Here is a 140,532-nt window from a genome sequence, read left to right as displayed (position 1 = left end):
CAGCTACACCGGAGGCTGAGGCACGAGAATGGCGTGAACCCGGGAGGCGGGGCTTGCAGTGAGCCGAGATTGCTCCACTGCACTCCAGCCTGGGCGACAGAGCGAGACTTCGTCTCAAAAAAAAAAAAAAAAAAAAAAAAGGTTGTAGCAGGGATGGAGAACTGTTTACCAGACTTTATGCTCCTCTTTGTAGTGTCGTGTATTGCTAGGAAAAAGCTTCCCATCCAGGAACTGTCTTTCCGTTCCCCTGTGGCTAGGTGGGGTCAAGTGATAAATTCACATGATAGAACATAAATAATTGTGTACCACTTGCAGGCCAGTTTAAAGAAACATGGGCTGCGCGTGGTGGCTCACGGCTGTAATCCCCGCATTTTGGGAGGCCGAGGTGGGCGGATCACAGGGTCAGGAGTTCGAGACCAGCCTGGCCAATATGGTGAAATCCTGTCTTTTAGTAAAAACACAAAAATTAGCTGGGTGAGGTGGCAGGCGCCTGTAGTCCCAGCTACTCGGGAGACTGAGGCAGGAGAATCGCTTCAACCCGGGAGGCAGAGGTTGCAGTGAGCCGAGATCATGCCACTACACCCCAGCCTGGGCAACAGAGCAAGACTCCATCTAAAAAAAAAAAAAAGGAGTATGTATGCCCCCTCCAAGTTCTCTCTTGCTGACTGGCTGCATGGATGACAAAGCCAAGGAGATAATGAAGCTATGTGATGAGAAATTGCTTGGGCCTGAATCACCAGAGGAGGAAAGGCACCCAACTGACCAGGAATGTTAGCACTGGATTGTTACGGGAAGTAGAAATAAACTTGTTATATTAAACTTGTTATATGTTGGGATTATGTGTTACAATAGCTAGTGTTACCCTAAAGAAAACAAAAGTAAACAAAAAATCCTTTCATTGTAAATTGCATTTTCTTGGAATTTAACTTCAATATGGAATGTAGACCAGTCCTCTATTTCAGGTATGTAAATTTGGGCCCTCTGTCCTTATGGAGATTATAATTTAGTTAACTAGTCTATCTTTAGTCATGTCTTCTTTTATCATTTAGTGACCTGAAGGAATTACAGAAAGTATAAAATGAAATTTGCATAAAAACGTAAGGTAGAAAGGGATAGTATGATGTTCATTGAGAAAATCAGGATCCAAAAGTATCCAGGCTGGAATGATGGGTAAAAGTAAGAACACAAACTTTAGGCATGCCTTAAAATGATATGCTTTCACAGATAGTGTTTGAAACAGTAAGGATTCAGGCATTATTTTGAATTGGAATATGCAACATTTGATAAGTAATGTGGGCGGAGGGAGGGAATGATTTCCATCATGTGCAAGGGAAAAGTGATTCTGTGCTCAAGATGAAGGTTACTCTCCAGTTACCTGAATAAAGTATGTGGGTCAGAATGTTTTAAATTGTCATTTATATATTTGAGTGTGTTAATTTCTCCAGACATAGGGACTTCTGTCTCCTTGGAAGACTGTGTGTATTTGAAAAATGACAATAAAATACATATGAGAAGGACTGGATTCAAAAGATGAATCCTTATAATTTTTTTATACACTAAAACTCACATTTATAGAAAAATAGGGACTCATTCTATGGCAGACTCAGTCTAGCTGCTGACCTCAGTGACGAAATGGAACGCTGTTCTGAGTGAAATTACCGTAACAGTAGTAAATCATATTTACAGGGCTCCAGAGCAGTGCTGTACAATAGAAATGTAATGTGAGTCACATGTGTAATTTTAAATTTCTAGTAATCACATTTAAAAGCAAAAAGGAATAGGTGAAATTAATTTTAGTAATATATTTTATTTAACCCAGTATATCCGAAATATCATTTCAACATGTACTCAATACAGAAAAATTATTGAGATATTTTACATTTTTTCCCACTAAGGATACAAAACCCAGTGTATTTTTTGCACTTATAAAACATCTCAATTCAGACTAGCCACATTCCAACTTCAAAAGCTACACGTGGTTAATGGCTGCTGTATCAGACAGTGCAGTTCTAAAGCATTCATCCACACTGTCTCATTTAATCTTTGCAGAAATATTCTGCCATAGGTGTTATTATTCACATTTTACACATAATGTTTTCACAGAAATAAGGTAAAGACACAGCCATAATGGAAGAGCAGGGCTTGAACCCAACTTACCTGAAAACCAGTGTATCCCAAGGTTAAGTGGCTTGATGTCAAGTCCAACAGAACTAGCTTCAAATCCTGGCTCTGACATTTATTAGCTGTTACCTCAGGCACATTTTTTCACTCTGACACTTGGTTTCATTACGGAAAATGTTGATAATAAGAACCCTAGTGGGCCAGGAGAGTGGCTCTCATCTGTAATCCCAGGGACTCAGAAGGCTGAGGGAGGAGGATTGCTTGTCCCAGGAGTTTGAGACCAGCCTGGGCAACATAGCAAGACCTGTGTCTACAAGAATTTAAAAAAAAAAAAAAAAGGCTGGGCGGGGTGGCTCATGCCTGTAATCCCAGCACTTTGGGAGGCTGAGGCGGGTGGATCACCTGAGGTCAGGAGTTTGAGACCAGCCTGGCCAACACGGTGAAACCCCGTCTCTACTAAAAATTAAAAAATCAGCCAGGTGGGGTGGTGCACACCTATAATTCCAGCTTCTTGTGAGGCTGAGAAAGGAGAATCGCTTGAACCCAGGAGGTGGAGGTTGAAGTGGGCCGAGATCGCACCACTTCACTCCAGCCTGGGTGACAGAGTAAGTCTCTGTCTCAAGAAAACAAAAAACAAAGCAACCAACCAACCTTAGCTGGACATGATGACATACACATGTAGTCCCAGTTTCTCAGGAGGCTGAGGTGGGAGGATGATTTGAGCCCAGGAGTTTGAGACTACATGAGCTATCATCACACCACTGCATTCCAGCTTGGGTGACAAAAACCCTGTCTCTAAAAAAGAAAAAAGAGAAAGAAAGAAAAAAAAAACCTCATAGATTACTGTGGGGTTAAATGAGACCATGCATGCAAAGTGCTCCGCATAGCACCTGCCCCTGGCCAGTGCTCCATGGAAGTAAATGGTTATTGCCTTGGCAACAAGACCCTTACCACCTTCACACACTGCTTCCCAGGAGCTTCTCCTTCCATTCCACAAGGGATCATTCTCAATATGTACCAAGAACCAATGAACTGGATGATGTTTCTGACTCTAAGTCTAGCCTCATCCTTCACATCACAACTGCTTTGTTGTCATTTTTGGTTAACATATTATCATCTGCCAGTAGCATACAGTACGATGACTTGACAAACTACAAAGCAAACCCGGAAATATCCAAAGTCAAACCATACACTCCCATTCTGAGACCCCCTCCAAAGAGCCCCCTCATGACTTTGGGGATTGCAGGAATCCGTGCCACGCAGTGCTCAAACTGCCTACATCCCTTCTTCAAGTCCTCTGCAATCTGCAAAACTGAACGCGGGGAAGTAGTATCCCCAAGCAGGAGCTGGGCATCCTCACAGCCTCCTCCCTGCCTGGCACTGGTATCCTCACCTGTCTACAGTGTGATAACATGACCCCTTTCCCCCAGAGCCAGGTTGCCCGCAAGCCAGTAATAAAGCGTTTACAACCCTGAAAGAAATACTTTAATAAAGTATATGGTTGGATTATCAAACCCACAAGTATAAAAATATTGTGGTGCTCACACACGCAATGCATGCTGGTTAGTGACTGCCTCCAAAAATGTTTTACTTGACATCACAGAGAAATGGGTTTATTGAAGATAAACATTTTTAAAAGACCGACACATAATGAAGTGAATCATAGTTCATTCACACCTTCAACAAATACTGAGCCCTACCATGGACCATATGAGCAGCATGCTGGTGATGCAGTGGTAGGCAAGAAAGACAGAACTGCTGCCTCTGATGACCTCACCTTATGGTGGGGTATAGAGATATGCATCAAATATAGAATTACAAGCTGTTGTAAGAGCTACAGAGGAGAGGGACACAGTGATCAGGGAGCAAACCACGGAGAACCGATCTGGTCTGCAGGTCAAAAGAGGCTGCCCAGAAAAGTAATGACTGAGCTGAGGGGGCACAGACTATGTGATAGAATGGGGGTCTAGGAGAAAAGCCTCAGCATACACGAGAGTGTCCAGGGATTATGCTAGGGTCATCTCGGGGTCTGGGATAACAGAACTGTCTATCAAATACATCTTTTATCCAGAGGCCCACTGGGATGTCTTGAGAAGTGGCAGAGAGGATGCTGAGATTCAAGGCTGGGCTCTGGCGGCCGGGCACGGTGGCTCACTTTGGGAGGCTGAGGCAGGTGGATCACCTGAGGTCAGGAGTTCAAGACCAGTCTGGCCAACATGGTGAAACCCCATCTCTACTGAAAATACAAAAATTAGCCAGGCATGGTAGCGCACGCCTGGAGTCCTAGCTACTTGTGAGGCTGAGGCAGGAGAATCGCTTGAACCCGGGAGGCAGAGGTTCCAGTGAGCCAAGATGGTGCCACTGTACTCCAGCCTGGGTGACAGAGTGAGACTCTGTCTCAAAACACAGGTTGGGCTCCTAAATAAGAAAGGTAGAAAAATGCTGCCCCAAACTTCTAAGAGAAGCAAACTCAGTGGGCAGGAACTCATCCTAAGGTAGGAGAATGCTGGGCCACATGAACGCCATCTGGAAGAGCTAGCTGGTGTCTCGTTCACAAGCCAGACTATTCAAGGTCTGGCCCAGACTCAAGAGAGCTGGGCTTGATGACAGTGGAGAAACCATCCCTCCCCTCGCATTAGCAGAGATGGCAGCTGCAGACGAATGTCACGAGGGCCAGGGTAGTGGCCCTGTCTCTTGGCAGCCAGTGGCTAGAGCAGTAAGAAAAGGGCAGCTATACAGAGTGGTAGACATGAAAGAGGCAGGCGCAGTAAGGGCAGCTTCAGCTGAGAGTGAGCTGGCAGAGTCAGCCCAGGGGAGAGGAGGGGCCCATGGTGCTGAGGTCTTACCCAGTGACTTCAACGTGCTTAGAGATCACGGAATTGTTTTATGTCATTAACTGAGCTGTAGGTTGTCAGATTATGAAAACATGATGATACAGCCTAGAAAATGTCCAGAATTGGGAGATAACATGGCTCATGGTCCCTCGACACAAGTGGCAGTCTCTTGGGGAATATTTTCAGCAGCACTGATGAGTCAGAAGTGCAATAACACCTGTGACATTCAGGATTTAAATAAGACCTGGGACATCAAAAACCTCGTATACCTCAGGCTCTGGCTCTTTAGGTGCCTACCACTTCCTCCCTTTTTGTAGATCCATTCATGATTGAGAAATGTATCAAAAGAGGCAAGTAGAAAACCTTTATATTTATGGTTATTTAAGGAAATGCAAATACAAACCCACTAAAACATTTATTATTATTATTTTTTTTAGAGACAAGATCTTGCTCTGTCACCCAGGCTGGAGTGCAGTGGTGCAATCATAGCTCACTGCAGCCTCTAACTCCTGGGCTCAAGCGTCCTCTCTCCTCAGCCTTCCAAGTAGCCAGGACTACAGGTACATGCCATCACACCTGGCTAATTTTTAAATTTTTTTTTATAGAGAGGAGGGCTCACTATGTTACCCAGGCTGATCTTGAACTCCTGAACTCAAGCGATCCTCCTACCTTGCCTCCCAAAGTGCTGAGATTACAGGCATGAGCCACCTTGCACGGCCACTAAAATACTTTAAAGCAAAATTGAAAAACCGCTTTTATTGTTCAACAGTTAACATTCTTAGTATTTGCAATAGCTAAGCTGAAGGCACAAAGGTAAGCAGAATTAGATATATGGTGTCTATCTGCTTCAAATTCATTGGCTAATTGGGAGCCAGCCATTAATTAAATAATTGCCCTAGGAGATATATAATCACACAGACAGGAGGGCCATAAAGAAGAGGTACATCTCACTGTGAAAGCTTATGGCAGGCCAACTTATCTACTGGAGGGGGTCAAGGAGGCTCCCCTGAGGAAGTGACAATTGGGAAGGTTTAAAGGATGACAGGCAATGAGGCAGATGAGGGAAAGCATTTCAGAGGGAACAGCATGTGCAGAGGCTCTGTGGTAGGCAGGGAAGCAGGTGTAACTGAGCACCTGAAAGGTCTATGTGGCTAGAGAAAGTGTCCTAGGAAGTGGAGGTCAGAAAGGAGGACAGGGTGGACCATGCAGGGTCTATGGCTGTGCTGAGTATATGGGTCTTTATCCTAAGAGTGGAGGGAAGCTATTGAAGGATGTAAGCAGAATTGGGCTGGAATGGGACAATGGAGATTTGGGAAGATAGAAAGGAGGCTACTGCAATAGTTCAGACACAAGACAATATTAGTCCTCACCTTAATTGTGGCACTAGAGATGGAGTAGAGATATAGAGAAGTGGAGGCATCTTGAAGATAAAACAAGATTGACGACTGACTGGAACATGGGGAGAAAAAGGGGTTAAGCAAGATTCCCAGGTGTGTGGCCTGTGGAACTGGATGAATACAGGTCTTGTTCATCATGATAGGAACAGAGTACAAAAGTAAGACTTGGGCTGTGTGCAGTGGCTCATGCCTATAATCCCAGCACTTTGGGAGGCCGAGGTGGGTGGATCATGAAGTCAGGAGGTCCTGGCCAACATGGTGAAACCCCGTCTCTAGTAAAATACAAAAATCAGCCAGGTATGGCGGCGCATGCCTGTAGTCCCAGCTACTCGGGAGGCTGAAGCAGGAGAATCGCTTGAACCCAGGAGGTGGAGGTTGCAGTGAGCCGAGATTGTGCCACTGTGCTCTGACCTGGTGACAGAATAAGACTCTGTCTAAAAGAAAAAAAAAAACAACAACCGAATCTGGCACCTCCTCCTCTCTCTCTTGCTCCCTCTCACCATGTGATGCGCGTGCTCCCCCTCCTCCTTCTACTCTGAGTAAAACCTTCCTGAGACCTCACCAGAAGCCGAGCAGATTCTGGAGCCATGCTTGTAGAGCCTGCAGAACTGTGACCCAAGTAAAACTCCTTCCTTTGTAAATTACCCAGTGTCAGGTATTCCTTTATAAGCAATGCAAAACAGACTAACATACTTCCTCCTCTCCTTTTTCTTGGGAGAAAAGCATGAATTTTGAACATGTCTAATTGTAAGTACCTTTGAGATGCCTAAGTGGTGGTGCTAATTAATTAGCATTTGGATACACGACTCGGTAACATAGAGGGTGAGCCCTGGGCTAAGGATCTGTATTTGAGATCACTGGCATATATGCTACTTGAAACATCAGGCATTTGGCCAGGAATGGTGGCTCACACCTGTAATTCCAACACTTTGTGGGAGGCTGAGGCAGGAGGATTGGTTGAAGTCTGTAGTTTGACACCAGTCTGGGAAACAAAGCATGACCCCATTTCTAAAAAAAGAAAAAGAGAAAATTAGCCTGGTATGGTGATGCACACCTGTGGCCCAAGTACTCAGGAAGCCGAGGAATGATTGCTTGAGGCCAGGAGTTGGAGACTCCAGTGAGCTATTATTGTACCTCTGCACTCCAGCCTGGGTGACAAAGTGAGACCCCATCTCTAAAAAAGAGAAGAAAAAGGAAACATTGGGCAAGAATGAGAGAGCTGGGAGAAAACATACAGTAAGAGAAAGAGGACTGGGGAAGACCTTGACAAGCCTCAACATTCAGTGACTGCATGTAGGAAATAACCCACAAAAGAGCCAGAGGAGTAGGAAGCGGTCAGAGAGTGAAGAGCAACACTAGCAGAGGGGGCTGTCCAGAAAGCTAAGGGAGGAGGGTGTTTCAGCAAGGACAGTGTGATTCTCAGGACTGAATCCTGCTGGGAGGTCAAGAAAGAAGCCTGAGGATGCCCACTGAATCTAGTAAGACAGAGGTCACTGGTGACCATGGGGAAAATGATTCTATGGAGTGATGGGAGCTGGAGTCGAGGAATGAATAGGAAGTTCAGAAATGGAGACAATGCACATAAACAACTCTTTCTAGAAGCTTGGGTATTCTATTAGCACATGCAATTGTGACGTTGAAACCACTGTATTAGGATTCACTGAGGCGAATAACATATTTCAATGGAAAGAGAGCCACTGTTAGTCAATGGGAAACCCACATACTAAAACAGAATTGGTGCCCCTCTTGATGAATCTGTGGAGCACTGATTCTGGGAGGATTGCTACATATATCCTGACAGCAACAAGACAGATGTTCTTCATTTTGGGTATGCACCTGTAAACCTAAACAGCATAATCTATATGTACAGATGGTTTGGTAGACAATTACTGATACAGGGCATTTTTAACCCTTTGATCTACTAGGAACAGGAAGTGGCAGAAAAAGAGACTAATCACAGTGATGGATGTTTCATCAGAACTACTGACTCACAGCATGTATCAGCACCCAGTTCTCGCGACCATTGCCTGTGGCACTTCAAACAGCACGGAGACCACTTCAAAACCACAAGGCTATGGAAACACAAGCATGCGGCATTCACTCAGTCCACAAATGAGAACTACGAGGGAATGGGAGATTTGGGGACTGAAACATACACTAAAACCCACACTTTGACACCTGATCATGTCAGAAGCAGGAGATTATTTCAGTCATTCTGGATCTCAATACTTGAGACATTTTGACCCTCTTGAAGACACTGACAACATTCACTTGGTACCGAATAGGAATCAGCACACTTTTCTGATCTGTGTGCATATACCAAAAATCTCCTAACCCTAATTTCTGATATCTGAAGTTTCTGTTTCGGTGGCAGGCAGCCCTCCTTTTATTTTATCCTTTTTACCTAAAAAGCAGATCCTGAAAAGCTGAAATACATGTCAGGAGAATAAAGTGTTTGAAACTTTCAGCCGGGCGCGGTGGCTCAAGTCTGTAATCCCAGCACTTTGGGAGGCTGAGACGGGCGGATCATGAGGTCAGGAGATCGAGACCATCCTGGCTAACACGGTGAAACCCCGTCTCTACTAAAAAATACAAAAAACTAGCCGGGCGAGGTGGCGGGCGCCTGTAGTCCCAGCCACTCGGGAGGCTGAGGCAGGAGAATGGCGTAAACCCGGGAGACGGAGCTTGCAGTGAGCTGAGATCCGGCCATTGCACCCCAGCCTGGGTGACAGAGCGAGACTCTGTCTCAAAAAAAAAAAAAAAAAGAAAAAGAAACTTTCAAACTGGTGTTCATTAAGGCAAGTATCTCACTGGCACATCATACTGACAGCAGCAATGCCTTGCACTAAGAGCGCTGGTACTTAAAAACGGCTTTGGGCACACTTGAAACATATTTACTCATAGGCTGAACATATATTAAAGGGAAGGGTTTTCAGAGACAGTTATTTGACAGTCACAGTTATCTATATTCATACATCAGGTATTTGCTTCTCCCCATCTGTAAGCTCCTCCTTGGGTTTAAGAAACACACCAGGGGTGGTTCACACATGTAATCTCAACTTTGGGAGGCCGAGGTAGGAGGATACTTGAACCCAGGAGTTTGAGACCCACCCAAGAAACATAGCAAGACCTTTACTCTAAAAAAAAAAAAAAAAAATTTTTGGGCAAAGGTCTCACTGTTACCCAGGCTAGAGTACAATGGTGTGATCTTGGCTCACTGGAACCTCCACCACCCAGGCTCAAACAATCCTCCCACCTCAGTCTCCTGAGTAGCTGGGACGGATATTCGAGCCAACACATCTGAATTTTTTTTTTTTTTTGGTAGACACCAGGTTTTGCCATATTTCCTAGGTTGGTCTCAAACTCCTGGACTCAAGTGATCCACCTGCCTCAGCCTCCCAAAGTGCTGGCATTACAGGCATGAGCCACCGTGCCTGGCCTCAAATTAAAAAAAATAATTCTAATAAGCCAGATATGGTGGCATGTACCTGTGATCCCAGCTACTTGGGAGGATGAGGTGGGAGGATTGCTTGAGCCTAGGAGGTCAGGGATACAGTGAGTCGAGACTGTGTCACTGCACTCCAGCCTAGGTGACAGAGTGAGACCCTGTCTAAAAAAATTTTTTTAAAGAGTATCTATTAACGTTTGTTTTAGTCAGAGTTCTTCAGAGAAAAAGGACAAATGGAATATATACATAACATAGAAAGATTTATCCTAATGAGAAATCCCAAGCTCTGTAGTTGGCAAGCTGGGGACCCAGGAGCATCAAAGGTATAGCTCCAGCTGGAGTCCAAAAGCCTGAGAAGCAGAGAGGCAACAGTGTAAATTCTAGTCTGAAAGCTGGCAGGTTTGAGACCTATAAGAGCTTATGTTTCAGTTCAAGTCTGAGGCAGGAAAAGACCAGGATCCCACTCCAGGCAGTCGGGCTGAAGGGGTTACCCCTCTACTCTAGAGGAAAGGTTAGCATTTTGGTTTTATTGAGGCCCTAAACTGATTGAATGAGGTCCACTCAGGTTAGGAAAGGCAATCAGCTCTACTCAGTCTACTCATTCAAACGTTAGTCTCTTCTCAAAACATTCTCACAGACACACCCAGAATGATGTATGGCCAAATATTTGGGCATCTTGTGGCCCAGCCAAGTGGACATTCAAAATTAACCATTACAAAAGTAGAGCACAGGAAGACCTGCTGCTGCACCTAAAACCAACAGTCACTCATTCTACCTGCTAGTTCACAAGATTACATTCAACAATGGTGCTGGTAAGTACTTTATAAAAATGGCTGCAATTTATAGAGTATTACATGCATTATCCCAATCTAAGTCTCCAAATCCCGTTCTACACATTCAGAAACCAAGGCTGCAAGAAGTGAAGCAATTTACTCAATGTCATACAGACAAGTAAAGAACTGTGAATCTGAACACAAGTCTGCCTGATTTCCCACTCTGTGCTCTTAACCCCTATGCCAGACACCACAAGGAGATTATGTCTTTACAAGGATAGAGGAGGAAGTGTTCTATTACGTGGTATACAATTAAACTGAATAATATTTACAGGCATTCCAAGCATCAAAGTCTTCTTATGCATAGTTTGAAAAAAGAAATTTAAATAGATAAGTGAAAAAAGAATTTTTTTTTAGCACAAACCAAAAATGGTCAATGTTTATTATAATTTAAAACTTGAGGCCAGGTGCAGTGGCTCACGCCTGTAATCCCAACACTTTGGGAGGCCAAGGAAGGCAGATCACCTGAGGTCCGAAGTTCGAGACCAGCTTGACCAACATGAAGAAACACGTCTCTACTAAAAATACAAAATTAGCCAGGAATGGTGGCACATGCCTGTAATCCCAGCTACTCGGGAGGCTGAGGCAGGAGAATCACTTGAACACGGGAGGTGGAGGTTGTGGTGAGCAGATATCATGCCATTGCACTCCAGGCTGGGCAACAAGAGTGAAACTCCGTCTCAAAACAACAACAACAAAAACAAACTTCAGGAAGTTGATTCTCCATTTCTATTTATTTATTATTATTTTTTTAGATATGGTCATGCTCTGTCGCCCAGGCTGGAGTGCAGCGGCACGATCATGGCTCCCTGCAGCCTCGACCTCCTGGGCTGAAAAAATCCTCCCATCTCAGCCTCCTGAGTTGCTGGGACTACAAGTTCCGCCACTACTCCCTGCTAATTTTTGTATTTTTTTGCAGAGATGGGGTTTTGCCATGTCTCTACAAAAAACGAGACTTCTGGGGTCCAAGAAGACTTCCGCCCGCCTCGGCCTCTCAAAGTGTTGGGATTACAGGCGTTAGAACCAGGCGCCCTCCTGGTTCTACATTTTTGAAGTCAACAAGTAACAGCATGTGTATTGTAAAAGCTGCGTTGCTTAATATTAAAGCAAGAGAAAAATAAAACCTTTTTTTTTTTTTTTTTTAAATTAAGGTGATGTTTTGCTTTGTTGCCTGGGCTGGGGTATGGTGGTGCGATCTCGGCTCACTGCAACCCCCGCCTCCCAGGTTCAAGCGATTCTCCCACCCCAGGCTCCTGAGTAGCCGGGATTACAGGTGCCCACCACCAGGCCCGGCTAATTTTTGTATTTTTAGTATTTTTAGTAGAGACGGGTTTTCACCATCTTGGCCAGGCTAGTCTCGAACTCCCGACCTCAGGTGATCACCCGCCTCAGCCTCCCAAAGCACTGGGATTAGAGGTGAGAGTCACCGTGCCCAGCCGAAAACCCCAACTTTTGGGAAAAAAATCCATTCAAAGGAGTACACATAAAATATACGCACAGTTCGAAGAATAATACAATAAAGGTATTATAGTATTTCAGATAGAGGTAAGGTACCCCCTCTGTCTACCTGGGCGGGAAGGCTGCCTAGAGGTTGGCACTCAAGCACCTGGGGACCGGCTTCCTCCAGCGAGGTGCTACTGTGTACCCGCTCTGATTAAGCCTCTCCACAGGCTGGTCTCGAACTCCTGCCCTCGGGCGATCCTCCCTGGAGCTTCTCCTGGAAACAGGGAAGTTTCCAGGGCCAGGGATAGCAACCCGCCCACCGCCCCCTTTGTCTGTGCCAGTCCTGGGGATGTGGATCCCCTCAGCAGGCACCACGTTTTCCATGGCTGAGGCAAGGACAGGCCTCCTGCCAGGAAACCCAACATGGCGGGAAACCTGGTTGTCCCTTGGGCCTCACTTTTCTCACCACGGAACCGAGTGCCGGGGAAAGAGTTTCCCCGTGCCTGGTTCCTGGTGCAGGGCTCAGTGGCGGAGAGGGGTGTGGCGGCTGTTGCGGCTGTGAAAGCCCGATTTTCCTACCGCCTGCTCGGAAGATTTTCACTTCTCCATGTCCCCGGGATCTGTCTCATCCTCTAATCTGAGCTCTAGGTTGTCGCTGGGGAAAATCTCGGGGTCGCATATTTGTTTTTGGCTTTCTGGGGGGCGAGGAAGTCAAGCCGCCATTTTAAAACAGGAAGTCCCCTTTCTCCCTGAATCATCTCGGCTCAGCCAGAGGTTAGAAGATGGAGGCGCCCACTGGGCTCATGGCTGGAATCCCAGCGATGTGGGAGGCCCAGGCGGGAGGATCGCCTGAGGGCAGGAGTTCGAGACCAGCCTGGCAATATGGAAAGCCCCCTCTCTACAAAAAATACAAAAATTGGTCGGACGGTGTCGCTCGTCTGTAATCCCAGCTACTCGGGAGGCTGAGGTGGGAGGATCGATCGCTTGAGCCCAGAAGTTCGAGACCAGCCCAAACAACATAGCAAGACTTCACCTCTACAAAACCAAATTTGTTTTGGAGACAAGGTCTCACTCTGTCACCCAGGCTGTCGCCCAGGCCGCAGTGCAGTGGCATGATCTCGGCTTACTGCACCCTCCGCCTTGTGGGCTCAAATAATCTTCCCTCCTCCTGAGTAGCTGGGACCACAGATGTGGGCAGCCACGCCTAGCTAATTTTTTGGTTTTGGGTTGTTGTTGGGATTTTTTGTTTGTTTTTGTTTTTCTTTTTTTTACGGGGGGTGGGGGGGTAGAGACAGGGTTTCACCAGGTTGTTCAGGCTGGTCTTTGTAGTCCTGGACTCAAGCGATCCACTAGTCTTGGCCTCCCAAAGTGCAAGAATTACAGGCGTGAACCACAGTGCCCAGCAAATTTTTGTATTTTTAGTAGAGATGGAGGTTGCACCATGTTGGTCAGGCTGGTCTCGAACTCCTGACTTCAGACGATCCTCGCGCCTCAGCCTCCCAAAGTGCTGGGATTACAGGCATGAGTAACCATGCCCGGCCAAAAAATACAACTTTTGGGGAAAAAATATATTCAAAGGGGCACACATAAAATATACCCACAGTTTGAAGAATAACACAATAAACGCTCAGGTGCCCACCCCCTCCATCTACGTGGGCGGTACAGGGCTCAGTGGTGGGGAGGGGCGTGGCGGCTGTGAAAGCCCGATTTTCCTACCGTCTGCTCGGAAGATTTTCACTTCTCTGTGCTCCCGGGATCTGTCTCATTCTCAAATTTGAGCTGTAAATCGTCGCTGGGGAAAATCTCGGGGCTGCATATTTGTTTTTGGCTTTCCGGAGGGCGGGGAAGTCATGCCGCCATTTTAAAACCGGAAGTCCTTTCTCCCTGAATCATCTGGCTCAGCCAGAAGTTAGAAGATGGAGGCGCTCACTGGGTTCACACCTGGAATCCCAGCGATGTGGGATACTCAGGCGGGAGGATCGCCTGAGGGCAGGAGTTCGAAACCAGCCTTGGCAACATGGAGAGACACCCTCCCCCACCCCGCCCGCCACCGCACCCCGTCTCTACAAAAAATACAAAAATTAGTCGGATGGTGGCGCGCGTCTGTAATCCCAGCTACTCGGGAGGTTGAGATGGGAATATCACTGAGCCCAGGAGTTCCAGACCAGCCCGAACAACATAGCGAGACCTCACCTCTACAAAAACAATTTTTTTGAGACGAGTTCACACTCTGTCACCCAGGCTGGAATGCAGTGGCGTGATCTCAGCTCACTGCACCCTCCACCTTGCGGGCCCAAATTATCTTCCTTTCTCCCGAGTAGCTGGGATCACAGGTGTGGGCAGCCACGCCTGGCTAATTTTTTAGTTTTGGGTTGTTGTTGTTGGGATGATGACGATGATGATTTTTTTTTTTTTGGGTAGAGATGGGGTTTCGCCATGTTGCCCAAGCTGGTCTTTGTAGTCCTGGACTCAAGCGATCTGCTAGCCTTGACCTCTCAAAGTGCAAGGATTACAAGCGTGAGTGGCGGTGCCCAGCGAATTTTTGTATTTTTAGTAGAAACGGGGTTGCACCATGTTGGCCAGGCTGCTCTGGAACTCCTGACCTCAGGTGATCCGCCGGACACAGCCTCCCAAAGTGCTGGGTTTACAGGCGTGAGTCACCGTGCCCGACCGAAAAACCTAACTTCTAGGAAAAAAAAAAATACATTCAAAGGGGCACACATAAAATATCCCCACAGTTTGAAGAGTAATACAATAAATGCTCAGGTACCCACCCCCTCCGTCTACGTGGGCGGTGCAGGGCTCAGTGGTGGGGAGGGGCGTGGCGGATGTGAAAGCCCGATTGCTCGGAAGATTTTCACTTCTCTGTGCTCCCGGGATCTGTCTCAGCCTCAAATTTGAGCTGTAAATCGTCGCTGGGGAAAACCTCCGGGCTGCGTATTTGTTTTTGGCTTTCCGGAGGGCGGGGCAGTCAAGCCGCCATTTTAAAACCGGAAGTCCTTTCTCCCTGAATCATCTGGCTCAGCCAGAAGTCAGAAGATGGAGGCGCTCACTGGGTTCACGCCTGGAATCCCAGCGATGTGGGATACTCAGGCGAGAGGATCGCCTGAGGGCAGGAGTTCGAAACCAGCCTCGGCAACATGGAGAGACACCCTCCACCTCCCACCCGCCACCACACCCCGTCTCTACAAAAAATACAAGAATTAGTCGGATGGTGGCGCGCATCTGTAATCCCAGCTACTCGGGAGGCTGAGATGGGAGTATCACTTGAGCCCAGGAGTTCCAGACCAGCCCGAACAACATAGCGAGACCTCACCTCTACAAAAACAATTTTTTTTGAGACGAGTTCACACTCCGTCACCCAGGCTGGAATGCAGTGGCGTGATCTCAGCTCACTGCACCCTCCACCTTGCGGGCCCAAATTATCTTCCTTCCTCCCGAGTAGCTGGGATCACAGGTGTGGGCAGCCACGCCTGGCTAATTTTTTAGTTTTGGGTGGTGGTGGTTGTTGGGATGATGGGGTTTCGCCATGTTGCCCAAGCTGGTGTTTGTAGTCCTGGACTCAAGCGATCTCCTAGCCTTGGCCTCCCAAAGTGCAAGGATTACAAGCGTGAGTGGCGGTGCCCAGCGAATTTTTGTATTTTTAGTAGAGACGGGGTTGCACCATGTTGGCCAGGCTGCTCTGGAACTCCTGACCTCAGGTGATCCGCCGGACACAGCCTCCCAAAGTGCTGGGTTTACAGGCGTGAGTCACCGTGCCCGACCGAAAAACCTAACTTCTGGGAAAAAAAGAAAATACATTCAAAGGGCACACATAAAATATCCCCACAGTTCGAAGAGTAATACAATAAATGCTCAGGTACCCACCCCCTCCGTCTACGTGGGCGGTGCAGGGCTCAGTGGTGGGGAGGGGCGTGGCGGATGTGAAAGCCCGATTGCTCGGAAGATTTTCACTTCTCTGTGCTCCCGGGATCTGTCTCAGCCTCAAATCTGAGCTGTAAATCGTCGCTGGGGAAAACCTCCGGGCTGCGTATTTGTTTTTGGCTTTCCGGAGGGCGGGGCAGTCAAGCCGCCATTTTAAAACCGGAAGTCCTTTCTCCCTGAATCATCTGGCTCAGCCATAAGTTAGAAGATGGAGGCGCTCACTGGGTTCACACCTGGAATCCCAGCGATGTGGGATACTCAGGCGGGAAGATCGCCTGAAGGCAGGAGTTCGAAACCAGCCTCGGCAACATGGAGAGACACCCTCCACCCCCCGCCCGCCACCACACCCCGTCTCTACAAAAAATACAAGAACTAGTCGGATGGTGGCGCGCGTCTGTAATCCCAGCTACTCGGGAGGCTGAGATGGGAGTATCACTTGAGCCCAGGAGTTCCAGACCAGCCCGAACAACATAGCGAGACCTCACCTCTACAAAAACAATTTTTTTTGAGACGAGTTCACACTCCGTCACCCAGGCTGGAATGCAGTGGCGTGATCTCAGCTCACTGCACCCTCCACCTTGCGGGCCCAAATTATCTTCCTTCCTCCCGAGCAGCTGGGATCACAGGTGTGGGCAGCCACGCCTGGCTAATTTTTAAGTTTTGGGTTGTTGTTGTTGTTGGGATGATGATGATTATTATTTTTTTTTTTGGTAGAGATGGGGTTTTGCCATGTTGCCCAAGCTGGTCTTTGTAGTCCTGGACTCAAGCGATCTCCTAGCCTTGGCCTCCCAAAGTGCAAGGATTACAAGCGTGAGTGGCGGTGCCCAGCGAATTTTTGTATTTTTAGTAGAGACGGGGTTGCACCATGCTGGCCAGGCTGCTCTGGAACTCCTGACCTCAGGTGATCCGCCGGACACAGCCTCCCAAAGTGCTGGGTTTATAGGCGTGAGTCACCGTGCCCGACCGAAAAACCTAACTTTTGGGGAAAAAAAATACATTCAAAGGAGTACACATAAAATATCCCCACAGTTCGAAGAGTAATACAATAAATGCTCAGGTACCCACCCCCTCCGTCTACCTGGGCTCCCGGGAAGGTTGCCTAGGGGTTGGAGCCCAAGCACCTGGGGACCGGCCTCCTCCAGCAAGGCGCTGCTGAGTACCCGCTCTGATTGGCTACAGAGCAGTTTCCAGGGCCGGGGATGGCGGTCCGGCCACCGCCCCCTTTGTCTCCGCCAGTCCTGTGGGGATGTGGTTCCCCTCAGCAGGCACCGCGTTTTCCATGGCTGAGGCAAGGACAGGCCTCCTGCCAGGAAATCCAACATGGTGGGAAACCTGGTTGACACTTGAGCCTCACTTTTCCCACCACTGAACCCGCGCACGGAGGGAAAGTTGCCCCGCGCCTGGTGTGGGGCTCAGTGGTGGGGCGGGGCGCGGCGGATGTGGAAGGCTGATTTTCCTACCGCCTACTCAGAAGATTTTCACTTCTTCGTGCTCCCCGGATCTGTCTCATCCTCAAATCTGAGCTCCAGGTTGTCGCCGGGGAAAATCTCAGGGCTGCATATTTGTTTTTGGCTTTCTGGAGGGCGGGGAAGTCAAGCCGCCATTTTTTTTTTTTTTTTTTTTTTTTGAGACGGAGTCTCTAGCCCAGGCTGAAGTACAGTGACGGCGTCTCGGGCTCACTGCAAGCTCCGCCTCCCAGGTTCACGCCATTCTTCTGCCCCAGCCTCCCGAGTAGCTGGGACTACAGGCGCCCACCTCCACGCCTGGCTAATTTTTTATATTTCTTTTAGTAGACATGAGGGTTCACCGTGTTAGCCAGGATGGTCTTGATCTGCTGACCTTGTGATCTGCCCTCCTTGGCCTCCCAAAGTGCTGGGATTACAGGCGTCAGCCACTGCGCCCGGCCCAAGCCGCCATTTTAAAACCGGAAGTCTCCTTTCTCCCTGAATCATCTGGCTCAGCCAGAAGTTAGAAGATGGAGGCGCTCACAGGGTTCCTGCCTGGAATCCCAGCAATGTGGGAGGCCTAGGAGGGAGGATCGCTTGAAGGCAGGAGTTCGAGACCAGCCTGGTGAACGTGGAGCGACCCCTCCTCCAGGGCCCCCTCCTACTCGGGAGGCTGAGATGGGAGTATCGCTGGAGCCCGGGGGGTCGAAGCTGCAGTGAGCAGTGATTGCGCCACTGCACTCTAGTCTGGGTGGCAGAGAGGGACCTTGTCTCACCAGAAAAAGAAAAAAAAAAAGTATGTGAGAATATTTATTACATGTATTTATCTATAGGAAACAATAAGAATGGCAAAGCTGGTTTAGGAGCCGATGTGAGTCTCCTAGAAACTTGTCTTTCCCAAAGCGGATTCAGAGGAAATCCACTTGTGAAAAAGGGATTACCTGGTCAAACAAGTTAAGAAGAACCGTGTATGTTCTGTTGTCTACACCTCTCATGCAAATATAGGAGACACATTAACGTATTAGGAAAAAGAAACATTCTGCAGTCAACTTTTAAATGTTGTGTAACTCTGGATTTCCCTAACATATTTGACCACCAAAAATTTTCTTTTCACAAGGCCTGTCACCAGAATGCAACTTGTATTGTTCCTCCGGGGAAATGCTAGTGCCTGGCTCAAGGTAGGCACTCACCAATGACCCTGGCATGCATGAATGGTTTTCTGACCAGTGATGCTCGTGACAGCGCACTCTGAATGGTAAAGTAGCTCTAGACCCCTGAGAAAAGTTGTGGCTCTGGAGGGAAAAGGAATGAGGACAAAACAACAGCCACTGTAGTCAGAGAGAGGGGCAGAGGGGGAAAACCAACACAAGATCGGCAAATTTGCTTTGCGGGTACAAGGAGGCATCATTCTAATGTTTGCAATATTATCCTAATGTTTCAGGTGGTGCTTTCCAGGAGCAAAGGAATGTCTTGAATTATGAAAAATAAAACATAAGATCTTATTTCACTTGTGTTTTAACCAACAAGAGTCTCATTAACAATTAAATTAACTGGCCGGGCGCGGTGGCTCAAGCCTGTAATCCCAGCACTTTGGGAGGCCGAGACGGGCGGATCACGAGGTCAGGAGATCGAGACCATCCTGACTAACATGGTGAAACCCCATCTCTACTAAAAAATACAAAAAACTAGCCGGGCGTGGTGGCGGGCGCCTGTAGTCCCAGCTACTCGGGAGGCTGAGGCAGGAGAATGGCGTCAACCCGGGAGGCGGAGCTTGCAGTGAGCTGAGATCCGGCCACTGCACTCCAGCCTGAACGGCAGAGCGAGACTCCGTCTCAAAAAAAAAAAAAAAAAAAACAATTAAATTAACAATTATTTTTAAAATGTTACTGTTCCAATAGCAGTTTAAGAATACAAGCTATTGAGCAAAATGTGTAAACACATTGTGAAGCTGCTTCCTAACCTGCTGGACATGGCCAGGGAACATATACACAAACATTGTCATCACAAAAACCTACACTTAACAAGATTAGAGCAAGGACAATTAAAACTGATACTGTTAGGCCAAGTGCAGTGGCTCATGCCTATAATCCTAGCACTTTGGGAGGCCGAGGTGGGCGGCTCGTGAGATCAGGAGACCATCCTGGCTAACACTGTGAAACCCCGTCTCTACTAAAAAATACAAAACATTAGCTAGGCATGGTGGCACACACCTGTAGTCCTAGCTACTCAGGAGGCTGAGGCAGGAGAATCACTTGAACTCGGGAGGTGGAGGTTGCACCACTGAACTCCAGCCTGGGAGACAGAGCGAGACTCCATCTCAAAAAAAAAAAAAAAAAAAAAAAAAAGATACTGTCAGGGCTAGGCGCAGTGGCTTATGTCTGGAATCCCAGCACTTTAGGAGGCCAAGGCAGGCAGATCCACTTGAGTTCATGAGTTCAAGACCAACCTGGCCAACATGGTGAAACCCTGTCTCTACTGAAAATACAAAAATTAGCTGGACGTGGTGACGCACGCCTGTAATCCCAGCTACTCCGGAGGTTGAGGCACGAGAATCTCTTGAACCTGCGAGGCAGAGGTTGCAGTGAGCTGAGATCGTGCCACTGCACTCTAGCTTGAGCAACAGAGCGAGACTCTGTCTCAAAAAAAAAAATACTAGCGGTCCAGAGAGGTGGCTCACCTGTAATCCCAGTGCTCTGGGAGGCCGAGGCATGTGGATTGTTTTGGTCCAGGAGTTCGAGACCAGCTTGGGTAACATAGCAAGACCACACCTCTACAAAAAATACAAAAATTAGCCTGGTGTGGTGGTGCATGCCTGTCGTACCAGCTACTTGGGAGGCCGTGGGAGGATTGCTTGAGCCTGGGAGATTGAGGCTGCAGTGAGGGATGATTGTGCCACTGCACTCCAGCCTGGGCTTTTAACAGAGCAAGATCCTATCTCAAAAACAAACACACAAAAAATAAAAATGATACTGTCCAGTTCCTGTGGGACTTACAGCCTAAGATGATACACCACCAGAGAGCCAAACAGAAAACGGACTGGTTTTGAGAAAAGTGGACATCCATTTTAGGGCAAAATACTATCCATTGCAATAATCAGTTAATGTTTTCTGTGTAATAAACTCTTATATGAGTGTATAGTTTAAGCCAGCAGTATTTTCCCCAGAGTGTCACAATGCTAACTGAACAAATCCAACAGCAACAATAGTAAGTAATAATAAAGTCAGATTGGCTGGGCATGGTGGCTCACACCTGTAATGCCAACACTTTGTGGCTGAGGTGGGAGGAATGCTTAAGGCCAGGAGTTCAAGACCAGCCTGGACAACACAGTGAGACCCCCCCATCTCTACAAAACAATTTTTTAAAATTAGCCAAGCATGAGCCAGACACGGTGGCTCACGCCTGTAACCCCAGCACTTTGGGAGGCCAAGGCAGGTGGATCACAAGGTCAGGAGATGGAGACCACCCTGGCCAACATGGTGAAACCCCGTCTCTACTGAAAATACAAAAATTAGCTGGGCATGGTAGCACGTGCCTGTAATCCCAGCCTCTCAGGAGGCTGAAGCAGGAGAATTGCTTCAACCAGGGAGTCAGAGGTTGCAGTAAGCCAAGATCGCACCACTGCACTCCAGCCTGGCAACAGAGCAAGACTCCATCTCAAAAAAAAGAAAAAGAAAAAAAAAAAATTAGCCAAGTGTGGTGGTGTGCACCTGTAGGCTTAGCTACTCAGAAGGGTGAGGGAGGAGAATCACTTGAGCCTAGGAGTCTGAGGCTGCAGTGAGCTATGATTGTATCACTGTACTGCAGCAGAGGTGACAGAGAGACCCTGTCTCAAAAAAAAAAAAAAAAAAAAAAAAAAAGCCGGATTTGTACTCCATGAGCTCCTTTGAATTTGATGCTTATTTGTGATTTCCCCTTGCATCATGACAAATCCACTGCCCATGGCCATTACTCTTGACTTTGTGAAGTGTGGAATTAGGAGCCTAGACTGTAGCCTCCTGGGAACCCTCATGTGTCTCAGCAATGACCAGATAAAAATGCTTATCAGCAGAAACACAAAGTGTCAGGGGCCCTCAGCACCCTCAATGCCATCCAGGGATTCTGAGACCACAGGTTAAGGAACCCTGATCTACCAATGGCATGTTTTGCAGAAATAGAAAAAATCATCTTCAAATTCATATAGAATCTAAGAAGACCCCAAATAGTAAAAAAAAAAAAAATCTGAGACAGAAGAACAAAGCTAGAGGCCTCCTAATTCTGGATTTCAAAACATGACAAAGCTATAGTAAACAAAATAGTATGGTGCTGGCATAAAGATAGTCATATAGACCAATGGAACAAAATAGGGAGCCCAGAAATAAGCCCACACATATATGGTCAAACGATATTCAGCAAAGATGCCAAGACTACACGATGGGGAAAGGGGAGTCTTTTCAACAAATGGTGCTGAGAAACAACATCCACATGTAAAAGAATGTAGATGGGCCAGGTGCGGTGGCTCAAGCCTGTAATCCCAGCACTTTGGGAGGCCGAGACGGGCGGATCACGAGGTCAGGAGATCGAGACCATCCTGGCTAACACGGTGAAACCCTGTCTCTACTAAAAAATACAAAAAATTAGCCGGGCGAGGTGGCGGGCGCCTGTAGTCCCAGCTACTCGGGAGGCTGAGGCAGGAGAATGGCATGAACCCAGGAGGCGGAGCTTGCAGTGAGCCGAGATCACACCACTGCACTCCAGCCCGGGCGACAGAGCGAGACTCCGTCTCAAAAAAAAAAAAAAAAAAAAAGAATGTAGATGGACTCTTACCTATGTCATATACAAAAATTAACTCAAAATGGATTAAAGCCCTAAACATAAGATCTTAAACTATAAAACTATAAGAAGAAAATGTAGGGGGAAGGCTTCATGACATTGGAATGGGCACTGGTTTCTTAGATGTAACACCAAAAGCACGGGCAACAAAAGTAAAAATGAGACTACATCAAACTTAAAGACCTCTGCACAGCAAAAGAAACAATAGTGTGAAGCAGCAACCTATGGAATGGGAGAAAATATTTGCAAAGCATATATCTGATAATGGGTTAATACCCAGAATATATAAAGAATTTCTACAATTCAGTAGCAAACAAACAAACAAAAAACCCTGATTAAAAAGTGGGCAAAGGTCTTGAATAGACATTTCGCCAAAGGAGATATACAAATGGTCTACAAGCCTATAAAAGGCTAATTAGGGAAATGCAAATCATAAGCCACAGTGAATTATCACCTCATATCCATTAGGATGGCCACTATAAAAAACAAAACAAAACCGAAAAACAATGTTAGTCAGGGACAGTGGCACATGCCTGTAGTTCCAGCTACTCAGGAGGCTGAGGCAGGAGGTTTGCTTGAGCCCAGGAATGTGAGTCAAGCCTGAGCAACCTAAGGAAACCTCATCACAAACAAGTGTTGATGAGAATGTAGAGAAATTGAAAACCTTGCACACTGTTGGTAGGATTGTAAATAGTGCATCTATTATGGAAAACACTATGGAGGTTCCTCAAAAACTTAAAAATAGAGCTACCATATGATCCAATAATCCCACTTCTGGGAATATATCCAAAAGACTTGAAATAAAGATCTCAAAGAAATATTTGCATGCCCACATTCATTGCCGCATTATTCGCAATAACCAAGATGTGAAAACAACCTAATGTCCATTGTTGGATGAAAGAAAGAAAATGTGGTGTAATAATGGAATATTATTCAGCCTTAGAAAGAAGGAAATTCAGGTACGTATTACAACATGGATGAACCTTGAGGATATTATGCTAAGCAAAATAAGCCAGTCAAAAAGGACAAATACTGTATGATTCCACTTAGATGAGGTATCTAAAGTAATCACACTCATAGAAACAGAAAGTAGAGTGGTGGTTGCCAGGGGATGGTGGGGAGGGAAGGGAAATGGGGAATTGTTCAATGGGAATAGGGTTTCGGTCATGCAAAATGAAAAGGTTATGGAGCTCTACTGTACAACAGTGTGTATGTAGTTAATACTGTGCTGTACATTTTTAAAATTTTTTTTTTTTTTTTTAGACAGAGTCTCGCTCTGTTGCCCAGGCTGGAGTGCAATGGCCGGATCTCAGCTCACTGCAAGCTCCGCCTCTGGGGTTTACGCCATTCTTCTGCCTCAGCCTCCCAAGTAGCTGGGACTACAGGTGCCCGCCATCTCACCCGGCTAGTTTTTTGTATTTTTTAGTAGAGACGGGATTTCACCGTGTTAGCCAGGATGGTCTCGATCTCTTGACCTCGTGATCCGCCCGTCTCGGCCTCCCAAAGTGCTGGGATTACAGGCTTCAGCCACCGCACCTGGCCATAAATTGTTAAGAGGGTAAATTGATGTTACATGTTTTTTTAATCACAGAACAAAAACAAAACCGTGGTCTAGAAACATCCTTTCTTTCTTTGCTACGTCTACTGTGAGAATGAAGACCATTTTCAGCAATCAGACTATCGACATTCCAGAAAATGTCGACATTACTCTAAAGGGACACACAGTTGTCGTGAAAGGCCCCAGAGCAACCCTGTGGAGGAACTTCAATCACATCAATGTAGAACTCAGTCTTCTCGGAAAGAAAAAAAAAAAAAAAAAAGAGGCTCTGGGTTGACAAATGGTGTGGTAACAGAAAGGAACTGGTTACCATTCGGACTATTTGTAGTCATGTACAGAACATGACCAAGGGTATTACACTGGGCTTCTGTTACAAGATGAGGTCTGTGTATGTTCACTTCCCCATCAACATCATTATCCAGGAGAATGGGTCTCTTGTTGAAATCCTAAATTTCTTGGGTGAAAAATACATCTGCAGGGTTCAGATGAGACCAGGTGTTGCTTGTTCAGTATCTCAAGCCCAGAAAGATAAATTAATCCTTGAAGGAAACGACACTCAGCTTGTTTCAAATTCAGCAAGCCACAACAGTTAAAAACAACGATATCAGGAAGTTTTTGGATGGCATCTATGTCTCTGAAAAACTAACTGTTCAGCAGGCTGATGACTGAGATCTAAGAGTTGTCCAGCTACAGAAACAAGATACCGGATGGCTGCTAAAACTTACTTGTGATATTTAAATGATGCAATAAAAGACCTATTGATTTGGGGGGGCGGGGGAAAGAAGCATCCTTTAATGCTGTTCTGGGTGATGTTCCTCAAGCTGTATCCTCTAGCCAGGTCCTGGAAGACTTATTTTCCAGGTTTCTTCTAGAAAAGGAATGTAAAACTGAACTTTCTAGACACTTCAAGAACTGGAATGATAGAAGAGAAACCACCCGATATCAAGGAGTCAGGTGTGGTGATACAGGGACTTGTATTTTTGAGTAAGGACACGACACCACAGAGGAAGATGGCAAAGAAGAGAGTGTCTCCTGAGGGCAGGGAGGAGGCAATGCCAAGAGGAAGCTACCTGCAAAGAAGGGCACAGTCATGGGACTAGAGCACTGTCCAAGACTGGCCACCACTCCACAGGCTGTTGAGTACCACGGAAACATACAGTGAGGTCACCAGAACAATTGGAAAAGCTACCATGTTGTTGGGGGGGCAATGTGAGCAGCTGGGATGTTCAAAAGATTAGTGGGGGAGCAGGACAGAGAGGAGTCTGCACTTCTGGGAATGACAATGCCATCTTATTGGTCTTAGAGTCTGCTAAGGGCTACACATCATTTAAAAACACTAACTGGTAAATTGCTTGATATTTGATCTTTGAGGGGGTCAAAGTGAATCACTACTTTCTGAGTCCTTTGAGACAGACTTTAAAGTTGAATCCTCTGACATTTTGTAGGTTTTCTAATTTTCATTGTGACAATTATAGGCCTGGCCACAGATTTAAGAAAGAATATATCGGCTGGGCGCAGAGGCTCATGCCTGTAAACCCAGCACTTTGGGAGGCTGAGGCGGGCGGATCATGAGGTCAGGAGATCGAAACCATCCTAGCTAACACGGTGAAACCCCATCTGTACTAAAAATACAAACAATTAGCCAGACATGGTGGCAGGTGCCTGTAGTCCCAGCTACTCGGGAGGCTAAGGCAGGAGAATGGCGTGAATCCGGGAGACAGAGCTTGCAGTGAGCTGAGATCACGCCACTGCACTCCAGCCTGGGCAACAGAGCGAGACTCCGTCTTAATAATAATAATAATAATAATAATAATAATAAATAAAGAGGGAAACATGAAGAGTTATCAGTAAGTAACAGAGCGCAGCATTTCTCATGCGTGAGTTAGTACCCCCAATGAAAGAATAAGAAAAAATGCCCAGATCTCTGGGCATGTACTCAAGCAAGAACAAACATGAAGCTAAGGACACATATGCTAAGTAAAAAAACCCAAAACTTACAAATTCAAACAAAATTACAACAGAAACAATTCAGATTAACATCATTAACTTCATATGGCAAATGATACTGTGTTTTCTGCAACTGAATTCTACCCACCTGACTATGGTGCCAACCGCTAGAGTACAGGCTTTTTGAGTTTAGCAACTTCGTTATGCTAAGGGCTTAACTTCTCCACCACTTTTTAAATATCATCACCATTTACTTATTAGGTCTGCCCGTTTTTTTCCTAATTAGAATGGAACAATTTGGGTGGAACTGCTTGGCTTCACCTCTGCTGTAAATGTAAACTCAGAAATGGCAATGGAGTGGCAGTGCTCTGTATAAGGCAGTCATTCCAGCTACTAGGAATATTATATAATAATTTGTTTAATTAACATCAATATTTAAAGTTCAAAATTAGAAGACTCCCCAAAATACTTCCTTGAGTCCTCGTTTGACAAAAACCCAAGACTCTTAACCTTTTTTGGTACCACAGCCCCCTTTGGTGGTTTGGTGAAGCCTCAGAAAAATGCTTTGCATAAAAAATACATCAGATTGCAAATGAAACTAATTATATTGAAATGAAACTAGTTATATTGAAATTGAGTTATCAAAATTTTAAAAATATTTTATATAATACTATATTGATATGTATAGCATTCACTGTCCCCTTATCTGTGGTTTTGCTTTCTGCAATTTCAGTTACTTGCAGTCAACCATGGTCCAAAAATATTAAGTGGGAAATGCCAGAAATAAACAATTCATAAATTTTAAATTGCACACCATTCTGAGTAGCATGATGGAACCTGGCACCATCCCGCACTGTCCCTTTCTCTTCACAAGAAGAAAAGAACACAAGCATACAGTACAATAAGATATTCTGAGAATAAGAGAGATATATCACATTCATATAGTTTTTATTACAATATAATTTCTTTATTTTATGATTGTTATAGTTGTCAGTCTCTTACCATGTCTCATATATAAATTAAACTTTATCATACTTATGTATGTATGTATAGAAAAAAACATAGTAATATTGGGTTTGGTACTAGTCACAGTTCCACTGGGGCTCTCGGAAACATTTCCCTCGTGGGCAGAGGGGGACTACTATACCTATGAACACATTAAGGATCTCATGACAGATTTAATAATTCCCGTAATTTCTTTTTTTCTTTGTTTGTTTTTTGTTTTTTGTTTTTGAGACGGAGTCTTGCTCTATCACCCAGGCTGGAGTGCTGTGGCACAATCTCGGCTCACTGCCATCTCCGCCTCCTGGGTTCAGGCCATTCTCCTGCCTCAGCCTCCTGAGTAGCTGGGACTACAGGCACCCACCACCACGCCTGGCTAATTTTTTTGTACTTTTAGTAGAGATGGGGTTTCACCGTGTTAGCCGGGATGGTCTCGATCTCCTGACCTCGTGATCTGCCGGCCTCGGCCTCCCAAAGTGCTGGGATTATAGGCATGAGCCACCACACCCGGCCGATTCCCTTAATTTCTAAGTGGTGGTGAGTATAATTGACATTTCAACAACTGTAAAGTTATATAAAAAATCTATGATTTCTATAAATGACAAAGTCACAGATTTTACTATTTCATAAAATATTTTATTTTTGTTTTTGTTTTGTTTTTTTTGAGACGGAGTCTCGCTCTGTCGCCCAGGCTGGAGTGCAGTGGCGCGATCTCGGCTCACTGCAAGCTCCGCCTCCCGGGTTTACGCCATTCTCCTGCCTCAGCCTCCTGAGTAGCTGGGACTACAGGCGCCCGCCACCACGCCCGGCTAATTTTTTGTATTTTTAGTAGAGACGGGGTTTCACCGTGGTCTCGATCTCCTGACCTTGTGATCCGCCCGCCTCGACCTCCCAAAGTGCTGGGATTACAGGCGTGAGCCACCGCGCCCGGCCTCATAAAATATTTTATATATTTCAGAAGAAGTTAGTGAAAATAGGTAACTTTCCCCCCAACTTTACCAATGCCCTGAATTCTGTCCACAGACCCCTAAGGGGTCCTGAACACCCCAGGTAATGATGCTTGGCCTAAACTTTACCCAAACAAGAGAGTTAAAGTAATACACATATATTCAAGAGTAACTGCAGACTTGGATAATTAGGATCTGCCCAGGCATATGGACCATCCATCTCTCTCCTTTCACGGAGAAGCATGGCCTGGCCCCAAACCCAGCACTCCTGGCCAGCAGGTCTCTGAATGTCTGTGGAACCATTCTATGAGAAGCTTAACTCTCCTGGCATGATGAGGTTCTTACCTGGATCTTCTCCTTTCACCCTTTTCTCTTAAAGAGTCACTGCAGGGGGAGGTGTCATCCTCCTCTTAGCTCTCAGGCACTCTGCCCAGAGAGGAGCGCCATATTCCATGGCATACTTGTGTGGCTCCCAACCCAGGAGGAAAGACCTTAAAGAGATTGCTCATCCCCTGGGAGTAGGAGGGTAACTCCCCAGAGTGCAAGGACCACCGTGGCTGTTATGCAACTGATCATGAGGAGACCCCCCAGAGTAAGAAGGTACCAGCCAGCCATGTGGTTGCCCCCTCCACCCACTCTCTGGCTGGAAAGGGCTGAAATGTCCTAGAGTTGCTAGGCAACAGGACAGAATTCAGTGATGACTGTACCCAGAGGATTGTTACATCCTAAGTACTGTGTGTGTGTGTGTGTGAGAGAGAGTGAGTGTGTGTGTGTGAGAGTGTGTGTGTGTGTGATGCATCACTTTCCCTGGAGGTCTAGAAGGGTCAGGAAAAGTCATATTTCTAAGGTAGCCTAAAAGGACCACTTGGGGTGGAGGGGTTCCAGACAGGGCTGACTATGGAGGCCAGGGTTCACTGCAGATGGTATGTTACAGGTGTCCCCTGCCCTGGATTACCTTTCTTTCTCCCAAGCCAGACCCTGTCAAACTCTGCTGTTCGTTTGTGGCTAAAGGGGGCTGTTCAAGGTGCTAAAGGGGGCTGATAAATGAAGCCATCATAAAAAGAATCCAACTGCTAAGACATCACAGCTGCATGAGATATGAGGGCACAAAGCAAATTACCAGCATCCAGTCCCAGGGCAGCCTCTTAGTAGCATGGGACAGCCCTTGCTGAGCCTCAGCCCCCATTTCCATAAAACGGAGTAAAAAAACCTGTCAGAGTTACTATGAGGATGAAATGTGCAGGTCCACCGGAATCTGACATGAGGAAGCCATCAGAAAATCTAAATTAAGGGATATTTTGCAAAACAGCAGATTTGAATGCTTCAAAATGGCAATGGTATGAAAGACCAAAATAATAATAATAATAAAATGAAAGCTGTTTTCGATTAGAGGAGGCCGAGAAGCCGTGACAACAAAATGTAGTGCATGACCCTTGATTGAAAGCTGAATTTTTTTTTCTTTAAGAGATAGGGTGTCGCTAAGTAGCCCAGGCTGGTCTCTATCTCCTGACCTCAAGCAATCTGCTCTCCTTGGCCTCCCCAAGTGTTGGGATTACAGGTATGAGCCACCGTGCCCTGCCTAAATCCTGGATTTTTTTTTAAAGTCATAACACATGTTATTCAGGCAATTGGGAAAATTTTAGTGTGGACTTACATAATACTGTTGTATTAATGTAAAATGCCTTAGTGTTGAGTACGGTATTCAGTTAGATAGCAGAGTGTTCTTTTCCTTAGGAGACACATGCAGAAGTTTTTTGGGATGAAGCATCATGATGTCTGTAATGGAGTCTGAAATGGTTTCGCCTAACATACATATATAGAGAGATAAAACAAATATGGCAAATGTTCAACGGTGAATCTAGGTCGTGGATGTTCATTGTTATAAAATAGTTATAACTATAAAGTAGTTCAATGGGCATCTTCAAAATAAAGAAAAGGAAAAAGGTGTACTGACCCCTCTTAGCGCAGGGTCTGGCACAAAGAAGTAATCGGCAAATGGTGGCTCCTTACTATGATGAGCTGACTTTTGCGTCTACATGGGGATGATTTCCTAAACCAAGAGAACAATGCCGTAGAATGGTGGAATGACAGGCTTCTGGCATGGGCTGGTGGCAGGACTTTGAGTGCTGGAGGCTTCCCACTCTGCCTGGCTCTTTAAGGAGTGTGAACAGTACTCCCAGATACAGAGGGCTCCCCCGCCTCAGATGGCGGCATCATGATCTTCACACTGTGGGAGGAAGATGTCTGGGCCCAACCAGATTAGGTCATCAGCCAAGTTCAGAGTCTGGCCTTCAGACTTCTCTGTGGAAGGTAAGGAATTAGAGCTGAAGATGATACTTTTCATCCCAGCCTTGTTGGAGGCAGCCCCCTAGGTGCAGAATTCAGAGAGCAGACAGTACTTTTGTGAGAATGAGGAGGTGTTCCTTCCTTCCTCTGGAGACCCAGCCTGTGTCCTGGTGTCAGCTGCACAGACACACACAGCAGCCCTGATCAGTCCATTGTATGTAATATTGGCTTCCATGTACTGAATGTCAGGCACTTTCTGTGACTTATTTTGAAACCTCACAACAATTCGTCAAGATAGATATTATTTTGCTCATTTCACTTGTGAGGAAACAGAAGGTTTAAAGGCTTGTTCAGCTGGCCCAGCCAGTAAGTTCTGGAGCAACAGAGCAAGAATCTGAATCTAGGACTTCCTGACTCCTAAGCTCTCATGCCACTGCTGCACTCCATTCTTCTGTGCGTGGAGTTTTATGCTGTGCAAAACTCCCTTCCTCATGTGGTCTGCAAGATCACATAAGGTGGTGAAGGTGACAAGTGAGGAGACTGAGACTCAGAGAAGGGACTTGCTCAAGATCATCAGAAGCTTGTGGCAGCGCCTGGACTAGAATGCCAGAATCTGCTTGCTCTGTCTCCTTTATAACTAAGAGACTCTAACAACCATCAGAGGCCAAGCCCAGGACCCAGCCCTGCCTTGACCACTTCTTCCGTCCTGGACCCCAAGCTCCTGCTATTGCTTCTTTAGTGGAACATCTCTCCTTCCTTCCAGTTGTCTCATTTTAAGAGGCAATATACCAACTGCCAGATGTCCATTGAGATTTGTGATTTCTCTTCCTGCAGAAGTTCCTCTTCCCATCCATCATTCCATCAATCCATTTATCCATGCAACTACTTATCTACCTGGTCATCCATCCTTCCATTCACACGTGTTACACACATACCTCTCCCTCCATCCAATCAATCATCAGGCCTTCCACTGATTCAACATTTATCAAACACCTGCTACTACTATGTACCAAGTACAAAGAGAAGACCTGGCTCTTGCCTTTGGAAAGCCTCAGTTTGTAGGATAGACAAGTAACAGCATGGGTTGAAAGCTGTCCTAGGAGTATGCACTAGGAACCATGGGACTTCAGAGGAAGAAAAGGCTAACTAGTCAGTAGCTGAGAAAGGCCTCAGGGAGGGCCAGCATCTGAGCTGCAATTATGGGTCTCCTTCCTTTTCTCATCCTCCTCTGTGGCCATTGCCCCCCCAGTCCTCTATCTAGTTATTTTTTTGTCTGTTGGTACCTGGGCTGAGGATAGTCTCAGTGGGCAAAAATCAAATACCCCTCCCCAAAAGTTGCACAGGGGCTAGCGTTTTCCTTTCTGGCTTTCCTGCCATAGTTAGGCCAGCTCATTCTTTCATCTGTTGGAAAAGCTCTCTTTTTTTTATTACTGGACACCTGTACCCAGGCAGCAGAACTTCCAGGAGACTGGCCTGCCACTGTGTCTGTCAGCTTCTACGGAAGAGGCTTATTATACATTCTCATGGGGGAGAGAGGGATGCCTGTGCTGCCAGGAGCCAGCCGACCCCCAACTCTGCTTAGCTCTTCAACCAGAAACACTGGCCCCACCCAACCAACCCCCCTATTCTTGGGTCTGTTTCCAGTGCCTTCCACCAGGCAGCCTGTGGCCCTTCAAAGCAGCACATTAAGAGCCCAGCCTGATCTCCACCTCCCACGGACTCCTCTGCTCTGGTGGCCCCTCTGGCCACGATGCTTGGATTCTGAGGACTCTGCTGCCCGTGGGCTCTGGCGGGAGTCACAGAGGCAGCTCAGTCTCTCTAGCACTGAGAACAGAAAAATAATCAGGTGATGCTTGTTGGGCTCCTGCTCCTTGGGCTGCTGTGAGGCTGAATATCTGCTTTTCTCCATCTGCAACCAGGCAGTGAGGCAGCAGCCCAGCAAGTCTGGGGCCACTGCTGGGCCACTGGCAGGAATGGCTCCTCCTTCCCGAACCCTTGAAGTTCCTCATCTCTCTCTGCTCCCCAGTGCCCTACCCCAAGGCTGAGGCTGGCACAGCTTTCCTGCTAGAGGGCTCAGGGGGCAGTAAATGACCTGGCCTGAACTTGGTCCTCCTTGTCCCCTCACAGTGGCAGATCAGGGCTGATCCTGTGACTCCCTTTGCCTCTATGAGTTCTTCTCTGTAGATGAGTCCTCTGTTGAAGCAAGGATCAGGCAGTGATGAGCTGAAGAGCTCAGTAGAAGGACGCTACAGAAAATCTGACATTCACATGTATGCAGGTCCCCGGACACTCTCTTTGAGGGAACTTCCCTTCCCTCTCAGGCTGCCCCTGGAGTTTAAGTCCAACCAGATAATCACATTGAGAATAAGATTGGACTATATCCTGGAAAGGTCCATGACACTAGCATCTAGATTCGGCCTCTGAGTGAGTCTGCTCCCTCCACCCCAGCTAAGGATGTGAGCCTATGAGAGAGGAAAGTAGACAAAGGTGAGCATCAATATCCACCAATTAATGACAAAGACATAAACCAAACATAATCAAAACCTGCAGTAAGTTGGGTAAATTGCAGAGAAAATGTCCTGAATATTATAGCGTGAGTATTTCAGCACAGTGATGGTACATGTCTTCCATGGTCAAATGAAGGGCAGAGGCCAGGCATGGTGGCTCACATCTGTAATCCCAGCACTTTGGGAGGCCAAGGTGGGTGGATCACTTGAGGTTAGGAGTGCAAGACCAGCCTGGCCAACATGGCGAAACCCCATCTCTACTAAAATACAAAAATTAGCCGAGCATGGTGGCACACACCTGTAGTCCCAGCTACTCGGGAGGCTAAGGCACAAGAAATGCTGGAACCTAGGTGGTGGAGATAGCAGTGAGCCGAGATCATGCCACTGCACTCCACCCTGGACAACAGAGCAAGACAGTCTCAAAAAAAAAAAAAAAAAGAGGGCAGAGGCAGTGGTCCAGCTATAAAGCCAGGGGATGGCCATGGGGGAGAGTTTAGTTCAGTACCCCTAGGACATCGAGAGCTCTTGCTAGGCCCACAGCTGTTTTCTGGTTGTTCGAAAGATCACTGTGTCAACAAAATCCCTGGGGGCCAACTCCCATAAGTCACAGCAGACATGCCAGGTCTGCGCAGAGGTGCACTGCTCAGCTTGTTCTTCAGGAGAACTTGCTGTGAGAAGTGCAGCTGGCTGAGAGCCTCCGGCTGCCACACCTTTCTGTCTGGCTCAATATTCAGGTTTCCCCTGGCTGCTTCTACCCAACGCCTGAACATGCCTGGGGTGCTAACGCTGCACCATTTCTGCCCACAGAGAACCCCTCTAATAGGCAATGTTTGCCTGTGATTCTCCACTGGCCTTACAGAGACTTTCTCAAGATGCACTGTAATCTGAGACTCTTCCTACCCAATGCTTCCTTCCTTCTCTCCTTTCACAAATGTAGGCTCTTTCTGCCTCCTGCTCCTCCCTTCTCCTTTATCCTTCACAGGTGTTTTCTCCAATAAACCTCTTGCACATCTAATTCTGTCTTTGTATCTGCTTCTCAGAGGATCTGAACTAATAGTCTAGTACATTCATGGTCTGGGTGCAACAGTACTGGAAAGCTGATCTTCAGGTAGGCAAACGTAGGGGATTTTATAATAGTCGGAGAGACTTGTGAACAGAATCATTTGAGCAGTGTTGAGAAGGAGGGCTGGAGAAGGGTACACGAATCAGAGAGAAGGAACATGAGGCACATCAGCAAATCCAATAAGCTGGGTAGTTTATAATGCATATTCATTTTGAAGGGAACAAACCTTAAATGGACAGCAGTGGATTGGTTAAAGAAAATGTGGTACATACACACCATAGAATACTACACAGCCATAAAAAAGAGCAAAATCATGTCCTTTGTAGCAACACGGATGGAGCTAGAGGCTATTATCCTAAGAAAATTAACACCAGCAACAGAAAACCAAATACTTCACAGTCTCACCTATAAGTGGGAGCTAAACATTGAGTAAGCATGTCCGCAAAGAAGAAAACAATGGACACTGGGACCACTTGAGGGTGAAAGCTGGGAGGAGAGTGAGGATCCCAAAAGTGCCCAGTGAGTACTATGCTCATTACCTGGGCAAGGAAATAATTTGTATGCCAAACCCCTGCAATACACAATTGACCCATGGAATAAACCTGCACGTGTATCCCCTGAACCCAAAAGTTAGAAACAAAAATAGAAAAAGAAAAACCTTAACTGGAGCTGAGTTTCAATCCCAACCCCGCCATCAATTTTGGGCAAGTCGCAAGTCACTTTGGCTCAATTTCCTCATCTAGAAAATGGAAATAATTTTACTTACCTTGCTGGGTTGTAAGAATGGAGAGGATGACGCTTGTAAAGCACCGGCATGGGTACTCTCAGTTCACAGTAGCTACTGTTCATTATTAGTCTTTCTCTTTAGGAAGAGAAAGAATGTCTTCCTCTTATTTAGAGCCAGGCAGGTGCTCATTCAAAAACAAAGATCCTTGCAGCCTGGGCAACACCAAGTCTCTACAAAAAATAGAAAAAATTAGCCGGGCATAGTGGTGTACACCTGTAGTTCAGCCACTCAGGAGGCTGAGGTGGGAGGATTCCTTGAGCCTGGGAAGTTGAGGCTGCAGTGAGTCATAATTGCACCACTGCACTTTAGCCTGGGCAACAGGGCAAGACCCTGTTTCAAAAAAAGAAAAGAAAAGAAAAGAAAGATCCATCCTGAGTGGGGGTCTTGGGAGCTTGGCCCTGTGGTGATAGGCCCATGGAAAGGTGAGGGTTCAGTGTTCACCCAGGCGGGTGGGTCAGCTGCCCGCGTCTGCCTTATCGTGTCCTGAAGGGGCCCTGTGTGGTGTGATGCTCCTGGGGTGTGGGGGCAGAGGCGAGAGTGGGAAAAGGAGCGGGAAGAGCCTCCAAATTTAAGGTGGTTTCTGGGCAGTACCTTCAGATGAGATGAGAATTGGACAAGAAGTGGAGCCTGGAAGTAGAATCACGGTCGAGACAGGAAGGCCCGCCTGCTTTGGGCTCCTCCCCTTCCCTTTGTCCATAGGCCTCAGCCGTGAGAGAATTTAACTGCCCCTGTGCCTAGGAGACCTGGGTTGGGTTGTCTGGGGAGTAAGTTGTAAAGGGGCCCCTTGTCTTTTGAGGGGACAGGCGGTAGGGTAGGGCATGGCTCCAGAGGGTCGCAATGAAGAGGATGAATCCGCCAGGTGCGGTGGCTCACGCCTGTAATCCCAGCACTTTGGGAGGCTGAGGAGGGCAGATCACAAGGTCAGGAGTTCGAGACCAGCCTGGACAATACGGTAAAACCCCATCTCTACTAAAAATACAAAAATTAGCTGGGCATGGTGGCAGGCGCCTGTAGTCCCAGCTACTTGGGAGGCTGAGGCAGAAGAATTGCTTGAACCCGGGAAGTGGAGGTTGCAGTGAGCCGAGATTACGCCACTGCACTCCAGCCTGGGTGACAGAGCAAGACTCTGTCTCGAAAAGAAAAGAAAAAAAAGGAAAAGGAGGAATCCCCAGAAGACACAGTCCAGGCGTCCAGTCCTGAGAATGCCCCCACCCCCGCCCTGGTGACCCACAGCTGGTAGTGCCTCCAGCTCTGGCCTGGGTACCCAGCATAAAGCAGGTCCCACCAGGGCCCGCTGGACGCCACATTTCTATGCCACCTCCTTGGCAGCTTCTTTTAAGAAGTCTGTTTTCCTGAAAGGAAGCTAGATGACAAATTATTTTCCTCAGGTGCTGACTAGAGGAAAAATAATGACCCAGAAGGTGGCATTTGTCTCCCTTGTCCCTCTCTCTCCTCTTCCCCACACCCTCGTCCCCACACCACAGGTGTCCAGTTGTGGCTGTCAGGATGCTCTATGGCCCAGCACCCCTCTTCTGCCTGGGAGGAGAGTAGCCAATAAATTAACCACATCAAGAGCACGATCTGTCTCCCACTCCTCCAGGGCAGGAACTGGTAAAAGTCAGCTGGGCTCAATTGGGTTCTTTGCAAATGAGGGAATGAAAAAACTGAGGAAGGAGAGTGTTTGCAAATACCCCTGACTACAACCCCACCTACCCTTCCTCTAACTTCGCTTTCCTATTCCTTCTTCTCTCTACCCACACCTTCCATAAGCCTTCTTCCTTTCCTCCCTCCCTCCTATTTGGGAGGCAGACAGGCCTGGGTTGGACACTTCGGCAGGTTATTTGTCCTCTCTGTGCCAGTTTCCATGTCTGTAAAACAGGATGACCCCACCGGCACGTGACTGTTGTGAGGATTAAATGGAGTGAGTACAGCAGCTGGCCCCAGTGTTTGTTCTCCAGGTTCTCTGTTTGTGCTGCAGGCCCCAGTTAGGGGGGACTGATTAGCTGCTGTATGTCTGGAGCCGCTAAAGGTCCCAGGCAAGGAGGAAAAAGAGGGTGCAGTACGGGGGTCCTGAGGGGTCGGAAACTCAGAGAAGGTCTGACTCATTGGTAGAGGAAGTAAACCCAGAGGTCAAAGGGGCACTGCCTAGAGGTAGTAGTGATCTCCAGTGCTGGGCCGGACACAGTGTCCTGGCTTCTCCCTCATCCCCACAGGCCTCTGAGGGGTCAGGTGTTCAACCAGCATCCAAAGAACATCCACTGAGCCAGGTGCGGGGATGGGCCCTTTTATTCATTTTGTTTTCATTAACTCCCTCCTACCCCAGCAACCTGCATGAGATCAGTGTTTTCATTCCCACGACACACTGGAGAAAACAGAGGCTCTGAGAGATAGGTAGGCAGCTGGTGAGGAATAGGGCTGGGACTTGATCGGTCTAGGTAATGTCCCCAGAGCCAAGGGGACGCTGAAGAAGGACATCTGAACCAGACAGGGGGTCAGGTAAGGACTCCTGGAAGCAACATGGCCTGATGAGTCATGGTGGAGAGCCATAAGTGCCCATAGAAACCCCCTACCCCAAATTTGGGAAATAGTGTTAGTTTTCCTCTCCAAAGTCCAACCAATAGCAAAGCTAGGGACAGGCAGCACCTGCAAGGGGCCCCCCCGCCTCCCTTCCTTGGACCCCACCTCTTACCATAGCCTCAGGTCCCTAAAGTACAGCAGTTCCCACTGGGGGTATGTGAAATAGGGCTAACAGAGAATGGCCAGGTCTGCCCTTGCATCTCTCCCATGGGCCCAGCAACTCCTGGTGGGCCTGGGATCTCTGGAGAGCAATGGGGCAATGGGCCATACTGAAGCCTGTCCTCTGCTGCTCCAACTGTGTTCCTTCCACAGCTTTCTCTGGACCTAAGACAACAAGAGCCTGACCCTCACTCAATCTCCTTGCCTGCCTTCCTTGTAATGCCAGAAAAAATCTCCTTGCTCACACAATTTTTTCATTTGAAAATGGTCTGGGGCCAGGTGCGGTGGTTCACACCTGTAATCCTAGCACTTTGCGGGGGCCTAGGTGGGCAGATCACCTGAGGTCAGGAGTTTGAGACCAGCCTGGCCAACATGGCAAAACCCTATCTCTACTAAAAATACAAAAATTAGCCAGGTGTGGTGGCATGTGCCTGTTGTCATCCCTGCTACTTGGGAGGCTGAGGCATGAGAATCACTTGAACCTGGGAGGTGGAAGTTGCAGTGAGCCGAGATGGTGCTACTGCACTCCAGCTTGGGCAACAGATTGAGACTCCAACTCAAAACAAAAAAAGAAAGAAAGAAAGAAAATGCTCTGGGGGACCTTCTCGTTCAACTCGTATTGAATAAGAGGAGGAGGATCCTGTATCTCCTACCCACCTACTTTTTTAGGGAATAATCCAAGTAGGTATGCTCTGGACCTGAGGCCATTCCTAACAGGGCTTGCCCTTTGGTGACATCCCAGAATCTGAGTCTGTGATCTGGGATAACCTATTAGAAAGCCCCCAAAGTCTCCATGGAATGGCAATGGCCCACTGGACCAACCCAACCCAGTTATACCTTACTTTCTCTACCTACAGGCTGCCTCCCCTGACATGGGGAGACAGACATCGAGGAGATCTGCTGGGCCCACAGGAGCTCCAAGGGAAATCACAGAAATGCTCACCTTATATATAAAACTGCTTTATTAAAAAGTCAGCTATTAGGAAAACAAAGCCCTTACAAGGGTTCTATCAAAAAGTACAAATTTTAAATAAATGCATCAGAAAAATGGCAGCCAGATATACCAGCCACAGTCACAACTTCAAAGGCCTTGTAGGGAAGGAAGGGAGAATTAGGGAGGAGGTTCCTAGAACTCAAGGAAGAGGCTGGGCACAGGGGGTCTTTGGGTGCCTGCAGAGCTGGGTCCTGGAGCTACCAGGCAAGGACCCTGCTTCCGTTTTCCTTTCGCTGGAAAAATGGAAAGAACTGGCAGGTGCAGGAAATGTTGAGTCTGGAGCAGAAAGGCACAAAAGTCATTTATAAGGTATGGTTACTCACTCCAGTCCTGAGGCACATGGGTTGAATAAAATGGGGGATCAGAGCCACAGGGTCCCCTGGCTCTGGTCATGCTTGCCCCTGGCTGGTACCATCTCTGAGTTTGGCCACAGGTTAAATTAAGGTAGACCAAGTGGACTGCGTAATCTTGGCAGCCTGGGATCTGGAGCCAGTCTTTAGATCAGGTATGTTGCTTCACTGGCAAACTGGTGTCTGTCCCCCAAGAGACCCCCCCAATGAGAAGCAGCAAGTCTCCTGCCTAGCCCTGTCCTCTGAGTCACTGTGGGCACCCACCCTGGACAAGGAACATCTGAGGGCAGTCTCCGCCATTCAGGCATCCTGAGAAGCCCCAAGCCCCAGAGCCAGGGTTTCTCCCAATGACAGGCAGACGCACAGGAAGCTGGCGTTGAAACCAGTCCCCACCAGCTGCTGGCCCCACACCCTATGGTCACTGCTGACACGCCTCCTTGGTGACATTAGGCAGTGGGTAGGCAAAGAGGGAGAAGTCCAGGATATACTTAGGCAGCACATCCTGCAGCAGGGCCCGGGGGGCACTGCACAAGTGGTAATGCAGGCTTTCGGGGCTGGCTGGCCGGTACCAGGCCTGGCGAGCTGGAAATTGGACTTGGGGTGGTGCCCGTACCCACTCCAGCACTTGATTGGCATCAGCCTCCAACCTCTCATAGGAGCCCACAAAGTCATAGTGCACGGCACAAGGCTGGCACAGGTGGTACACGGGCATCCAATGCTCATTCATGCGTTCAGGGTCTTCGTCCACCAGGTATCTCAGGAACTCAGGGAATGTGACATCGTCGCCTGCGGGGCTGGGCCCCGCTCCAGCCCTGTACCGCCTCACTATCTCAGCCCCGTAGCGTTGCTGGTACTCTCGGATCTCGCCAAATTTGTTGCGGTAGGCAGAGAGGAGGCGTTCCAAGGGGTCCCGCACAAACAGGAACTTAAAGTAGTGCTGCAGGCGGTAGCGAATCTCCTCAGGCCGCAGGTCTGCCAGGAACACCAGGTCACTGCGGTGGTCCATCTTGAGGCGGACGTCCACGCTGTCCAGGACACCCGCCAGCACCTTTAGCACCCGCTTCCAGTTAGAGCAGGCCACCTTGGGGACGTAGCAGTAGAGGAAGCGGTAACGGTCACTTACGAGGATGTGGCGCAGCAGGGTGCGCCGCTGCCCCACTGGCAAGTCCCAGGGGTCCCGGGGCATGCCCGGCTGTCCGCACACCGCCCGCAGGGTCCTGTTCCGGACGTCCTGCCGCACTTGCAAGTCCGCGTCCCCAGCACTCAGGGACAGGCCCCCAGGCTTGGGGGCTTTCCCGCGCCAGGCTGCGCCCTCGCGGCCGGGCGGGTGCAGGGGCAGGGGCTTCATCTCGGCCAGGATGCCCCGCTCGATCATGAGCAGCAGCCCGCTGGAGGCCACGATCACCGCGAACATCAGCATGGACGGCAGCAGCAGGGGCGGCCCCCCCAGCCCCGCCCGGGCCCTGCCCAGAGGGGCCCGCCTCAGCGCCCGGCCCAGGGGCTCGGCGCCATTTGGGGCCGCCAGCGGGGTCAGCGGGCGGGGGAACATGGTGCTCCCGGGGTGGGGGCCTGCGCGGGCCCGGTCGATCCGAGGGCGGCCTGGGAGGCGGGCTCGGGCTGGGGGCGGGAGGAGGGTCTGGGCCGGGAGGGAGTTGGGGAGGGGAGGGCAGGGGACGGCCCTGGCGCCTGTAGGGGTGGCCGGCTCCCGGGCTGCGGCGCTGAAGCGGGCGGCGGGCGGAGGGCGGCGGGCGCGGCGAGGGACCCGGGCCGGATGTCCCGCCCGGCCGCTCTCCACCCGCGGCCTCGCAGTGACACAGGCGCGGGGGCGGGCCCACGCCGGGGGCGGGGAGAGGGGCGGGCGCCCCTGCGGGGCGCGGGTTGGGGAGGGCGCACGCGGACCCCTACCCGGAAGAGGGCGCCTGAGTCAGGGCCACCCCTGTCCTCTGGGCTTGGGGACAAAAGCTGCTGAGACTTCGAAGGCAGGAAAGACTCGAGGCCGCTCTCGTGCAGCGTGTGTCTATAGGGAGCTGGACCAGGGGGATCCACCACAAACTCAGGCCTGCCCTAGCCCTTCCTCCAGCAACCGGTCTGGAGGCTGGGAGGCCCGCAGCGCTCTGAGTCCAGACATGCCGGAGGCTGGTCTTTCCAGCTGGAAGCAGAGTGCTCGGTGTGCTCCCCCTTGCCACCCTTACCTCCCTCCGTCCCGCAGGTCGTGGCCACTCCAGGAAAGAGCAGGACTGTCAGACATTGACCAGTGTCTCCATGGTGACCCTTGTGTTTAGCAATACCTGGGGACTGACTACAGTGCTTGTCCACTGGGTAATGCTGAAATGTCTGGAAATGGCATCTCCCCTCCTCTACTTTCTCACCAGGCATGAGGCAGTGGGATAACTGGGCACTCTGGGGAGGGGCTGATGTGTTGGTCTGTCAGCTGCTGGTGTGGCCAACATACATTTGGAAGGGTGAGGAGCTGAGGGCACAGAACAGCTGGGAAACAACACGCAGTCTCCTTGTCGGGAGCTAAATGTGTGCTCCATGGCACCAGGCTGGTCACTTGGGCAGACAGCAGACCCCAAGTGCTTTGGATGTCAGCAACCACCATTTCCCACTGGGAACCCGGCTCAGTAGCCTGACTTCATCCAGCTACATTCTTGCTGCCTATGGAGAGTCAGCAAGGCTCTGAAGCAGCAGAGCAATACGATTAGAGCCCAAGTGTACTTCGGACAGTGGCCGCTAAGTGTTTTGTATTCATTATCTCCTTTAGTTGTTACAGCCACCCTGGCAGGGAGCTAGTGTGGGCATTCCCTTTGTATAGCTGAAGAGAGGCTCAGGGAAGATGAGACTCAATATGGGTGGTTCTGATTCTAAAATCTAAATTCCTAATCGTGGCCCTTGAGAGATTAATGGGGCATATCACAGAATGGCTAGAAGGGAGGAAGCAGCTGACTTGAGGGCAGACTGTACAGAGCAGGTGATGGAAAACAGAAGATACTACTGGGAGAAGGGAGCTACCAGCGATCACATGAATTCAGAAGAATGAGGGGACTTGAGGGATGAGGTGACACCAGAGGGCTCACTGATGGCCCCCCCAATCCCAGCAATAGGAAAGCACACAGGATGAGCCAGGGGAAGGAATGGCAAAGCCTTGCAGCCTTCCATCTCTCCACATCCGATTGCGCCGGTGCATCTGCAGGCTACCACCTGTCCATTTGCTGCATCAGAAGTTTATGTGAAGGTTTTGCCTTGACTACGCTGCTCCTTGCTTCCAATAGTTCTAAAGGTATACATTTCTGGTGATAGGATTTTCTATTAAAATCATATTTTCCAGTAAGTATGTCTTTTAAACCAGGAGAGGAAAAAAAGACCTTAGACCTTTAAAATTTTTTGATAATGTGGCTACATGTGCTCCCTTCTTTAACGTTAGAGGGTAGTTTTCCGTGTTAGCAGTCAGGGTGAGGCAGTGAGAGTCCTTGAGCCTGGAACTTATCTCCATACCACTTTGTCTGTAAGATGAGGACAGGCTACCACTCACCTCAAGGGAGTCTTGTGGATAACACACTGAAGGCAGAACTAGAAAAATGCATGGTGGTGTCTGTGCCACCAATAACTTCTGAAGAAATGTTCCTGCCCACATGCACCATGCCTTAGCAAAACGCAGAAGAGGGTGCGGGGTGGGCTGTGTGCCGTGGCTCCCAGGAACCTCTATGGCCTTAGAGCTGCCCCACCTGGAACATGGTCAACACTGAGGCTTCCAGACTGGGACCAGGGCTGGGCTGAAGCAGGGGTCAGCTGGCCACAAACCTTTGGCCCCATGATGTGGCCTTTATTTCCTCAGCAAGCAAGCAGCACCAGCTGCAAGACACCGAGGCCCCAGTACAGTGCTGGCCAGTTCCCCAAGGTGATGAGGAGGGATTTTTTTTTTTTTTTTTCCGAGACAGTATCTCACTCTGTCACCTAGGCTGCAGTGGTGTGATCACGGCTCACTGCAGCCTCGGGCTCTTGGGCTCAAGCAATCCTCCTACCTTTGCCTCCCGACAGACTACAGGCATGCACTGACAGGCCTGGCTAACTTTAAAATTTTTGGAGAGACATGGTCTATGTTGCCTAGGCTGGTCTTAAACTCCTAGGCTCAAGTAACCCTCCCGCCTCTGCCTCCCAAAGCACTGGGATTACAGGCAGGAGCCACTTCGTGAGAGAAGGTATCTTTACCATGTACCTACTTGGGGACCAATTTCGAAGTCACTGGCTAGGTGAGGGCTGGCAACCGAAGTATTTTGCACAGACCTAAGCAGGCAGCTGTGGCCACCATGAAATCAAGAAGTCACCTCCAAGTTCCCAGTCCCTCTGTCTCCTCCCCTCACTCTCTTTTCCCCCTGCTTCCCTGCCCTCTTTGCTCACTGGCCTCAGTGAGCACCCATGCCACAGGGGTTAAAGAGGGACCTCTGAAATAAGAATAGTGAGTCTTTCCACACCCCACACATCAAAAGACAAAAGGACACACAGGAAATGATCCTTTTCTAAATCAATACAATTTCTCAAATTTATTTTTTTCTTAAAGAAGTACTTCTAATCTCTGTCAAAAGGGAGGTGAGGAAAGGTCCTTCCTCCCTTGTAAACACTGAAATACAGATCTGGGAAACCAGGATCAACACACACAAAAAGTGCATTTTACAAAATATCAACTAAAATATATTTTACATGGATTATGCTTCCATTGAAATTCTACCAGCTGCATTTTCAGGTTCGAAAAAATATTTCCACATCTAAGAGATTTCAAAAGCATTTAAGTTCAGGGCAGCAGACCCTACCTCCTGGGAGGAGGGCTATGATCTCCTTTCCTGCTAGGTGAGGCTGGGCTCCTTGGCAGCAAGGGCTCAGAATGAGCAGGCTCCAAGCCTGGCTCTGCAGAGCCCCCACTGCCACTCTGCCAACCTCATTTACTGCCCCATCCTCCCAGACGGACACCTTCCTCCAAACAGCTTATTCAATACAAGGAGACCCAAGTCCCTTCCCTTCAGGTTTGGGATCAGGCTTCCCAAGCATAAATTCACCTCTGAAGCCTCCAGGCCTCACCCAAACCCAATGACCAATCAGGAGCAACTCATCTACTAAGGGACAGGGCAGGGCATGTCGGGGGAGCCCTCAGGGTTCATTTCTACCTCCCTCTGCAGCCCCTGCCCAACTGTCCTCACCCAGTGCCACCTCCTCAGCCTGCTGGGTTCGTCTGCCCCTCCTCCCTAAGGGAAGACCCAGGGCTGCAGTTCTCAGCCCTGGCCCCTGCCCCTGGGAGTATGCCCTTGTGGAAGTGCTCAGCTAGCAGGTTCCCAGCGCCACGCCCAAGCCACACTGCACTCCACTCCCTCTCCCACCATGCTCCTCTTTGGTACAAATAGGAAATAGCCAGGCTGCTCCAGCCGCCTCACAGAGTCTCAGGGCCAGGGCCAAGGCCTAGTCTCCACAAGGACAACAGGGGACTGAGCCTCTTAGTCTACTCTGGGGAGCAGCATGAGGTGAGAACAGGGCCTCTGGGCAACAGGAACAAACTGAAAATGCAGGTCCTTAGCTCCTAGAGTAAGTGGCTGCAGCTCAGCAGGTCTGTGGACTGATACAGTGTTGATTCTCGCTGGGATGTAAATTAGTGCAATCTACAAAAGACTAGGGAAAAGGTGGCAGGGCAAGGGGAGCCACAGCACTCCTTTGGTTTGATTTCAGGTGGGTGTGGCTTGAAAAATCATGTGTGAAGTTCTGCAAGAGGTTTACTGGAACCTCCATGTGTAAGGCAAGAGGAAAAATCTCCAACAAATCAGGTAGCAATTTTCCTTGCCCCCTGCCCCCAACCCTCTCCCAGCACCCATCTTCCCTCCCAGACATGCCAAACCCCACAATCATCAGCTAACTTTCTGGGAAGCCAGACCTGCTGGGTGGCCCTCTCTGGGAGGTGGACAGGAGACTCCCTCAAGCGGGCCACACCCATGACTGTGAAGGGTGGGTCAACTTGTCCCAGCACCAGTTGCTACTGCAGGGCAAAGGAGGAAAGCCAGACAAAGGCCTCAAGTCTAGGAAGAGGAAGTCAATGCTCTGGAAGCCAGACTCTGGCTCTCCATGCCTCAAAGGAACAAGCTCAGAGCTGTGCTGGGATCTAGGAAAGCCTGGTCCCAGGCTGAAGGGGAAGCGGCGGGTCACAGTGGGTGAGGTAAAGCTGGCTCCCACTCCCCCTTTGAGGGCCCGGAGGAGGCTACAGAAGGGCCTGTTGAGTCTGGTTCCTGAAGGACCTTGCCCCTCCTTGCCACCCCCACCCTCCTAGGGCCCCATGCCCCTCAGGCTTGGCCCAGCCTCAGAGAAGACTACTTCTTCGGAAATCTCCACCCAGGGGAACCACAGAAGGTACCTTGGGCCAAGCTGAGAGCTCTGATGCTTTTCTTATACCCTGGCCTCCCCAGCTCCCTCCCCTGGGGCCCAGAACCCACGGGGGCCCCTGCCCTCCCCCCACCCAAGAAAACCACAGGCCAGCAAACTTAGGCCTCTGTGGCCCCCTAACCAAGTGCTGTGCTTCAAGCAGTGCCCCCTACCCCGAGCCCCACTTGCCCACAGGTAGCCCCAGCGTAGGCATGAGGAGGCTACTGGGGGTTCTTAAGGATGCGCCCGTGGCGGAAGTCATAGACATGGCGGCAAAGGAACACCAGCTCAGGGTCCGTGTCCTCTGGCACTGTGCGGTGGGGTGGGGTGGAGTAGTCTGCAGAGGGGGGAACCAGTGCTGTCTTTCGGCTGGGAAGGCCTTCGCCTCGGCGCTTGGCCATGGCACAGAACCTGCAGAGAGATACCATTCACTATCTTTACTACAGTCACTTTTGCAGAAGACCAATTCCTTCCCTACCCTACCCTACCCTACTCTACCCTGACAGCTAGGCTATCCTAGCTCCCCAAGGGGTGGTGCTGTCTCCACCCATCCCAGGGGTGATGTCTGCTCTGCCAACCACCAGGCTATCTTCTCTGTCACTGGAGAACCACACCTGCCAGGGCCTCCCTCCATTCGCCTACCAATTCGCCAAAATTTTTTCCAAGAGCAGTAATGTTACCCCCCAACTCTGCTCCAACCATTCTACCTCAGTGTGGCAACAATTTTTCTTTCTTCCAAAAAAGAATCAGATGGTAGAGGCAGGCAATAAGGAAGTAAGTTCTGGGAGATTAGGCTCAGGGAGTAAGATCAGGTAGAGAGCAGAATGAGATCCTCTCGGGGAATTCCAAGCAGCCCCTAAATATGCCTGGGGAGCCTGAGGGAAGAGGCCAGCCAGAGGGTGCAGGGAACCACCCACCTGCAGTACTCGGCAAAAGTCAGCACATAGCACTTCTCCTCAATGCAGGCCACACTGTTCTGGTCCTGATGTCGCGATGCAAAGACTTCATTCTGCAAGGGCTCAAAGGGAGACAGGTGGAGGTTGTTACCAGGGCTGGAAAGCACCTCATTCCAGGAGCAAGGTGTACATTAACCCCTCTGCTGGCCTGCTGACCTGCGATGACTCCAGCAAGCCAGGAAGCTTCCCTGGAAATTCAGTCTAAGTATGCCTCACCTACTGCCTCCAGGCATTCCTCCTGAGTCCCTTCTAGGTCCCCTCCTTCTCCAGAATAGCCAGGTATCTGCTCCAGCTCCTGACTCACTGACCTCCCAACCCCCAGCTCTGCCTAGCATAGGAGAGGGGAAATGTTCATCTTTCTAGTTAGATGAAAAGTCCCTGCAAGGGAAAGTGAAATAAAAGGTGAGCCCAGGGCACACACAGGTGGCAGTCACCTCTTTCAGCACACGGCTTGGTGGAGCCTATGGGGTGTTAGAACGAGTCTCTTCTCCCCTCCCTCCCATACTATAGACAATACCAGAAGTGACCAGGTATGCAGCTCCACCTCACCTTTCCTGCTGCCAGGAGAACACATCCATTTGCTCTCACTGGCACCTGCTACCTCAAGGGTTCCCTTTCTGTTCCCCTTTTTAAGACAAAGGTTATTATTCCCTTTGAAACATGAATTGGGGCAGTGCTGGGAAAAGAGAATAAAGCCTGGGTCCTTTCCCAGGTTCTCTGGAGTCCAAAGTGACAAGCGAGGGATTTGACTACAGCCCATGGTTGCCCTCCCCCTACCACGTCTTAGTGCCATAACCTTTCCCTCTGTCTCTCCTGCCCTCCCTGACCCATCTGCCGGGCAGCTCACCTCGTGCATGCTGGGACTGCGGCCTCCCTGTAAGTGCTCAGGTCTGTAATACCACAGGAGGCTCATCATCAGCTCTCCTGGGGGGACAACACAGTGGTTATAGCTTGAACTGGCAACTTGTGTTACTCAGGCAGAGAGGCTGGCTGGTTGCCCTGGAGGTTCATCCAACCTCAATGCCTGGCCCAATCCTGCAGGCTCCGGCAACCCATGTCCCCTGCCCCAGGCCAAGCATTCAGAGGCCTGGAATGCTGTTAGGCATGGAGGGAGAAGGGGGAGAAGGCACTGACAGGTGAGGTGGGGGGACAGGTGCCCAGGCTCTGCTGGCTGGAAAGGTTAATGAGCTGATCCAACCCAAGCCACAAGGTCACCCACAGCCCTCGGCAGCAGACAGACCCCAGCCGAGTGGAAGGCAGACTCTGTGCCAGGCACATGGGGAGACTCATGCCAGGTCAAACTCCAGGCAGGGGCCAATCTGGGGCCTACAGTTCTGCTGAAGACAGCTGCCCCTTGGGTCCCCAGCCAGAGGGAGAGGTACCTGACTCGGGGTTCTCCCAGAGGGCAGAGATCTTGGCCACATAAGGTGTGGAGGTCTTTCGTGGGCCTGACTTGAGGAGGACAGTGTCCCGGACTCGGATTGTCTCCCCATGCCGCTCTACCGCCTGGTAGCTCTTTCGGATGGCTGGTTCCGGCTCATCCTAGGCAACAAACCAATGACACAAATATGCTTGCAGGGCCACACTCAGAGTAAGGACAGAGGGAGGAAATGACATCCTCTCCATCCTTTCCTCACGGTAGTCAAACCACTACCTTGGTTTTATCAAACCACTATGCTTGTTTAGATGGGGCTGGGGCATTCTCATGGTTGGAGAAAGGATGGGAAATGGGAACAAGGGTGGAAAAGTGGCCTGATGCTTCTGGGGCTGAGGTCTGACCACCACACCCTTGACAGCTGACTCTCACTCCAAGCCCCCCAGTGCTGGGTAAGTGCTCATGCTTCCTAATGGAACAAGTCTCGGTCTGAACTCTTAAACCACTGTTATAAGGGGCACAGCCTTTGACAAATTATTTCAAGTGTTGCTAAGCCTCAGCTTCCACATCTGTAAAATGGGATTAATTATAGGAAGATGGGATATATATCGCATAGGATAGTGGCAAGGATTAAAGGGAATAATACTTACAAAGTACTTAGCTCAGTTCTGGCATCTAAGAGGTGCTCAATAAATTTTATTTATTTATTTATTTATTTATTTATTTATTTTTAGAGACAGGGTCTCACTCTGTTACCCAGGCTGGAATGCAGTGGTGCAATCATAGTTCACTGCAGCCTCAACCTCCTGGACTCAAGCGATCCTCCTGCCTCAGCCTCTCAAGTAGCTGGGACAACAGATGCATGCCACCATGCCTGGCTAATTAAAAAAATTTTTTTTCTGTACAGACAGGATCTTGCTCTGTTGCCCAGGTTGGTTTTGAACTCCTGAGCTCAAACAATCCTCCAGCATCAGCCTCTGAAAGCTCTGGGATTATACGCATGAGCCACCTTGCCCAGCCTCAATAAATTTTAGTTGACATTCTTTTTAATTAATTACTTTTTCTTTTTTGAGGTGGAATCTTGCTCTGTCACCCAGGCTGGAGTGCAGTGGCTGGATCTCAGCTCACTGCAAGCTCCGCCTCCCGGGTTCACGCCATTCTCCTGCCTCAGCCTCCTGGGTAACTGGCTAATTTTTTGTATTTTTAGCAGAGACGGGGTTTCACGTGTTTGCCAGGATAGTCTCGATCTCCTGACCTCGTGATCCGCCTGCCTCGGCATCCCGAAGTACTGGGATTACAGGTGTGAGCCACCGCACCCGGCCAATTAATTACTTTTAAGAGCCAGGGTCTCACTCTGTCATCCAGGCTGGAGTGCAGTGGTGCAATCAGCTCACTGCAGCCTTGAACTCCTGGACCTAAGCAATCCTCCCACTTCAGCCTCCCGGTGCACAGCACTGTGCAGCTAATGTTTTTACTTTGTAGAGATGAGGTCTATATTGCTCAGGCTTGTCTCGAACTTCTGGCCTCATGTGATCTTACCACCTCCATCACCCAAAGTACTGGGATTAAAGATGTGAGCCACTGCACCTGGCCTCTTTTCATCATCCCAGATGTTCTCTGTATCACTAATTTTCTCTGCGCATTCCAACTTCCTCTATGTACTTATCCAGAAAAGTTCTCCATTGACAGTCCTCCATTTTACAGTCCAGGGTAAAAGGGACAGAGTGAGCAGGGAGGGGAGGGGAAGACACTCACAGAGATGGCAGCCACCAGCTATGACTGTGTGTCTCCTGACCTCCCTGGGGTGTCTGGTACAGGATCAGTAGGGGGCTAGGGAAGCAAGCTGGGTGGGCCAGCATGACTGATTCCTGGGGTACAAGTAAACTGGAGTCCCCTGTCACCTCTCAGAGTAGCTAGAACCAGGTGCTCCTAGCACCTACCTCACTGCAAGTCCTGTGTCCCCACTGCCTCCCTCCCTCTTGTCATCAGCTAAGAGCTGGCACTTACCAAGACATACACGGCCTTCTCACAGGCAGCCCCAACAGGTACCCAGCCATTAGTGCGGCGGCGACGGCGGCGGCGAGGGCGTGGGCGCTGGACACGTGGCTGCTTGGGGTGACTGGGCCTGCGGGCTGCCTTGCTCCTTGCAGTGTGCCTGCAGCTGGAGCCCGTGCGCAGACCTGACTTAGAACCACTGGGCGGTTTGGCGCTCTGAGGGCACGCACGGGCTACTGTCTGAGGCTCCGAAGTGGGTGTCTGAAGATGGGGGACGGGCTCTGCTGCAGGTGGTACACTGGGTACAGGGCATCCCAGGAGTGGGTGGGCGGGTGAGGCTGGGTGGCCAGCTTCTGGGAGAGGAAATTCCAACTGGCTCAGGGATCTGCAGCCTTCTAGGAAAGGGAGAGAATGGGTCAGGACAGGACCCCCATCACCCATCTGTTTCAGAGCCTGCTCCTGTCTTAATTCTAAGTGTGCAACCAAAGGCCAATGAGGTGGCCAATGGGATCAGAGGCCTTTTTATGGTGGACTGTCAGAGTGACTCTCTAAGGGGACGGGGGGTTTCCTGATCTTGGAGATTGGTCATCTCCCCTTTCAGTCTGAAAGAGAGGTGGTTGGAACATCCTTTTTAACATTTTTTTTTTTTTTTTTTTTTTTGAGACAGTCTCGCTCTGTTGCCCAGGCTGGAGTGCAGTGGCTCTATCTTGGCTCACTGCAACCTCCGCCTCCCGGGTTCATGTATTTCTCCTGCCTCAGCCTCCTGAGTAGCTGGGACTACAGGTGCCCACCATCACACCCAGCTAATTTTTTTGTACATTTAGTAGAGATAAGGTTTCACCACGTTAGACAGGCTGGTCTCAACCTACTGAGCTCAGGCAATCTGCCCGCCTCAGTCTCCCGAAGTGCTAGGATTACAGGCATGAGCCACTGCGCCTGGCCCTGATATTAATTTTCTAAGGCTTTCATAATGCTTGAGAATAGGGGTTCTGGAATCAGACAGCCTGGGTTCTGCCACTTACTAGCCATGTGACTTCAGGCAAGTCACCTAACCCTCAGAACAATATAAATAGTAGTTACAAATATCACATACATTTGGTAACTGACTGGTTTTTTAATGAACACATTAACTCATTTCATCCTTACAAAACCCCTACGCGGTAGGTATCATTACCCCCATTTTATAGTTAAGAAAACTGAGACACAGAGCAGCTACTGACTTGTCCCATAGTCACATGGCTAGGGAAGTGGGGGAGAACATTCCACTCCAGGCAGTCTGGCTCCAGAGTCTGTGCTCAATTACGTGGCAAGCAGCCTCCCATATGTAAAGCACTTAGAACAGTGCCTGGTACGTGGTGTTTACTGGTGTCCTTATTATTAGGGGGAGAGGATGAGGGTCTAGACTTGGGGAATGGCACAAAAAAAGAAGGAAAACCCTCAGCAGCAGCCTGTTCTCATGTCACAAGAACTCTAACTCAAGCCACAACCTGAAATAACCAGTCTGGCCAGGGCCAACTGGTCTATAAAGTTGTTTTATAGACCCCTACAAGGAAGGATGTGGGGGGAAGGGAGATCTGGAAGGTTCAGCCCTCACCTCCCCAGCAGCAGGCCAGACCTGCTGGCCAGGACGTCTCATTTCCACCCAGGAGGCAGGCAGGGAGCCTGGAGAGGCAGGTGAGGATACCTCTGCCAGTTTAGGGAAGAGAAATGATTCTGGGAGTGTCTCAACAGCCGGAGCATGGGCAGGTGTCTGGGTCTTGTCAGGCAGGCAGACACCAAAGCTGTGGGCCCTGATTGCGTTCCATCCACGTCAGGGAACTCTGTTTGTCTGTTCTCACGGTGTACCCTCTCTATCCACACCCAGCAAAGTGATGCTCAGTCTGGGCACTTCTTTTTCAAGGCCTGTATAGCCAGGGAAAAGCTGCCCTGTGCAGTAGGTACCACCTACTGAGCCTGGTACCTACCACTCTTCCCATGAATACTGAACTTCACCTGCATGCAGAGAGTACTGGTTTCTAGAAAGTAAGGAATTCTAGCTTTCCTCGAGGAGGGCAGAAGGGCCAGGCCATTAGAACAGTTTGGTAAAAGTCCTAATTCCAATAACTAACCTGCTATTCAGAGTCTAAGAAGAAGTATCCCAGGATGAGGAGGGAAGAGAGGCCTTCCTGTGGCCTGTACCACTGCAATGCTACCTAACTGCCAGGCCAAGAATCTCCACAGGCAGCCTGGGAAGAGCAAGGCTGTCCACAACTATACATGGGGCCCTGTTCTTGGGAATGCTCCTCTGCTTGGGGCACAGACTACGGGAGTTCTCGCTTCTGAAAGCCCCTACCTTCCAGTTAGCAGCCAGACCCCAAGGGAGACCCCTGCTCAGATCAACAGCCCAACCTCCTGGGATGCTGTGTCTCTGAGACTCCTCAGTATATCCCGGACCCAGGAAGCCTCACCTGCTGCAAAAGGCATTTTGTATGGGCAGCCGCCACAGGTAGTGCCAGCGCGGGTGACAGACAGGGGCAACACTCCGCAGATGCTGTAGCCATTCACTCCAGTGTCCTCACTAGAGCAGTAGCGAGAGGAGCCCCAGGGAGGGTGCTGAAAAGGGGTGCCTGAGGGCACTGAGCTCGGGGCTAAGAGGAGCCCCTCTTCTTGAGGTGCAGCCACTGGGGATAGCTTGCCCTCAGGGAGCATGGGGCAGGGCGAGTAGCCCCCACACTGCAGCCCCTCTTGGCCACAGTACAGGTAGAAGCTGCCTAGTGCAGTGAGCTCGGGCCCAACACATAGGCCACTATAGTCGGCGGGGTTGCCAGGCATCGGCAGCGGAGACAGCTGAGGTGTGGGGAACGAGGGCTGATGCAGTTCCTGCTTAGGGGCGGGTGACTCCTCGCCTGGGCGCCCAGGCTCTGGCTTCAGAGCCGCCTGTCCACCCATCAGCAGGGGTAGGTGAGGGCGCAGCCCCAAAGGGCTCTCCAGAGCCTTGCTCAGGGGCTGATGAGATGGCTGGATGGATGGTCCGCGAGGAGTTGTAGATGGCCATGACTCATCAGGGCAGCCTTGCCAGCCGGGTGGGCCTGCAGCCTCCCCAGAGCTGGCCCCCTGCCAAGCCTTGGGATAGTTCTTGCCATTGACCTTGGGCCACTTTGGCCTCGGGGCCTTGGGTGCTGGGGGCTCAGTGGAGCGCCCATCTACTTCTGCATGGGCACGAGGCAGACGCAGGGGTAGCTCCCGCTCCTGGCTCAGCTTTAGGAAAGCAGCTGCGTTCAGGCTAGCCAGTCTCTTGGGAGCTGGGTCTCCATCTCGGCGGGGACCTTCATCTGGTGCTGGCTCTGGAGACAGGTCCCGACTTCCTCCTCCAAGGTCCCCCAGCCGGGGCCGCTTCTTGGAGGAGGACCAGCCCCCAGTAGCACGGTCCCGGTCCCGGCTGCGGTGGGGATCCCCCGCTCGGCTGCGGCGGGTGCCGGCCAGGCTGCCGGTGTCCTCTCGCTCCAGCAGCAGGTTATTGAGAGCTTCGGCATTGAGGGAGGCCAGGCGCCGCTTGCGGGGCTGGGCAAGGCCAGGGTCCTCACTGGATGGGGCTGGGCTGGGGGGCTTGGGCAGGTCAGGCGGTAGCTCATCAGCCTCATCTGCACTCCGGGGACCGGCCACATTCTCCAGGCGAGTCAGCAGCACTTTGCAGGCCTTGGGCTTCTCAGGAACCAATGGGCGCTTACGAAGTGGGTAGTTCTTGCGGCGCCCTGTGAGGTGACCTGGGCTCTCAGGCATGCCTGGCTCCACACCCTCAGCCCCCTGCTCCATGTTGCTGTCTTCCATCTGCAGGGGCTCTCGGCGGCCACTGGGGCCCGAACTCAGCATGGGAAGAGACTTTCTCCGAGTGTGTGTCATGGAGTACTTCCAACCTGCAGGACAGAAGGTGGGCAATGAGAGAAGCCCTCTCTGGCCTGCCCCTGCCTGCTTTCTCTCCCACTGCAGCCTACCCAGCCCCAGGTGCAGTGACCCTGGCCTCCAGTATGGGTTTTCCCAGGACTCCCCTTCCAGAGTGTGAAGGTGCAGTGGAATCAGGCTACCAGCAGCTGTGCAAGGACTGGTTCCCCCTCTTTCCTTTTAGCCTAGGGTTATCTCTGAACTAAGCCCCTGAAAAGCCTAGGGAGCAATGCAGACCCCAGGGACAGGGGATAGGAGGAGCTGGTGGCAAAGCTCTTTGTTTTCTTTCCGTCCTTCTCTCACTAGATACTCATCACTGGATAGGAGGAGGCTCTGAAGACAGAGCCTCCCAAGATGGGGGCTTGAGTGGTAGGAGTCCATCTATTCTTTATTATTTTTATTATTATTATTTGAGAGACGGAGTCTCGCTGGAGTGCAGTGGCGAGATCTCAGCTCACTGCAAGCTCCGCCTCCCAGGTTCATGCCATTCTCCTGCCTCAGCCTCCCAAGTAGCTGGAACTACAGGCGCCCGCCACCATGCCTGGCTAATATTTTTTTGTATTTTTAGTAGAGAGGGGGTTTCACCATATTAGTCAGGATGGTCTCGATCTCCTGACCTCGTGATATGCCCGCCTCAGCCTCCCAAAGTGCTGGGATTACAGACGTGAGCTGCTGCGCTTGGCCAGGAGTTCATCTATTCTTTCAAAAGTATAACCAAGGCATTAACAACCCCCTCCCCAAACACAGGGCTTCTGAGGTTGGCCACAGGAGGATAAGAAGACAGATAGTGAAGAGTTGAGATGGGGAACCTGCCTGCTGGGCCATGAAGAAGGCAAAGTCAGTCTCTGAGGACTCCTCCCCTGGCACATAAAGCAAGACCGCCACAACCTGGGTCTGGCTGGAAAAGCTCTATCAAGGGTGAAGGCCTGGCTTTGAGGGGCCCATGGTGGAGAGGTCTCAGCTTTGAGGGGCCCATGGTGGAGAGGTCTCAGCTTTGAGGGGCCCATGGTGGAGAGGTCTCAGCTTTGAGGGGCCCATGGTGGAGAGGTCTCAGCTTTGAGGGGCCCATGGTGGAGAAGTTTCATTTGAACTTCGGTTCAAATTCCAGGCAAGAGCAGCCCAAAGGGTGCCAGTACCTAGGGCAAGGGTAACAGTATGGCCGGGATCAGCATATTCCTGGGGATAGAGAAAACCCAGGGGCTGCACACTAGATCTGCCAAACCGCTTTAAACCCCTGCCGGCCACAAAGAGTTGGGAAAAGAAAGTATCAAAGAGAAGCACTAACACAGGAGACAAACGCGCTGCCTTGCTAGTTGTGCTCAGTTCTCCCTCTTTGTAGGCAGGGGCAGGATGCAAGGAGGTGGGGAAGAGTCTCAGGGAGCCCAAAGCCCCTGACAGGAAATGCATATGACCAGGCATCATCCCCTAACTTTGCTTGGCAAAACACTCCAACATACACCTGCGGCAGCCTGAGCCCCAGTTCGGAGTGAGAGGCCAGAGCTGGCTGTGCACTGGAAGCTGGCAGAGCCAAGGCAATGAAGAACTGCAGGGGGCGGTGGTCAGAGACTGCAGAGCTGTTCACTTCCTACCACTCAACCCAAAGCACACGGGCTGGCAAGTAAGGTGCCAGACAAGTTCTGTCCCTCACCAGGCACCCCTGCAACCCATCCCCACCCAGCAGGCCCAGGCTTTTCAGCTTAATTTCCCCACTGCTATTGTTGTTCACATTCATTCTACAGAGGAACTGAGAGCAGTCCCTGCTGGGCCAGGATTTAACCCTGAAAGTCCCAAGCCTGAGGGCTCCCAGGCATTCCTGAATCTTCCCCTGTTAGCTCCCATGGCCTTGGGCCAGTGGGTGGGGTCACTGGACACCTCCACTCCAGAGACATGCTGCATTAGTTGAGAAAGAGTTCTCAGAAAACCAGGCTGAGTGTGGCGTGGGCAACCCTCACCCCTGAGAAAGGACACGGAAAGCTGGAAAGGAGAGGCAGCATGCCAGGCTTTGCTCTGGCCACGTGCGGGGACTTGCCACTGCTCAGAGACCAGGCCCCGGGCAAGACAGAGTCACAGAAGGCAAATCCATTCATTCCTGAAGCACAGACGGAGAGCTCCTGAAAAATCCCAGGCATCTGCTAGGTTCCATAAGTCTCTTTCCTGCTTGTAATCAAGGTGACCACCCGTCCCTGTCTGCTCAGCAGGCTTCCTGGCAATGCCGGGTGTGGTGGCTCACGCCCGTAATCCCCACACTTTGGGAGGTCCAGGCGGGTGGATCACGACGTCAGGAGATCAAGACCATCCTGGCTAATACGGTGAAACCCCGTCTCTACTAAAAATACAAAAAAAAAAATTTAGTTGGGCATGGTGGCACGAGCCTGTAGTCCCAGCTACTTGGGAGGCTGAGGTAGAAGAATCACTTGAACCCCGGAGGTGGAGGTTGCAGTGAGCCAAGATCGTACCACTGCACTCCAGCCTGGGCGACAGAGCGAGACTCTGTTTCAAAAAAAATAAAATAAAATAAAGCATCCCGTTGCTTATAACCCACAGCCCCTTCTCTCATATCCAGGCACCCCTGTACTGGAGGTGGAGGAGCAAGCAATGAGAAGCAGCAGAAGCACATCAGTATTTCCTAGGAAGCCCAGGTCCAGCCCTCTCCAACTCCCAAGAGGCCTGGAGATGATGGATGAGTGAACAGACGATGCATCTGAGCAGGGGCCAAAGCCCCTCAACAGGCCCCAAGTTACCAGAGGGGCTGGGCCTAGGAACGGCTGGGAGCCAAAGTGGAGATCACCTGGGCTTGTGGTCTTTGAGGAAAAGGACACGAAGTACAAAGTGAGGAGAAGGCAGTTGGGAAAGACAGCACAGGGAGGTGCTGTCAGGCCTGACCAGTGGAAGCGTTCTTAGCAGGGGGATGACTGGCCACCCCTGACCTCCAGTTTGCTGGGAGACTGGCTGCATGGGCAGATGGTCGTCAATCTTGGGATGGTTGTCCCCACTCAGTCTTCCCCTCTCAACACACAGAGGTCCCAAATACAGAGAGGTGGGAAAGAAGTCAGTGCCTTGACTACACAGCTTCCACTTTCAGGAGTCTGAGCCCAGAGCCTTTGAGAATCTGTTCCCTGTGGACTAATGTTGCTCTTTAACCTCTCATTCAGCTTTCCAGTCCCTCAGGGACATCCACTGCTCCCCTGGGGGGTAGGGTGCTGACGATCCTGGGAAGCCTCTGAATCACAGGGTGCGAGTCACATTTCCAAATCGAGCAGAACAGCCTCCTGCTAGCCTCCCTAAAATCTGCCAAATCCTCTGTCACTCGCTAAAAACACCCAAAGCCATCAAAAGCACATCACAAAACAACTCCTAGCTTTCCTGTGGTGCAAAGTCCAGCCACTCAGCATCCTAAGGAGAGGCTGGGGTCTCTGCTGCCTGCCTCTCGCTGCACTCCAATCTGGGGAGAGCGTGTGTGAGTCATGCTTTGAAGCCAAAGAAGCAAGAAGCTTGGCTGCAACTTTTTCCCTGGGGTGGAGCTGGGCGGAGGGGCTACAAGCCTGCCAGGGCCCCTCCAACCCACAAGGGACGGCCCAGCTACAGGGCTGGTTGGGGAGAGGGGATCCCAGCAAAGTAGTAGGCTTGGTTCCCCTCTCCTAGCCCTGCCAATCCTCCTGCTGCCCCTCCCACTTATGCACTAGCTCACCCAGAAACTTTCAACCACTACTAGGGGACAAGGTACGCTGGGGTTCTCTCAGCACTATCCCCTCCTCTCTGGGAAGCTGTGTCCTCCCAGACACGAGTGGTCCATGCCCCCTTGGGAAGGTCTCTAGGAGGGATTCCCAGGGCACTTTCTTGACACTAAAAGATGTCAAGAAAACTCTCACTGGAGAAAACCAGTTTGATGGTCCCCAGCTCTGATACAGCTGCCAGGAAGGACAGTGGCTGGCTGGTGGGCATACAGACCAAAGACCCAGAGAAGCACAGGTTGAATCCCAAATCCTCAGAAGTGTACTCTAAAGACAGCAAACAGGCCACCTTCACCTCAGGGGCATGAGGATTTCAAAACTGAGGGGGAGGTCAGGCCCAGTTAAACTGTCACAGTAGGGTCTGGGAGTAGTCATCTCCACAGAAGCAGAAAGGGACAGACAGATGCCCTGCTCTGGCCCTCAGGCTGTAGCAGCACCATACACCAACCCCACCAGCAGGAGCAGAGCACAACCAAGGTGCTTCGCGCTGGGCTGAAGGTTCAAGGGAGAGTCAGAGGCCCAGAGGAGCATGGGGTGCTGGTACTGCTTTGGGGAAACAAGGGTGGGGGCCTGGAAGGGCAGGTCACAGCCCAGATCACTCCCACAAGCAGAGGCTGCCCGGGGCAGGAAGTGGCCCTCAGTTGTGGTTGCTGCTTTCCCCTTACTTACCCAGCTCTGGGTTGCACCCCGCACACCATCCTGAGGGTTTCAGGACTGCACTTTAAATTTTGCTTTTCAGGCTTCTTTGGTTTTTCTTTTTCGTTGTTGTCTGAGACAGGGTCTTGCTTTGTTGCTCAGGCTGGAGTGCAGTGGTGCAATCATGGCTCATGGCAGCCTTGAACTCCCAGACTCAAGTGATCTTTCCACCTCAGCCTCCTGAGTAACTGAGACTATAAGTGTGTGCCACCATGCCCAGGTAATTTGGTAGAGACAGGTTGCGGGGGGGGGAGGGGTGCAGAGGGCCTCACTATGTTGTCCAGGCTAGTCTCAAACTCCTGGGCTCAGGTAATCCTCCCACCTTGGCCTCCCACAGTGCTCAAACCCAGCCTGGTTTATTTTTAATGAGAGGGAGGGAATCGTGGGAGTCTTAGATAAGGGCAAATCAGGTCATCTGAGTGAGGGCTGGGAAGGACCCTGCCCCATTAGAAGCCACCTCCTTCCAATTACAGCTAAAACCACAACTGGAGCTGAGTTCAGCATTGTCCTCCTCTGCATTCTCTCTTGGAATAACCCCTCCCATCCGTGAAAGGAATAAAACACTTGTCATGAGCACTGAATTTCTTGAATCTTCTATCAGGGAAGAAAAGTGGAAAGGGCACAAAACCAGGCTCCTTTTCACTTAAATTTAGTTGCTGTTACTTTATGGAGAAACAGGTGAAGCTGCTGAAATTCTTATGGTAAAGCCAGGTAAAGACACAGCTAGTAGCTACTGAATCTCTTAAAGAGCTGGTAAACCGGGCGCGGTGGCTCACACCTGTAATCCCAGCACTTTGGGAGGCCAAGGCGGGCGGATCACGAGGTCAGGAGATCAAGACCATCCTGGCTAACACGGTGAAACCCCGTCTCTACTAAAAATACAAAAAAAAAACTAGCCAGGCGTGGTGGCGGGCATCTGTAGTCCCAGCTATTCGGGAGGTTGAGGCAGGAGAATGGCATGAACCCGGGAGGCAGAGCTCACAGTGAGCCGAGATTGAGTCACTGCACTCCAGCCTGGGCGACAGAGCGAGACTCCATCTCAAAAAAAACAAAACAAAACAAAAAAAAAGAGCTGGTAAAGCAGAAAGAACCAAAGCATTGAGTCAGGCAGACCTGGATTTAAATGCTCTGTTCCTCCTGAGCAATGTATTTAACTTTTCCAAACTCCAGATCCCTCATCTAAGATGGATATACCAAAAAGAGTCTTCCTTAAGAGTGGTGGTAAGCAGAGGCAGTCAGGCCAACTTCCCCCATCCTTCCAACCCGACAGAGGAGGGCAGATGGCCCTGGCTGGCCATTCCCCACAGCAGGAGCCTGGGACAGATGCCACCTACCCCAGTGAGAAATCTGAAAACCCAAGCTTGCACCTGAACTTTGCTCTGCCACTATTCCACTAAATACACCCTAAGTGCCCACCCCAAGGAAAGATAATGATGATGACACTCCTGCTTTTCCCTTGCAGGGCCCAGTGTGGGGTGAACTGTGGGGGGTTCAGTTTACAACTCAGCAAGAGGGCTGGGGCAGAAACTATCCCAACAGATCCTGAACAGCAGCTCTGTGCCTCTGAGAAACACTCAACTCTACAGTGAAAGGCCAGGTTCCTCAGATGCTAACATCAGGGCTAGACCCACAGGGTGAGGTCAGAGGGTGTGTGTCCTGCCTGTCTGTGCCACCTGAATGAGGCTTCGGTGCAGGCACCCATGCAGAGCAGAAGTCTCAGCTCCACAGCACAAAGCTGCAAGGAGCACTGTCCTCAAAGAGAGAGCAGGGGCCTCAGCCACTAGCCCTGCCTCCTCAGTGCCCATTCAGCCTCACTTGCTGTGGGCACTCAATTCATTCTGCAACCAGACTGGGAGCCTAAAAACACCTGGGCAGGGAGCATGAAGTACAGCTGAAAGGAACTGGCCTGATCCATCTGGACACAGGCTTGTTTTTAGACTGCCCTCGGGTCTGGTGGCAGGGGCTGAGGTCAAGAGAAACAAGAGTATACCTTTCAGATCTAGAAGTTGCTATACAACACACAGATCCCCGAGTGAGGAGAGTGGGCAGAGAGCATTGTGTTTTAATCGTACCAGTGTTCTGCCTTACGAACTTTAACCTGACAAATTAGAAGGTAATCACATGCAATAAAAAACTAGTCTTTAGACGCTTTCTTAAAAGGCACACGTCCCTACTTTAGGCAACATGCCTTCCCCCAGCTTCTTTCCAGTACACAACTCCTGTGTGCATAAGGTAGACCGGCATCCACAGGCGCTAGTCCAGCTAAGCCTGCCCCTCATTCTCAGGCACACAGCACCTCTTGTGACCTTTGCCCATTCGGCCAACATTTGCTGGCCCCCCACAGCAGAGGGGAGACCTATGTGGGGCTGGAAGCCACTTCATGCCAATGCTAATCCTACGTGGCCTTAGTCAACAGCTTGAACTCTGAGCCTTGGTTTCCTTGTCTAGACAGCAAGGTTGTTGTGAGGATTAAGTTAAATAAGAATGTGTGTGAAGTGCCTAGCAGAGTTCCTGGAATCCAGTAGGTTCTCAATACAAGCTCATTTGTTTTCTCTTTCCCCTACAAGCACCAGACGAAGTGCTGGAAAAAACGCAAAAGACTCAAGAGTTGGAGCATGGGCTGGTAGGAAGACAACAAGATAGTGTGACAAGGGCTATAATGGACTGCTCAGAGCTTGGCTGAGGGGTCCCCCCAAGGCAGCTTCTCAGAGGGTACATATGAGCCAGGCATTTAGACACTTACTGAGGGGCCTACTTTATGCCACGTGTACCGTGGGAACAAAAGCCCAGAAGGGAGTGGGCAGCACTCTGAGAAATTCATTTCATAAATGTTTGGATGCAGGAAGGGGTGACAAACAAAAACTAAAGTCTTTTTTTTTTTTTTTTTGAGACGGAGTTTATGCTCTTGTCGCCCAGGCTGGAGTGCAACAGCACGATCTCAGCTCACTGTAACCTCCGCCTCCTGGGTTCAAGTGATTCTCCTGCCTCAGCCTCCCGAGTAGCTGGGATTACAGTCACTCGCCACCACGGCCAGCTAATTTTTGTATTTTTAGCAGAGACAGGTTTTCACCATGTTGGCCAGGCTGGTCTCGAACTCCTGACCTCAAGTGATCTGCCTGCTTCAGCTTCCCAAAGCGTTAGGATTACAAGTGTGAGCCACTATGCCCGGCCCGAAAGCTGAAGTCTTAAAGCAGGAAACAAATGCAACTTTTCCCAGACTCACCCCTATTGGCTCCACGTAGGATGACTCCAGGCAGGGGTTGGGGGGCACCCCTTAACTCTGGGCTAAGGCTCCCTCGGACCCTCCCATCTAGATGCCACACTGCCCAGGATCAGCCAGAGGCAAACCTACACCTGCAGCAAGACCCATTTGCTCCGAGCAGCTAACAATGTAGGAGGAATAAAACGGGACAGGGCACCCCAAAGCACAGCAACGGGCCTCAGGAGAACCAGGGGAAACCTTGTGCTACTGATGCACCATTCTTCAAAAAACATGAACAGCTCACCAGCCTTCTCCAAGCACCTGCCCAGGAATGGCAAAGAACGTGTGTTGGTTCAACCACCAGGATATTCCATGGACCAACAACTCAGATTTCTAAAACGGCTTGCCAAGACTACAGGTGCTAGCTCCAGTCCTGAACAGAAACTAGCCAGCCAGGCCAAGATGGAGCTGTCTCCAGCCTCCCCAGCAGAGCACTAACCTCCTGAAAGAACCAGCTGTGAGGAACAAGATCCAAGACCAGGCCTCCCCCACATTCCACTAGCAGCAAGGCAGATCCTATCAGAGTTATGGGCACCCTACCCAAATATCACTCACCTAACTAGTTAAGTGGCTAGTGCCACCTCCAATAGGATGCCAGCCCTATGGGGGCAGGTAGGCTCTGCCTTTCTTAACAGTAAATCCCACCCACATGACTTAACGAGAGCTTAATAAGAAGAAATGAAGATCTGGCTGTCCACCTGCCCCACCCTGTGTAACATCTTTATCCTAGACTTAGAGTACCACTTGAGGCCCAAGACAAGAGCCCTCTGACCTCAAAACTCTCCTCCATCCCAGGAGTCCACTGTGCATCTTCAATTTAATCCACAGTGCAACAAGGTTACAATAGGAAATCTCTTGTATTTTCACGGCACAACCCTCCTTCATTACCATCCTTTTTCATTTTCTTTTTTCTTTTTTTTTTTTTTTTTTTTGATACAGGGTCTTGCTGTCACCCAGGCTGTAGTAGTGCAGTGGCACAATTATAGCTCACTGTAGCCTCAAATCCCTGGGCTCAAACAATCCTCCTACCTCAGCCTCCCAAGTAGTTGGAACTACAGGCCCACACCACCATGCCTGGCTAATTTTTAAATTTATTTTTGGGCCGGGCGCGGTGGCTCACGCCTGTAATCCCAGCACTTTGGGAGGCCGAGACGGGCGGATCACAAGGTCAGGAGATCGAGACCATCCTGGCTAACACGGTGAAACCCCGTCTCTACTAAAAAGTACAAAAAACTAGCCGGGCGAGGTGGCGGGCGCCTGTAGTCCCAGCTACTCGGGAGGCTGAGGTTGGAGAATGGCGTAAACCCGGGAGGCGGAGCTTGCAGTGAGCTGAGATCCGGCCACTGCACTCCAGCCCGGGTGACAGAGCGAGACTCCGTCTCAAAAAAAAAAAAAAAAAAAAAAAAAAAAAAAATATATATATATATTTTTATTTTTATACAGACAAGGTCTCACTATGTTGTCCAGGCTGGTCTCAAAGTCCTAGCCTCAAGTGATCCTCCCACCTCAGCCTCCCAAAGTGCTGGGATTACAGGCATGAGCCACTATGCCTGGCCTTATCCTCTTTCTTCTCTCTCCCAAGTTGCCCAGCTACCTCAGGAAAGCATTCCACTGGCTGCCCCTAAACCATTAAGCAAGTGACTGCAGTACTACGGACACTTGTATCAAGACAAAGAATGTCATAGATATGTGAAATCAGGAGCAAAGAACTAAAGTTAAAGTTAGCATTATCAGTCCCCAGACGCCCTAAGTGTGCAGGGTTGGAAATTTCTGATTCACTGCAGAGGTGTCTACTGTAAAAGGATGGTCAATGTTTGTCAAGCACTCACTACGCTCCTGGGAAGGTCCTAAGCACACTACATTCACTATCTCATTTACCTTCACAACAGTCTTATGAGCTAGTTGTTACCATTTCATCCTAACAAGGAAAAAAAAACAGTTATAAAGAGTTAAAAGGCCGGGTGCGGTGCTCACGCCTGTAATCCCAGCACTTTGGGAGGCCGAGGCGGGTGGATCACCAATGCTGGGTGGAAGTGGTGGCTCACACCTGTAACCTATAATCCCAGTGCTGTGGGAGGCCAGAGCTAAGAGACCAGCCTGGGCAATACAGCGAGACCCTATCTCTACAAAAATAAAAAATTAGTCGGGCATGGTGGTGCGTGCCTGTAGTTCCAGTTACTCAGGAGTCTGAGGTGGGAGGACTGCTTGAGCCTGGTAGGTGGAGGCTATAGTGAACCATGATCACGCCACTGCACTCCAGACTGGGTGACAAAGCTGGTTCTTAAAAAAAAAAAATGTTGCTAAAATCCTCCCAGGATTGAGGCGAGCCATCCCAGTGTCTACACCAAGGTCCACACTTCCTGCACTGCGACATGCTGCCTCTACTTAGGGCATCGCAGGACAGCTGCTGGATCACAGACCAAGATGCAAGATAACTTGCACATTCAGTTTTATTTTTCTGTGCTTTGATTATTGGCATTACCACACATTATTAGTTTTCCTACCACAGAGGAACCAAAGATGTACTCCAATTAAATGGTATGTATGGGCTAAAACATAAATATAATTAAAAAAAATTTTTTTTGAAAGAAACTTTTTTTTTTTGAGATGGAGTCTTGCTCTGTCATCCAGGCTGAAGTGCAGAGGCACAATCTTAGCTCACTGCAACCTCCACCTCCTGGGTTCAAGCGATTCTCCTGCCTCAGCCTCCTGAGTAGCTGGGACTACAGGCACACACCACCATGCCCATCTAATTTTTGTATTTTTAGTAGAGACGGGGTTTCACCATGTTGGCCAGGATGGTCTCAATCTTCTGACCTCGTGATCCACCTGTCCTGGCCTCCCAAAGTTGCTGGGATTACAGGCGTGAGTCACTGCACCCAGGTGAAACAAACATTTCATATCCTAGAAAAAGGTGAGATGCTAAGAAGTTAAGTCACGGCTAAATAAATAAATGAATAAATGAGAAAGCTTCAAGGATACATTGTCCTGATTTTAGAGTAAAGCCAGAAAAAGGTAACCCCCAACCAGGCATCTATCCGTATCTCTTGACTCAGGTGAAATTCCCTTCCTCCAGTCCAAACCGCAATGAAGACTAAAAACTGGTCATCACGCTCTAAACTGTCATCTTAACATGCAAAGACATATTAACTGCCCCTTGTCTACCTCTATCTGGGCCAAATAAATTCAAGTCCTTTCAATTTCTCTGGAGATCATCTCTCAGTTATTCAATCCTTTTTATTTTTATTTTTATTTATTTACTTATTTTGGAGACAGAGTCTTGCTCTGTCGCCCAGGCTGGAGTGCACTGGTGTGATCTGGAACCTCTGCCTTCTCGGTTCAAGCAATTCTCCTGCCTCAGCCTCCTAAGCAGCTGTTGGGATTACAGGCATATGCTACCACACCCAGCTCATTTTTGTATTTTTAATAGAGTCAGGGTTTCAGCATGTTGGCCAGGCTGGTCTTGAACTCTTGACCTCAAGTTATCCACCCGCCTCAGCCTCCCAAAGTGCTGGGATTTACAGGTGTGAGCCACGGCACCTGGCCTCAATCATGTTTATAATTCTTTTTTATATTCCAGCCGATGTGAAAACCCCTCCAGGCACAAAGCAGGAGACACCCCTCACTACTGAGGAAGGCCCTGCTGGTCCTGACTATGGTGGAAACGTGACTTCACCCCTCCTTCTGGCATACTTGTCAGGATCTCCTGGCATCAAGCGGCACCCTAATAATACCTTTCCCATGATTTCTACATAGGTCCTCTAAAAAACAGTAATTGACCTCTAAACCACCTGGCCACATGAGAATGTGATTAACAATTATTCCTAAACATTGTGGACAGGAAACCAGAGTTGGAGAAGGGTCTGTGTGGGCTACCCCTGTCCACTGCACGCAGGAAGCTGAAAAAGCTGCACCGATGGAGGCTATGAGTCCCTAAAAGGCATTGGAGATGGAACAAAAGTAGGAGCCATCAGCACCGCTCCAGGTGAGATCCCTGGGGTCAAGAGAACAGCAGAAAGACAGGTTCCATTCTCCTTACCCAAGGACAGGAGGTCAAAGCACCTCTTTTCCCCAAACCCACTGGAAAAGGAACACATGCAAGCAAAAATATTGAGACCTAAGTTCCTGCCTGACATTGATAATACTGATTAAGAAAAGTCACTTGCTTTTTTCATTCAGTTAACTTGGTCATAGTGCTTGGAAATAAGTTCTCAATTCAAATTAGTGAGGCTGAGAGACACGCCCATTTTTTTCTCCTGGTGGATTGGGCCTGCAGAGGATCTTAAAGACAATGTTATTTTTTTGTGTAGGGGGAACACTGAGTCAAGGGAATAACCATTCTTGCAGGCGTTTCCCACTGGGAAAAATGAAATCTGATGGTCCCACTCCCACCCACAGAAACACAACACCAAGTCCTAGAGGTGACTGTACTCCAGGGCCTGCTGACAACGTCACCTGGGGCAGGACACCAACACCCCTGTTGGAACCCCAGGGCTGGGCCGGCGCTCGGTGGAAGTGAGGGTGCTTGTCAGGCTGTCTGGCCCTGAGCAGACCATCTGCAGCCTCACTGCTGCTGGTACTCTTCCTCCTCCTCCTTTTTAGCCATTTTACTGCTCATTAGTGGCAGTACCAGGAGGTGGGCAGGGGAACATAAAGGAGCTGAAATTCAAACCAGCCCATTTGACACCAGTTAGGTGCCTCCCATAAAACCAGGCAAGATTTCATCATCCAAGACCTCCCTGTCCTCTGTCGGGCGGAGGTCTAAGTAGCATGATGTGTCAGGAGACACACAATCTCGGGACCCCAGGATGAGGAGCCTCTACCTCTAATTATCATGAGCTCTTGACTACACATGGTATTTTCTGTCACTTCAGGGTTAACAGGCATTTCCAGCCATGAGCTGGCCCATCAAGTCAAGGCCAGGAAACCTGCAGAGCGGGAGTGCTAGGGCTGCCCTCAGAACCAAAGCACACTTTCCTTGTCCCTCCAAAGTCCCCAGCACAATGGCAAGTTCACAAAGGAAGTGAGCCTTGCCAGACTGTGCTAGCAAATTCCCATAAATACTTGGGTCGGGGTAGTACTGCTTATGTAAAATGCTTCCCCATTGAGAGATGCTGCTTTATTTACATTCTTCACAACCCATTCATAAAAAGGAGGCCCTTTAATGTCGGGGCTGTTCGTATAATGCTCCATAAACTCGGCAGCTTCGCCTGGCAGCCTTAGTTCAACACAGGCTACTTCTCAACTCCAGAGACTTTTTTTCCTTAAGGTTTTTTTTCTCCTTAATGACTCACCTTGCGACAGGGTGCTGAGGCCAGATGTTGCCGGAGCAAGGCCAAGAGGAATAAGAACAGATAAAATGAAAACACACAAGTCTTCCTGGATGCTGGAACAGAGAGATGAGGAGGAATGAAAATAATTTTGAAAATTCCCCATAGAACTCCAATTTGAAGCATGTATGCTAGGAGGCTGAATTCCTTCCAGGTTTACTAAAACTTCCCTTCTGGATGTCAAATGCTCCCCAACTTATACCTCTAACCAGACAAGGTGTGAAAGGGTTTTTTTTTTTTTTTTTTTTTTAACCCAAAAGCTCTCGCTGGTTTTTAATTTGCACTAGGGATGAATAAATAAACAGAAATTTTCTCTGTTTCTTGATAGAAGTGGTCCAGGGGCTGCTGGCTCCAGAAGGGGCACAATTTGCTCAGAGTGAAGAAACTCAGGCAATCCCCAGAAAGAGAGGAAGGACCGTGTTCTAGGACACACAGCAAACACAGCTGAGGAGCTGAGAGCCCAGGAGATGCATTCTGAGGTGGCTTTTCTCCTGCTACAGTAGAAGGAGGAGAGAAGTAGTAGGGATTTTTTTTTTTTAATTGACGGGGGAGCGGTCTGCATTGCCATGGCAACTGTGAGGGGTGGCCTTCCCGCGTAGAAGGGAAATGCTGGTCCATTAATCATCAAACTGGGGCACAAAAGGGAGGTTTGGGGGAAAGGGGATGGATGCAGAATATATTTTTTCACTATCTAGCCTCTAACCAGTCACCAGTCCTCTTTCCCGTATACCCCATGGTCCAGGGTTGATGGTGAACAAAAACAGAAGCCTGAGGGAGCAGGGACTGCAGCTTTCCTTTATGAGGGGACCAATGTGGGGCTGATTGCGCCTCTTATGTTGGTGATGCCCCCATAAACACCTCTTCCAAACCAGCCCCAAAAGTCCCATCTCTGGGCCAGACCCAGGAGTATTTGTTTTTTCTGTGCTCAGAATCGTGTTTTCTCCCTCATTTGCACCCGGTTTGAGAAGAGATAAAACATATGGATTCATTTAGCATGAACAAGGAAAACTGCATAAGAGCAGCAAAGCTGGGTAAAAAGAATGGTGGTCCGGTGAGGTAGGAGGAAAACAGGATCACAGCCCTTTCCAATGCCTATACGGTATCACATAAGCAATCCATAGGACTCTTCACCAGCAGAAATATCAGAAACAGCCGTTAAATTTCCCATTTACAGCACCCCAAACATGCCCCATCCATATAAAAGGGCTGGAAACCTCCAAGGACTCCAATATGAGCATTTCTGGAGAAGCTGAAAGGAAGGTCTCCTCCTTGCTCCTGCCTAACTCAGCAACAAACCACATTTATTCACTCAACAAAAATGATGTGCACAGCACTGTACAAGAAATACCAGAATATTCACACACACACAAACACATAGGTTTAACACTCATATTGTTCCTGTCCTTAAGAAACTTCCAACCTACAAAACCACTCAAGAGGATACCACGTTAGAAAATCCAGAGTCATGAGCTCAGGCGCAGATGACTGTGTTGGCCTGGAGTGGCCTAAGCAACAACCAGACTAAGGACAAGTGGGATTCAAGTGGAAGTAAAGGAAGGGGAGTGGCAGGAGTGAAGATGCAGGAAGAAAAAATGTCCTTGGTATGGCTAGGGAAGAGCTGAAGGGGACACTGTCTAGGGTCAGACTGCAGGGAATGGGAAGCCATTGCAAGTTTGTGAGAAGGAGAGTGACACGGGGAAGAGGTGTTTTAGGAAGAATGACCTGGTAGCTGCATACAGACTGGATCAGAAGGGCCAAAGGAATCAAGAGGGAAAGGGAGGTTATAACAACAACACAGGCCTGACATGGGGACAGGAGGGCAACAGAAAGGAAGAAAGAGAGGGAGATATCAAAAAGAACCTAATCACTGGCTTAACTCGCTGGAGCAAACCCTCCTTAACCCCAAATCTGACAGGCATGAGTCTCCTGCCAGGTAAGAGCCCCACCAAAGAGGGAAATGCTATTTGGGCAACTCCCCTTCATATTCCAGTGGCCAGACCGGGTCATCCCCTTGTGACTGCCACTAAAAGAAATCACATATCATGTAGCCTCACAGGAGGCACAAAGGCCTGGAGATTCATCATCACTGTCTGGATTTTAGGCACGCAATTAAATTATCTCAGAACAAACTTTAGCCTCCTGAGTGAGGTAATACCTCCCTTTCCCATATGCCTCAGCTCCATCCAGGCTGGGGTCTAGATCATTCTCGGGAGGTCCATGGGGGGTAGCCATCAATAAACTCCCATGCCCATGCTACCCCTCTGACAAGACAGACAAGCAGCTTTCCCAGGTGGGATTACAGCCAACCACAGTTGAGAGCGGCTTCCAACCAGTCCTACCTGAGGTGGGACTCGAACTCAGATTCTCAGCAAAATCCACATTCTAAAACAGCCTGAGTTTCCCTGTCCTTACGATCCCAACTCTTCTTTTGGGTGTGGGGTTCACACGGGAGACATGGGAGCCCTGAATAAGTTTTTACAAGCAGGTAAACAACATCCAGCTCACAGCTGGTCACTGGTGGAGTTGGAGGCACTCACAGCTTAAGCCAGTGGTTCCTAAGCGTCCTCCAAGCTGGCCAAGGACAGTGGTGTCCCTCCAAGACATGTGGTCCCTCTGGGCCCTTTTTCTCCTTTTTTTGAGGAAGACAGCGAGGTGAAGAGCGTAGGGAGGAAAGTCTCAGGTGGCACAAAGTAAAAGGATTGGAAACCTTTTTATTTCATTAAATTCCTGCCTGGATTTATAAACTCAGCTCCTCATTTCTCTAAGTGGGTACCACCTTCGTGGCTAAGGAAAAGTGCTGGAGGCAGCTGTGGAGGGCTGGCGGGAGCCCACTGAGGCGGTGTCTCCTGTCCGAATCCAACTAGTCGTCTGCACTTCTAACACTGTCGACAATGGGCGACTAGGAGACGTCCCAGGTGGGGTTAGACTTCTGCCTGTAGGCAGCCTCTGCCTGCTGAAAAACCACTCATTCTTGACAGGCTCTAGAGCGGCTCACCGGGTCTGTCGCCTCGGTGAGTAGCCACCCGGTAGCCACCAGTCAGGGCACATCATGAGCATACACCCCCACCCCTGCCCCTCGGCCCCCGGTGAGTAGACCCCACTTCCCAGAGCCTCAAGGCCAACAGCGAGCGGCTAGAGCGGCGAGCCAGTGCCGCAGCTCCTCCCGGCGGGCGCCCCGGCCCCCGCAGTCCCCGGGGCAGAGTCCGGCCCCGTCGCCCGCCCCTCGGAGTGGGTGCCTCGGACCCGCTCCCCTCCCCGACGCCACCACCTGCGCCCGCTCCGGCGCCGCCTTTGTCCAGCGCTTCACCGCCGAGCGAGCCCCTCGGGCCCGACCTGACCCGGCCCCCAGCCCCGGAGGAGAGGCGGCGGAGCGAGCAGGGCAAGACCAGGCCGGGCCGCGAGCACGGGGTCCCGCTGTCACTTGGAGGCGGTCTGACAACTTCGATTCCCCCCGCCCCACCTCGGACTCGGCCGCCGCCCCGCAAGGTCCCCGCAGGGCCTCCCGCGGCCCACACTCGCTTTTCGAACCGGTCCCCTTCCGTCTTCGGCGCCTCCCTTCCTCTCAGCCCGATAGAGTCGGGTCTATACCACCCTCCCCCCGCGCCGCCCCCGGCCCGGCGCGGCCCTCATCCCCTGCCCCCCATCCAGCAATAACCGGTCAGCTCCCAGCGCGGGAGGGCGCCCCCCACCCTGAGCAGGCGATCCCGCGGCGCCGCCCCCGGCCGCGGCCCCTTGCCTCGGGGACCGCGATGGGGGAGGGGGCGCGGCGGGGGCCTCGCCGCCCGCGCACTCGGAGGCGAGCCGGCTCTGGGGCTGCGAGGAAAGACCGGCGTCCTCCCGCCCTCCGCAGCTCGGGACGCCCGCGCCGCCGCCGCCCGGCCGAGCTGCCACCCTGCGGCCGCCACCCACCCCGCCCCCGGCCTGCAAGGCAGGCGGCCCCCGGGGGCTGTCACCTCGAGGCGCGCCGCGTTCCCCGATGGCGGGACCGTGGTGCCGGACCCAGGGGAGGGAGGCTGCGCGAGCTGGCGGGCGGCCGCACCTGCTTCGCGTCGTCCGTCCGTCCGTCCGTCCCTTCCCGGGCTGGCGGGGGCGGTGGCGCGGCGCGCTCGGTGGGGCGCGCTGACGGGCGGCCGGTCCTCTCCCCCTTCGCTCCTCTGCCTACCTCGCTAGCTCCCTCCCTCCAGCTCGCCCCTTCCCCCTCCTCGACCCCGGCCCCTGACTCACCAGAACGGGCGGAGCGGACGGCGCGGCTCTGGGCGCCCGCAGGCCCCGGCCGGGCTGGAATCCGGCGGCTGGAACCCCCCGGGGGCGCTCAATTCCCGGGCTCCACGCTGCTGCGTCAGCGCCTCCTCCTGGGGGCCGGGGCCGGGCGGGCGGAGCGGGGACCGCGGCCGGGCGGGGCCGTCGGGGGGGGCGGGCGCGCCTGGCCGGGGCGGGCGGACGGCGGAGGCCGGACGGGCGGGGCAGGCAGCCGGACGGGCGGGCGGCGGGGGCCGGGCTCCGGGATCCGCTACGCCGCTCGCGGTTCCCCCACAAACTCCCCGAGAGCGGAGCCTCCGCCGCCCTCCTTCCTGCTTCCTCGTCCCCAGCCAATCAGCAGCGCGCCCCTCGGCCAGCTCCGCCAATCAGCCGCCCCGCCCTGCGCTGGCTCCGCCAGCCAATCCGGCCCTCGGCTCCCCCTCCCGGTCTCCGACCAATCAGAACCGTGGGTCGGTCGTCCCAACGCAGGGGGCAGCACGAGGCGGCCGGGGGAGGCGGTGCGGGGAGTGGTGGGGCCTGGGGGGAGGGGTGCGGTGCCAAGGGTGGTGGCAAGGGGTGATTTTCTTTGCCGGCTTCTTGGATTTTTCTCTTAGTCTTAAGAACCTGAGCCCGTATCCCACGATGACTCGACCCCAATCCCCCAGCTGCTAGCCCCCCGGAAAAATATTATCTACCTCCGCCCTGGCCATCACCCCTCCACATCGCCTTTCCCCCATATCCTCCCCAGCACGCGCGGGAGAAAACTGTGGGCCGAGGAACACCCCACCCTCTCCGGAGGCTGCTGCCCCCAGGGCAAAGCTTCGGGAAGACCAGCCGAAAATGAAGCGAGAACAACCCCCCTTTCCTGCAGAAAGGGCCCCAGACTCCTGCAAAAGGGCCCCGACTGCTGAGAAGCCCCTCCCGCCCTTGCCTCATCTTTCCGACTTCCCTGCCTGCCACGTCTCCTTTCCTCTCCAGCAAGGTCGGTCCTGGCTCGGTAACCCCTCACCCGCATCTCTTTTTCCTCTTTCTGCCCTTCACCTACCGCCCCCAACCCCAGCTTCTAATTCACCCTCTTCAGAAGCAGAGTGTGGAGCCCTCATCCATTTCCAGCTGACAGCAGAGCCTGGTCTGTGAGTCCTTGACACCCACACACCCTCTTCCACCACCGCGGGGAACATCAGAGCTCTCCGGGGGAGGGAGAAAGGGGCGGGCAGCTTGACAGGAGCGGCTGGACTCCCTCCCTCGCGTCCCCAAGCTATGGGAGAACCAAGTGTAGACACTTACCTGGCTTCCCCCTAGTCACCGAATGCTGTGGCTCCGTCTCTCACCCCCACAGACGTGCCTTCCCAAGCCCGAGCACGCTCGCGGGGTCAGTGGGGTGGGTGGGCACAGCGGGCTGAGGTCACAGAGAGAGATGGGAAGTCCCTGTTAGGTGCGGGAAGGAGCTGTGTCTTGGGCACCTGGTGGTGCCAGAGCCCGCCTAGGACTTCACTTCACTAAGCCCGGGATATGCACACAGTAGGTTCTTGAGAAATGCTGAGTTCACCCCTGAACAAAGCCTCATTCCCAATTCAGGCGGGGGAGGGGAGCTTTAGGAGGTAAAGGGAGCAGCGGCAGAAAGGGTAGTGTCAAGTCACCAGAGCGCTGGAGCAGCCCAGGGAGGGGCTGGGCCCCAGGAACGCCTTGGGCAGAGAGAGGCACCCGGAGTGCTGAGGCTGCCCAGGCAAGCAAGGAAAACCCAGCCTTGGAGTGTGGCCCAGGGGCTTCGGAGGGGCTCCTCCTGCACCACACACAGCGCCCAGCCTTTCCTAGACCTTGGGACTCCAGCGCTCACCCAGGCAGCCTTTTAAGACAATCAGGGCTGCTAGCCAACATGGCTGGGAAACAACCTCCCCCAGAAGCAGTTCCCCATCTGCCTCCAGAGCTGTCCAGGGGGCCCAGACTGTCTTAGCTGTTTGGGGGGACACATTTAAAGGAGGGAAAGTTTGTGAATGGGAGCTAAAAGCTAAGACTGTGGCACGGAAATGTCTCGAAGGGCCAGGTTCTCCCACTGCCACTTCTCCCACCTCCCACCCTTGGGGAAAGCAAAACCCCCAAAGCTGTAAAAGTAGGGCACTGAAAGATCTCTCCCCTTCCTGGATAGGGCAGAGGTTCCCGGCAGTGGCCCCCCAACACACAGCAGGCCAGCCCTACTCCCCGCCTCACAGAATTCCCCCTCTCCCGGTCCCAGTCTGTCTCATGGGGAAATTAACCCCATGGTGGCTCCCACTCGTCAGAGATTGGTGGTGGAGGGTACAGCAGTGGTGGCGGAGGGTACAGCAGTGGTGGCCACAGGAGCAGAGCCATGCTACAGGCCAAGACAGAAGAGAGGCCAGGCTCCTGTCTGCAGCCCGGGCGGCATTGACCTTGGCAGCCACTTCAGGCCTGATAATGGGCAAGGATGGAGGCTGGGAGGGTTAGAAGAGGAACGTACCTGGTGGCAGGGAAGGAGACCCAAGTGGCAGGAAGCCCACACTCAGCCGAGGAAATGGTAGCAGATGAGGTGGCAGGACTGGGTGTCTTCCTGGTGTTGGCATCAGGGGGCCCTGGGGTGAGCAGGGGAGAGTTGTCTTACCTGGGGTCTCGGTGGGAGGGAAAGGAAGGAATACCGACTGGAGAGGAGGCAGAGTAGTCATGACAGCCCACTCTACAAGTGCCTGCCCGGCCGCTGGAGGAGTTCTCTCCTCAGAGCCTCCCGTGTGGGTGACTGTATCTGCTGCCCCAGGAGGCTCTGACTGAGTGGGCTATGGTGCGGGGACACAGGCTGGCTAAAAGCACTAAGTGTTCCTCCTGTGCCAGCTCATTGAGCCACCTCTGTCCCCCCTTCCTCCCTATTGCTTGTTAAAACAAGCCAGCAAAGAAGAGGCAGGGGCTACACCCTGTCTGTTCCCCAAAGGGATCTTTTGGCCTCTTCTAGCCTCCTTCACCCAACTTTCAGGGACCTCTGCAACTGGGCCTCCTTCTTTCCCAGTCCAAAGCCCTTCCACAGCTGGAAAGGGCTCCACTTCTTCCTCCTTCCTTCGGTCCTGTAACCTTTTCTGAGAGAATGCTGCCCCCACCCCACTTCACTGGACAGCTGTGCCAATGCCTGGGGCCCATCACCTTTCCTCTCCCTGGTATGTTTGGCAGCCCAGAGGTCTCCCACTGAAAAAAGGGTTTGGCACTTGGTCTAGAAAGAGGAATGGGTCCATCAGGTCTCTGGAGTCTTCCCCCAGCTGCTGCCAGGCAGGGGCTCTCTCTCCCCAGACACCTCCAGACCCATCGGGAAGGGTTAACTGCCTCAGAGGGAGATGCCGGAGAGGAAAACATCCAGGGCCAGAGAGAACACACGGCGCACCCCTCCCCCACCACACACAACCAGACTGACAGCCAGGACAGACTGGCTGCTCCGTCATCTCCAGCCCAGCCCCAGCACCTCCCCGCCACTGCCCGCTGCAGTCCCCCAAGACCGCCTGGCCTGAGATCCAACCACCTGGCACCAGGCAGGGCACCCCAGCAGCAGTGCAGTCCCTGCGGTGGTGGCAGTGACCACTTTCTCCTCCCTGCACCCCTGCCCGGGTCCCATCTTCTTTCCTGGAAGTGGGGCAGCCCCCATCCCAACCCCCAGAGTACCTGAAGTCTAGGTCCCCGCAATACTTACTGAGCCACCTGGCTCTTCAGCCCCACTGGAGGAACTGAAGAGCACAGCTCTTTGCGGGAGGGACACCAAGGCAACAATTAAATGCGGCAACAGCACTTGCCCCTTCCCCCATCATAGGAAGCCCCCGGGGGGTGGGGGAATAAAGAAAGCTGGACTTTTATAGTCCTTTTGCTGTGACCCACTCCCTCTTAAAGGGATTGGAACACCCCTCCTTAAAGGGATCTCCAGAAATTATTTGCCCCCAGGCAGATCCTAGTGCACAAGTCTGGTCTTCACCTGCGGGGGCCCTCTTCCCTAGGGATGGGGAGGTAGAAGTGCTACTCCTGACTCTTGAGCTGGAGGGGCAAGGTAGCCTCCTACCACCAAGGAGCCAGCTGTTGAGCGCCCAGTGAGGAACAAGACCTCTCCCTCTCCTAAACGCACCTACGGCCCCGGCCTTGGGGGTGGGGAGGTCCCGGTGAGGTAGGGACTGTGTGGGACTCAGTCTCCGCACAAGAAGGAACAAGGGGGCTGCATGCGCTCAGACTTTGGGGAACACATGTCCATGGCGCTGTGTCCAAAACCCCCATCTGCCCAGCGCTAGCCTCCAGATTGCCGGCCAGGGGACGTCTTTGCAGTCTGCCTCTCCCCGTAAAAGCTGTTTCTGCATTCTCCTTCCCGCCCTCTGAATCCCGTCTCCTACCCTCTTTGGGGCCCCATGCCTTTCTCTGGGGGTGCATTCTCTGCCCCTCACCCCAGTCGCCTCCTCCGCAGCCCCAACAACGGCGGACTGCACCCTATTTCAGGCTCTCTCCAGACCTAATCGGAGTGTCCCCGGGGTCCTTCTCACCCCGCCCACACCCCCGACTACCGTCAAGGGGTGGGGGATGGGCACCCTCCCGGCTCCCGGGAGCCCCGCAGAGTCGCATCTTAGCCCTTGGGCTCACTCGGTCCCCAGTCTCACCCTGCCTCTGGGACTGCAGAGTTCAAGGAGGGGGTGGGTGTAAGTGGGGGAGGAGGTGTCCGAGGGCAGTCCAGCCTGAGAGAGGGACAGAGTCGGAAGCGGGCACTCACTGAAGCCACCCCCCTCGCCCCTCCTCCCTTCGCTGGGGGAGGGTCGATGCTGCCGGGGGAGAGGTTCCCCGGCGCTCTGGAGCCCCCTCCAAGCCCCCCACCCCTACCACTCCCTGGAGGAAAGGCTCCCCCAAGGGCTGGAGCTCCAAGCCCTCCCCCCGGCAGCTGCGGCAGCCTCCGGCTGAGGTCAGGCTCCACCTCCTTTCTCCAGAGGGAGAGCGCGGAGGGTTGTTTGTTGTTGGGGTGTGAGAGACAGAAGGTTCGAGATCACCTGGCCCGGTGGGCACGGCTCCGGAGCGGGAGCTGGGCCGGGTGGGCTGGCTTGGGTAGGAGCCCGCCACAAGGGTGAAGGACTCCCCTCGCCCACCCCCAGCCCCGGCTCCGAGCCCGCGGCCCGGCCGCCCCCTCGCCGCGCCCCCGCCGGGCTCTCCGGCCCGCGTCGGGTGCCAGGACGCCCCAGGCAGAGGGCCTGCCTTAGGGTTACCACGGGGAGCCAGGCTTTCCTGCTCTCCGGGATCCTGCAGTCGGAGGCTGGGATGGGCAGGGGCTAGAGAGACAAGTAGACAGAAAACAGAGTGATAACTTTATGACAGCAACACGTAATGGCTGCTGAGGAGGAAGGAAGGCTGCCAGGGTCTGCCCCTGGCGAGGGGCTGGGTTGAGGTGCGGGGACGTTCCGAGAAGGGGCTAAGCCGAGAGCGGAGCCTGAAGGAGCAGGCACTCTTCGGGCAGGCTGCCATAGGTGGGAGAAAGATGAGGACACGCCAAGCGCGAGTACCAGTTTCAGCAAAGGTGCAGAGCTGTGGTATAGGGGTGAGGCAGCAGATGAGGCCGGAGAGGTGGGTAGGGCCACCTAAGCTTTGTAAACCCTGCCAAGGAGCTCTGTCCCAAAGGCCTTGGAGAACATAGAAGGATTTTAAGGAAAGGAAGCTTCTGGTCTGAGATCCGAGAGGCGAGTTGGGAGAGCAGCACGCGGGGTGTGAGTTCAGGCAGGAGGATCTTGCATCTCAGTTCCCTCGCAGTGCTCACCTGTTCCAGGGACTTCTGACCTTGGGTCTCGCCCTCCCTCCCAGGTGGGTGTTGGGTGGAAAGGGTCTGCCCTGGAGGAAAGAGAGCCCTCTTTTAGCGCTGCCCCCAACCCCAGCCGCTCCTGCCTGCCGCTCACCGGGAGCTCTACCATCTCTGTCCCCGGGGAAGAAATGGAGGGGCCCCCATGCTCCATCTCCTCCCTCGCCCTCTAAGATAGGCAGCCCTCCCAGAATCCATGTCATTTCCAGAGCAGTAACAAGAAAAACATGGGGACCAGCTTCGCTTCGCCCTCCAGGTGCTTTTTCCCCACGCTACTGGAGACAAACTGGTGGTGGACATTTGTCATAAAAACCATACAGGAACAGGGGCAAATGACATCCTATATTGGTTTCTCATTCTCACCCCAATCTCAATAGGTATATGCAATTACTATCACCATTTCACAAATTAGGAAATTGAGGCTTAGAGCCATTAATGCCTGGCCTGAGCCACACAGGCAGGGCTTATACCCCAGCCGAAATTGGAACACTTGCCCAAGCCTCCAACACTGACTTCTGCAAGCTTGGAGAGGCTGACCCCACTGGACTTCTGAGGCCAGGGATGGCCAGTTTCAATAGGAAGGGGTGTGGGGGTGTCAGTGAAGCTTCATGCTGTAGCCCTGCCCTTTCCTGTGAGCCTTTTCCCATGACACCTGGAAGCGGATTCCCTGGGGCTTTTCTTTGGGGTCTCCAGCATAGGTCGTGCCCATTCATATTTGTTTATGGATCTCCCAGACTCCTCCAGAATCCTCATTCTCAGAGTCCAAGCCTGACTTCCTGGAAAGGTCTCTCGAAGCTCAGGTGAAACTCTCCTGAAGCTCAAGGCCACCTTGCTCTCTGCTGCCCTGAACTCCACGGACTCCAAGCTGTCTCCTCCTCACACATTCCTGACCATCTGCTGTTTTGCCTGTAAGTCTTTATTTATAAGATTATAAACCCCTGGAGGGCAGGCCTATGGCTTTGACATCCTCTTTATGGCTTCCTGTGTCTAGCACAGTCCTGGCCCCAAGGAAGGATGGCATTCTAGGTCTCTCATAAGCTGGCCCCAGGACACACAGCCCTCTACCTCTCCCCTTTCACAGGCACACTTAGGGCTCCCAAACTAGTAGCCTTTGAGCAAAAGTAAGCAGGCAGACAAGTTCTATTTACCTGTCTATGGGACTTTCAAAAAAGATTAAAATTAGGGGCCAGTGCTAGAATTTTTGGAGATTTAAAATAAAAATCCAGGATTACAGTTTCTCTTGAAAAAAATCAGATTTGCTACCCTTGGCGCACATTTTCACTTGCAACAATAGGTTGGTACTAAGTAGCAAATGCAGTCTTTATGGGGTAGGCATGCTCCAGTTTGCCATGCTCCCACCTTGCCCATGTGGGACATTTACGGGACCTGAACCCTGGAGGTTTTCAGGTGTGTGATCCTTGCCCTGCATTGTGGCCACAGGGACATGGATGAGTATCGTGGTGCAGGCCTTTGCAGTGTCTACTTCCCTTGAACCTACTCAGAGAGCCCTGTTGCATTCTCATGCCAGTCTCTAGTAGTACCTTCATTATCGCCCCAGGAGCAGATGTTTACTGAGCACACTCCAAGATCCATGGACCCAGGCTGGAGACGAAAAGGGAAATTAAACATCGTCCAGAGTTTGTGGGCTCTTCTAGGCGACTCCTGAGAACATGGAATGATACCTGGCAAATAGTAGTTGCCTAATAATGCTTGGTGAACTGAATAGTAAATAATTGGTAAATAGCAACTGAATGGATAAATACAAGGAGATGGGAGAATCATTCCAAGAAACATGACATTTCTGTGATGATCTAGGTTTGGGTTGCTTGGGACCTCAGCTTCTAGGGTCACCTCCTTCACTGTTACCAAACACGTATCTGCTCAGATATCAACTTGGAGTATGACTTCTCCCCTGAGGAACTCCCAGCACTGCGGACTGGAAGTCCAGGGATGCATCCACTATGGTTGGTTCCTTTATTCCAGACATACAGACCCCTGGGAAGATGAGGAAATCCAGATCTGGAATGGACAGTGTATTGAGAACCTCCAAAGCCAGCAGGAGGTCCAGAGGGGGCAGGTGTCTTACAGAAGACATGAACAGGCACTCAACATATGTTTCTTTATTTAACCCTCAAGAACTCTGGTAGGTAAATGTACTCTCAAATTTACAAACAAATGAGGAAACTGAGACCTGGAGAATCTAAGTAAGTGCTCAAGATCACATAGGCTTGGAGTGGCTCCAAAACCTTCACTTTTTTTCATGCGACATTTAACATATAAAATAGAGGTCTAACCCTTTATAGGTATAAAACCTTTCTTCTTTCTACATTTCACATAGCGTAGTGGTTAAGAACACAGACTTTCTGAGTACAGTCCTGGCTCTTTAGCTTCTTAAAACATATAAAGTACTTAGAATAGCACCTGATGTAGCCAAGTGCCCCCAGAACATTAGCAATTGTGAATCTACTTCATCATGTCCAAATCTGGCCATGCCTGAAGCCTGCCCTGCTTCCATGCTGGAATCAGTCTTCCACCTCTGTTTTGTACTCCTTATCTCCCATCTGGAGCCCTGACAATGTAGTGCCTGTGGCTGTATTCTGTCCACCCAGCAGTGGGCCCCACTCTGGCTTCAGTAAGGCAGGATTGCTCCCTTTGCTAGGTGTGGGGGAGAGGCCAGCCCCTCTTCCCGTGACTTCTCCACTCCACCCTCCCAAGGCCAGGGCCCTGTAGCCATTCCCCTCTTCGGGAAAGATTCCCTGTGGCATCCCTAATCTCATTCCTCAAGGTGAGATAGTTCCATCTCCTACAGGCTCCCAGCCACAGCCACTGACCTCTCTAGTCTTGCAAGACCCAGAGCAGAGGAGAGAATCACCTGCGGTTCTTTTGCCACCCTCACTTAACCTCAGTGAACCCACAGCAAGAGCCAGGACCAGCCGTTTCCAGCAGACACCCTCTGGGGGGACTACAGTCTGGGCCACAAGTATGGTGTTAACCAACCACAGTGCCACCTGTGCTCTGCACTGTTCAGACACCAAGAAGACTTGGGAGGCCATGCAGATAGCATTGCTTCTGACCTAGGAAAGCTACTCCACCTAGCAGAGGCATGATCCTCAGAAACTGAAGAGTGCATCAAAGAGTATATGACCTAAGCAAGACTGGGCCAGATGATTAGTAGCTGGAAAAGTGACATCAAGACTTAGATATGGTAGGCCAGGCACAGTGGCTCACACCTGTAATTCCAGCACTTTGGGACGCCGAGGTGGGCAGATTACTTGAGGCCAGGAGTTCGAGACCAATCTGGCCAATGTGGCAAAACCCCATCTCTACAGGTGTGGTGACACGCATCTGTAGTTCCAGCTACTCAGGAGGCTGAGGCATAAGAATCGCTTGAACCTGGGGGGTGGAGATTGCAGTGAGCCATGATTGAACTACTGCACTCCAACCTGGGTGATGGAGTGAGAGTCTATCTCAAAAAAAAACAAAAAAAGACTTAGTTAGATATGAGAAGCCTGACAATTTTTCCCCTTGGTTTGTGAATATTATACTATATTTAAAAATCTAATAAGGGCATTTATAAAAATTACACTTAGTTATATGGACAACAACTCTTCTTTGTTGAAAGGGATTATGGGAAATCAGCAATTGCCTGCTTCGTTGCTTCCCTGTCAGGGTGTATTCTGTGATAGGTAATGTTCCTGGAGAGATTCCATGAGTTAGGCACTGCATTAAGCTCTTTACACATACTCTTAATCCCCAGCCAGTCTTATGAGATAGATAATGTTATTATTCTCATTTTACTGATGAGAAAACTGAAGCATAGAGAGGTTCGGTAACTTCCCAGGGTCACGTTAATAATAGTGGAGCCAGGGTTTAGATCCCAGCCTTGTCACTTTTAATGATTTCTCCATCACTTCTTCCTAAATAAGCTTCCCCAAACAATTCTCTACTCTTACGTTTTCCAAATGTCTGTTAGCAACTCATTCGAATTTTACACATGAAGTTGCTGTGAGCAACATTCATCTCGCTGTTAGATTGGGGGCAAAATGTTGCAAGTCGATTGTCATATTTCTTTATAAAAAGATATTCCTTTGGCAAAGCCGTTATCAAAAGTACCCTTTCCCTGCCTTCTGCACTCTCTTTGACACTGAAACATCAATATGGTCTTTCAGGAACATCAGATACACTTCAGCCAACTTCCAGCTACAAGCAAACTCAGTGTTCTCCCAATGTTTCCACTGTGGGGTAAAGGCACTGGCAGTTTTAAAAGTCAAGAACCTTGGACTCATCCTTGGCACCTCCCTCTCCCTCCTGAGCCGCCACCCATAGCTAATCCATCACCACAGCCTGTCATTTACTGGAGCCTCCAGCCTCGAATCTCCTCCCACCTCTGTGACCAACCACAGCCCGGCCTCCCGCATCCACTCTGCCCCAGTCAGAGGGCTCTCAGTCAGAGGGATCTTTCCAAAATAGACTGCATCATAGCACTCTCCTGCTTAAACCCTTCCGTGACTCCTGCTTACACTCAGGATAAAGATCCAAATCTGGAACTGACTGTTGTTGCCGCCCCAGCCAGGAGGCTCTCTGATCTCATCTCTCAGGCTCAGTCACACTCCGCAACCTGCGATGCTTTCTTCCTGGCAAGCCTGGCAAGCCGGTGATTCCTGGCTAAGACCTGCCTGCCCGGCTAGGCTAGGGTGAAAACCACATCTGTGTCTGCCTGGGTCCTACTGTTTCCCCATGGCCCACAGGGTACCTGCACATGATAGGTTCTCGGTAATAGCTACTCAGTGATGAATGAATGGCAGAGAAATCAAGCCTTTGCCTGTGCCGCAGCGGCTCTGCAGCCTGACTGCTCTGCCAGGTGGCCACAGTGCTAGACTGCCATATTAGCTTAGAAAACTACCTCCTGCAGCCACACTGTGTGCCAGGCTCTGCCTCCCTACCTTTAAACACACTCATCCTGACCCAGTTTGCCTGTTTTCAGGAGTGATCGCCAACATTTGTACTTTTTGTGACTTGTACATATTTTTACTATAAAATTTCCTGACCCGATTCATTCAACAACTGGATAACAATTGGTTATGGGTTTGACAAGGCAGACTCATTGAAATTTGGAGGCATAAACAGTTCTGGCTTTGGCAGTCCAGATGGCTTCCCCAAGAAGCTAGAGGCTGTGGCCCCAGAACTCTGCTCTTTTAGCTGCTGCTAAAAAGATGGGAGAATTTAGTTCAAGGCAAAGCCTTGCGATTCCCCCCTGCCCACTCCTGCCCTCCCTGCTCCAAGGCCGCCCTTGATGTTTTATTTAAATCTGATTTCATCTAGATAAGCTTGGTGGAGGGCAAAGGAAAGAAGTCATCCTCCCTGCAGCCTGCCCCCCGCCACCCCCGCCGCTTTGCATTCATTATGCAAGTATTTGTTTGGAGGGAGAGGGGCTCCACTGAGCCGAGTGCAAAGTGTTGGGGATACAGCAGCAAACCAGAGACAGGTGGGTATGTAGTGGGTTAGTGCCCATGCTGGGTCTTAAAGAATGGGTAACATTAAAATTGGAGTAATTGAGATGTCTCATAATTTTTATGTCTATCTCCCCAAATAACTCGTAAACTTTTTTGGCCCCATACTGTTACTAGTCTTTGAATCGCTGGCACCCTGGGACATAATGGTCCCTCAGCAAATGCCAATTCTTAACTGAGCAGGGGATTGGTGGATGTGGGGGCAGGTCACTCGAGTGGGCTGAGCCTGGGGTGTGCCAGCTGGGGAACAGGTGCCTGAGTGAGGAGGCTGGCCACGCCAGAGCATCCACTGGCAGGGGATGGAGTGGTGGGCCACAGGGGCTCGGCAGACCCTCTGAGGCACAGAGAGATGAAGTTCCACGGGGCAGCAGGGAAGTGAGTCGTATGGCTGCTCCTGGTGAGTGAGCAGGCTGGGTGGGGGATGGGGCTTATCAGGGGAGCTTGTAGTGTAAGATGGCTGAGCCTACAGGAGTGGCCATAGCGGGTTTCCAGCCTTGGGGAAGAGGGGAATGCAGAATTGGGAGAGGGCCGGGTCTTCATTAGTGAGGGAAACGCTGTTGGGATCCACACAATGTGAGCTCTGAGGCAGCTGCAGATGTCCCAGGCAGGGCTGAGGAGCCTGCATTTCTCTGCCTGATCCTTCTTTGGGGTGGCCTCACAGTCAGTCCTACAGAGAGATTGTCTTGTTGCCCCTATTGGCAACAGGCTCCACACTCTGGGGCACTTCCAGGGCTCTTGCCCCACCCCCCACAGCCTCTCTCCAGGCTCAGGAGTTCCGAACATGAGGTTGCAGCCCCCTTGGAGGTGTGGGTGATCAGGTGGGAGGGCAGAAAAACTGCAGCACAAAGGTCTCTGACAACCTGGAGGGCCAGTGAATGGGGCACCGGGATGTGTGTGGCCGGGTTCCAAGCAGGTGGGCAGCCTGGCCATGGAAGGAGAAGACTACTGAGGGCCCCTACTTGCTCCTTCACTCTGGAGCCAAGCAGCCTCCCAGGGAGGGAGGGTACCAGGGGAGAGGGAGGTCCCAAAGGCCAGCCTACTTCACAACCACCTGCTTCTCCAGCCTCAAAGGACCGTAGGGTATACTCTGCCTAGGGGTACCTGGGAGGGAGGGGCTGGGAAGAGGTACAAGAGGAGCTGGGACTGGCTGGATCTCAATATCTAGGTGGTGATTCTGAACTGCTGCCAGCCAGCTCTGGGCCTTGGAAGCAATCTTAGGAAGGGAGAGCAGATCTCAGCTCTCTCAAGCAGCAGCAGTCATATAAAATCCACAAACAGTCCAGTCTTTTTTTTTTTTTTTTTTTTTTTTGACACAGAGTCTCACTCTGTCACCCAGGCTGGAATGCAGTGGCCAAATCTCGGCTCACTGCAACCTCCGTCTCCCAGGTTCAAGCAATTCTTGGAGAATTGCCTCCCGAGTAGCTGGCATTACAGGTGCGTGCCATCACACCCAGTCAGTTTTTGTATTTTTAGTAAAGATGGAGTTTCACCATGCTGGCCAGGCTGGTCTCGAACTCCTGACCTCAGGTGATCTGCCTGCCTCAGCCTCCCAAAGTGCTGGGATTACAGGCATGAGCCACCGTGCTTGGCAGTCTAGTCTTAATTAGCAACCTTGGGCTGGTCTGACTCCCACCCTTCCACTCTGGGCCACTGGTGGGCTTCTGGAAAGAAAGGAGGGGCTGGGCAGGATGCAGGCCAGTTATGAAGGACATCAAGTCTTCCTTCACTCCCCTTTTCTCATTTCAGGTTTCTCTTTCCCCCTGTTTTGAATCTTCATATAGCTTATAGTAAAGTTATCTTAATTTATCTTATAGTAAATTTCATTTAACTATTTTACTTCAGCAAGTAAAGAGACCTACTGTATGCCCAGCCCTGGCCAGCCTGTCAGCATCAGACAGGACTCAAATATGAACTAAGGGATTTTGCTACTCCATTCCTGTAAACAGAAAGGTTTTGCGGGAGGGGGCAGCTTGTCCTGAAAACACATATCTTTGTAGAGGTTGCCTCTTGGGAGCCCAGGCAGATGTGCAAGGGGACTCTCAAGACAGGCCAGGCAGGCAGCCCCCAGCGCTGGGCTTATCTTCCACAAGCAGCTGCGTGTTCACACTCCTTGCCTCTGCTCCTGCAGCGTGTCTGACAGCCTCTCTGAAAGTGTGTGCGGAGGTATGCGTGTCCACGTGCATGCTCACCCGTGTTTGCTCCTGGACGGGCACAAGGCACAAGATGCATCTGAATGGATCTGGATCTGGAGCTGTGTCTCTCTGCCAGCACGAGCATAGCCCTAGTCTTCTTGCTTCCTTCCTTCCTTCCTTCTCCTGCCAGCAAGGGCAGCCCTCTGTACTTCCGCCACTGAGCCACCGGCCACCTTTGAGGAGTGGAGGTACTGCCTGTGCTGAGATATTCCTGGGCCCAGAATACCTTTTTTCCTTCAAGAAAATTCCCTCTTATCTATCCGGCCCTTACTCTCTCGTGTCTTCCAGGGCAAAACTGGAGCATCCGGCTGCCTGGCAGGGTAAATGGAAACATAATTGTTCTCTCTGAGGCTGGTCTGTGCTAAATCATTATCGTCTCCCCAGCCCCTCGCCCAGTGCATGGGTCTTAGTAGCTTGCCTGTAAAGGTTTGTTGAACATGTGGTTTATGGGCCTGGCTGGGGAAGCAGCAATGCACAGATGCACACTCTTTTGCCATCTGACTTCTCTCCCTTGCTGAAAATAAGCTCATGGGGTTGGCCCTGGGGCTGGCATTCAACTTTTACCCCAAGTCACCTCTGGTGGCATCGTTCTAAAAAATAATAGACCCACAACTACTTTGGAAAGCAGTTGTGAATGATCTAGTAAGGTTGATCAGGTGCATAGCCTACAACGGAGAAATTATATTCCTGGGACTATGACTTGAGGAACACTTGCACATCTGCATCAGAAGATGCCCATGGGAATGGTTTTTTCCTTTTTTCTTTTATTTTTGAGACAGAGTGTCGCTCTGTCACCCAGGCTGAAGTGCAATGGCACGATCTCAGCTCACTGTAACCTCTGCCTCCCAGGTTCTAGCTATTCTCATGCATCAGCGTCCAGAGTAGCTGGGATTACAGGCATCCGCCACCACACCTGGCTAATTTTTGTATTTTTATTAGAGACAGGGTTTTGCCATGTTGGCTGGACTGGTTTCGAACTCCTGACCTCAGGTGATCCGCCCGCCTTGGCCTCGCAAAGTGCTGGGGTTACAGGTAAAAGCCACCGCGTCTGGCCAGGAATGTTTTACAATAGCCCCAAACTGGAAGCAGCCCAAATGTCCATCGACAGTAGAATGGACAATTAAATTGTTATATTTCCACATTATAGAATACTACACAAGAAAAAAAATTGAAGAGATTACAGTCCTGCTCATTAACATGAATGAGGCTGGGCACCGTGTCTCACACCTGTAATCCCAGCACTTTGGGAGGCTGAAGCAGGAGGATGGCTTGAGCTCAGGAGACCAGCCTGGGAAACATAGTAAGACCCTGTCTCTGTAAACATTTAAGAAAAAAAAAATAGCTGGACTGGGCCTATAGTCCTAGCTACTGAAGAGGCTGAAGTGGGAGAATCACTTGAGCCTGGGAGGTCAAGGCTGCAGTTAGTCATGACTGCGCCGCTGCACTCCAGCCTTGGTGACAAAGTGAGGCCCTGTCTCAAAAACAATAAAAAATTTAAAAGAGCTGAGTAGCTTTGGGAGGCTGAGGCAGGCAGATCCCTTAAGCCCAGGAGTCTGAGACCAGCCTGGGCAACATAATGAAACCCCATCTCTACAAAAAATACAAAAAAATTAGCCGAGCATCATGGCAAGCCCCTGTAATCCCAGTTACCTGGGAGGCCCAGGCGGGAGGATGGCTCGAGCCCAGGAGGTTGAGGCTGTAGTGAGCCATGATCATGAACAGAGTGAGACCCTGTTTCAAAACAAATGAAAAACAACAACAAAAAAACAAGAAAACAAAAACTGTACAATGATGAGCCAAAAAGCAAGACATGGAAGAATATATATATATATGTGGTATGAGTCCAGCTATAGAAAGTTTGAAATCAGGCAACCTAAACAATATTGTTCAGGGATCTATACAGAGGCAGGAAGCCACTGAGAAAGGTAAGGGGAGGATTGTCACCAAATTCAGGATGGTGGCTCCCCTGGGGAGAATATGTCAAGGAGGGGCACATGGGCTTGGAATACTCTCTTCATTGACCTGCATGTTGGGTACACAGGAATTTGTTATTTTTCACACTGCATATGTGCATGTACGTACTCCCCCATATATACCATTCATTTCACACAAGAACACAAAGGCTGTGTGGCTCTGCTCTTCCCCTTTCCCCTTCCAGCTCCCATTCTCGTCCTCGGCTAGCAGGGGAGGGTCAGGGTCTTTTAGCACAGCTTCCTTCTGTCTCTGAGTGGGTCAGAGGAGCATGGGGGTGAGGGCCTCCCTTCTGCGGCTGGGCCCTGGCCACTCCAGGGTGGGAAGGCCTGGAGAAAACAGGGCCAGGCAAAGCCGGCTGGCCCTGCTGTTTCTGCCAATGCTGGGATTAGTCCAGGGCTCTGGCCCACCTGTCATTTCACTCATTTAGCAAGAACATAGCCACTGAGCACTTACTGTGAGCCCCGGGTGTTATTGGGAGAGTTCAGATAAGTGAGAGATGGTCTTTGACCTAAAAGATCTTACAATATACTCAGAGAGCACCATATACACAAATAACTGTATACCAGCAAAGTGTGAGCTAAGTGTCACGTGACTGCTCATTTACTCTTTCAATAAACATTTGTTGTGCACCTATTACATGCTGGGAACTGTGCTGGCTGGTGATCATGTAAAGACAGTTAAATCACAGTCCTAGTCCTCAAATTCATAGCCTGCCTAATGCTGGGGAGACTGGAGTAAACACAACTTTGTGGCAAGCCCATTAGTGCAGATATGCCCAGGGAGAAGGAGGAAGGGGACCCGTCTAGAATGGATGAGATGGAGACAGAGGAGTGAGGAAAGGTTGGAGAAGAGAGGTCTTCCTGAAGGAGGCAGGCCCTGGCCTGAGGCTTTAGAGATGAGGGAGAAAGAGAAAGGTTGAAGGGCTGGCAGGACTTCCAGAGCTGCCCCAGACAAAAGGCACAGGGGTGAGAAACACAGCAGTGAGGACTCCTTGCAACAAGAACATGAACATTGAGCAGGGAAGGAGGGAAGCAGCAGAAGGGGAAGGCCCAGGGGGATTAGAGTCATATTTGCCTTGCCAAGCCTTAGATCTTATAGGTGCTGGGAGCCACTGAAGAATTTGCAGGGAGCTTGACAGTTCACTGGTTCAGTGTAGAGGAAGGGTTGAGGGGCGTGGCCTGGAAGAATGGAGGCAAATTGGCAGGATGTTGAAAGTCCAAGAAATATTTAAGAGATATCAGGTTAGCCTCTGAGAGTGGGTGGGTGGTGGGTGAGGGAGAGAGGCCGAATTCTGGAATGGCCCCCTGCAAGAGTAACCAAGTGGTGCACATAGAGAGAAGAGAGCCCCCACTCGGCACTAGCGTGGCTGTAGGCTCTGTGTACCAAATGTGGCAAGGGTTGGGGACAGCCAGGAATGTGCATGGGGCTCTGTACCACCTGATTTCAGGGCTTCCAAACACTGGCCCGTGGACAGGGCTGGCCCGAGGAAGTAAAAAAAGTATGGGCATAACTTCTCATAAATCAAATGTATGCACTTTAAAGAACTATCCTTGGGCTGGGCATGGTGGCTCATGCCTGGAATCCCAGCACTTTGGGAGGCTGAGGCAGACGGATCATGAGGTCAAGAGTTTGAGACCAGCCTGGCCAATATGGTGAAACCCTGTCTCTACTAAAAATACAAAAATTAGCTGGGAATGGTGGTGTGCACCTGTAGTCCCAGCTACTCGGGAGGCTGAGGCAGAAGAATCACTAGAACCTGGGAGGCAGAGGTTGCAGTCAGCTGAGATTGTGCCACTGCACTCCAGCATGGGTGACAGAGTGCAAGATTCCATCTTAAAAACAAAAACAAAAACTATCCTTAAAAGTGCTTACAATTAAATCAATAAGTAAGCATGTCACTTAGAGGTATGAAGTGAATTATCAAAATAAGCCCCTTAAAGATTCAAAAGTGGTTTTGTCCTGGGAGTGGGAATGGGGATAGGAGGGACAGGGGACTTTTATTTTTTAAAATAAGTTTTTAAAAATAGTAGTATTTTTTAAAACCATGAACATAAAGCATATACAAAAATTTGAGGGCTGGGCACACTGGCTCAACACCTATAATCCCAACGCTTTGGGAAGTGGAGGCGGGAGGATCGCTTAAGCCCAGGAGTTGAGCCCAGCCTGGACAACATGGTGAAAGCCTAGCTCTACAAAAAACACAAAAATTAGTCTGGCATGGTGGTGCACACCTCTAGTCCCAGCTACTGAGGGGTTAAGGGGGTGGCCAGGGGAGGGCTGAGACCGGAGGATCTCTTGAGCCAGGGAGGTCGAGGATGCAGTAAGCTGAGATCACGCCACTGCACTGGGCGACAGAGTGAGATCCTGTCTAAAAAAAAAAAAAAAAAAAAAAAAAAAAAAAAAAAAAAATTCCTGGCCTAGCTGGGCCGGGTAGCTCATGCCTGTAATCGCAGCACTTTGGGAGGCTGAGGCCGGTGGATCACTTGAGGCCAGGAGTTTGAGACCAGCCAGGCCAACATAGTGAAACCCCATCTCTACTAAAAATACAAAAATTATCCGGCCGTGGTGGCACATGCCTGTAATCCCAGCTCTTTGGGAGGCTAAGGCACCAGAATCGCTTGAACCCAAGATGCAGAGGTTGCAGTGAGCCGGGATCGGGCCACTGCACTCCAGCCTGGGCGACAAAGTGAGACTACGTCTTTAAAAAAAAAAAGCCAGTCGGGCGCGATGGCTCACGCCTGTAATCCCAGCACTTTGGGAGGCTGAAGCGGGCGGATCACAAGGTCGGGAGATCGAGACCATCCTGGCTAACAGGGCGAAACCCTGTCTCTACTAAAAATACAAAACATTAGCCTGGCGCGGTGGTGGGTGCCTGCAGTCCCAGCTACTGGGGAGGCTGAGGCAGGAGAATGGCGTGAACCCGGGAGGTGGAGCTGGCAGTGAGACGAGATGGCACCACTGCACTCCAGCCTGGGCGACAGAGCGAGACTCCGTTTAAAAAAAAAAAAAAAGGCCTTGTATGAAATGATGGTAATAGAGGATGGCATTCCCCCAACCCCCCTTCCCTTTAATGTCCTTATTGGCTAAAACAAAACGTCGTTGAGTCCTGAAATCCCAGACTGGGGGCCTTGGAACCAGAACCCCAGGCAAAGGCTGGATAGACTGGCTCCGCGCGTCTGCAACCACGCGGCAGCCGGCAGGGGTCAGGCGAGCTCCATGCGACTTCTGAGCTGCGTCTGGCAAGCCAGTGCTGCGCTCCAAGAAGCGCGCTGCCTGGAGGGAGAGGGTCAGAGGAAGGACTCTGGACCTGCCCTAGGCTGGGGGTCGAGACAGATGACCACCCCGGTCTTAGGTCCCAGTTCCCGTCCAGCAGGCAGTGGACTGGGCACCTCTCTCCAGTCAGCGCGCTGCATTTACACCAGGTCTGGTCCCATCCCACCGAGGGCAACTCACCTTACCGGTCTACTGAAAGCGTGTCCTGCGCGAAACCTTGCCTCCTGCACTCGGTTGTGCAAAGATCAAGGAGCTCAGACTTGAGAGAGTTACATGGGCAAGGGATTGTTATCACTGGATTATATGGATTTAGAATTAGGACTCAGGCTCCCGGGGAAGCCTGCTCTAGGACCCAGATGGTAGTTGTAAAAGATTGCCGTGTCTAGAATCACCCTTGGGGATGTGATTAGGTCTGGGGCAGGATCCAGGAACCTGCATTTCTTTCAGGTTGCCAAATTCTGATAAGGGGTGTGCTCAGACCACGCTTAAAAAACATCCCAAGGTTCTGTTGCCCTCCCACAGAGCAGGCAGCATCAACAGCAGTGAGCTGCTCTGATAGTGTGACCTGCCTAAAATTGGAGTGGAATAAGCCAGCCGCAGGAAGGAGCAGTGCTGGCAGCTGGTGCTGCAGATTTGCCCAATGCATGTAGGCAACCAAACACGCCCACCAGAACCAAAGTAGACGTGCCCCTTGTTCTTCCATTTACCACTCAGGCTACATGGTTCATTTTGGTTTTTTTCCTTTTAATTTTAAAACATTTCTTTTGCTTCACATACAGAATCAGGAAAGAAATCACCTCCCCAAGTCGACAGGGTTTAGACAGACTGGATGAAGCGCCCCATTTTGCCACATTGTGTCTCCAGGCTGGTCGTTCCAGCCACACATTAAGCCAGCAAGATGGCCCTTTCAGTCCCATTCATCTCCAACACAGCAGGGAGCATGGCAGGGAAGTGAAAGGCACTGCCTATGAGGCCAGGATCTTGCCCTCAGGATGGGACTGAACTGGGGTTGGTGAGGAGCTAACCCCACCTGTCTCAAGCCTCAGGCTAGGAACAGCAACTTGGCTGCAGGCCAGGACCAAAAGCCAGGATAGGCGCTGCTGGGCTGAGAGCCAAGAAAACCAGTTACCTCTTTAGGGAACTCGGAAGGGGTGGAACAACCTAGACCCATTCCCTTCTCAGACCACACTCTATCCAGGCTGTACAGTGGGGCCCAAGGCTGCAATTCTCAGAACATCCCCATTTTTGCCACTAGCAGATCTGGATTCTAGTTCATTTTGACCTTGACAAAGTCAAATTGTGTTGATCTTTTTAAAAACATAGGTGTAGTTTTCAGAAATCTATAAGCTTCCTTCTGGCTGTAAGAACTTAGCACTCTGGGCTCCCTGTTTCTTTTTTTTTTTTTTTTTTTGAGACGGAGTCTCGCTCTGTCGCCCAGCCCAGGCTGGAGTGCAGTGGCGCGATCTCGGCTCACTGCAAGCTCCGCCTCCCGGGTTCACACCATTCTCCTGCCTCAGCCTCCCGAGTAGCTGGGACTACAGGCGCCCACAACCGCGCCCGGCTAATTTTTTGTATTTTTAGTAGAGACGGGGTTTCACCGTGGTCTCGATCTCCTGACCTTGTGATCCGCCCGCCTCGGCCTCCCAAAGTACTGGGATTACAGGCGTGAGCCACCGCGCCCGGCCTGCTCCCTGTTTCTTTTAAAACTCACTGGGAGATCTGGGAAAGGGAGGCTGAGACCTCTATCCTAAGGGCTGATTTTATCTTCCTGTCCCTCATGAAATAACAGGCTGAAGGGCAGGAATAGGACCTGGACCAGCCACTCTCCAAGGACACAAGCTGGATCCAGAAAGGAAGCAGCAGCAAGTAGATTGCTTCTCCCCAAAATCACTGCTTTAGAAGCAGATGGGTTTGTTTCACAATATATTTAATACAAAATGGCAGCAGCCACTGTGCAGTAATAACAAAATTAGCCAAAGGGTATCTGGAGAAATGTACATAGGCAGCCTCAGCTGGAGTCAGGCTAGCCCACTCCGGTCTGCTCGGGTAGGGCCTGTGCCTGCTGCCCAGTCAGCTGTGGGTGGTCACATGGCCAGGACTGGATGGTGCCTGTGGCAGGGTGGGGCAGTGCACAAGGGCTCAGAGGTGCTGTACAGGAGGAGCTAGTCTTCCAACAGCACACAAAAGCACGCTGTCCTCTGCTCTGCCACACAGCAGACTCTTAGCAGCACATGTGTTCATTTACTTTGTTATTATTTTTTGAGACAGTTTCACTCTGTTGTCGCCCAGGCTGGAGTGCAATGGCACGATCACGGCTCCTGCAACCTCCGCCTCCTACATTCAAGTGATTCTCCTGCCTCAGCCTCCCGAGTAACTGGGATTACAGGCGTGTGCCACCAGGCCCGGCTAATTTTTATATTTTTAGTAGAGACGGGTTTTCACCATGTTGGTCGTCAGGCTGTTCTCAAACTCCTGACCTTGTGATCTGCCCGCCTCGGCCTCCCAAAGTGCTGGGATTACAGGTGTGAGCCATTGCACCCAGCCTATTATTTTTTGAGACAGAGTCTCACTCTGTCACCCAAGCTGGAGTGCAGTGGTGTGATCTTGGCTCACTGCAACTTCTGCCTCCTGGGTTCAAGCAATTCTCTGACTCAGCCTCCTGAGACTGGGATTAGCTGGGATTACAGGCGCCTGCCACCACGCCTGGCTAATACGGCTAATTTTTGTATTTTTAGTAGAGATGAGGTTTTACCATCTTGGCCAGGCTGGTCTTGAACTCTTGACCTCATGGTCCACCTGCCTTGGCCTCCCAAAAGTGTTGGCATTACAGGTGTGAACCACTGCGCCTGGCCTATTTTTCTTTTCTTTTTTGAGACAGAGTCTCGCTCTATGGCCTAGGCTGGAGTGCAGCGGTGTCATCTTGGCACACTGCAACCTCCGCCTCCCAGGTTCAAGTGATTCTCCTGCCTCAGCCTCCTGAGTAGCTGGGATTACAAGTGTGCACCACCGCCCCTGGATAATTTTTGTATTTTTAGTAGAGATGGGGTTTCACCATGTTGGCAAGGCTGGTCTCGAACTCCTGAGCTCAAGTGATCCACCCGTCTTGGCCTCCCAAAGTGCTGGGATTACAGACGTGTGCCACGGCACCCAGCCATCATTTATTTTTATTTTTAGAGACAGGGTCTCACTTTGTTGCCCAGGCTGGAGTACAGTGGTCTCATCATAGCTCACTACAGCCTTGAACTCCTAGGCTCAAGTGATCTTCCCGCCTGGGCCTCCCAAAGTGCTGGGATTACAGGCACACACCACCCTGCCTGGCCAAGCATATGTGTTCATAAGCTGCTAGGAGATGATACCTCTAGAAACTGGAAGAAACAAGGGCCAGGTTTTTGTTTTGTTTTTTTGAGACAGAGTTTTGCTCTTGTCACCCAGGCTGGAGTGCAATGGCGCAATCTTGGCTCACTGCAACCTCCGCCTCCCGGGTTCAAGTGTTTCTCCTGCCTCAGCCTCCTGAAGTAGCTGGGGTTACAGGTGCCCGCCACCATGCCCAACTAATTTTTTTCTATTTTTAGTTGAGATGGGGTTTCCACATGTTGGCCAGGCTGGGTTTGAACTCCTGAACTCAGGTGATCCACCCACCTTGGCATCCTGAAGTGCTGGGATTACAGGCGTGAGCCACCACGCCTGGCTAGGCTAGGTTTTTAATTATTTTTTTCCCCCAGAAAAGAGACTGCAAGTTGAATACGCCTTATCCAAAATGCTTGGAACCAGAAGTGTTTCAGATTTTAGGATTAGGGATACTTAACCTACACCAAGTTCCAATTCACGGAGGGGCCATGATTCTGCTGTGCTTGAGCAGAGGCTCCTGCCAGAGGCTCACCCAAGAGAAAGAGGCGGGTATCTGCATGCCCCCAGATGCCTACCCTGGGAAGTGGGCTCAGAAGTTAGAGCGCAAGGACACAGAGTCACCAAAACCTGTCCCAACAATCCCCAGACAATATGCTTCCTGCTGAGTCCATTTTAAGTCACGGAACACTAGTCCTGGCACTGGCCCGGCTGTGAGGGCCATGATGCTTGGGAGCTGTTGTGGAGAACTCAACCTCATCCAGAGGCCAGAGGGCTAACAAGACCAGCTGGGCAGGAGGGCCTGCTGCAGGCAGGGTGGGAGAGCCGCCACATCTCTACTTGCCAAGAAAGGCTACTAGGTACAGGAAAAGGGGGCGAAGGGTCTCAGGACTAGTGAAAGTCTGCGTTGAAGGCTCTGCCGATGACCAGCCGCCTCACCTCGCTGGTCCCAGCCCCTATCTCATACAGCTTGGCATCTCGAAGAAAGCGGCCCATGGGAAAGTCATTGATGTAGCCATTGCCACCTGCAACAAGGGTTTGGGCAGAGAAGAAAGGAAGTGATTGACAGTGGGCAAAACAAAGAAAGCAAAGAGAAGGCCGAGTATATAGAAACAGGCCATAGGAGGAGAGACTGATTAAAGAAAAGCAGCAAAAGGTAGCAAGATGGAGGGGTGTGGGGAATGCACTAGTCCCTTCTTATCCTTGGGGGATACATTCCAAGACCCCAGTGGATGCCTGAAACCGTGGATAGTACCAAACCCCATATATATGTTGTTTTTTCCCCTATACATACATATTTATGAGCAAGTTTAATTTATGAGTTAGGCACAATAAGAGATCAACAATAATAACTAATACTAAAACAGAACTATTGACATGCCAGCATCACTATTCTTGCACTTTGGGGCCACTGAGTAAAATAATAAGAGTTACTTGAACACAGGCACTGTGATACCAAGACAGCTGATTGGATACTCTAGGTGACTACTAACGGGCAGGTAGCCCACATAGCATGGATAGGCTGCACAAAGGGACGCTTCACGTACCAAACATGACACAGCAGCATGGCACAATGCTTCATCATGGTATTCAGAATAGTGTGGATTTTAAACTTATGAACTGCTTATTTCTAGAAATTTCCATTTAGCTTTTTTTTTTTGAGAAGGAGTTGTGCTCTGTCACCCAGGTTGGCGGGCAGTGGCATGATCTTGGCTCACTGCAGCCTCCGCCTCCAAAGTTCAAGCAATTCTCCTGCCTCAGCCTCCTGAGTAGCCGGGATTATAGGCACGCACCACCACACCCGGCTAATTTTTTTTTTTTTTTTTGAGACGGAGTCTCGCTGTGTCTCCCAGGCTGGAGTGCAGTGGCGTGATCTCGGCTCACTGCAAGCTCCGCCTCCCGGGTTCACGCCATTCTCCCGCCTCAGCCTCCCAAGTAGCTGGGACTACAGGCGCCCGCCACCACACCCTGCTAGTTTTTTGTATTTTTAGTAGAGACGGGCTTTCACCATGTTAGCCAGGATAGTCTCGATCTCCTGACCTCGTGATCCACCCGCCTCGGCCTCCCAAAGTGCTGGGATTACAGGCTTGAGTCACCGCGCCCGGCCCCGGCTAATTTTTGTATTTTTAGTAGAGATAGGGTTTCACCATGTTGGTCAGGCTGGTCTCAAACTCCTGACCTCAGGTGATCTGCCTGCCTCGGCCTCCCAAAGTGCTGGGATTACAGGTGTAAGCCACTGCGCCTGGCCTTTTTTTTTTTTTTTTTTTTGAGATGGAGTTTCACTCTTGTCACCCAGGCTGGAGTGCAATGGCGTAATCTCCGGTTACTGCAACTTCCGCCTCCTGGGTTCAAGCGATTCTTCAGCCTCAGCCTTCCAAATAGCTGGGATTACAGGCTCCCGCCGTCACACTTGGCTAATTTTTTTTTTTTTTTGTATTTTTAGTAGAGATGGGGTTTCACCATGTTGGCCAGGCTGGTCTCGAACTCCTGACCTCAGGTGATTCACCCGCCTCAGCCTCCTAAAGTGCTGGAGTTACAGGTATGAGCCACTGTGCCCAGCTGCACTTTTTTTTTTTGAGATGGAGTCTTGCTCTGTCACCCAGGCTGGAGTGCAGTGGCATGATCTCGGCTCACTGCAACCTCTGCCTCACGGGTTCCAGCGATTCTCCTGCCTCAGCCTCCCAAGTAGCTGGGATTACAGGCATGCACCACCACGCCCAGTTAATTTTTGTATTTTTAGGAGAGATGGGGTTTCTCCATGTTGGCCAGGATGGTCTCAAACTTCTGACCTCGGGTGACCCGCCCACCTTGGCCTCCCAAAGTGCTGGGATTATTGGTGTGAGCCCAGCACCATTTAGTGTATTTGGACCTTGGTTGACCACAGTAAATGAAGCTGTGAAAAGCAAAGCTGAGGAGAAGAAGGGACTACTGTACCTTGTTGGGTAGGGTGGGCAAGAGGTTGCAGCTGAAAGGCCACTCAGAGTGCTAAGGATACCAGACAAAGAAAGAGGGGTACCACTGACAGGCATGGCAAATGGGGATGAGAGGACGCCAGCATAGCAGCTCAAGGATTCAAACCTCAGCTGCTCGGCTCGAGTCTACGCTCTTAACCACCACACAGCATGGAAACAAGGCTGGCCTACCTCTGAGACATCTCCCTTTCCCCATTTCCTAGCGTCTATGAGGCAGGGAGGATGAGAGGGGGGTGTTGCTGAAGGCAGCAGCAACTCCTGGCATCTAGCAGTTTTCTCATTTGCTTTCCATTTCCACCTTGTAACTGGGACAGAAAGAGCCCAAAGGTCCCAGCTCATCTGGGCCTAGCATAAGCACATAGTGAGGAGTGGAGAGGAGACTGCTTTTTTTTTTTGAGACAGAGTCTCAGTCTGTCACCCAGGCTGGAGTGCAATGGTGCAATCTTGGCTCACTGCAACCTCCACCTCCCGGGTTCAAGCGATTCTCTTGCCTCAGCCTCCCAAGTAGCTGGGATTACAGGCATGCACCATCACGCCCGGCATGGGGTTTCACTATGTAGGCCAGGCTAGTCTCGAATTCCTGGCCTCAGGTGATCCACCCGCCTCGGCCTCCCAAAGTGCTGAGATTATGGGTGTGAGCCACCACGCCCGCCCTGAAACGCTTTCTGAAGCAGCCACAGGCCCCAAGAGTGAGGGAGCCCTGGGAGTGGGGAGTGGGGATCACTCACCAAAACACTGAATGCCATCCAGGGCTACCTGTGTGGCGCACTCAGCTGAGTAAAGAATCACACCTGCACAGTCCTACGGGAGGAAGCTCAGGTCAGCAGGGCCCTGCGAGGCACGCAGACAGCAAGTCCCAGCCGCCGGCCCACTGCCCCCCCTCTCCTGGACTGAGGCGGTTCTCACCTTGGCAGTGCAGTGGCCCTCATCGCAGGCCTTGGCAACATTGTAGACGTACTGCCGACATGCCATGAGGCGGGTGTACATGTCAGCCATCTTCCCCTGCATCAACTGAGCACAAAGGGATGTCACAGGTCAACATGCTGGAACACTCTCCCAGTTACCAAAAGCCAGGTCAGCAACGGCAACAAGACAGCCAAGGATGAGGAAGCAGGGGCATGGAGAGGAGATGGGATTTACCCAGGATGATGGAGATGGAGGCAGGTGTGGGAGTTAGGGCCAGACAGTGGCCATTCCACGGCCCGCATGACACCCTCAAGTGGCCATCACTGCCTCCGAAAGGCATGGCTCCCAAGGCACCATTTACTCCAGCGCTTATTACCTTCCAGCAGCTTCTTCGGACCAGGTGGTCTAACTACAAACAGCAACCTCTTTCCCTTCTGCCCCCACAACCTGCACACTTTGCTCTCCAACCTTACAACGTCTAGTTCATCCACCTCACACAGGCATCGAGGTGGCAATGTGATGAACTTCCTGATGACTTCCAGAGCCGGGCTGCATGCTGAGGAAGACTGCATTCCAAGCAGTCAAGCTCAATTTGCTAGAGGAGACAGTGAACCTCCACGGTGCCCACCTCACTTCCTCTCTTTTCAAAGAAAACTTCAGCCCAGTCGAAGCGTACATGTCAGCAAAAGCACGCGGCTCACCTGGAAGTGGCCGATCTTCTGGCCAAAGGCTTCCCTCACGTGCAGGTAGGGAATGGTGTGGTCCAGGACCGCTTGCATGAGCCTGTCAGAAAGGAGAAAGGTCCTATGGGCACCTCCTCATCCCACTGGGCGTGGTGGCAAAATGCTAGCGTGGGAAGGCCGGAGTCCCAGGGAGGAGAAAAGCAGCCTCAGAAAGTCTAGCCGCAGTTATGGCATTGACTGACCAGAGGTGCAGGGGTGTGACAGCCCAGGTGTCGTTCCACAGCCGAGTGAGCCACCCTGCTCCTCAGGCCTTTGGTCTGTCACTTAATGATATTTCCCTGCTGTGGGAAGAAATTCAACATGGGAGGAGGTGGTTCTTTTTGTCTCCCAGGAGAGTGCGGGGCCAGGAGGCAGCTCCCTTTGGCCCCCAAGGGGAAGGATGCTGCTGCTCATGGTGGGCCACTGGCCAAGGAGGCCGACAGAGCCCAGCTTCCCCCAAGCCTCACACTTACCCGAGAGGCCCCCCGGCCAGCACCAGCCGCTCCAGGTCCAGCCCACTCATCAGCACGTAGACACCCTTATTCTCATGGCCCAGGATGTTGGCAGCTGCCAGGGTAAGTGCTGGTCAGAGGGAGAGAGCTGTCCACAGCCTCCTCACTTTTATCAAAGGTACTAGATGTGGAAACATGGCTCTCAAGTAAGGCACTAAAATATGTCACTTGACCTTTATTCAACTAAGGTTCCAGGTAAAAGAAAACGATCAAGTGAACCCCTTCCAGTCAGAAGTGGAGCTGCCAGGACCCCCACCCCATCCACAAGGCCAACCACAAAGCCCAGGGTTGTTAGATCTTTCCCTTCCCTCTCTGGACTCCCTTGGATGGGAAAGAAGAAAAGTTAATTGGTCTAGAAGTCACCCAATCCCTCCCTGACTCTTTCTACACAGGCACCTATAAAGAAACCAGAGAGTTACTCTTTCCCCAGGTGGAGTCAGCTCTGGTCCAGTGTCACCTCCCTGCAGGGTAGTCCACGAAAGCTTCTTTGTCCAGGAGACAGGCCATTCAGAGATAGTAACAGAAGCTGCTGAGCACCTCTCCACCCAGTAAGCCAGACTGGATGGCCTTGGGAGGTGTGGGCAGGAAAATGAGTTGACACCACTGACCTGCCTTTAATGCTAGCTGAATTTTTTCCTGTCAACAAAGAAGGAGCTGCACAGGTTCCCCTCCCTGGATGCTCCCTGTAATTAAAGCACACTTTTTTGGGCTGTCAGTGATAGGCATGGTACATGGCTGAGGCAGACAGCAAACCTAACTGGTGATCAAATCCACGCCCCTGGCCAGGCGCGGTGGCTCAGGCCTATAATCCTGGCACTTTGGGAGGCTGAGACGGGTGGATCACCTGAGGCCAGGAGTTCAAGAGCAGCCTGGCCAACATGGTGAAACCCCATCTGTCTACTAAAATTACAAAATTAGCGGGGCGTGGTGGTGTGTGCCTGTCATCCCAGCTACTCAGAAGGCTGAACCCAGGGGACAGAGGTTGCAGTGAGCTGAGATCGCACCATTGCACTCCAGCCTGGGCAACAAGAGTGACACTCCATCTCAAAAAAACAAAAAAAAATTAGCTGGGCAGGGTGGCGTGTGCCCATAATCCCAGCTATTCGGGAGGCTGAGGCATGAGAATCATTGGAACCTGGAAGGTGGAGGCTGCAGTGAGCCGAGATCACACCACTGCACTCTAGCCTGGGTGACAGAGCCAAGACTCCTTCTCGAAAAAAAAAAAAAAAAAAAAAAAAATACCCAAACAACAAATCCACGCCCCTGGTCTGGTTAGTACATGATGGCTGCGCTGGCTCTCCCACAGTGCTCCACCATGTCATATTTCAGTTACACCTCGGGGGAGAAAATACTCATACTCAAACAGAACTGCCTTCTCTTCACTGAGTCTGGTTTCCATCAGTGGATTCAGGTGTTTTTTTTTTTTCTTAGCATCATTAATGCTAAAAATGAATAACTCATGTTTAAATTTTTTTTACAAAAATGTGAGTTAATGAGTTACTTACATGCAGTGGACGGGCGAAAGTACAGGAAGACTGAAGGACATCAGTGGGAAAGGGTAGGTCTGACCCTTCTCTGGCTACTGAGTACAGACTCTATGCGGAGCGTGTGATGCCAGTTAGGCATGCCGCTGCAGGGCCCTGGACAGGAAGGAGCGCTGTCCCGCAGCCCCAGCTCACAGCCTAGCCACATGTCACTGAAGAGCTAACAATGCCAAGCCTGTCTAACCCAGAGGCTTTCTCAGCTTGAGAACAGCCAGATCAGCCTGGAAGGGGGTCAGGAGAGGGGCTCCCCGATTCTCGGTGCTACTTACCAGGAACCTTACAGTCTTCAAAGATTAGCTCACAGGTGTCAGAGCCCCTCATCCCCAGCTTGTCCAGCTTCTTAGAGGTGCTAAAGCCAGGCATACCCTTTATAGGAATCAAAAGGCAGTCCTGGTTACAGATTAGCCCCAAGGGGGCCTGGTAAAGGAAAGGCCCCTGGGAAGAAGGCACCCACCTTCCTACTGTGTCCCTGTACCTGCACAGCATGGCAGCATCCTAGTCCCATGCTCCCCCCAGGTCCTTCAAGTGCTAATGCCCCAGATTGATCCCAGCCTCCTCTGCCACTAGCTTGTGTTCTCCCCAGTTCTCAAGGGGACAGTTCTTTCTCAATGATATGCTCAGTTCTCTGAGCCCTCCTGACCCCCCGGCCTTATTTCCTTCCCCCAGGGGACATTACTTCCAAGACACTGTCATCCGCCCAGTCAATTCCCTTATCCTCTGTTTTCTCCTGTCTGTACCCAAAAGGATATCACTAGGGCTGAACTGAGCCCTCTGTGCTTTGACCTGGACTACTGGATTGCAGCATGTTTTGGCAAGTGCCCAGCAGAGTGCTGAACATGCTGCCGTTCGACCTGTAATGAGCAGGGCGTCACATAACCTTGAGATTTCCAATCTCAGCCAGGTCCCTACTGCTCCAACTCTAGACAGCTACTTTCCCCCCCTCTATGGAGGGTACCGCAAACCTTTACAATACTCGCTCGTGAAACTCTCTGCCAACTCCCCCCCGTGGCCCCAGCCCTCACAGGGCCCCTAGCTTCCTCCTCATGATCGCCAGGCAGGTGGTTCCTGCACCATCACCTGTAACCCATCCTTCTCTCTCCTGTCCCCGCTCACCATTGTGTTCTGCCCACTCATTCCCAGACGCCTCAATTGCTCCCTCTATTTTCCTTTTTCTTCCCTTTTTTTTTCCCTTCTGACCAAAAACTTTGCTCAGTTCTCTCATTCCTAAAAACACACCCAAACTCCTAACTTTTGTTTGAACTCCTGCTCTGCTTCCTTCTTGCTTTTGTTGTCAAGGCTGTTGCAGGGGCAGTCTCCACTTATATCCCACCCACACCTCAGTCTCCCACAGCCACACTCATCAGGTCCACCAATGTACCCTGACTGTCACGTCCTGACCTCCTTTCAGTCCTTCCCTTTCTAGACCTCTTTGTGTGGCCTGGCACTGAGGACGGCTCCACTGTCTTCAGAAGTGACCCATCTGCCCTGGACTTCCTGGTTACCCTCCTTGCAGTCTGCTCTCTGCCTCATCCCCACCTCTGGGGCCTTGCAGAGCACACAACACTGCTTGCATTTGAGATCAGTGAAGGGGCTATCTCTGGTTCCACTGTCAGGAGGCAGAAGCCTCCCCGGCCCTACACCCATCTATACTCACCTTCTCTACAATGAAGGCCGTGATGCCCCGAGAAGCCGGCGTAGCAGCCAGATCTGTCTTGGCATAGACAATCAGGACGTCAGCATCAGGGCCATTAGTGATCCAGGACTTGTTGCCATTCAGGACATAGTGATCTCCTAAGGGCAGGATGTTGGCTATTTGCTCAAGCCATCTCGGCCTGTCTCAGCCAGGCCATAGACCTTCTGCTGAGCAAGCAGCTGTCCAGCTCTGAGAAAGTTCTGGAAACCCAACAGGGGCCACCTCCAATTGTTCCTCCCTCACCCTGATAATATCTGAACTTCTGCCCATTTTGGCTCCCAAGTCGAGAGCGGCCTCACCTTTCTTTTCTGCTTTGAGCTTCATAGAGACAACGTCAGAGCCTGAATTGGGCTCACTCATAGCCAGGGCTCCGATGTACTCACCACTGGTCAGCTGCAAGGAAAACCCCCAACAGGCCTTGTTACAACCTTGGAGTACTCTAGAGCAGCTCACTGATACTGCTTCTTCCTGTCCACATTACACCCCTTTAAACTTCTCACACCAGGGTATCAGTAAAGTCCTAGAAGTCTCTTCTAAGAAGCCCAATGGCTACAAGGCTGAAAATGCCTCTCCTTTTTCCATTCCCTTTGCAAAGAAAGCTAGTCCTACTCTTCCATTTCTTAGCGTTCTCTTCACATGTTGTCTGTCTGTTGTTCAATGCAAGAGGTCTGGTCCTATTTTTGTTTTTGGCTCAAATATTTTAAAGCAATCCATGGCCCCTTCCTAACCACACTGGGTTCATGGCAGCATGCTACAGAAAGCAGGTCTCACTGGCCCTCACCAAGGGGAGAGGGTGCCTTATAGCTGGTTGTTGCACTGTGAGATTAGCAAGTATTACATTTCCATTTCCTTACCTTTGGGAGATACTTCTCTTTCTGGGCCTCATTCCCATTGCGCACAAGCTGGTTGACGCAAAGGTTGGAGTGGGCACCGTAACTGAGCCCCACTGCTCCAGAAGCTCGGGATATCTCCTCCATCACCAGCACATGCTCCAGGTAGCCCAGGCCAGAGCCGCCATACTGAACTGGGAGTGGTGTGGTACAAGGGAATGGAAAAGGCAGCCCAGATTAAATTGGGAGATTCCATTTGTTGGCAGAAGGGAAACACCTTGCAGCACCTATTCCAAATTCCCTCTAGCAACAAGAATAAGCTGATGCTACAGACCTGCTTATAAGCTCACTGGACTGGTTTTGCCTGCTGCTGCTTGTCAGCTGAGGGGTGATTCAGAAGGCAATCATTGCAACTCCTGCTTTATCCCAGACAGACCTCTTGATGAAGATATGTGAACAACCTGAGCACCCACTACTCAGAAAGTTACAGAAATGCAGAGGCAGATGAATAAATGAAGAAAGAGGGCCTGGAGTTTAACAGAGAAAAACAAAGACATTGGGATGGAGGTGGTATCCAAAGCACCAAGAACAGATACAAAGCCAGAGGATGTGATGTGTCTGCAAAAGGCCTAAGGAAGGTGAGATTTTATAGCATAGGGCTGAACCCAAAGAAGCAGGACTGATAACAGGACAGGAGAGCCACAGCCTCAGAGACAATCTTCAGGTGGGCTGTGCAGCAGAGGGAAGATGAGATGCTGGCAGAGAATTTCAGAACTCCTCATAAAATACATGGTTTTTCCTTGGCAGCAGATCCAAACTCAAAGTGGCTGGGTCACCTGATACCACCCCCAGCCCTGCTGATTGGGTCAAGCCTAACAAGGTCCTATACACATGTTCACTCTGACCAACAAGTCAGGCTTGTCCTCGGCTCTAAGGAAAGCTTGACCTGCCCCTACAACTGCAGGAAGGAAAGTATGAAGGCAGGTGACATTAGAAACAGCCACCATGACATCGTGCAGAAACCGGAACTTATATCCGGCTTTCTTTTTCAGGTTCCCTTGAAAGAGTTGTCATCGAATTTTTTCTTTTTTTTTCAAGAGGCGGGCTGTCATTCTTTTGCCCAGGCTGGGGTGCAATGGTGTAATCTTGGCTCACTGCAGCCTTGAACTCCTGGGCTCAAGCGATCCTCCTGCCTTGGCCTCCCCAGTTGCTGGGATTACAGAAGCCCACTACCACACCTGGCCATTTTCATCTGATTTCTAACTGCCTCTTTCTTCCATAAAATACAATCTGATTCAGAAGCATATTATCTGCAGGGAGTGGGGTACATAAACCACCAAAACACAATAGGAGAGTCTTCCTTAGGAATGACCAGCAGGCTTTCCCCCAATGCTTTTACATTAAGATGGCTGCAATTAATCTTTAAGTGGTTTCATTTTATGAAAGGTGATGTAACTTTCTAGGACGTAAGGAGAAGTATTGGGTTTCACTCATACTCTCATGCCCAGAGTGAATACAGGCCAAAGCAGGTTGGGCTTTTTTTTTTCTTTTTTGGAAATGGAGTCTTGCTCTGTTGCCTGGGCTGGAGTGCAGTGGCGCCATCTCAGCTCACTGCAACCTCCACCTCCCAGGTTCAAGCAATTCTCCTGCTTCAGCCTCTCGAGTAGCTGGGATTACAGGTATATACCACCACGCCTGGCTAATTTTGTATTTTCAGTGTAGAAAGGGTTTCTCCATGTTGGTCAGGCTGGTCTCAAACTCACAACCTCAGGTGATCCACCTGCTTCGGCCTCTAAAAGTGCTGGGATTACAGGCATGAGCCACTGTGCCTGGCCTAGGCTCATCTCTTTACTGGACACTGCAAGCCAGGCTGGGCCTCCTTCAGAGGTTAAGAATATCCAAACCAGGCCAGACGCGGTGGCTCATGCCTGTAATTCCAGCACTTTGGGAGGCCAAGGCGGGTAGACCATGAGGTCAGGAGATCGAGACCATCCTGGCTAACACAGTGAAATCCCGTCTCTACTAAAAATACATAAAATTAGCCGGGCGTGGTGGCGGGTGCCTGTAGTCCCAGCTACTCGGGAGGCTGAGGCAGGAGAATGGCGTGAACCTGGGAGGCGGAGCTTGCAGTGAGCCAAGATCATGCCACTTCACTCCAGCCTGGGTGACAGAGTGAGACTCCATCTCAAAAAAAAAAAAAAAAAAAAAAAGAATATCCAAACCAGAGCCTGCCAGATCCCTGCCTTCTCCCTCCGGAGAGCCTAGTAAACACATCATCTGGCCACCTCACCTGGAAGCCCAGATAGACACCTCTCTCCCCTGCCCACCCCCCACCCTACTCCCCCTGCCATCTGCTCCCAAATGAGCACCAAGGTGTGGGCAGAAGAGGACACAGGCAGTCCCTGCAGGGACACCCTGCCCGGAGTGTTCCTGCCGAGAGGCCACTGGTAGGACAAAGCTTATAGGGATTAGGGGAGGCAGTAGGACTGAGGTACCATGAAGACAACCACTTGATCCAGAGTTTTCTTTTTTTTTTTTTTTTTTTGAGACGGAGTCTCGCTCTGTCGCCCAGGCTGGAGTGCAGTGGCGCGATCTCGGCTCACTGCAAGCTCCGCCTCCTGGGTTTACGCCATTCTCCTGCCTCAGCCTCCCGAGTAGCTGGGACTACAGGCGCCCGCCACCGCGCCCGGCTAATTTTTTGTATTTTTAGTAGAGACGGGGTTTCACCGTGGTCTCGATCTCCTGACCTTGTGATCCGCCCGCCTCGGCCTCCCAAAGTGCTGGGATTACAGGCGTGAGCCACCGCGCCCGGCCTGATCCAGAGTTTTCTAAACTTCCCAAATCACCTGGGTGAGCCTGTTAAGTAAGCAGAGTTCAAGAGTTGGACTGATCCTGATCCAAGTGAGCCACAATGACCAAGTTAATCCCTCTGCCTTCTCCACATCACTGTCTAATAAAATAGAAGAGTGTTCTGTTCTCTGGGCTGACAATGGGTGCTTTCACAGGTCCAAAAGATGCAGTTCTGGGTTTCTTTAAACACAGTCTTTCCCTTCCCTTCCTGCTTCTTTTGGGAACTGTCTTAAAGGGCACACAAGAAAAGTTCTCTTTAGGGAAATACACTATACTCACCAGGGGCTGTGATGCCCAATACGCCCAGGTTCCCCAGCTGCTTCCAAAACTCCTGCCAACAGAATAAGTGGAATGAGTGTTGAGCGGAAGGCAGCCAGTCACATGTGGCTGGAACAATGAGACCCAAACACTTCAGAGAGAGGGGCTGCATTTAGGGAGGCTTCATTTACCAGAAAACTACGTGAGCTCTTCCAGGCAGCAGTGAAGCTCAGCCCCACTCCCAGACTGCCCCCCAATGCCCAGGCCTCCCAACTCACTCGCAGGTTCTTGAACTCATTGCTGCAATCAATCTCCTGGGCCTTGGGGGCCAGGTGCTCCTGAAGGAACTTAGCCATGGTCTGACGAAGCTAATAGGAGAGAAGTAAACAGATGCCACTGTGGAAAGCATCTCCACTACCAAGGCACATTCAAGAGAAAAGGTCACAAGTAACTTCACCAAACAGCATCGGACTGAAAGTGAGAGGCCTCAGCAGTTTATGCCTCCTCAGAGATGATCTTCTTTCTTAAGGTCTTCAGCCTAGATAGCTTGATGGTAATTTTTAAAACGTCACACCCTACGTAAAAATCATTCCATTGGTTTCCACTATACTTAGAATGAAACACAAGCTTCTCACCCAGGCCTGCTAGGCCCTGCAGGAGCTGACCCCAGCTGACTCTCCCAGCTTCCCCAGCACCTTCCCACCTCCCACCGTCTGTGCTCCAGCTGCATTCCAGGCAGCCTCCAGATCTCAACAGTTGTCAGCCTCTTTCAAGCCCCTGAACCTTTGACTAAAAGGGACCAATTACTCAGAGAGATTAGAAACTCCTCTTGGTGGCTGGGCATGGTGGTTCCCGCCTGGAATCCCAGCACTTTGGGAGGCCGAGGCAGGAGGATCACCTGAGGTTGGGAGTTTGAGACCAGCCTGACCAACATGGAGAAACTCCATCTCTACTAAAGATACCAAATTAGCTGGGCGTGGTGGCACATGCCTGTAATCCCAGCTACTTGGGAGGCTGAGGCAGGAGAATCACTTGAACCTGGGAGGCGGAGGTTGCGGTGAGCAGAGATAGTGCCATTACACTCCAGCCTGGGCAACAAGAGCGAAACTCCATCTCAAAAAAAAAAAAAAAGAAAAAGAAAGAAACTCCTCTTGCCAGGAAAGCTTGAGAACAGGGGTTGAACCCTTTCTGCCTGAGGTGGTTCACGGAAGCTCTGAGCGTTCGCTGGCTATAAACAAACTATGGAGTTGCTGGGAGGCTCACACCTCTGCCAGCTCCATCCAGCCTCCAGATGAAGCCTCAGGAAGGACTCTGGTTCTGCTCCATTTGTAAATACTTCTTCATCGTCTTCTTTTCTATTTTTTATGAGATGGGGGTCTGGCTATGTTGCTCAGGCTGATCTCAAACCCCTGAGCTCAAACAATCCTCCCACCTCGGCCTCCCAAAGTGCTAGGATTACAGGTGTGAGCCACGGTGCCTGGCCTCTAACTGCTTCTTTCGAGTACTTGTTCAACTTTGTGTTTTGACCCAATGGGCTGAGGAGCGACAGGAGAGCTCACTGTAGCTTTTTAAAACCCTCAAACTGTTTATACAAAAAAGACTCCCTGGTGATTACGATGATCACCCAGGTGTCAGAAGCATACCTCAGACTGTTCAGGTTAAGTGAACTACATACAGATTGAGGGCCCTTGTGTCACAAGCAGTAGCCTGGCCAATCCTCCACCAAAACACCATCGGTCTCCCAGGAGCTCTCCCAGCCTCGACTCCTCTCTACTTCCAGCAGTACTGCCCTGCGGTCTCAAATCTTCACCCCACAGACGTCAGGCTGAGGTCAGGGGACCGGCCCCAGGCCGGAGGCCCGCATCCCGCCCGGGCGCTGGCGCTCCCAACGGCCCACGGGCAAAAGCCAAGGCTGGGGGGGCGCTGGGCCGATGGGGACCAGGCAGGAACGAGACCTTCGGGCTAGGAAGGGGGTCAGTCTCCTCACCTGCCTCTGCTCCTCGCTTAGCCCGTTGATTGCATCGTCCACCGGTAAAAGCGAGTGGGCCCGCTGGGAAACGAAGCCGGCAAGCGGCGGCCGCAGCCTCCAGCTCGCCACACGCCACCTCAGCAGCCCAGTCGCAGTCGCCATCTCTACCCTGAACCAAGAGCGTGAGCTGCTGCTGAGCCAGCTCTTAGCTCCACCAATCCAGGCTTCGCCGACCCGCAAACCGACGAGTGGGTGGGTCTGCAGCAGCCAATCACCCTAGGCGGCCCGCCGAAGGCGGTGCTGCCCTTGGACCGCACCCGAGCCGATCAACCGTGATCGCCCGCCAGCTTCCAGCCAATGCAACGGCCGCAGGCCGGGTGGCCCTGCCCTGAGCGCTGGAAATGCTGGCGTGCTCCCTAGGATGGGTGTTTTTAGCGGGGTAGAAGAGGAAGTGTTTTTTTTTTTTCTTTTTATCTCCCTGCGTTGAAAAAGCAGCCCCTAACTGCGGAAATCTCTCTGTGGGAAAGCAAAGTGTGGAAACAGCAATCAGAAAACTGCCCACGTGCCCAGTAAATCGGTCAAGCATCTCTGGAATAATTAAGATCGGAAAAGTAGTGCTTGCTCTAATGTGCACACTGATTATAACTTAGTACACCTTGCTTTATTTGCTTTATTATATGACAAGGTTTGTAGATTTTGATTCACGGTTTATTGTTTGTTTGTTTTGAGACAGAGTCTCGCTCTGTCACCCAGGCTGGAGTGCAGTGGAGTGATCTCGGCTTACTGCAGTGAACCACTGCGCCCGGCCTTGATTTATGTTTTATGGGAAAGGGGCTATTAAGGAGTAGCTGCCTTCCAGATTGGAGACTTGCCTCGATTTACAGTGGGGTTACTTCTCGATAAACCCATCATAAATGGAAAATATTTTAAGTCAAAAATGCACTTTAAAAATACACCTAGGTCGGGCGTGATGGTTTACGCCTGTAATCCCAGCACTTTGGGAGGCCGAGGCAGGTGAGTCACCTGAGGCCAAGAGTTCAAGACCAGCCTGACCAACATGGAGAAACCCTGTCTCTACTACAAATACAAAAATTAGCTAGGCGTGGTGGCGCATGCCTGTAATCCCAGCTATTCAGGAGGTTGAGGCAGGAGAATCACTTGAACCCAGGAGATGTAGGTTGCAGTGAGCTGAGATCGCGCCATTGCACTCCAGCCTGGGCAACAAGAGCAAATTTCCTTCTCAAAAGAAAAAACAAAAAAACACTAACCTACCAAACATCATAGCTTAGACTAGTGGACCTTAAACAGACTCAGAACACTTACAATAGCTTATCACTGAGCACAATCATGTAACACAAAGCATATTTTATAAGACAGTGTTAGATATAATTTATTGAATATTGTACAATATCTATTGAATGTCTATCACTTTCACACCATCATAAAGTTGAAAAATCTTAAGTAGGGCTGGGCGCGGTGGCTCACGCCTGTAATCCCAGCACTTTGGGAGGCAGAGGCGGGCGGATCACGAGGTCAGGAGATCAAGACCATCCTGGCTAACAAGGTGACACCCCGTCTCTATTAAAAATACAGAAAATTAGCTGGGCGTGGTAGTGGGCGCCTGTGGTCCCAGCTAGTCAGGAGGCTGAAGCAGGAGAACGGCGTGAACCCGGGAGGCGGAGCTTGCAGTGAGCCGAGATCACGCCACTGCACTCCAGCCTGGGCGACAGACCGTAAGTTGGGGACCATTTGTATTTAATATGTGTTAAATATTAATAGTACATATTTAAGTATTATACTATATATTAAATAAGATGTATTAAATAGGCTGGGCATGGTGGCTCATTCCTGTAATCCTAGGACTTTGGGAGCTTAGGTGGGAAGATCGTTCGAGGCCAGGAGTTCAAGACCATCCTGCGCAACATAGGGAGACATTGTCTCCACAAAACATTTGGGAAAACAAACAACAAGAGATATATTAAATAGTAAATAATATGTATTTAATACACCATAGGAATAACAGTCAGGACTTAGAAACACGGGTTTGGGACACAGGGAAAGGAAGAGTGGTAAGGGGAAAGAGGAGAGCTGATGGAATTAAGTCTCTATTCCCTCCCCACTTGCTCTGTTTACCTCCATGTTGTGTCAATGTTCTTTATTTTTAAAATTTAATTAATTAATTAGAGACAGGGCGGAGGGGGGACGGTCTCACTATGTTGTCCAAGCTGATCCAAGGGCTCATGTGATCCTCTCGCCTTGGCCTCCCAAAGTGCTAGGATTACAGGCATGAGCCACGGAACCCAACCGAGTCAATGCTCTTGAACAACTCTTCTCAGATTGGTACCCTGAGTCCAGGAACGGGTCTACGCAATCCCACTACATAGCTGTGGGACTTTCAGCAAGTTCCTTAGATCTTTTCAGTCGCTGCTTTATCCTCTTTAAAGTGAAAACAATACCAGCCAACTTTAAGGCTATTATGAGGAATAAAGGTGATTGCATACTTAATGATTCAGCACAGTACTTGGCACATTGCTCTCATTTTCAGATCATTCATACCACATCCAACTTCCCTGCACCCATTCCTCAGCTTCTAACTTACCCCCTTACCATAATTTGAAGTCCTATTGAGAAGTTAACGCCTGATCATAGCACTGCTTTATTTTTTTTTTTAATCAGGCAGAAATTAATTTTTTTTTTTGAGTCAGGATCTCTGTCACCTAGGCTGGAGTGCAGTGGCAAAATCATGGCTTACTGCCATGACATTCAAGCAATCCTCTGACCTCAGCCTGCCAAGTAGACGGGACTACAGGCATATGTTACCAGCCTAATATATATATCTATACACATATACACACATATATACATACATATATATATGTATATATGTATATTGTAGAGATAAGGGTCTCACTCTGTTGCCCAGGCTGGTCTCAAACTCCTGGCCTCAAGCAATCCTCCTGCCTTGGCCTCCCGAACTGCTTGGATTACAGGCATGAGCCACTGCACCAGCCCACCTTTATTAGTTTCTTGAATATTCCAGTATTTTATGTAAATACAAGCAATTATGAATATATATTCTTCTTACACTTAACAAAGTATCTTGGAGATCTTGGCATATCACTATGTTAAGAGCGTCCTCTTTTTTCCTTTTTTAAAGACTATTCCACTGTATAGACACACCATAGTTTTTCTTCTTATGAATGAGGTGGAGGATTTTTTCATACAGAAAGCCCTTATTTTTCTGTGGACTGTCAGATCATGTCCTTTGCCTATTTATGTGTTGCACTGTTGGCACTTTTCTTAACTCAAACCTACAATAAATGCGTAGGTTCACTGGAAAAGAATCAGGTCTGAGAGGAAAGACTTTGAGCTTGTTTTGGGCACAATTATGTTTGAAGCACTTTTGAGTCATCTTAAGAGGTAATGTGGGCCAGCCACGGTGGCTCACACCTGTAATTCCAACATTCTAGGAGGCTGAGGCAGTAGGATCACTTGAGGTCAGGAGTTCGAGACCAGCCTGAGCAACACAATAAGACTGGTCTCTACAAAAAACTTTAAAAATTAGCCAGGCATGGTGGGTTGTGCTTGTAGTCTCAGCTTCTTGAGAGACTGAGACTGGAGGATGGTTTGAACCCAGGAGTCTGAGGTCACAGTGTGTTATGATCGGGCCACTGTACTCCAGTCTAGGCAACAGAACAAAACACTGTCTCTAAAAAAAATTAAAAACAGAAAATAAAGAGATTAACAAAATTAAACTGGGTGCTGTGGTACACACCTGGTACATACTTACAGGTGGCCAAGGTAGGAGGATTGCTTGAACCCGGGGGTTGGAGTCTAGTCTGGGCAACATAGCAAAAGCCTATCTCCTAAAATAAAAAAAGATTTTAAAAATTGATAAACTGGGCCGGGCGCGGTGGCTCACGCCTGTAATCCCAGCACTTTGGGAGGCTGAGGTGGGCGGATCACGAGGTCAGGAGATCGAGACTATCCTGGCTAACACGGTGAAACCCCACCTCTACTAAAAATGCAAAAAATTAGCTGGGCGTGGTGGCGGGCGCCTGTAGTCCCAGCTACTTCAGAGGCTGAGGCAGGAGAATGGCATGAACCCGCGAGGCGGAGCTTGCAGTGAGCAGAGATGGCGCCACTGCACTCCAGCCTGGGCGACTGAGCGAGAGACTCCGTCTCAAAAAAAAAAAAAAAAAAAATTGATAAACTGCTAGCAAGACTTATCAAAAAAAAAGAGGAATTGCAAATATCTGATATCAAGAATTAAAAAGGGGATGGCTCTCAAATCCTACAGATATGAAAAAGATAAGGATATTTTGAGCAATTTATGCTAATAAATTTGATAATGTAGATGAAATGGACAAATCAAACTGACACAAACTGACATAATAGAAAAATCTGAATAGTCCTTTATCTACCAAATAAATTGAAATTCACAATGAAAAACCTTCCATGAAGAAAACTCCAAGCCTAAAAGACTTCACTAATGAATTCTTCCAAATACTTAAGTAAGAAATATGGGTATAGGCTGGGGGCGGTGGCTCACGCCTGTAATCCCAGCACTTTGGGAGGCTGAGGCGGGCGGATCACGAGGTCAGGAGTTCAAGACCAGCCTGGCCAACATAGTGAAACCCCATCTCTACTAAAAAGACAAAAAATTAGCCGGGCATGGTGGCGGGCACCTATAATCCCAGCTACTTGGGTGGCTGAGGCAGGAGAATCGCTATAATCCAGGAGGCAGAGCTTGCAGTGAGCTGAGATCACGCCACATCACTCCAGCCTGGGTGACAGTGTGAGACTCCGTCTCAAACCAAAATAAATAAATAAATAAATAAATAAATAAATAAGGGTACAAACCTAAGAGAAAATAAATAAGAAGGAATACCAAACTTATTATTTCAACTCATTTTATGAGGCCAATATAACCCTGACACCAAAAATCTTACAAGAAACATTACAAAAGAAGGCCGGGTGCAGTGGCTCATGTCTGTAATCCCAGCACTTTAGGAGGCCAAGACAGGTGGATCACGAGGTCAGGAGATCAGACCAAGCTGGCTAACACAGTGAAACCCCATCTTTACTAAAAATACAAAAAATTAGCCGGGCATGGTGGCGGGTGCCTATAGTCCCAGCTACTCAGGAGGCTGAGGCAGGAGAATGGCATGAACCTGGGAGGTGGAACTTCCAGTGAGCTGAGACTGTACCAGTGCATTCCAGCCTGGGAGACAGAGCGACACTCCGTCTCAAAACAAACAAACAAACAAACAAAAAACAGAAAGAAACATTACAAAAGAAAATTACAGGCCGGGCGCGGTGGCTCAAGCCTGTAATCCCAGCACTTTGGGAGGCCGAGACGGGCGGATCACGAGGTCAGGAGATCGAGACCATCCTGGCTAATATGGTGAAACCCCGTCTCTACTAAAAATACAAAAAAAAAAAAAAAAAAACTAGCCGGGCGAGGTGGTGGGCGCCTGTAGTCCCAGCTACTCGGGAGGCTGAGGCAGGAGAATGGCGTAAACCCGGGAGGCGGAGCTTGCAGTGAGCTGAGATCCGGCCACTGCACTCCAGCCTGGGCGACAAAGCGAGAGTCCGTCTCAAAAAAAAAAAAAAAAGAAAATTACAGGGTGGGCATGGTGGCTCATGCCTGTAATCCCAGCACTTTCGGAGGCCTAGGCAGGTGGATCACGAGGTCAGGAGTTCAAGACCAGCCTGACCAAGATGGTGAAACCCCATCTCTACTAAAACTAAAAAAATTAGCCGGGCGCGGTGGCAGGTGCCTGTAATCCCATCTACTCAGGAGGCTGAGGCAGGAGAATTGCTTGAACCTGGGAGGTGGAGGTTGCAGGGAGTCGAGATGGTACCACTGCACTCCAGCCCGGGCGAGAGTGAGACTCTGTCTGAAAAAAAAAGGGAAGAAAATTACAGGTCAGTATTTCTCATGAATGGACACAAAAATGCTAAAAAATATATTATAAAATTGAATTCAACGTGTGTGTGGTTTTTTTTTGTTTTTGAAACGGTCTCCCTCTATCGCCCAAGCTGGAGGCAGTGGTATGATCTTGGCTCACTGCAACTTCTGCCTACCGGGTTCAAGCCTCCAGAGTATTTCGGATTACAGGTTTGCACCACCATGTCTGGCTAATTTTTGCAATTCATTAGAGAATGGGGTTTCCCCATGTTGGCCAGGCTGGTCTCAAATTCCTGGCCTCAAGTGATCAGGCCGCCTCGGCCTCCCAAAGTGCTGGGATTATAGGTGTGGGCCACCGCACCCAGCCTTGTTTTTGTTTTATAGAGACAAGGTCTCACTCAGTCGCTCAGTCACTCAGGCTGGAGTGCAGTGGGGAGATCATGGCTCACTGCAGCCTCATCCTCATGGGCTCAAGCAATTCTCCCACCTCAGCCTTCTGAGTAGCCGAGACTACAAGGCGTGCACCACCATACCTGGCTAATTTTTTCGATGTTTAGTAGAGATGACTCCTGGCTAAATTGCCCAGGCTGGTCTCAAACTCCTGGGCTCAAGTGATCCTCCTGCCTCAGCTTCCCAGAGCGCTGGGATTATAGCTGTGAGCAACAGCATGGCTGAATCCAATGTTGTGTGTGTGTGTGTGTGTGTGTGTGTGTGTGTGTGTGTATAAATACATTATGACTGTGGTAAGATATGAAATATATTTGGTTTTTGTCCCTGGTTCCTGTCACAAAGCTACTAAAACCCTTAGAATATTCCAATAGAAATGTCTTTATTAATAATGAGCCTCTTTTAGAAATAATACCACACATCTACAGCCATCTGATCTTTGACAAATTTGACAAAAACAAGAAATGGGGAAAGGATTCCCTATTTAATAAATGGTGCTGGGAAAACTGGCTAGCCATATGTAGAAAGCTGAAACTGGATTCCTTCCTTACACCTTATACAAAAATTAATTCAAGATGGATTAAAGACTTAAATGTTAGACCTAAAACAATAAAAACCCTAGAAGAAAACCTAGGCAATATCATTCAGGACATAGGCACGGGCAAGGACTTCATGACTAAAACACCAAAAGCAATGGCAACAAAAGCCAAAATTGACAAATGGGATCTAATTAAACTAAAGAGCTTCTGTACAGCAAAAGAAACTACCATCAGAGTGAACAGGCAACCTACAGAATGGGAGAAAAGTTTTGCAATCTACTCATCTGACAAAGGGCTAATATCCAGAATCTACAAAGAACTTAAACAAATTTATAAGAAAAAAATCAAACAACCCCATGAAAAAGTGGGCAAAGGATATGAACAAACACTTCTCAAAAGAATACATTTATGCAGCCAACAGACATATGAAAAAATGCTCATCATCACTCTCCATCAGAGAAATGCAAATCAAAACCACAATGAGATACCATCTCACACCAGTTAGAATGGCAATCATTAAAAAGTCAGGAAACAACAGGTGCTGGAGAGGATGTGGAGAAACAGGAACACTTTTACACTGTTGGTGGGACTGTAAACCAGTTCAACCATTGTGGAAGACAGTGTGGCGATTCCTCAAGGATCTAGAACTAGAAATACCATTTGACCCAGCAATCCCATTACTGGGTATATATCCAAAGGATTATAAATTATGCTGCTATAAAGACATATGCACATGTATGTTTATTGTGGCACTATTCACAATAGCAAAGACTTGGAACCAACCCAAATGTTCATCAGTGATAGACTGGATTAAGAAAATGTGGCACATATACACCGTGGAATACTACGCAGCCATAAAAAAGGATGAGTTCATGTCCTTTGTAGGGACATGGATGAAGCTGGAAACCATCAATTTCAGCAAACTATCGCACGGACAGAAAGCCAAACACTGCATGTTCTTGCTCATAGGTGGGAACTGAACAATGAGAACACTTGGACACAGGAAGGGGAACATCACACACAGGGGCCTATTGTGGGGTGGGGGGAGGGGGGAGAGATAGCATTAGGAGAAATACCTAATGTAAATGACAAGTTAATGGGTGCAGCACACCAACATGGCACATGTATACATATGTAACAAACCTGCACATTGTGCACATGTACCCTAGAACTTAAAGTATAATAAAAAAAATAATAATAATGAGCCTCTTTTGATCACACTTGAATTTATTCCAATGAGGTGACTTAGAGTGGAGCCCCTACATAACTTCAGGATGGGGCTGGTTACCAGAAAAACCAAATGATTACGGAATTGTAACTTCCAGCCCCATCCACCAGCCTCTGGGAATAGGGGAAAACTGGAGATTAAGCTCTATAAAAACTCTTGAGCCAGGCATGGTGGTCCACACTAGCAGTCCCAGCTACTTGGGAGACTGAGGCAGGAGGATCCCTTGAATCCAGTAGGTTAAGGCTAGTCTGGGTGACATAGTGAGGCCCTAGTTTTTTCTTGTTTGTTTGTTTTTTGTTTTTTGTTTTTTTGTTAATTTTGAGATGGAGTCTCTCTCTGTTGTCCAGGAGGCTGGAGTGCAGTGGCGCGATCTCGGCTAGCTGCAAGCTCTGCCTCCCGGGTTCACGCCATTCTTCTGCCTCAGCCTCCTGAGTAGCTGGGACTACAGGCACCTGCCACCATGCCCGGCTAATTTTTTTTGTATTATTATTATTATTTTTTTTTTAGTAGAGACGGGGTTTCACCGTGTTAGCCAGGATGGTCTCGATCTCCTGACCTCGTGATCTGCCTGCCTTGGCCTCCCAAAGTGCTGGGATTACAGGCATGAGCCAAAAAACACCATTCTTCCCCTACTGAATTGTAATGGAGAGTTCATTATGAATCAAGCAACTCTATGTGTGGGTCTATTTCTATACTCTTTATTCTGTTGCATTGAGTTCTAGCACCAATTCCACAGTATATTAATATATATACATATATATATTTATCTTTATAAAATATCTGTTTCTGGTAGTGTAAGTCTCCAACTTCTTCAAAATTTTGTTTGCTATTCTAGGTCTTTTGCATTCCATATACATTTTAAAGCCAGCTTTTCAATTTCTGTTTTAAAAAGGCTCGTTGAGATACTGATTAGGATTATAGTTCATCTACAGATCAACATGGGAAGAGCTGACATCTTTTTTTTTTTTTTTTTTTTTTTTTTGAGACGGAGTCTCACGCTGTTGCCCAGGCTGGAGTGCAGTGGCGCGATCTCGGCTCGCTGCAAGCTCCGCCTCCTGGGTTCACGCCATTCTCCTGCCTCAGCCTCCTGAGTAGCTAGGACTACAGGCGCCCGCCACCGCGCCCAGCTAATTTTTTGTATTTTTAGTAGAGATGGGGTTTCACTGTGGTCTCGATCTCCTGACCTTGTGATCCGCCCGCCTCGGCCTCCCAAAGTGCTGGGATTACAGGCTTGAGCCACCGCTCCCGGCCAGAGCTGACATCTTAACAATACTAAATCTTCCAATCTATTAACATGGTATACCTATTTATTTAGTTCTTTAATTTCCCTCAGCAATGTTCTTATAATTTTCAGAGTAGAGGTCTTGCACATACATCTTTCATTAGATTTATTCTCATGTGATTGAAGTTCTTACTGCTTTTGTAAATTGTGTGTGTATATATATGTGTGTGTGTGTGTGTGTGTGTGTGTGTGTGTATATATGTATTATCTATATTTATTTTTAAATCAGGCAGTCTCCCAAAAAGAATAGGTTCAAAGAGATTCCCAGATTATATTTGTAAAATCTTACTTTCAGCCGGGTGCGGTGGTTCACGCCTGTAATCCCAGCACTTTGGGAGGCCGAGGTAGGTGGGTCACCTGAGGTCAGGAGTTCGAATCCAGCCTGACTAACATGGAGAAACCCCATCTCTACTAAAAATACAAAATTAGCCAGGTGTGGTGGCCCGTGTTTGTAATCCCAGCTACTCGGGAGGCTGAGGCAGGAGAATCACTTGAACCCAGGAGGTGGAGGTTGTGGTGAGCCGAGATTATGCCATTGCACTCCAGCCTGGGCAACAAGAGCAAAACTCTGTCTCAAATTTTAAAAAAAGGAAAAATATTATTTTCCAGGTGTTGTTGCTAGTAATACCTATTATATAGTGTTTTTGTATCCAATTATCTTGCTAAATTCACTTATTCTAATAACTTATAACAGATTCTTTTAGATTTTTAAAAAGATTTGCTATGTATACAGTCATATCATTTGCAAATGAATTATACTTCTTCCTTTACATATCTATATACTGTATTTTTTTTCTGTATGCTGTACATCTCTATTTTCTTTATTTTCTTGCCTAACTGGACTGTCTAAAATCTCCAGTACAATGTAAAGCCGACTGGTGATAGCATACATCCTTGTCTTATTCCCACCCTCAAGGGGAAAGTGATTCAACACTGCATTACCAAGTATAGTATTAGCTGTAGTTTATTTATGGATATCCGTTATTAGATTAAGGCAGTTCTCTATCTCCTTTGCTGAGAGTTTTTATAATAAAAAGATGAATTGTATCAAATGCTTTTTCTGCATCTACTGATGTGTTCGTTTTTATCATTTATTCTGTTAATGTGTCTACTTATATTGATTGAATTTGAACCCTTCATTAAATAAAATTTACAGGAGCCCATTGGTTTGAACTGAACTCCTGCACTAGGCCCAGCACACCAAATCATAATGGAGCCACTCATGCTGAAGGTCCATGCCACCAAGCTGAAACTAAGATCTTTAACTGACCTTCTAAAAAAATGGGGACATAACTTCAGATCAGTGGTGTCAAAAAATACAAATAAAAAATCAGGAGAAGTAATAGCCAAATCCTGAAACAGGCCAAGTTTAGCAGCATGATATGGAAGTCCTCTCTGCTTTGCTCTTTACAAGAAAAGTAACTGGAATCTGAAATAGTCAATTAAGATCTTTAAATTTGTTGTAATTTTGGTTTTTGATGCTTTCATAACCAGGATATATCCCACTTGGTCATTAAAGAAAAACACTTTTTTCTCTCACACACTTAACACAGAATATTTCTGTGAGAAGATGTGGGGAAGTTTTTCCCCACACACCAAAGTATTCTCCAGCAGACACCAACTGGGTGTACTGTAATTCATTTCAATTCTTGCCTGTAATCCCAGCACTTTCGGAGGCCAAGGTGGACAGATCACCTGAGGTCGTGAGTTCGATACCAGCCTGGCCAACATAGCGAAACCATGTCTCTACTAAAAATACAAAAATTAGCCGGGCATGGTGGCGCAGCCTGTAATCCCAGCTACTTGGGAGGCTAAGGTAAGAGAATCGCTTGAACATGGGAGGCAGAGATTGCAGTGAGCCAAAACGGTGTCACTGCACTCCAGCCTGGGAAACAGCAAACTCCATCTCAAAAAGAAAAAACCAAAACCAAAATAATTTCAATTCTTTATCTACTTGGAGTTAGAGTCAAATCCTACAGGTTAATGCTCAATCCCACAAGACTGCCCCCCACTTCAGATGCCAGTCACAGGTAGATTGTCACCTATATTCTGATTAACAAGCCAAAAAACAAGATTCCCATGCCCTCTGCTTGGATTCGATTAATTGGCTATGGTGGCTCACAGAACTCAGGGAAACACTTAAGTTGACTGGCATACTATAAAGGATATTACAAAGGGTACACATGAATAGCCAGATGGAAGAAATGCACAGGGCAACGTATGGGGAAAGGAGTGCAGAGCGTCTATGCCCTCTGTGTTCCACCCAGAAGCTCATCAAATTTTATTCAAGGGTGTCTTTCTAAAAAAAAAAAATTTTAAATAGAACCTCACAGCCGGGTGCGGAGGCTCACACCTGTAAAGACCTAGAATAGCAAACAAAATTTTGAAGAAGTTGGAGACTTACACTACCAGAAACAGATATTTTATGAAGATAAATATATGTGTATATATATTAATATACTGTGGTATTGGTGCTAGAAATCAATGGAACAGAATAGAGAGTACAGAAATAGACCCACACATAGAGTTGCTTGATTTATAATGAACTCTCCATTACAATTCAGTAGGGGAAGAATGGTGTTTTTTGGCTCATGCCTGTAATCCCAGCACTTTGGAAGGCAGAGGGGGACGGATCACGAGGTCAGGAGTTCGAGACCAGCCTGGCCAACATGGTGAAACCCTGTCTCTATTAAAGATACAAAAAATTAGCCAGACGTGGTGGTGTATGCCCGTAATCCCAGCTACTCGGGAGGCTGAGGCAGGAGAATCATCTGAACCTAGGAAGTGGAGGTTGCAGTTAGCCAAGATTGTGCCACTGCACTCCAGCCTGGGCGACAGGGCAAGATTCCATCTCAAAAAAAAAAAAAAAAAAAAAAGTGGCCGGGCGCGGTGGCTCATGCCTGTAATCTCAGCATTTTGGGAGGCAGAGGTGGGCGGATTCCGAGGTCAGGAGATCGAGACGACCATCATGGCTAACATCATGGCTAAACCCTGTCTCTACTAAAAGTACAAAAAGAAATTAGTGAGGCGTGGTGGCAGGCACCTGTAGTCCCAGCTACTCGGGAGACTGAGGCAGGAGAATGGTGTGAATCCGGGAGGCGGAGCTTTCAGTGAGCCGAGATTGCGCAACAGCACTCCAGCCTGGGCGATAGAGTGAGACTCCGATTTCATACTATACAAAAGATTAGAGGTAGATAAGAGACCTTAATATGCTGCTTCCCAGGTAATATGAAAAGTAAACAATATGAAAGGTAAACAATAAAGCTTTGAGCAACAAAATAAGGTAAAAATTGAACAAATCAAAGTATTAGTTCCAGCACTTCGGAAGGCCAAGGTGGGCGGATCACCTAAGGTCAGGAGTTTGAGACCAGCGTGGTCAACTTGACGAGAGCTCAGTTTTGCAAAAATACAAAAATTAGCCAGGCAAGGTAGTGTGCACCTGTAGTCCCAGCTACTCAGGAGGCTGAGGCAGAAGAATCGCTTGAACCTGGGAGGCAAAGTGACAGTGAACCAATTTTGCAACACTGCACTCCAGCCTGGGTCACAGAGCAAGAATGTCTTAAAAAAAAAACAAAAAGAACAAAAAACCCAAACATGTTCTTTATTTTATTTTTTCTTTTTTTGAGACGTAGTCTCGCTCTGTCGCCCAGAGTGCAGTGGCCGGATCTCAGCTCACTGCAAGCTCCGCCTCCCGGGTTCACGCCATTCTCCTGCCTCAGCCTCCCGAGTGGCTGGGACTACAGGCGCCTGCCACCTCACCCGGCTAGTTTTTTGCATTTTTAGTAGAGACGGGGTTTCACCGTGTTAGCCAAGATGGTCTCGATCTCCTGACCTCGTGATCCGCCTGTCTCGGCCTCCCAAAGTGCTGGGATTACAGGCTTGAGCCACCGCGCTCGGCCCATATTGTTATAAATAAATGGGAGGGAGAAGGAAGAAATCCTCCTTACAGAAGAATTCCAAACAATATGGACAGGTAGATAGTTCTCGCACCCCTTGAGAGTGGGCTGGAATTAGTGATGACTTCTAAAGAGAGTATGGAAAGAGTAGAATAGTAACTTTACGGTGGAGAAACCAGGCTAACACTGCCTTAACCAAGTGATCAAGGTTAATATTACTAGCAACAAGTCAAGTTGATACTATCTACCTATAATATTGTGTCTGGAGTTGGCCGCTTCTGGTGGGTTCTTGGTCTCTCTGACTTTAAGAATGAAGCTGCGGACCTTCGCGGTGAGTATTATAGCTAAGCTGGCATGAACCCAAAGAGTGAGCAGCAGCAAGATTTATTGTGAAGAACAAAAGAACAAAGCTTCCGCAACCGGGAAGGGTAACCGACCAGGTTCACGCTGCTGCCCGGGGACGGTGTGGCGGGTCACCAGCTTTTATTGCCTTATTTGTCCCCGCCCAGGTCCTGCTGATTGGCCCATTTTAGAAGGTGCTGATTGGCGCATTTTACAAACCTCTAGCTAGCCACAGAACGCTGACTGGTGCATTTTTACAGAGCACTGATTGGTGCATTTTACAAACCGCTAGCTAGCTACAGAGTGCTGATTGGTGTGTTTTTTTTGTTTGTTTGTTTTGAGATGGAGTCTTGCTCTGTTGCCCAGGCTGGAGTGCAGTGGCGCAATCTCCACTCACTGCAAGCTCTGCCTCCCGGGTTCATACCACTCTCCTGCCTCAGCCTCCTGAGTGGCTGGGACTACAGGTGCCCGCCACCAGGCCTGGCTAATTTTTTGTATTTTTAGTAGAGACAGGGTTTCACCGTGTTAGCCAGGATGGTCTGGATCTCCTGACCTCGTGATCCACCCACGTCAGCCTCCCAAAGTGCTGGGATTACAGGTGTGAGCCACCGTGCCCGGCCTGATTGGTGCATTTTAAAATCCTCTTGTAAGACAAAAAAGTTTGCCGAGTCCCCACCTGACCCAGAAGTCCAGCTGGCTTCACCTCTCAATATGATGTGCTGAGTATACTTTACTTATGTGGTATTCTTCCCTAAAAAACATAACCACAGTCTAATCATCAAAAAAAATCAAACAAATCCAAATTGAGGGATATTCTACAAAATATCTGACTGCTACTCCTTGAAACTGTCAAGGTCATGAAAAACAGAAAAAGACTGAGAAACTGTCATTGACCAGGGGAGACTAAGGAGACATAATAACTAATGACAAAATACAATATGGCATCCTGGATGTGATCCTAGAACCCAAAAACTACATTAGTAGACAAACCAATGAAATCCAAATAAAGCCCAGAGTTTAGTTAATATTGAGTTACTGATGCTGGTTTCTTAGTTTTGACAAATGTGTCATGGTATTGTAAGATGTTAACATTAGGGGAAGCTGGGGAAGGGGTATATGGGAACTCTCTGGACTATCTTTGCAACTTTTCCGTAAATCTAAAATTATTCCCAAATATATACACTATTATCTTTTGATACAGGGTCTCACTCTGTAGCCTAGGCTGGAGTGCAGTTGAGGTAGATCAGGTAGGATGGTCACAGCCTCACTTAAAGGGGAACAAGATACTTGCCAAACAGACAGATGGAGAGAACAGCTGGATGCTGCACAACCCGCCTCAGGAACTCATGGTCAGAACATCCTGCTGCAAGGAGGAAAAAGAGCAAAAGGGGACAAATCCTCCAGCTTGCACAGGCACAGAAACCCTTGGTCAGTGTCTTTAGGCTGACCTATATTCATTTTAACAGTAAAAACACTCCCCGGGGTGGAGAATTACTCTGAAATTCTTTTGTGCACCAAAGTCAAGAACTTGAATCAGTCCACCACCAACACCATGGAGCCATCACAGTTCACTGCAGCCTCCTTCTCCCTGGTCAAGCGATCCCCTCACCTAAGCCTCCAGAGTAGTTGGGACTACAGGTGTGCACCATCGCGTCTGGCTATTTAAAAAATTTTTTGGGGCCGGGCGCGGTGGCTCAAGCCTGTAATCCCAGCACTTTGGGAGGCCGAGACGGGCGGATCACAAGGTCAGAAGATCGAGACCAGCCTGGCTAAATACGGTGAAACCCCGTCTCTACTAAAAAATACAAAAAACTAGCCGGGTGAGGTGGTGGGCGCCTGTAGTCCCAGCTACTCGGGAGGCTGAGGCAGGAGAATGGCATAGACCCGGGAGGCGGAGCTTGCAGTGAGCTGAGATGCGGCCACTGCACTCCAGCCTGGGTGACAGAGCGAGACTCCGTCTCAAAAAAAAAAAAAAAAAAGAAAAAATTTTTTGGTAGAGAAGAGGTCTTGCTATGTTGCCCAGGCTGGTCTTGAACTCCTGAGCTCAAGTACTTCTCCAGCCCCAGTCTTCCAAAGTGCTGGGATTACAGGCATGAGCCACCGTGTCTGGCCAAAATATGTATTTCAAAAAAGACTGACTAAATCTCCAACTCTCATACATTGTTGTGGTGGTATAAACGGTACATTTATTTTGGAAAACTGAGTTGCTTACCCTATGACTCAGCAGTTCTATTCTTGGGTCTCTATCCCAGAGAAACCAGTGCAGTTTTATTAATAGCCTAAAACCAGAAACAAATGTCCACTAGCCAGAGAATACTGATACATTCAACCATACAAATTATAGAGACACGTTGAGCTAAAGAAACCAAACACAAGAGTACATACTCGGCTGGGTGCGGTGGCTCAAACCTGTAATCCCAGCACTCTGGGAGGCCAGGAGTTCAAGATCAGCCTGGGCAACACAGTGAGAGCCCCCCATCTCTATAAAAATTTAAAAAATTAGCCAGGTGTGGTGGCATTCACCTGTAGTACTAGCTACTCAGTCGGCTGAGCCCAGAAATTCGAGATTATGGTGAGCTATTTTTGTGCCTCTGAACTCCAGCCTGGGCAAGAGAGCAAGATGCTGTCTTTTTTTTTTTTTTTTTGAGTCAGGAGTATCACCGTGTCGCCCAGGCTGGTCAAGAACTTCTGGTCTAAAGCTGTCTCTTTAAAAAAAAAAAAAAAAAAAAAAGGGAGCTGGGCTTGGTGGCTCATGCCTGTAATCCCAGCACTTTGGGAGGCTGAGGCAGGCGGATCACATGAGCTGAGGTGTTTGAGACCAGCCTGGGTAACATGGCAAGACCTTATCTCTACAAAAAATATACAAAAATTAGCTGGGTTTGGTGGTGTGTCCCTGTAGTCCCAGCTACTTGGGGAGCTGAGGTAGGAGGATCACTTGAGCCCAGGAGGTCGAGGCTGCAGTGAGCCAAGATGGCACCACTGCACTCCAGCCTGGATGACAGAGACCCTCTCTCTCTCAGAAAAAGTGTATACTGTGAGTCCATTTATATGAAATTCTTGGAAGGACAATACTAATGGATGGTGATTTTGTAGAGTAGTGCTCACTTCCACAACAGCGACAGTAACTTACACTAGTTACTGTACACTTGAACCTGTACACTTAAGGTTAGTGTACCTTAAGCCTCAAATTTAAAAAAAAAAAATCTAGTAAAAGTTTGCCATTTCAACAATTTTATTTATTTATTTATTTATTTATTTATTTATTTATTTAGAGATAGAGTCTTGCTCTTGTCACCCAGGCTGGAGTGTCATGGCGCGATCTTGGCTCACTGCAACCTCCGCCTCCTGGGTTCAAGCGATTCTCCTGCCTCAGCCTCCTGAGTAGCTGGGATTACAGGCGCCTACCACCACGCCCGGCTAATTTTTGTGTTTTTAGTAGAAAAGGGGTTTCATCATGTTGGACAGACTGGCCTCGAACTCTTGACCTCAGGTGATCTGCCCACCTCGGCCTCCCAAAGTGCTGGGAATACAGGTGTCAGTCACCGCTCCTGGCCTCAACCAATTTTATTTATTTTTTAATGGAGTCTCGCTCTGTCACCCAGGCTGGAGTGCAGTGGTGCGATCTCAGCTCACTGCAACCTCCACCTCCCGGGTTCAAGCGATTCTCCTGCCTCAGCTGGCCAAGTAGCTGGGACTATAGGCACATGCCACCACGCCCAGCTGATTTTTGTATCTTTAGTAGAGACAGGGTTTCCCCATGTTGGCCAGGCTGCTCAAACTCCTGACTCAGGTGATCCACCTGCCTTGGCTTCCCAAAGTGCTGGGATTACAGGCATGAGGCACCGCGCCCGGCCTCAACCATTTTAAAGCGTACAATTCAGTGGCATTAGGTATATGCAGAATGCCATGCAACCACCACCACTTTCCATTTCCAGAACTTTATCATCTCAAAGAGAAACTCCCTTCCCCTCCTGCTCAGTCCTTGGTAATCTATATTCTACTTTGGATGGATCCGCCTAATGTAGCTACATTACCATAGTGTTCCTATGTACTTTGAAGCCAGAATGGCAGAGAAAGAAAATGGTAAGGAAACAGCTTCTTGAGATATTTGGCTGTGAATATAGTGTATGTGGTAGGTGGAGGGGATGAGGGTGGGGTTTTGGCTTTATGTTTTAAGAAGTTTGTAATTTGAACTTAAGAGTCAAAGTTGAGAGTTCCCAGGTCAGAAGGAAGTTGAATAATTGAGGCCTGCAAAGGCATGGTAAGATCAGCAACTGTGTTTTGGAGTGGGGAGAAGGGGACACTGGAATTGAAGTTTGGGGGAAGTTTATGAAGGGAATCGTTTGCCAGGATAAGTTTTAAACTTTAATAATATCACCACCAGGATGTGAGTACCTTTGCTAGGCACTGGGTTAGGTACTGGACATAATTCTCTTTTATAACCACCCAGCAAGACAGGCATTATTGGTATGAACTTAGTTAATTCATACTTTTTTTTTTTGAGACGGAGTCTTGCTGTGTTGCCCAGGCTGGAGTGCAATGGCACCATCTCGACTCACCGCAACCTCTGCCTTCCAGGTTCAAGAGATTCTCCTCCCTCAGCCTCCTGAGTAGCTGGGACTACAGGCGCACGCCACCACACCCACCTAATTTTGGAATTTCTAGTAGAGACAGGGTTTCACCATGATGGTCAGGCTGATCTCAAACTCGACATCATGATCCACCCACCTCAGTCTCCCAAAGTACCAGGATTACAGGCTCACGTGAGCCACCGGCACCCAGCCTGTTCATACCAGTTTTACTGGTATGAATTTAGTTTGAGAATTTGCCAAAGACCAGTTTTTAGTGGATAGGCTCAAAATATTTGAAACATAACCAACTTTGTGAACTCTGTACGAGAAGGCAAACAATTGTGGCCCTTTAAGCCCGGGTTGGAGTGTTACTGGCTTCACTGGGTGTCTCTGGGCAGCCTTAAAGATGCTGAAGGGTGGGGGTGGGAGGGCTTGGTGAAGAAATTAGGAGGTGCAGAAAGAACAGGAGATGGCCAAAGTCAGCCTAGTTTGGTTAAGAAAAAAATTTGGCCATGTCTTTGGTGTTTACCAAAGTGGGGAAGCCTTCCCCAGTGGGGAAGCCTGTCATGGACTTCAGGCCATGGACTCAAGGATCTATGGGACCAGGCCTAGGATTGGCTGTGCAAAGTAAACAGCAGGCAGATAATCATGCTTAAGAGTGCAGGTAGGGCTGGGCGCAGTGGCTCGCACCTGTAATCCCAGCATTTTGGGAGGCTGAGGCGGGTGGGTTACTTGAGGTCAGGAGTTTGAGGCCAGCGTGGCCAACTGGGCAAAACCCCACCCGACTCTATTAAAAATACAAAAATGGGCCGGGCGCGGTGGCTCAAGCCTGTAATCCCAGCACTTTGGGAGGCCGAGACGGGCGGATCACGAGGTCAGGAGATCGAGACCATCCTGGCTAACACGGTGAAACCCCGTCTCTACTAAAAAATACAAAAAACTAGCCGGGCGAGGTGGCGGGCGCCTGTAGTCCCAGCTACTCGGGAGGCTGAGGCAGGAGAATGGCGTAAACCCAGGAGGCGGAGCTTGCAGTGAGCCGAGATCGCGCCACTGCACTCCAGCCTGGGTGACAGAGCCAGACTCCGTCTCAAAAAAAAAAAAAAAAAAAAAAAAAAATGGCAGGGTATGGTGGCTCATGCCCGGCCTCAGCACTTTGGGAGTCTGAGGCAGGCGGATCACGTGAGGTTAGGAGTTGGCCAACATGGGGAAACCCCACCTCTATTAAAAATACAAAAACTAGCTGGGCATGGTAAGGGGATGGGGTGCCTGTAATCCCAGCAACTCAGGAGGCTGAGGCAGGAGAATCGCTTGAACCCAGGCAGTGGAGGTTGTGGTAAGCAGAGATCACACTACTGTACTGGGCAATAGAGTAAGCGAGACTGTCTCAAAAAAAAAAAAAAAAAAAAAAAAAAAAAAAGGCCAGTTGCGGTGGCTCACACCTGTAACCCCAGCACTTTGGGAGGTCAGGGTGGGCAGATCATGAGGTCAGGAGACGACACCATCCTGGCTAACATGGTGAAACCCTGTCTCTTAAAAATTAGCCAGGCGTGGTGGCACGTCCCTGTAGTCACAGCTACTCGGGAGGCTGAGGCAGGAGAATTGCTTGACCCGGGAGGAGGAGGTTGCAGTGAGCCGAGATCACGTCACTGCACTCCAGCCTAGGTGACAGAGTGAGGCTCTGTCTCAAAAAAAAAAAAAAAAAAAAAAAAGTGCAGGGAGAACACAGGCAGCAAGTGGCCACAGACCTGGTGAAACCACTGCTACAAATGGGCAGCACCCTCAGGAGACTAGCCAATGCTCTTCGGAGACAGAGGGACTAGCCACAGGGTTCTTAAAGAGTAGCAGAAAAATATTCTAGATTAAGTCAGAATATCTTGGACTTGTTAACTAAATTAGTTCAATAATGATCAACTAACATATCTAGGTTAAAAGGTTATTTTCATTCCTCAGTGTTACAGTCAGAATATTTACAGAAGTATTTATTTTAAAAGTAGACTTAAAAAAAGAAAGTAATTTAAAGCTCCAAGGTGTATTGTTTCATGTAGGTGTTACTGCTACCTAGACTTTCACCCCATTTATTAAGCCCAAAACACTTCAAGCAACTTCAGGTTCATAAATTAATAAGGAGGTACAGAAGCCCAACCAGGATGGGACAGAATGTGTTCCAGGTTGGAAGGGGACAGCATGGCTCCTCAATGGTCTTGTACGGAACACTTGTGCTGTACTGTAATGAAGATTTTCTTCCTGAAAATCTGAATGTGACCTTTTAGATCCTCTGGTTGTTGGTTTAGTCTCCGGATTATAATGGTGTGCTGGAATCAGGTGGTTGACTAGAAGGTCAATCCAAGCTCCTAGGCCCCCCTCTCTTGTAGGCCTCAATTATCCACCTGTGAGGCTCAGGAGGGCTGACCAACCTGAAGGTTGGGAAAACTTGCTTAAATGAGGAATTGCCATTTCAGCATAAACTGTCCTTAATTCTACTGTAGAAATTGCTTTCATTCTGGAGATGGTGAGTCCCAGAAGATCATGGCCAAGATGATATCCTAAGTGGCTTCCTCTGAGAGTTTATGCCCAAGAGGGAGCCATCTGGCCACTTGCTTCTTCTTACATTTCTAATAGCTGCTCCATTTCCTTAAGGGCTGTTGTTAAATCATTTACTTGATTGTTACATAAGGTTTGCTGTTCTAGGAATCGGACTCTTTCTTCTTTCATCTCCAGCTTTACCTTTAAGGCCTGCATGGAAAGACATTCCAAAGGAAAACAACACATACACAAAACTCTTGACTAACAGGAAACACAATACCCACATTATGCTCCTGTTCCACTAAGGAAGACCGCTGGAGTATCAACAGAGACTGTATCTTCTATTTTAGATTTTGCTTCTACGTGCTGGTTTTAGGAATTGTCCCCCTAGTAGTAGAGAGGGACTAGACTCCTGTATCTCTAGGTTTGGGGCAATATCCCATGATTCATCCAAGCAATCTGAAGCAGTCCAGACCAAAGAATCTGTGTTTACTACAGGTCTCCTCCTCAAGTCATCAAGTTTCCAAAGAAAGGATTACATACAGTTCCCAATTCCCAACTCTGAGCAACCTACTGTGTTACACATTGCCTCATGCCTTGGCAATGTGAACATTTCTAAGAGGCCTCGCTAACAGAAAGAAAAAAAAATTGGTGGAAAAAACTGCTAAAAAATCCAAATGAAGACTTGGAATATAGTTAATAGTAATGTACTGATGTTGGTCTCTTTTTTAAAAAAAATTTTTTCCTGCCGGGCGCAGTGGCTCACACCTGTAATCCCAGCACTTTGGGAGGCCAAGGCGGGTGGATCACCTGAGGTCAGGAGTTCGAGACCAGCCTGGCCAACACGGTGAAACCCTGTCTCTACTAAAAATATAAAAATTAGCCGGGCGTGGTCGCAAACGCCTGTAATCCCAGCTACTCGGGAGGCTGAGGCAAGAGAATCTCTTGAGTCCGGGAGGTGGAGGTTGCAGTGAGCCGATTATCATGCCACTGCACTCCAGCCTGGGGGTAAGAGCGAGGCTTTATCTCAAAAAAAAAAAAAAAATTCTATTTTTAGAGACATAGTCTCACTGTCACCCAGGCCGGAGTGCAGTGGCATGATCACAGCTCACTGCAGCCTTGCCCTCCTGGGCCCAAGTGGTCTTCTCGCCTCAGCCTCCTGAGCAGCTGGGACTACAGGTATGCACCATCTCTCTCTCTCTCAAAAAAAGTATATACTGTGAGTACCTTTGCTAGGCACTGGGTTAGGTACTGGACATAATTCTCTTTTATAACCACCCAGCAAGATAGGCATTATTGGTATGAACTTAGTTTATTCATACTTTTTTTTTTTTTGAGACGGAGTCTTGCTGTGTTGCCCAGGCTGGAGTGCAATGGCACCATCTCGACTCACTGCAACCTCTGCCTTCCACCACACCTGGCTATTTTCTAAATTTTATTTTGCAGAGATGGGATCTCGCTATGTTTCCCAGGCTGGTCTCAAACTCCTGGCTTCAAGTAATCCTTCTACCTCAGCCTCCCAAAGTGCTGGGATTACAGGCATGAGCCACCATGCCTGGCTGATTTCTTAGTTTTGACAAATGTACCAGGATAATGTAAGATGTTACTGTTGGGGGTTGGGGGAGGGAGTGCATCAAGAAGAATAGCTAATAGATGCTGGGCTCAATACCTAGGTGATGGGATGATCTGTGCAGTAAACCACCATGGCACATGTTTACCTTGTAACAAACCTGCACACCCTGTCCATGTACCCCTGAACTTAAAAGTTGGAAATTAAAAAAAAAAAAAAAGTATCAGGGTAAATTTTCTGTATTATCTTTGTAACTTTCCTATAAATCTAAAATTATTTAGCAAGTTTATTAAAAATAAAAAGAAAAACAGGAAAGAAATCTACCTATCGTGGTAGAAAATGGTCAGGGTGATGTCTGCCTCTCACCTGTAACTCCTCCATCTGCTTTTTGGCTGTTTCATTAAAAAGCTTCAGCTCCTCTTGCAAAGTTTCTAACAGCAACTAAGAGGAAAGTACAATGTAGTAAACAAATCTTCATATAAAACCAGACCTGCATTAGATGATGGCTGACATCCCTTCCACACAGTTCTCAACAAAGGAGTCAGGAAATTTGATACAGTATAGAACAGAGGAACCAGAAAGCTCTCTCTACAGGTTTACCTATCACGTGTTTTAAATTTTCTTTTTTCTTTTTTTTTTTCTTTTTTTTTGAGACAGAGTCTCGCTCTGTCGCCCAGGCTGGAGTGCAGTGGCCAGATCTCAGCTCACTGCAAGCTCTGCCTCCTGGGTTGACACCATTCTCCTGCCTCAGCCTCCCGAGTAGCTGGGACTACAGGCGCCCGCCACCTTGCCCGGCTAGTTTTTTGTGTTTTTTAGCAGAGACGGGGTTTCACTGTGTTAGCCAGGATGGTCTCGATCTCCTGACCTCGTGATCCACCCGCCTCAGCCTCCCAAAGTGCTGGGATTACAGGCGTGAGCCACCGCGCCAGGCCCCACGTGTTTTAAATTTTCAATTCAGACTTACCTATATTTGTAAGCACAAAGCTACCTTTCAAGTAAAATATGCTATTTTGAGTGCATGTTCCATTTGTCTTTTCTACCATCGCAGATAATCAAAGGTTGTTTCTTGGGGTTTATGGAACATATAGCAGAGACCTTCTTAGATTTACAGAGCCCCACAGTCACTCAGCCCTTGTGCCCTTTTGCACCCATTCCCTCACCATAGAGTCCATGTGATCGGTAGTAGATTCTTGTCGTGATGCCAGGGTCTCACTGCCTAAAGCTGACGGATACAACAAAGTCAACTTCACTTAGGGAACTACACACTTTAAACAAAAAAAAATAAAAACCCTCCATGAACAAGTACAGAAATATTCATGAGGGGAATTTCTCTTAAGTGTCTAATCCCGGACTTTCTCCCAAGTTTTCACCTTGGCAGGGTCACCCACATCTGCCCTGCAGAACTGCATTTTATCTCCTTTCAATCTAGGTTTGGATATGGCCAAAAATTCTGTATACTTTCTCCTTAGGTCAGTGGACAATTTGTCCAAAGGAAATGTATAGGTTGGATTTTTTGGTTTTGTTCACAATTTAAGAGCCTTTCAGGCCTTAAAAATTATTACTTTTGGTAATATCACATGCATGTAATAAATTAAAATCATACAAAATATTTATGGTGTCAGTTGTGGTGACGCATACCTGTAGTCCCAGCTACTCAGAAGGATTGCTTGAGCCCAGGAGTTGGAGGCCAGCCTGGGCAACATAGCGAGATCCCATCTCAAAAAAAAAAAAAAAAAAAAATTTAAATTTAAAAATATGTATTTGGCCGGGCGCGGTGGCTCACGCCTGTAATCCCAGCACTTTGGGAGGCCGAGGCGGGCGGATCACAAGGTCAGGAGATCGAGACCACGGTGAAACCCCGTCTCTACTAAAAATACAAAAAATTAGCCGGGCGCGGTGGCGGGCGCCTGTAGTCCCAGCTACTCAGGAGGCTGAGGCAGGAGAATCGCGTAAACCCAGGAGGCGGAGCTTGCAGTGAGCCGAGATCGCGCCACTGCACTCCAGCCTGGGCGACAGACCGAGACTCCGTCTCAAAAAACAAACAAACAAACAAATAAAAATATGTATTTTACAGTGACTATAAAGAATATCCCAGGTCGGGCATGGTGACTCATGTCTGTAATCCCAGTACTCTGGGAGGCTGAGGCAGGCAGATCACTTGAGGTCAGGAGTTTGAGACCAGCCTGGCCAACATGGCGAAACCCTGTCTCTACTAAAAATACAAAAATTAGTTGTGTATAGTGGTACATGCCTGTAATCCCAGTTACTCACGAGGCTAAGGCACAAGAATCACTTGAACTCAGGAGGAGGAGGTTTCAGTGAGCTGAGATCACGCCACTGCACTCCAGCCTGGGCAACGGAGTGAGACTCCATCTCAAAAAAAAAAAAGAATATCCTCACCTGTAACCTAAAGATTAACCAGTAACATTCAAAGTCAGTATTCCTTAATACAAAAAGGCCTGGGCCCATTTCCTGGGCATTCTCTAGCTCTTTGACTCAGGCTGAGGCCCTCTTATAGTCTTTGGACAATTCTTTCTACTGCTCTCTTTGCTACAGATTCTGCTCTCTGGGGGACAGGGTAACAGTAGTCATTTTTTAGTCACTGTAATTCTACTGATTAGCCAGGTTTAAGAATGCTTGAAGTAGTATTTTCTGTCTCTTCCCATTTGAGAAGTTACTAGTATGCTTGCGAGGAAGAACATGTTCAAACAAAATGTTCCTTTCAAGCACACTAGTAACTTTCCCAAATGGGAAGAGACAGAAAATATTCTCCCTTGAAAGGAACAAAATATTTCTCATCTACTTGCAAGGTCATACCTGTTGGCATAAAGTGTTCAGGTAAGAAAGAGATAACCTTCTCTCTATATAATCCTCTGAAATTCTATTGGCCAGGCAAAAATCAACATCACATGAAAACAAACAGAAGCTCTCCAAAATCTTTAGGGCTTTACTGAAGTAACCCCTGCACTTACTGGGCCAGCTGATGCCATGCTGCCAAGATCAACCCAGGAAGGGACACATGCACTGATCCCTTCAAAGACAGCTAGCTGTGTGCTATCTCTTACCTGGATCAAGGCCCTTGCTCTCCAAAATTGCCAAACAGTTGTCCCGAAACTTCTCCAGCAGCTCTACCTTTTGGGTCAGGTCCTTCAGCTCTCCCTGTTGGAGCACCGCACAGACAGATCAGGAACTGTCCCAATCCCTAGGGGTGGTCGCCCTTTCTTGCCCTTGCTCTTGGACAGCCATAGCAAAAGCCTGTTTTTTTTTTTTTTTCTGCCCTTGGGCATTTGTGCATTAACAAGCTTGCTCACCCAAGGGGCCATCCATCAGGATTCCATGTGCATTGCCCAGTGGCAGCTGGTAACAGAGCTCTGGTGGGTCTCTTACCTGAGTTTCAGTCAACTTCTGGTGCAACTGCTTGTTGACGGCTTCTAAGAGCTGGTTCTTGTCCTTGAGCTCGTCCTCTGATTTTTGCTTACTCAGTGGTTTGTAGCTGTAATAACAGTTGTACTTACATGAAAAGACAAAAGGGTTAAGAGCATGGCCTACACCAGGCGCAGTAGCTCACGCCTGTAATCCCAGCACTTTGGGAGGCTGAGGTGGGCAGATCGCCTGAGGTCAAGAGTTCAAGACCAGCCTGACCAACATGGAGAAACCCTGTCTCTACTACAAATACAAAAATTAGCTGGGCGTGGTGGCGCATGCCTGTAATCCCAGTTATTTGGGAGGTTGAGGCAAGAGAATCGCTTGAACCTAGGAGGTGGAGGCTGTGTGAGCTGAGATTGCACCATTGCACTCCAGCCTGGGCAACAAGAGCAAAACTCCGTCTCAAAAAAAAAAAAAAAAAAAATGGCCTACAGAGTTACACAAACACGTCCTGTTCCTATCCTGGCTATTTACATAGTGGTTATGACCTTCAGTGAGTTGCATAAGCTCCCTGAAGCCCTGTTTCCTCATTTTGGCAATTAGGACAATACCTACATCTCATAGTATTATTATTAATAAGAGAGAAAACCCATGTGCATTTCTTAGCCCAGTAGCTGGGCTGATATGTAATAAAATAATCTAATGTTTATCATCTAATAAACTCTAATATCACCAATATTAGAGTTTTTTCTTTTTTCTTTTTTTTTTTTTTTTGAGATGGAGTCTCGCTCTGTCGCCCAGGCTGGAGTGCAGTGGCGCTATCTGGGCTCACTGCAAACTCCGCCTCCCGGGTTGACGCCATTCTCCTACCTCAGCCTCCCAAGTAGCTGGGACTACAGGCACCTGTCACCACACTCGGCTAATTTTTTGTATTTTTAGTAGAGACGGGGTTTCACTATGTTAGCCAGGATGGTCTCGATCTCCTGACCTTGTGATCTGCCCGCTTCAGCCTCCCAAAGTGCTGGGGTTACAGGCGTCAGCCACTGCGCCGGGCCTAGAGTTTTTTCTTAACGTTCTCAGTCTTTTTTGTTTTGTTTTGTTTTTTTGAGATGGAGTCTCCCTCTGTCGCCCAGGCTGGAGTGCAGTGGCCAGATCTCAGCTCACTGCAAGCTCCGCCTCCTGGGTTTCCGCCATTCTCCTGCCTCAGCCTCCGGAGTAGCTGGGACTACAGGCGCCCGCCACCTCGCCCGGCTAGTTTTTTGTACTTTTTAGTAGAGACGGGGTTTCACCGTGTTAGCCAGGATGGTCTCAATCTCCTGACCTCGTGATCCGCCCATCCTGGCCTCCCAAAGTGCTGGGATTAAGGCTTGAGCCACCGCGCCTGGCCTCAGTCTTTATTGCTAGTATTTTGTCTTCAAAACTTTTTTATTTTTTTAAGTCAGAGTCTCGCTCTGTCTCCTAGGCTGGAGTGCAATGATGTGATCTTGGCTCACTGCAACCTCTGTCTCTGGGAATGAAGTGATTCTCCCGCCTCAGCCTCCTGAGTAGCTGGGATTATAGACATGCGCCACCACGCCCGGCTAATTTTTGTATTTTTAGTAGAGATGGGGTCTCATCATGTTTCCCAGGCTGGACTCGAACTCCTAACCTCAGGTTATCCACCAGCCTTGGCCTCCCAAAGTGTTGAGATTATAGGCATGAGCCACTGTGCCCTGCTATCTTCAAAACTCTTAGGATAAGCCCAAATAATAGATATGGAACTAAAACCTATTTGTACAGACTTTTCAGCGTATTATTTCTATTTCTGATAGTGCAAAACTTCGAAGCTAGCCTCAAAGATGAGAGATGAACCTTCTCTCCCGGATTTCACCACCACCAGAATCTTCATCTCGAGATCACTAACTACAGGCAGCCCTTCCTCTCCTGAAGGCTTCACCGTCCTGTTGATGGGCCATAGCTAAGTGTGATTTCTGATCAACAGTGGTCCTGGCGTGGAGTCCAAAAAGCTCTTGCTTGAGACTCAAGATAGTAGCACCACTGATTCTTGCACTGACAATGGTTCTTACACCTAGCTGTGCCTCACCCCTGAAAATTCCACGCAGGTTCCTGAGGTGGAACCCAGACCCTAACACAGTAAACAAGTCCCACGAGTGATTCTGATGCAGAAACAAGGATTGAGATCCACTACCCTAGAATAGTGGCCAAGTTGATTTACCCTGATGCTCACCCTTTTCTGACATTCCTTCTGGTGGTGGTATCAGTAGCTTTCATTTGCCTAGGAGGGCAGAAACAAAGAAATGAATCAGAGACTCATAGTACTGTTAAGTGTGCAGTGAACAGGCAGAACAAAGAACTTGAGTTTCTGAGGAAAGAACCAGGGATGACATACAAGGCAAATGGCACAAGCTTGAGAGCTCTGAGGGACTATGCATTATTGTTTCAGCACAGACTATTGAAAAGGCTTATTAATAGCAACGGGGCATGACCCCGACCACCCCAACATCCTGACAGAGCTGCTCCTCTCAAGATGGCATGGCTATCTCATGTCAACCTCACTCACCTGGGAACTGAATGCTGGCTGGGGACACACACACACACTACGCTAGGGCTGGACTGTGGTCAGACCAGCAACCTAGGGTAACAACTAGTCCCCACCCCACATGACTACCCCTCAGGGTTGGCGTATGACTACAGTGCTGCCATTTGTATCCTCAGAGCAAGCGATGAAAGAGGAAAGAACACCTCTCATAGCCCTGGCTGTGTCTCTTCAGAAAGATCAACCCAGAGGGTTCTGGCAAAGAGCTCAGGAATGCTGCATAGCTCTGGGCCACTGACTGAAGGCCAGTTGTTCAGGAGCCTTGTATTCCCCAAAATCCTGTTTTCTAATTCTTTGTATTGATCAATTTCTAGGAAGATGTTCTAACTGGATACTAATGATGCGTTCTCACCCATTCTCTCGTCTCAGTTTGGTGATTTTTGTAACATCATTCTCTGGACCTCCTGAATGAAGCTGTTTGGAAACATCGACTTCTTTGGACCTAACAGGTAACAGACTCTTAGAAGTGGCCCGAGTTTGTGTGTCTGCAAAGGAAAACGAGAGGTAAAACTTCTGGCATCGTGAGCCGACAGCTGCAACCCTATAACAAACAGAGCCCCATTCTAAGTTTTCATAAATCTTTACTGTATTTTAAAAAATATTATTAATTTTTTGAGACAGAGTCTCGCTCTGTGGCCCAGGCTGGAGTACAGTGGTGCGATCTTGGCTCACTGCAACCTCTGCCTCTTGGGTTCAAGAGATTCTCCTGCCTCAGCCTCCTGAGTAGCTGGACTACAGGCACCTAAAATATGTTTTAAAATAAAATTTAAAAAATAGAGACAGGGTTTCACTATGTTGCCCAGCCTGGCCTCGAACTCCTGGGTTCAAGCAATCCTCCTGCTGTGGCCTCCCAGGCGTGAGCCACCACGCCTGGCCAAATCTTTATTTTCATTCTGGCAAATTTCAACATGTGATATTAATTCAAAAGAATAAAACTTCCAGGCTAATTGGCAATAAAAACCAAAATTCTTTAAATGGACAGTACAGTGTGTTTGAGGGTAGCCAAAAGTTTCGTTGAACTGAAAGGTGGAGGCTGTAAAAGTGAACATGGAGATGGACACCAGCAGAGAGCAGGGTGGAAGTAAAACACGGCTGAATCCTTGTACCATCTCGTTAAGCAACTCCAAGCACGCTGCACACTCTCCTAAGGCATGACTGAGCTGCTCTGAGTTTTTTTAAATTGTTACTTCGTTCTTTTTCCCAGAATATCTTCCTAACCACTCTAAGACATCTTTGTGTCCCCATCACCTAGAAGAATATTTGGCATATGAACAGGGGTTCAATAACTGCTTGTTGAATAAATCAAACACTTCACAGTTGCATAGGTTGTTTCACAGACCATCTCTAAACCACCTGTCTGGTCCCTTCCTCTTCCATGCTGACTGCCTCTACCACCAGCTCTTTCGTTTACCCTTCGTTAAGTTTAGAGTTTCGCTATTAGGCATTCTAATCTGATCTTCTTGCTAGATAACCAGAGAAATGGCCCTGCCATAACACTCTTCTTCCCCAAAGGTGAGAATTTTCCTTCATCCTTGTGCCAGCTCCCCAACCACACAGTCCATCATTCATGTTCTACAGCAAATTCAAGTAACTTATCTGGAGTTAAAAGCACCCCCACCCTCACACGCAGGCTTTTCTGGACTCATTCTCACTTTGTTCACTGTAAAATGGCCCCTTTAAGCTTGACCTAACTTAAGAGCCATTACAATCAAATCAAATTGAAGAAATGCGGTACAAATGAGGTATTAAAAGGGTTCTTTTTGAGGTGTCTGTCTGAAGTAAAAAGTAACCTTGGAGAAATATCATCTCCTCTCTCAAGTATTAGCAAGTTATAAACAACAAATCTACTCCATGTAAAATGGAATTAACAGTCGATTGATCAAAATTAACACTCTTCATTGACTAGAATTGGTTCCAATAATTCGTATTTGCTAAAACCTAAGGATTGCAATGTAGGAAAAACTTAGTAGGATTTCACAAAGCTGTCTCCTAAAAATGGGAGACACTGGGAGGGGAACTGGATGGCTGGTGTCAAGGAAGGGAAGGAAACTTGTTTATCATTGTATATGGTTTTCCAACTTTTTTTTTTACATGTGCATAAATTACTTATCCAGCCCATGCTCAAAATCAAAACAAAAAACCTGGGAGGCAGCCTAAAAATTTGAAACTGTTCCAGTTACATATGATCATAAAGCTGGGACAGAGATGTAAACCCAAGAGATGAACACTCGCAGCTTGGCTGAGAGAGCTAGTCACTGCCCACTGACTGAGGGCACTGCATCTAAGGGAAAGACACAGCAAGCAGCTGAGACCTGGCTCCAGTTCTTCCAGCAACTCCTAGTCCCCGCTGGTGCCAGGATTACCATTCAGGTGTTCTGTGGCTACACAAGACAACAAACAACCCATTAAGCCTTTGAAGAAAAGCCTATTTACTTCAGAGCTCAATCCTGCCAAGGTTTATGTACCAGCTGTGTGGAATCATCTGGGAAGAGATCATAAATAGCTACTCCACAATCTCCCGCAACAGTTTTCTGATGTCTGAAGCTTATTCTGTACTATAATCTCTAGATTAGGCAGTTTCCCGACTGCAAACCCCATGAGATGACTTTGAACCACAAGCAAAGCAACACAAAGCAGATGGCAAAGCAATTAAAAACTCTATTTTTAATCATGTCTGTCTCTTCGCCCAAGTTTCTCAAATACTTTGCCTAGGTCTAACCCCTCTCTCCCACTTCACTCAACAAACGTGTATTGAGAATGTGGTAATTCTCAATAATTATCTCGAGAAACACGGCGCAGATGTAAAGGTGAACAAAGAACCCTAAGCATTCCACTTCTCAAATGATTCTCCTCTTTCCTCCCTGAAAACAAACCCAATCCCTCAAGATGACCCAAGTCTGGAAATAAGACGGATAACCGGTTAGAAGGGGATTCCTAGCTTAATGGGAATAACATTGTACAATAACCAACAACTTAAATCTAACTGATGAATACAGTACATACGCGGGCAGAAAAATGCAGAGCAGGTCTAAAATCCTACCACATGGCCCTTCCCCTAACTCCCATCATAAACCTACACACCCTGGTTATAGGGCGCTCGCAGGTTTTCAGGGCCGGCGGGACACCCTCCCAGTGCCCACGCCACCCATTGGATCTCCACACTCCCGGGACCATCCCCGGCCGGGCCGCAGTGCCCCGGGCGCGGCGTGGGCACTCACCTGCGGGCTGGCCGCCGCTCAGCGCAGAGGCGGGCTGCAGGCTATACACTGTCTTAACCACACTGGTCATCGTAACGAGGCGGCACGGCTGAACTCTGGAAGGTACAGGATGAATGTTACCCAGCGCTGGACTACTGGGCCCGAGAGTGGTGGGCTTGGGGATAGCGCGACCCGACAGGCCTCGGCTCGGGGTTGGAAAAGAGAAAATCCTCCTTTCCCAGCTCTTTCCGTCCTTCCTCCCATCCAGCCCAGTCCCTCGCCCCGGGAGAGCCGAACCCAGGAGCCCGCCGGTCCTGCCCGCAGTCCTTGTCGCTCTCTTTCAAAAGATGCCCTGAAGCAACTGTCGCGCCGCCTGCCAAGTTGGCCGCCTCGGTTTCAAATGGAAACTTCCGGTAGCTGGGCGGAAGTGGGTGGGAATCGCACTCCGTAGAAAGCCATGTTGTACGGAACATTCTGTTCCCTGGCGGGGGTTCGGGAGCCGCCATGCTGTACGGAAGGTTCGCTCGGAGGCCAGAGGCAGACCTAGCGAAAGGTGTTGGAGCCCCCAGGTCTGGGCGGAGGAGGAGGGTGATGCAATTTGTAGGCTTGAATGGAGCTAATGAGCTACCAGCGTCATATTCCGGGATGGAGACGCAAACGTGGCCACATTAAGGGTCCGTGTCACAATCCTCTTTATTTAGTTTGGGATTGTTAGGGATATTGCCAGGAGCACAGGTTATTTGGATGAAAACTACACATTACAGGAGGAGAGTGGCAGGTGAAGCTTGAAGAAAAGGACCTATGGGCTGAGATACCTGAGGCACCTACCTGAGGTCCTAATTTTAATAGTACTTACCCAGATTTTAAGTAGCGATTCAAAGCTACTCCTAATAAACAGGGTAGTTTGCATCATTAAATGCACTAGTTCATTCATTTCATCCAGCATTTATTGAGCACTTCCTGATTACCCAACAGTGTTCTCAGTGGGTGGGAGGGACTGAGGGAGAGCAAATATCAAGATTGACCTTGGCTCTGCCCTCCTGGAGTTTACGACTTAGGAAACAGACAGTGAACAAATAATCACCTGAATAAATATATATTTACGGATTGTGGTGAAATTGTGAAGAAGGCTGGCCGCAGTGGCTCACAGCTGTAATTTCAGCACTTTGGGAGGTGGAGGCGGGTGGATTGCTTGAGTCCAGGAGTTCAAGAACAGCCTGGGCAACATAGTGAAACCCCATCTCTACAAAAAATACAAAAACTAGCTGGGCGTCGTGGCATGCTCCTGTAGTCCCAGCTACCCTGGAGGCTGAGGTAGGGGGATTGTGTGACCCCCGGGGGGCAGAGGTTGCAGTGAGCTGAGATTGTACCACTGCACTCCACCCTGGGTGACAGAGCATGATCTCAAAAACCAAACCAAAACACACACACACACACACACACACACTCACACACAATGAAGAGAAAGTACAAAATCCTATAAGATAGAAAAGCAGGGAAACTTAGATTATATTGGGGGCTCAGGGAAGACCTCTCTGAGATGATGTTCGATTAAGGAAGGAGGAGAGGGAGTTAATCATTGGGGAAAGGGGAAAATGCAAAGTCCCAAGGCAGAAATGGGTTCTTCCCTAGGCACAGAAAGATAGGAAGAGAGTGGTACAGATAAAACTGGAGAAATAAGAAGTCAAAAGACAAATTTTACAGGCTAAGGTATAGAGATTAGATTTTATCTAAAAGTAATGGAAAGTCACTGAAGCATTATAGCAGGAGAGTGTCATCCAATTTATATTTTATTTTACTGTATTTTATTTTTTTGAGACAGGGTCTCACTCTGTTGCCCAGGCTGGAGTGCAATCATAGTTCACTGCAACCTTGAACTCCTGGGTTCAGGAGATCCTCCCACCTTAGTCTCCTGAGTAGCTAAGACTAAAGGTTAAAGGTGCATGCCACCAGGCCCAGCTACTTTTTGTAGAGATGGGGTCCTGCTATGTTGCCCAGGCTGGTCTTAAACTCCTGGCCTCAAATGATCCTCCCACCTCAGCCTCCCAACAGACATGAGCCACTGTACCTGACTCAATTTATATATATATATTCTTTTTTTTCTTTCTTTCCTTTTTTTTTTTTTTTTTTTTTTTGGAGATGAAGTCTCATTCTGTTGCCCAGGCTGGAGTGCAGTGGTGTCATCTCGGCTCAGCTCACTGCAACCTCCGCCTCCTGAGTTCAAGCGATTCTCCTGCCTCAGTTTCCCAAGTAGCTGGGATTACAGGCGCTGCTACCATGCTTGGCTAATTTTTTATATTTTTAGTAGAGACGGGGTTTCACCATGTTGGCCAGGCTGGTCTCAAACTCCTGACCCCAGGTGATCTGCCCGCCTCGGCC

General features: G+C 49.6%; 4 protein-coding genes, 2 long non-coding RNA genes and 1 pseudogene across 34 annotated transcripts; 2 read left to right on the top strand and 5 right to left on the bottom strand.

Moving 5' to 3' along the window:
- The first annotated feature begins 23,906 nt into the window (after positions 1-23,906).
- Positions 23,907-24,481, top strand: LOC703232 (large ribosomal subunit protein uL6 pseudogene; annotated as a pseudogene).
- A 13,550-nt stretch (positions 24,482-38,031) lies between these two features.
- CHST14 (carbohydrate sulfotransferase 14) lies at positions 38,032-40,270 on the bottom strand. The gene has a single exon (XM_001096685.5). It carries the CDS (start codon positions 39,978-39,980, stop codon positions 38,850-38,852), a length of 1,131 nt encoding a protein of 376 aa, XP_001096685.1. The 5' UTR covers positions 39,981-40,270; the 3' UTR covers positions 38,032-38,849.
- A 2,674-nt stretch (positions 40,271-42,944) lies between these two features.
- Positions 42,945-76,159, bottom strand: BAHD1 (bromo adjacent homology domain containing 1). Of its 23 annotated transcripts, none has more exons than XM_015141874.3 (9): positions 76,094-76,159; positions 72,806-72,917; positions 71,617-71,728; positions 51,601-53,046; positions 49,166-49,548; positions 47,166-47,325; positions 46,631-46,707; positions 45,745-45,845; positions 42,945-45,238 (listed from the first exon to the last, which is right to left on the bottom strand). In XM_015141874.3, exons 4-9 carry the CDS (start codon positions 53,030-53,032, stop codon positions 45,049-45,051), a joined length of 2,343 nt encoding a protein of 780 aa, XP_014997360.1. In that variant the 5' UTR covers positions 53,033-53,046; positions 71,617-71,728; positions 72,806-72,917; positions 76,094-76,159; the 3' UTR covers positions 42,945-45,048. The 23 variants fall into 23 exon arrangements, with proteins under 23 accessions (XP_014997360.1, XP_077794094.1, XP_077794092.1 ...); XM_077937968.1 differs by having other exon boundaries at positions 45,745-45,836; XM_077937966.1 differs by having other exon boundaries at positions 49,166-49,545.
- IVD (isovaleryl-CoA dehydrogenase) lies at positions 75,635-106,874 on the bottom strand. Of its 5 annotated transcripts, none has more exons than XM_028850747.2 (12): positions 106,701-106,874; positions 104,992-105,081; positions 104,735-104,786; positions 101,630-101,799; positions 101,075-101,168; positions 100,737-100,873; positions 99,352-99,448; positions 97,500-97,593; positions 97,006-97,087; positions 96,305-96,409; positions 96,127-96,199; positions 75,635-76,164 (listed from the first exon to the last, which is right to left on the bottom strand). In XM_028850747.2, the coding sequence occupies exons 1-12, from the start codon at positions 106,842-106,844 to the stop codon at positions 75,848-75,850; spliced, it is 1,455 nt and encodes a 484-aa protein (XP_028706580.1). In that variant the 5' UTR covers positions 106,845-106,874; the 3' UTR covers positions 75,635-75,847. The 5 variants fall into 5 exon arrangements, with proteins under 5 accessions (XP_028706580.1, XP_028706575.1, XP_028706576.1 ...); XM_028850742.2 differs by lacking the exon at positions 75,635-76,164 and adding an exon at positions 83,466-83,843 and having other exon boundaries at positions 97,500-97,608; XM_028850743.2 differs by lacking the exon at positions 75,635-76,164 and adding an exon at positions 83,466-83,843.
- LOC106999146 (uncharacterized) lies at positions 76,867-81,688 on the top strand. The gene is made up of 2 exons (XR_003731206.2): positions 76,867-77,040; positions 78,116-81,688. It is a non-coding gene; the product is annotated as an uncharacterized LOC106999146 (long non-coding RNA).
- A 5,484-nt stretch (positions 106,875-112,358) lies between the features above and the next one.
- On the bottom strand, positions 112,359-121,740 carry LOC144329839 (uncharacterized). The gene is made up of 2 exons (XR_013395505.1): positions 121,618-121,740; positions 112,359-112,581 (listed from the first exon to the last, which is right to left on the bottom strand). It is a non-coding gene; the product is annotated as an uncharacterized LOC144329839 (long non-coding RNA).
- Positions 121,741-126,867: 5,127 nt separating this feature from the next.
- On the bottom strand, positions 126,868-138,775 carry KNSTRN (kinetochore localized astrin (SPAG5) binding protein). 3 transcript variants are annotated; one of them, XM_015141933.3, is made up of 9 exons: positions 138,451-138,775; positions 138,175-138,269; positions 135,309-135,441; positions 134,588-134,635; positions 132,382-132,487; positions 132,060-132,153; positions 130,155-130,216; positions 129,361-129,435; positions 126,868-127,634 (listed from the first exon to the last, which is right to left on the bottom strand). In XM_015141933.3, the coding sequence occupies exons 1-9, from the start codon at positions 138,657-138,659 to the stop codon at positions 127,506-127,508; spliced, it is 951 nt and encodes a 316-aa protein (XP_014997419.2). In that variant the 5' UTR covers positions 138,660-138,775; the 3' UTR covers positions 126,868-127,505. The 3 variants fall into 3 exon arrangements, with proteins under 3 accessions (XP_014997419.2, XP_028706574.1, XP_028706573.1); XM_028850741.2 differs by lacking the exon at positions 130,155-130,216; XM_028850740.2 differs by lacking the exon at positions 129,361-129,435 and having other exon boundaries at positions 138,451-138,674.
- Positions 138,776-140,532: the final 1,757 nt, after the last annotated feature.

The sequence above is a fragment of the Macaca mulatta genome, chromosome 7, assembly GCF_049350105.2.
Source record: "Macaca mulatta isolate MMU2019108-1 chromosome 7, T2T-MMU8v2.0, whole genome shotgun sequence".
In the NCBI taxonomy this organism is placed as follows: domain Eukaryota; kingdom Metazoa; phylum Chordata; class Mammalia; order Primates; family Cercopithecidae; genus Macaca; species Macaca mulatta.
This window is presented reverse-complemented; position numbering and strand designations above follow the sequence as displayed.

Excerpts from the sequence above, each read along its gene's own strand:
- KNSTRN (XM_015141933.3), bottom strand. The coding sequence starts at position 138,659 with ATGGCGGCTCCCGAACCCCCGCCAGGGAACAGAATGTTCCGTACAACA. Across the intron at positions 138,270-138,450 it reads CAGGACCGGCGGGCTCCTGG|AGTTCAGCCGTGCCGCCTCG; the intron begins GTTCGGCTCTCC and ends TGTACCTTCCAG. Across the intron at positions 135,442-138,174 it reads GAGCGGCGGCCAGCCCGCAG|ACACACAAACTCGGGCCACT; the intron begins GTGAGTGCCCAC and ends TTTCCTTTGCAG.
- BAHD1 (XM_015141874.3), bottom strand. The coding sequence starts at position 53,032 with ATGACACACACTCGGAGAAAGTCTCTTCCCATGCTGAGTTCGGGCCCC. Across the intron at positions 46,708-47,165 it reads CTGGGAGAACCCCGAGTCAG|GAGAGCTGATGATGAGCCTC; the intron begins GTACCTCTCCCT and ends TTGTCCCCCCAG. Across the intron at positions 45,846-46,630 it reads GCAGTCCCAGCATGCACGAG|CCCTTGCAGAATGAAGTCTT; the intron begins GTGAGCTGCCCG and ends TCTCCCTTTGAG.
- CHST14 (XM_001096685.5), bottom strand. The coding sequence starts at position 39,980 with ATGTTCCCCCGCCCGCTGACCCCGCTGGCGGCCCCAAATGGCGCCGAG.
- IVD (XM_028850747.2), bottom strand. The coding sequence starts at position 106,844 with ATGGCGACTGCGACTGGGCTGCTGAGGTGGCGTGTGGCGAGCTGGAGG. Across the intron at positions 101,169-101,629 it reads AAGAGAAGTATCTCCCAAAG|CTGACCAGTGGTGAGTACAT; the intron begins GTAAGGAAATGG and ends TTTTCCTTGCAG. Across the intron at positions 100,874-101,074 it reads GCTCAAAGCAGAAAAGAAAG|GAGATCACTATGTCCTGAAT; the intron begins GTGAGGCCGCTC and ends TCCTGCCCTTAG.